Raw genomic sequence first — 135449 nt, 5'->3', positions numbered from 1 at the left:
CTCCATCAGGATGGATGGGGAGCGTCGGTGCACAGCCATTTTCAGATCTCTCCAGAGATGTTCAATCGGGTTCAAGTCTGAGCTCTGGCTGGGCCACTCAAGGACATTCACAGAGTTGTCCCGTAGCCACTCCTTTGTTATCTTGGCTGTGTGCTTAGGGTCGTTGTCCTGTTGGAAGATGAACCTTCGCCCCAATCTGAGGTCCAGAGCGCTCTGGAGCAGGTTTTCATCAAGGATGTCTCTCTACATTGCTGGATTCATCTTTCCCTCGATCCTGACTAGTCTCCCAGTTCCTGCCACTGAAAAACATCCCCACAGCATGATGCTGCCACCACCATGCTTCACTGTAGGGATGGTATTGGCCAGGTGATGAGCAGTGCCTGGTTTCCTCCAAGCATGACGCTTGCCATTCAGGCCAAAGAGACCAGAGATTTTTGTTTCTCATGGTCTGAGAGTCCTTCAGGTGCCTTTTGGCAAACTCCAGGCGGGCTGTCATGTGCCTTTACTGAGGAGTGGCTTCCGTCTGGCCACTCTACCATACAGGCCTGATTGGTGGAGTGCTGCAGAGATGGTTGTTCTTCTGGAAGGTTCTCCTCTCTCCACAGAGAAACGCTGGAGCTCTGTCAGAGTGACCATCGGGTTCTTGGTCACCTCCCTGACTAAGGCCCTTCTCCCCCGATTGCTCAGTTTGGCCAGGCGGCCAGCTCTAGGAAGAGCCCTGGTGGTTCCAAACTTCTTCCATTTAAGGATGATGGAGGCCACTGTGCTCATTGGGACCTTCAATGCTGCAGATCTGTGCCTCGATACAATCCTGTCTTGGAGGTCTACAGACAATTCCTTGGACTTCATGGCTTGGTTTGTGCTCTGACATGCACTGTTAACTGTGGGGCCTTATATAGACAGGTGTGTGCCTTTCCAAATCATGTCCAATCAACTGAATTTACCACAAGTGGACTCCAATCAAGTTGTAGAAACATCTCAAGGATGATCAGTGGAAACAGGATGCACCTGAGCTCAATTTTGAGTGCCATGGCAAAGGCTGTGAATACTTATGTACATGTGGTTTTTTTTTCCCCCCATTTTTTATTTTTAATAAATTTGCAAAGATTTCAAACAAACTTCTTTCACGTTGTCATTATGGGGTATTGTTTGTACAATTTTGAGGAAAATAATGAATTTAATCCATTTTGGAATAAGGCTGTAACATAACAAAATGTGGAAAAAGTGAAGCGCTGTGAATACTTTCCAAATGCACTGTATGTCATCTGATGTTTGCCTGCAGATTTTAAAAGGTATTAGGATATCTGAGAACTGATTCCTGCGTGACAGCAACATTATCAATAGTGCAGCTATTTTAATTAAACACGATCTGCTTTAGACACTTGGCAGAGATTTGACAGTACAGATCTGAAAATCTCCACTGCACCAAATTCCATTTAAAAGCTCTGAGATCTATTCTAGAGGTTTGTGTATTCCAGAACCATCTAACTGGACATCTATAATGCAGAAAACCCAGTGAGTCTGAAGTCCAGCAAAAACAAACCCATTAATGACTAAGCTTTTGAGTCCCTGTTTGTGTTTACTCGCTCCTGTATTTGACATGTTTTTACAAGCTAACTACCATGAAGTAAATGTTAGTCCATTCGTGTTGGTCCAGGAACAACATTAAAATCAGCCAATCAGATTTTAGGGTCATGGTCAGGATTTGGTTTGGAGTTGAGGCTTCAATCACATCCCTATCAACTTGTCATTTGCCTGTGATTTTAGGGGTACAAAAATGTCAGGACTATGTTTGTTTGACAGAAATGTGTTTTCAGAACCAACATAAGATGCTGCTCCAGGTAGACTCATTAGGTAGACTATCTACTGAAGGTGATTGAGGAGTATTTTGTTGTTATACAAAACATAATTTGACAGTTCATCTAACTAGTTTGCTATGAAATAGTAAGATGCTATAATAATTCAGGTCATTCTCTGTAAATGCATTTTTTTTTGTAAACGTCCATAATTCAAGCCAATGTATCATTTGTATTGACATTCATATGTAGATTCCCAAAGTTTCTTGAAGAACCATGAAAATTCTGAGTCTAGGAATATGGTGGATATTCTCATTTCATAACTTCTTTTTAATAATCAGTAACATACAAAACATAAATCAATGCTAGTGAAGAAAGAAGTGGCTTTGAACTTGATTTTTGACATTCAAGATGAAAAGATAAGTAAAAAGTAAACGGGCGTTAAAAAACATTCTAACCGAGAAGCTTCACACCAGCCCTTTCCTCCAGGGGTTTGGAGCTCCAAGTTAATAAGAACGCAGTTTGAAAGGAGAAGAAATTCACTGACAGAAATGTTGGGATGTTGAGAGGACTGTGCACATTCAGTAAAGAACATCTACAATGGTCCGGCTTTTAAACGAACTTCTGTGGATGTCACATGAAAACCGCCCTGTATGAATCCAAGGTTTGCTGTCGGTACCCTGCTCTCCATCGGACTGTTGTTTTCGGGGGAGATATGTATAGAATCTTTTATTTACTTCATGTCTCTTTGGGTGAGGTGGTCGAGGCATGTCTGTCTGTAGACCTGTCTGTCTCTCATCTCCAGCACACTATCTCTCACCAGCTCAGTGAAGAGCGATGGCCAGAGCTTCTGCAGCGTGTCTCCCTTCACACTGACACTGGATGCTCTCTGAATTAAACCCCTTAGATACTCATCCACCATCACAGAGCGATCCGACACATCACTGCTGTCCTCCTGAAGGAGAGAGAGAATTCACTTATAATGGAAGCGCAATCACTCACTTGTTTAATGCAATAGTTTAAAAGCAGAAATGTATTTTTGTTAAAGCACCTCTATGAATTCTTCCTTAAATATCTTTGGAATTTGAGTTGTGAAGTTTTCTAAATCTGCCTTTTTTTGTGGTGGAACTTTTCTAGAAATACACATTTCTGGATACGAGTTATGGTTATGACAGAAGTTGAAATATTGGATTTAACTTTGGACAGACGGGGTTCCTAAGTGAAAACAGCTCAATAATTAGGTCCTTTTTTTACTACAAATCTCCACTTTCACTTTCTGAATGTGAAAGGAATGTAAAAGTTAAAGTGGAGATTTATAGTAAAAAAAAGGGCTTAAATATTGATCTGTTTCTCTCCCACACCTATTAAAATGCTTCTGAAGACATGGATTCAATCACTGGAGTCATAAGGTTTACTTTTATGCTTCCTTTATGTGCTTTTTGGAGCTTTAAGGTTTTGGTCACCGTTCACTTGCATTGTATGGATCTACAGAGCTGAGATATTATTCTAAAAATCATCATTTGTGTTCTGCACAAGAAAGAAAGTCATACACATCTGGGATGGCATGAGAGTGAGTAAATGATGAAAGAATTTTCATTTTTGGTTGAACTATTCCTTTAACACATATAATATTTAAGTCTTGTTGCTATACCATGAAACAGTGTCTATTGTAATGAACGTTCATTGGGTTACTCTGTGTATGAATTTGTTTAATTTTTTAAAACTAAGATACAAGTTGAAATTAGTGTTAATTGATAGCATGTCACAGATGCTGTCCATATAGCTTAAGCTGTCCTGAACCAAGAACATTCCTTTAAGGGCTCAACTCAAGGGAAAACAAGCAGTGTCCACAGGAAGTGCCTCTAGAGGGCTTCTCCCTCCTTGTTGCGCTCTTCACCAGGTTCTTATGGTTAATCATGTGCTGTTTATGTGAAATCTGCGCATCAGTGTTTGTCACCTCAGTGCTGTCATTGATTCTGCTGGGGTAGTTGAAAAGCGCTCGGCTCAAACCATCTCCCAGCTGTTTGCCATTCTCCTTCAGTTCCTCTGGACTCTGACCACTCCTGCGACCGCGACCATCCAGCAGAAACTGCAGCTGGCGCTTCCTGCACGAGAACAGAAGCAATGATTGACAGCTCACCTGCAGCAGTATTGATGTTAGTGAAAAGCTCAAAGCTGCTAATTAAATGCAGTTTGAAAAATCTATGGTGTATCATTTTATGTGGGACTGAAAACCTGTGGAGATAAATTACAGTGAATAAGAACCTTTCAAAAAGGCAAAACCCATAATAATGACTGCAGTGCAGAATTAGGACTACAGCCACTAATGATAAGAACCAAATTAAATGTAAAAGGCCATTAAATTCAGTGTCCACCTAAACAAGTGACAAACAGACCCTTCATCACAAAGTCCAAACCCACCAAGAGCTTCACTTGAGAGAAGAACTGCATTCACACAAACAGTCAAATACCTAAACTACAGACTACGGCAGCATTTTAGTACCACAATAAAAAAATAGTAATCTAAAATTACAAGAATTAAGTTGTAATGATCTGAGAATAATATAATAATAGCCCTTTTAGAAGAAGAAATTCATAATATTTTTGAAATATCATTTCTATATCATTCTAACTAAATCATTTAATTGCTTGCATTGATGAAGCTGCTGCCTCATTGGGATAATCATGCCTTTTCTCAAAATATTTCTACTTTATTTTTATGCAATATTATGTATGACCTGTAACATTAATACTTATTGGTAACACTTTATAATAAGGTTGTATTTGTTAACATTAGTAAATGTATTAGGAATCATGAACTAACAATAAACAATATTGTGGCAGCAGGGGCATGGTCGAGCATCCCTCCGGGGAGAGAGAAGCCGTAAGGGTGCTGACACCTGAGCTAAATTATGTCTAACACCTGTCTCTAATTCCAGTGAGCATGGGGAGAGCGGCATATAAGCGGCCACGCCATCAGCAGACGGGGAGAGAGATGTGCAAGAAACCTTACTGTGGAGCTGATGAGTCACTGTGAAGCTGTAAAGCGCTGGAGTATATTAATTAAAGCCTTACTTGTGAGGAAACCACTCTCCTGTGTCCTGCTGTGAAGGTCCTTTACACTGGTCCCGGGAATTGGTTTAAAGACCGCACGCCCCATGGAGTCCTTCCCACTGTCCGACATCATCAAGTCCCTCGCCGACCTACATCAGACCCATCAACAGGCTCTGCTTGAGCTCTGCCAAGATCAGGAACGCAGCTTCCATGAGGTCCTTGGAGCTCAGCCAGAGGACCAGCAGGCCATTTGGAGCCTTCTCAACCAAGAGAAAGCCCCGGCAGCGACCCCGGACAACAGCAGCCCTCTGTCCCTGCCCACGCTGATGAAGATGGGGGTGGAAGATGACCCGGAAGCCTTCCTCGACTTGTTTGAGCGCACCGCTGAAATCTGGGGCTGGCCATACGCTCAGTGGGCAGCCCGGCTCATCCCTTTGCTGTCCGGGGAAGCCCAGCTTGCAGCACAACAACTGCCGGCAGCTAATCTCCTGGTCTACAGCGACCTGAAGAAGACCATCCTGCAGCGGGTCGGCCGGAGCCCAGAGCAATACTGACAACTGTTCCGCACGATGAAGCTGGAAGGAGCCGGCCGCCCATTTGCCTTCTCTCAGCGGCTCCATGATGCCTGCCGGAAATGGCTGCTGGCGGGGGACCGCGACGTCGAGGGAGTGGTCGACCAAGTGGTGCTGGAACAGCTGATCCGCCGGCTTCTAGAAGGGATGGCGGAATGGGTCCAGTGCCATTGCCCGGTGTCGCTGGAGGAAGCGGTCCAGCTGGCAGAGGCCATGTGGTGGCGTGCCCAAGGGTGGAAAAGCCCTCTCCCTCCCTCTCTCTCTCTTCCCCCTGTGTTTCCTCCCATCTCTTTCCACTCCCCCCTTCCCTCTCACTCTGTCCTCTCTCCAGGCCTTGTTCCTACACCCCGGAGGCGTGGAAACCCACCGCTGAAGCCGGCTCCTCCCTTGCGCCAGTTTATCCCTTTCCTGGCGACTTCAGTGCCTTCCCGCTCTCCCCCTCAGGTGGATGTACCCGCCCCTTCAAGTGCGGGTGTAGCGCCAGGGCAGGCCTGCTGGCATTGCGGGAATCCGGAACACTTCTGGGATCGGTGTCCTGTGATGGAGCTGGGAACTGTAGTCTGGATCCCCGACGCACCACAGGCTGCCCCCGATTGAGCTGGAGGGTAAGAGTCAAGAGGAGTACACACCAAGCCTTGGTGGACATGGGTTGTAACCAGACCACTATCCACCAAAGCTTGGTTCAACACGAGGCTTTGGGCACAACTAAAAGGGTGAAATTGTACATGGGGATATTCACAACTACCCTGTGGTGACCCTTGTTATTAAATTTCGGGGAACAAAGCATAGAGTGGAGGCCGCGGTTAGTTCCCGCTTCACCCATCCGTTGATTTTGGGAACTAATTGGCCTGAGTTCAGAAACGTATTAAAGGGAATATGTGAGGATGGGTCCTGCACAAAAGCAATGAGATGTGAAATGTGCGATGCTCTGGCAGGGGAGGCGGAGCCGGGGCCATCTTCGTTAGCTCCACGTTAGGATGACGTGAGGGGGGAGAGGCTGCAGCCCCTCCCATCCTCAGGGGATTTCCCTTTGGAGCAGTCGTGAGACAAAACCCTCAAGCATGCCTTCGACCAAGTGAGAGTGATCGATGGTCAACAACTCCAGCCGAATGTCACACTTTCATATCCCTATTTTGCAATTATAAACGAGCAGTTGTATAGAGTTACGAAGGACGCTCAAACTAAGGAAGATACAACCCAGCTCATTATAATCCCATCACGGGGCATCTAGGGGAAAGAAAAACACTGAACCGACTAATAGCCCGTTTTTATTGGCCAGGCATTGGCTGCGATGTTCGCAGGTGGTGTTTGGCTTGCCGTGAATGTCAGCTGGTGAACCCACCGGCCACCCCAAAAGCGACATTGCGCCCTCTTCCACTGATTAAGGTCCCCTCGAGAGAATTGGCGTGGACCTCGTCGGGCCATTAGAGCGGTCAACAGGTGGACATCGCTTTGTATTGGTCCTAGTGGACTATGCAACGCGATATCTGGAAGCAGTGCCCCTGTGCAACATCTCAGCACACAGTGTTGCGGAGGCACTCTTCAAAATAATCTCCTGGGTGGGGATTCCGAAAGAAATCCTCACCGATCGGGGCACAACCTTTATGTCACAGACACTACGCAAGCTTTACGAATTATTGGGCATTAAGTCAATTCGCACCAGTGTTTACCATCCACAAACAGAAGGCCTGGTGGAGCGATTTAATAAAACCCTTAAAAATATGATTCGTAAGTTTGTGCACAAGGATGCTAGAAATTGGGACAAATGGCTCAATCCCCTGTTATTCGCAGTACGATAGGTCCCGCAAGCCTCCACTGGGTTTTACCCATTCAAGCTGCTGTGTGGGTGGCACCCGCGTGGCGTGCTTGATGTCATATGTGAAGCTTGGGAGGAGGGACCTTCAAACAGTAAGAATGAAATTCAATATGTTCTTGATCTTAGAGCAAAACTCCACACGTTGGGGCAATTAACACAGGAGAATTTGCTCCAAGCTCAAGAACGACAGAGCCGACTGTATAACAGGGGAACTCGGCTATGGCAATTTGCACCGGGAGATAAGGTACTCGTATTACTCCCCACATCGAGCTCCAAATTACTTGCCAAGTGGCAAGGACCCTTTGAGGTCACACGACGAGTGGGGGAACTCAATTATGAAGTAAAGCGAACCGATAGAGGGGGCATGCGTCAAATTTATCTCCTCAAACTCCTGAAATTGTGGAGGGAGGCGCCCCCTGTGACACTGGCTAAGGTAGTTCCGGAGAGGACGGAGCTTGGGCCGGAGGTAAACACAAAACACAATCACATCACCCCGGTCAATTGCGGAGACCACCTCTCACCGTACCAACTCGCAGAGGTTGCCAAATTACAACAAGAATTCGCAGACGTGTTTTCCCCCTACCGGGTCGCATGAACCTCATTCAGCTCCACAGAGACCAAGCCGGGGGTGGTGGTACGTACCCATCCCTACTGATTGCCCGAACATAAAAAAAATAAATTGTCCGGGAATAATTGGATGCAATGCTCGATATGGGATTGATAGAGGAATTCCACAGCGACTGGTCCAGCCTGGTTATTCTGGTTCCTAAGAGTGACGGATCTGTACGGTTCTGTGTGGTTTATAGAAAATTAAACGCAGTGTCTAAATTTATGCCTACCCAATGCCTCATATTGATGAGTTGCTCAATCGGTTAGGCACTTCTTGTTTTTACTCTACACTGGATTTGACAAAGGGTTATTGGCAGATCCCCTTGACACCAATTTCCAGTGAAAAAAACGGCTTTCTCCACACCGTTCGGATTACACCAATTTGTGACACTTCCGTTTGGTTTGTTTGGGGCTCCAGCCACGTTTCAGCGCCTCATGGACCGAATCCTCAGACCGCATTCGGCTTACGCCGCTGCCTATTTGGGTGACATCATCATTTATAGCAATGATTGGCAGCGGCATATGCAGCATCTGAGGGCGGTTCTGAGGTCGCTGCGACGGGTGGGACTCACAGCAAACCCTAAGAAGTGTGCGATTGGGCAGGTGGAGGTACGGTATCTGGGGTTCCACTTGGACCACGGGCAGGTGCGTCCCTAAATTGACAAGACGGCGGAGATTGCGACCTGTCTGAGACCCAAGACCAAAAAGGGGGTGAGACAGTTCCTGAGGCTGGTTTGCTATTATAGGAGATTTGTGCCTAACTATATATAAAGGGAGCTCCAGACCCGGTCCAATGGACGGAGCCATGCCAACAGGTGTTTACACAGGTTAAAGCTGCACTTTGCAGGAGGCCGCTTTTACATGCACCTAATTTCTCTCTCCCTTCTGTATTGCAGATGGATGCTTCAGACAGGGGGCTGGGGGCCATGCTCTCGCAGGTGGTGAAGGTGGAGGAGTGCCCGATGCTGTACATCAGCCGCAAGCTCTCCTTGAGGGAAACAAAGTACATCACCGTGGAAAAGGAGTGTCTGGCCATCAAGTGGGCAGTCCTCACTCTCCGTTACTACATGCTGGGGCAGGCCTTCACCCTCTGCTCAGATCACGCCCCACTCCAATGGCTCCACCACATGAAGGATACCAACATGCGGATCACCCGGTGGTATCTGGCTCTCCAGCCCTTTAAATTCAAGGTGGTCCACAGACCGGGGGCGCAGATGGCTGTTGCCGACTTCCTTTCCAGAAATGGAGGGCAATGGTAGACAGGCCGGATGGCTCCCTGGCCTGAGTCGGGTGGTGGGGATATGTGGCAGCGGGGGCATGGTCGAGCATCCCTCTGGGGAGAGAGAAAGCCATAAGGGTGCTGACACCTGAGCTAAATTATGTCTAACACCTGTCTCTAATTCCAGTGAGCATGGGGAGAGTGGCATATAAGCGGCCACACCACCAGCAGATGGGGAGAGAGTCAGGGTCAAGAAACCTTATTGTGGAGCTGATGAGCTATTGTTGTGAAACTGATGAATTATTATTGTGAAGCTGAAGAGTTATTATTGTGAAGCTGCTGAGTCATTGTGAAGCTGTAAAGTGCTGGAGTATATTAATTAAAGCCTTACTTGTGAGGAAATGGCTCTCCCTGTGTCCTCCTGCTGTGAAGGTCTTTTACAAATATACTTTTACAGCATTTATAAATCTTAGATAATGTTCACTTGTAAAAATATTTTCATTGCTTGTTCACGTTGGTTCATACTGCATTAATTAATGTTAATATATATAACTAATGTTTTTTTTCTCCCCTTTTCTCCCCAATTTGGAATGCCCAATTCCCAATGCGCTATAAATCCTTGTTGTGGCGTAGTGACTCGCCTCAATCTGGGTGGTGGAGGATGAATCTGAGTTGCCTCCATGTCCAAGACCGTCAATCCGTGCATCTTATCACATGGCTTGTTGAGCGTGTTACCATGGAGACATAGCGTGTGTGGAGGCTTCACGCTATTCTCCACGTCATCCAAGCACAACTCACCATGCGCCCCATCGAGAGCGAGAACCACATTATAGCGACCACGAGGAGGTTACTCCATGTGACTCTACCCTCCCTAGCTACCGGGCCAATATGGTTGCTTAGGAGACCTGGCTGGAGTCACTCAGCACGACATATAACTTTTGATGTTAAAAATGCATAAGTAGAAAATAACAGTAACCAGTATTAATAAATGCTGTAAAAGTATTGTTCATTGGGAGTTCATGTTAACTAATGTTGTTAACAAATACAACTGTATTGTAAAGTTTCACCACTTTATAAAAAAAAATAAAATACTACTTTAATCTCATAATGCTACAATTTTATTGTCATAATATTACAAATTTGATCTTATAATGCTACGACTATTCTTGTAAAATTGACTTTATTCTCAAAATATTACTATCTTGTAATATTACAATTTTATTCTCGAAACTTTGACTTTATTCTCATAAAAGGCCTATTATAAGATTATTCTCATAACATTACAACTTTAGTCTCTTAATGTTACAACTTCATTCTTGATTTTTTTTATTTATTGTTTTTTACAAATAAAATGCTGCCCAAAACGCCATCATAGACAGACAGATTAAAATGGAATGCTGTAATCTATGGGTAATGGTTTATGTGCGCAGGATATGAGGCATCTGACATTGTTTTTGAAGAGAAGAGAATACAGCCAGACTGTATGTCCAAGAGACTGACCAAATAATTATCTGAAAATTTTCTCTGTAACAACACTAACAGATTTGTGTGTGTTGCAAATGATGGAAGACAATGATCGCATCTGTGATTTTTCAAATTTGGTTCTAGAGTGCAATGGTTCGATAGTAAGATACAGTTATAGAGTGAGACGTTCTAGACTGGGATGGCACTACAGTACATCCGTTCAAGAATGTGACAGATTTAATGTTGTAAGTCTCTCTGGTTGTTAAACACATGGGTGTGGTGCAGTATAGTAGAGGGCAGAGAAGAATTTGCTGAATAGCACAAGAAGAAACTGTGATTAATACTGAAGCCCTGGAGCGCTCAACACTCAGATAATTCGATTAAGGAAAAGGATGGCAGCTGCTTTAGACATGCACTGGCCAGCTATCACACACACAGAGGTAACCGGTATTTTACAGGTACAGTAAAAGAGGTGGTGGTAAAAAAAAAAACAGCAAGAGAGAGCTAGGGACAACATGCCCTGATCTGCGCACACACACACACACACACCTGGACTCTTCCAGCAGTAGCAGTAGACGACAGCGTGGTGTTTCTGTAGCAGCTACGTAACCCAAAGTGCCAAACATCCGCTCTGACGCCATGATGTCATTCATAGTTACCTGAAGCACACATAGAATTATCACACACACACACACACTCAAGAGTCAACACTGGATAAACAAATAAACTGACAAAAATGGATTGGCCTGTACCTCTGTGCCGTTAATCTTCTGCAGGTTGAGATGTTGAAGTCTGTAGATGAGGAAAGATCTCCAAAGCATCAGTCCCACCACAGGGTTCCACTCCGGAAGAACGCTGATCTGATCTAGACGTCTGATCTGAGCTAGAGCGGCCAGCTGAGGAAGATGAGTGATGTTCGTCTCCATGAAGATCAGATGCTGAGAGACAAGAGATCATCATAATAAACATATTTCAGTAGTTCGTATGTTAATGTAATCTTATATAGAAGAGGTAAACGTATTTGGCTTGCTGTCTGTATACTGGAGGGCTCGGAGCTCGAGTCTCAACTCGAGTCCTGATTACCCCCCGGACTTTACTTATTTAGATAAATGATGAATACAGAGAACAGGTGTAGATGGGGTGGAGGAGGGATGTCAGGAGAATTGTCACGGGAAGCAGGTAAGCAGCAGCTTATATACTCCTACTTGCGGGCCGTGATTTGTCAGGATCATAAATGAGCATCGCGCAACATTCGACCAAAAGGGGCTACTCTGCGTTCGAATTGGAGACCTTCATTTCAGTAGTTCGTGGATGGGTTAATGTAATCTTGTATACGAAGAAGGTGAGAACGTGATTTGGCTTGCTGTCTGCATTCAAACTGGAGGGCTCGGAGCTCGAGACTCGACTTGAGTGCGTGATTACCCTCAAGAGAGGCTGTTAGGCTCGTTGAAAGTACCAACGAGCAATGCGCAGGAAGTATTCAAGACAGTGAGTCCACGCAGCAATTCTGATATGGTGAAGTCCACTCAGCGCTTGAAGCGGAGCTCACTATACGTGTGAACATGTGTTCTGCTCCTAAGCAAAATTCTATATAGAGAGGACGCTGGCTTTAATCTGTGTGTGTGTGTGTGAATGTGTGCATGTCTATGTATATACATATATATGTATATACATACATATATATATTCACACACACACACACGCATATACACACATACACGCACGTACATATACATACGCACACCCGAGCACATACATATACGTACGTGTACACATACGTATGCGTGCAGCGAGTGATAGAGACAGGTGATACTGATAGGGGGATTAGCTGATTAGTGATTGATGAGCTTTCCTGATTACTGGATCTGAATGTAGCTGTGAAATGTGTCTGAGGACCAGTGACCGAGAGATTTAATTTATTGTTTTGCCAGGATGCTAGATTGGAGGAGGACTGATTTGAGGTGCTTTTGGAACCAGAACCTTGAAGCTGCTTGGTTATCATCATCGGCGAATAGCGGCTCAAGAGGGGACTTAATTTGGGAATATCTATAAGTGAGAAATGACACGAGAGATTGTAAGGTTGGATGGGGGTGGACAAGTTGAAAATGTAAATCAAATGCCCCTTTTAACTTGATCTGTTTGCTTTGTTTAATGAAGAGTCTGATTGTTTTGTTGTCTATAATTTGCAGGTCTGAGAAGGTGGGATGAATGTTGGGATCGAATTGTGTATTGACAGGATTTCTGAGCAACGCAGAAAGCCGAAAAAGGCTAGGATAAACATAACGTCAAGCGTGCAAGCTGTGTTTACTGAATGGTAACCAAGACGGAGGGTGGTTAGGCATTTTGTTAAGATATCGATGGTTAGAGGAATTCTAGTGCCTGAGAGTTTAATGAGCGGAGAAATTTGGGGGTTATTGAATGCTGGGGCGGACTTGCCGAATAATGATTTATGGAAAAAAGGACGCCGCTCATATAGCCTTTGGTGGCATCTGGTTAAATGCCTTTGAATTGGTTTAGGAATTAAATTAATGATGAAATGCTATGCTGTAGTAGAACCATTAAGCGCAATATATATAACCCCCCAAATTGGGTGAATAAAACACCAAATCAAAGGCTGACAGAAGTGCTAGATCACAGTAAACTGCACTGGAACAGATAGCTTTCGGAAGCAGCCTCGCGCGAGGGCCTGCTCTGGGTAGAAGGTGTAGACGAAGGACATTTATGCGGCTATAGGAGGCTGTACCATTTATATTGGTATATTATTGGCTCGTTTTAACCATGAACGAAGGAAATACCAATCCGAAGGTTAATGGTAAATGCTAAAAGGCTCTTAAGAATACTGCACCACCACTGCGCTCGAACGGGAGAGCTCATACTGCATTCAAACGGGAGAACCTGTGGCCCAAATTGTGTAGGTTCACACTGTGTCCGAACGGAAGAGCCCACACTGCATACGAATGGCAGGTGGTGCTGAGCAGAGAACCTTGCCAAATTGTGGTTTGCAATGTGTACATATATTTATGAGCTACGCCCCTAGACTTTTGATTAGAGGAAAACAGGCCCATGAATGCGGTGCTTGGACAGTGCATTTGCGCCGTTTGCAGGAATGGCGCCGCAGGTGTGGCACCTGTACAGCAGGTTTCCGCTATTTTGCGTTGTCGGAGGAGTTTGTTGTATGACCCAAAAGACGCCATAGTTGTGGCACCTGGACAGCCCATTTGTGATGCTTAGTAATGTTTTGAGCCAATGGTAGGAGCACCACAGTTGTGTTTTCTAACAACTCCTTGGAAGGTAACAGTAAAACCATCTGGCCCTGGAGCCTTGCCAGTAGGTAGGGACTTAATTACCTTGTTAAGCTCCTCCAAGGTTATCTCAGAATCAAGAGAGTTTTTTTGCTCAATCGTCAGTTTAGGAAGATCTAATGGTTCCACAAAGTTTCTAATATCTTCATCAGTAGACAAAGACGTGGAACTATAAAGATCAATATAGAATTCTTTAAAGGCATTATTTATATCAATGGCTGAGGTAAATATTTCACCTCCTGCAGATTTCACTGAGGGAATGATAGAAAAAGACTCTCTCTGCTTTATATATCTAGCCAAAAGCTTCCCTGCTTTGTCCCCAAACTCAAAGTATGACTGTCTTGCCCTGAATAACCAAAACTCCACTTTCCACGACAAAATAGTATTATATCTATATTTCAATCGGGTCAATTCTCTGAGGCCATCAGCTGACATACGGCACTTCAGCTCTGCCTCGGCACTTTTAATATTTCTTTCCAACTCCACGAGTTCTCGTGCTTTGGATTTTTTGATGAATGAGGCATACTTTATGATCCGACCCCTAAGAACCACCTTAAGTGCCTCCCAAGCCACGCCCACAGAGGGATACTGAGGACCAGTTGGTCTCCATATAAACATTGATTTCAGTCTTTAACATTTGTTGGAAATCAGCATTTTGCAAAAGGGATACATTAAGGCTGCAACTATATGATTTCTTTTTCTCTATGTGGCATCACCTCTAAACTCACCAGGGAGTGATCTGAGACTAAAATGTTTCAAATTGAGCAATCAACAACAGATGAAATGAGGGATTTGGATATAAAAAAAAAAAATCTATTCTAGAATAAATCTTATGGACTGATGAAAAAAAATGTATAGTCCCTACCAGATGGGTTCAAAAGTCTCCAAATATCCGTAAGACTAAGATTTTTACACATCCTGTGAAGCGTCAATGTTGCTCTAGGGGGTTTACACACTTTTGCTTCACTGTGATCAAGGACTGAATCCATCAAAAGATTGAAGTCTCGTCCCAATATTATATCATGGGGGTGCCAGCAGTTTGCAACATCCCTTCAAGATCTATAAAAAAGCCCTGATCATCAGCGTTAGGTGCGTAAATATTAGCCAAAATCAGACTTTGCCCTTGAATTTCTGCTAAAACAATAATGACTCTCCCTAATTTATCTTTAGTCTGTTTGAGACATTTGAATTGTAAATGTTTATTTACCAATATAATGCTCTTGCTCTTACTTGAGCCAGCACTAAAAAAACACATGTCCACCCCATATCTTCCTCAATTTTTCAGCTTCCTGCAGGGAGAGATGTGTTTCTTGAAGAAACACTATATCATATTTCTTACGTTTAAGAAAAGTAATAACCTTCCTTCTTTTTATGGGGTGCCCCAACCCATGCACATTCCATGTGGAGAGAGATAGTACACTCATCTGATATAGTAGAAAAAATAAATTGTGTGTCAAAAACAAGATTATAGAGACCGCATTCCCCGTTAGTGAAACAAACAAACCCTGAACTTCCCACCGAACAAAACAAACAGAAAAAAGAAAAACGTGCACATTAACCCCGCGCACGAAAGCGCCAACCAGCGACAATCCCTTTAAATTCAAAAGGTCCATGAACACCCACAAGAGCCCACGACAACTTTGCCATCGGATTGCTCAATTTTGCCTCACAAATTTGTGAGGCAAAATTACATAACAGAAAATACTTTGTAAAATAAACCCAGTCAATAGGAAGAATGAACACAAAGAATGTGTAGATTCATTCACAGAACTGTCTCAAAGGTGTGATCTTCCTCAAAACAAATTCCAGCTGATATAAAACCATTCAGATTCCTCTGACAGACAAACAAATTTTCAGTGAGCCGGATGTTATGAGTTCAACAGATGACGTAATCATTCCAGTGTCCCGTATAAAAACTCAACAAAACAAACTACAACCAGCAGGAGGAATAAGCACGAAGAATGAACCGATTAATCCACAGCTGTTCCAAAGGAATGTTATTCAAAAGAACAAGCTCCAGCCGCTAGGCGGAACCAATACAAAAAGAAACAAAACAGGCATCCCGGTTCCCCGGATGGTCGAGTCAATTCACTCGGAGGCCGCATAAAAGTATATACCATGACTTACACAATCTGTCAACTCTATAAAAGACATCCTTTGTGCGAGTATGTAGATATTTTGTGGTCATCCGTAGTGTCCACTCTCAAACTGGCCGGGAACTTCAATGAAATGTAATCTTTCGTCAATGCAAACATTTCTTTAAGGAAAAGTGTTATTCACAAAACAAGCTCCAGCCGGAGCCAATGCAAAAATCCTAAAATGTCGCCCAGCTTCCTCAAGAGTAAGTACAGTGAGTCGACCCACTCACATGAGAAACATCCAATGGTTTACTCAGCCATTGATTCTATAAAAGACATTGCCTGATTGGGACATGTAAATACTTTGTGACCGACCTTCGTTTCTATTCTCAGTTTGGCTGGAAACATCAGAGCAAACAAGATCTTTCGCCGATGTAAGAGTTTCTTACATTCCTTGAACCATCGTGTTTCTCTCATCGAACTCGCAAAGTCTGGGAACAAGAAAACATTATGGTTCTTCCAAGAAAGCTTCCCTTTGCTCCTCGCCTGGCGCAACACAAGATCTTTATCGGATGATCTCAGAAATCTGTCCAGAATCGGTCGGGGCCTGTCTCCCTCAGCAAATCTGTGAGCTGGGACTCTGTGAGCTCGCTCGATTTCCAGCTTGTGGCCTGTTATGTCGAGCAGACTCGGGAAAAACTCGTCTAGGAATTTCACCATATCCAAATCAACTTTAGTCGCGGGCAGAATAGCGGTTAATTCCCTCTCCGAAGATTCCAGAAAATCGATTCATCTCTCAACATCAGTCACTCTTGTAACTAGCTCAGAGAATTTTGTTTCCATCGCCGTAATCGATCGACGTATTACAGCGAGATCCTCAAGTCAGTAAGAATCTTTGTCAACATCACCGACATGTTGAATAACTGACGCTGGATTCCTTCTCCCGCCGCGCCATCCAAATCGAGTCCCCGGTCTGTAGGCCTGTCGAGGCTTTCATTCTGAACACGTAAGTGTCTTTTAATGTCTCCAGAGCCCAAGGATTTTGACTTCTTTGCCATGTTTTGCATCAAAGAGCAATTGTGTAACTGGGTGTATCAAATTCACCAGATTATAACATGAAATTGAAAATTTATCAAAGTGCGCAGAGCTCGTCGCTCACAGGTCTGCTTCTTGCATGGCGTCACATGACCCCCCACCCCCCCTCCCCCCCGTAGTCTTGGAACGATACCTAGATAGCGGAAGCGAGAGGAAAACCTGTGAACAATCCCGTGGAAGGAATTTTAGATGGGCTCTCGTAAAAAGTCCGGAAGTAATATTGGTGAAAACCCTTGCAGATGGCGCAATTTCAGGCATTTCTGTAGAAACTACAAAATAATCATATTTAGGTGAAACTTGTACACATTTCACAACCCTAAGAAATCTGTGAAAAGATAGATCCATGGCCACTGCAGTGTGGGACGCACTTGCACCGCTAATGCTTGTTTGAGGGGAAAACATGCGGACTGCTAATACTTAATAGAGGGGAAAGCATGCAGTCGACGTTTCGGGGACGTGAGTCTAGAGAGAAGAGAAAATGAATATTAGTAACATTTAGAAACAATAATGTGACCAACAGCATAAATTATCTAGGAATAAAGAGAGTTTTTATTCCTAGATAAACTGCATACGGAAATCCAGGAGAAAAGTGCTTGGAAATACATCTTAAACAATATGAAAAAACAGCATAAAATGATCTGAGAAATAAAAGAGCTTTGGCTCTGCACTGCATACTGAAATGCAGGAGAAATGGACTTGCAATCATTATTGAAGGATTCACTTGTGGAGTATGACTGCCACCTGCCGTACGATATGCGAGAAGAGTCTGCAAGCAAAAACAGAAAGTGACAGAGCCCATAATAAAACACGAAACAACATCAGGTGGCGACAACTCCGAGATCTTAAAGGATTTAAAACCAACCCAGAGATGGAGTTTTTCTCACTTGACAGGTAACATATTTTATTGGACCGATAGTTAGCCAATAAGCTCTCTTAGTGCAGTAGTTCATTAGATAGCATTAGCCACTCTAATGGGGCATTTTATTATGGATTGTGGTACTGCAGTGCTTGATTTCATTTTCGAGGAAGGACAATGGAAAAAAATTAACTTTACGCTGGTAACAATGCCAATCTCTAAACCAGTTGCTACCTGTCTATTTGCCTGCTAGCCAAGTTGTAATAGTTTCCACAGTTTGACTTTATCTGATATGACTAGCAATCATTGTCTAATGTCTAACTTTGGTAACGCTATTTATTTTGAAATAATTTGTTTTCAGTGAGTCAAAACAACAGCAGATGTGCTACTTACCTGTTCATAAGATATATTTTTCAGATATCCGTCTTTTTCTTCCTTTCGCTATTTATTTATTTTATTTTTTTGAGGGTAGGGGGCGAGTTTTGTTGTTTGTGACATTCGCTCTTATAAGTTGATCACCTGTAACCATGGTTTCACCGGCACTCCTCAAACCATCTATATGTGGCCATAACGTGCACCGTTTACACTCTGTTATTGTAATTTATGATGACACTGATACTACTGTAAAAATGGGTGTATAAAAAGAGTATTAATGGGTAGAATACAGACAAAAGAATGTCGATAGGCATATCTCACTTTAGGCAGATGGGTTAATGGCTTCAGCTGCAGACGGCACATGAGTGAAGCAACATATACAACAAAAGAGTAAATGGGCACTTAAGAGTTTGAGTAGATTTGATTCCTTTTGTAGACTAATTAAACAAAATAAATTACATAACATATTCTTGGAAAATGTCTCTATGCGAACAATCATACAGACATAGGTGAATTTGCACCAGGCAGCTCACTAATAACTCTGCACACCGATGTGTTCATGTTGACTGCCTGAATGGGAATTAGTTTTCTTCCTCAAAGTAGGTGGAGCTCCACATTTTGCAAGAAATAATGTCACACCCGCTCGTTCTTCGATTTCGTAAGAAGTATGCAGGGGCATAATTTATTTTTTCTTTGTTTTAATTTTGGGGTTAAATATGATCTGGACATACTCTTGAGATTTGCCCAATTGGACCATAGGGTGTCGACAAAACTATTAAAGGGGTCATGACATGAGGAATCAAATTTTCCTTGATCTTTAGACATATAAGAGATCAGTGTACTATAAAAATATACTGTAAGTTTCAGAACTGAAAACTTCCTCAATAGAAAAATAGCATTTATTTAAATCAGGCTCCAGACACAGGCTGTTTGGAATTTGTGATGTCACAAGGACCAAATACATCTGCATAATGAATGCCTCCAGCAAGACATCAACGCCTATTTTTCAGCATTGCACCTTTGGCCCCGCCCACTGGAGCTTAGTCACACAAGTGAAGAGGAGAGATGGCCTGTCATGGGAGATTCATCTACAGCAAAGTGGACATACACAGGACACCTTCATCTTCACCTATTTGGATTTAAATGTTTTTATACACTAGATCAATGGCTTTGACTGTTATCATTCATCTTGCGATGCTTTTAAAAGATGCAATATCAAGTTATTACTCTAAAAAAGGAGACCTCCATTGTGTTTTATTCAGCTGCGCTGTTTCCTGTTGTTTTGAAGGCATCCTGGACCGTTTTTCCACCCATCTGTGCTATATTTAATTGTTGGTCTTTTGTAAACATGGACTACATGGACGTCTTTTAATCATTTTTATGCATTTCCGGTGACATATGCCGCATTGTAAGAGCAGTACAAGCGTAACTTTTAAAAACGCTGCCGCCGCTGTCTGGGAGAAACGCATGGCGTTCTGTTTGTAAACAAACACAGAAGAACAAATATGGAAGAGTCTCTGCTTTGGCCTGTTGAAGCCGGTCGAAGCACCCAACATCACAATGGACTGTATTACATTTGCATATTCAGAACATTTCAGCGTGGAATGTATTTTTTTGGCTCATATCGGAGTGGATTGCTTGTGAACCATCCACAATATGATTCAAGCTTGGCAAAGAAACTGTTATTGAAAGATGCGGCAGTTAAACCCTACCGGACCTGTGAGTACACAGTTTAATTCACAAATGTTTCAAATGTCATGACTATTTGATAGTTGCTGTGCTTGCGTGAACATTTTGATACATTCAGATGAAATATGCTGGGTATATGTTGTTAACCCTGAAATGTAGTTTTATAAATTATAATGTAATGCTTCTTTTGATTGAGTTTCAAATATAGCTGTAAGGGGCTGCACAAAGTTAGCCAATTAGAACAGTGGCATTTACATTGAAATCTTAAAGGGCCAGATAGCTTAAAACTGAGCATTTCAGACAGAGGGCCAGAGACAGGGTGGAAAAAGTTCATATATTATTAAATAATGACTGTATTGGTGCAAAAAAAACTTTACTGACATTATAAATGGACCTCAGGGAAAATAATAAATGTATATAAAAGAAGAGTATGTCGTGACCCCTTTAAAGTACCTTATATTGCCATGTAATTACCATAGCACATGAAAATTATAATTATCCTGTAACATATAATAGTGACATGGTATACCATCTGATATCCTCACTATACCATGGTACTGCAAAAGTACATTTATGTTCTCAGTTCTCTTCATGAGAATCTCAGTTTCAGGGGTTTGAAGCTCACCGTCAGGTTTGGGAATCTAAGTCGGATACGCAGGAATGTTGGGATGATGGAGTCAAAGTGAATATAACGGAACGTGACGATGGTGACGCTAGCAGCCGTCTGAACACTCCAGCAGCGCTCTAGAGTCTCCAGGGCCCCGGGGCCAATCAGACGCAGTGTCTCACCGTCCAACTCAGCCAGATGACTGTCAGACATGGACAGACTCTGAACGCTCGGACCGCCGCTGTCCTGTAACCTGACACAGAGAAAGAATACGGAGACTTGAATCACAACGCCACACAAACAGACTTCTGGATGAATACTGTAGTTCAGACTTTAAAAAACAACATTACATCTGTTCAGAGAATTAAACATTTTAATGAAAGAAAGAGGATTCCAACAGAGTTTGGCATTAGCATTTTTGCGTTGCTAGCACCACGTTGAGCTACAGAAGCTTGCTATGCTACTATACAGTTGGGCAAAAATGTGTCTATTGTTTAAAGCAGTCTTCCAATTCATTTATGATGTCTTATAATGGTGTCTAGGTAGGAAGCTCATTAAGTTTTGGGACAGCAGGCTAGTATTTTCACACAGACTGTATTGTTCACTGTGACAGTATTGGGAATCTGCTCTCCTAAACCAGAGAATGCTTGAGTTCTGCATCTGTTTAACATGTGCTTGAATAGGAAGTGCATTAGAGGCATTCACAGCAGCCCATTCATTGTGTGCTGGTAGAAAAGACATTCAGGAAAGAAGAGGACAAGACGAATGACGGTGTGAGTTACTGAAAGAAAAACAATTTCAGAAGGGTATAATTTCTTTGTTTATGTATACATGTTCCTGTTTCACAGATGACTACAGATGTCAAATAACTACATAACTTTGAGACTTTTTGTGACCGTAAATATGTTTTAAAGCAGGGAATTCTAACATTCTAAAACAGAATCAGAGAATCAGAATGAGCTTTAATGCCAAGTGTGCTCACATACCCAAGATTTTTTTATTATGTTCAAGTGGTAATATATGTGCAAGGTAGGGGTATGTACAGTTAATAAATTAAATAATTTACATATGTACATGACATATTTATACACTATTGCACTATAGGAGCCCTGAAGGTAGTTTAATAGTTCATGTGGTAAATGGCCTGAGGATAAAAACTGTTCTTGTGCTCAGTGCTCTGTAGCGCTGGCCAGAGGGGAACAGTTCAAAAAGGGAGTGAGTAGGGTGTGTGGGGTCCAGAGTGATTCTACCTGCACGTTTCCTCACTCTGGAGACGTACAGGTCTTGGAAGGTGGGCAGGGAGGCACCAATAATCCTCTCAGCAGTCCTGACTGTCCGTTGTAGTTTCCTTCTGTCTGATTTGTTGGCTGAACCAACCCAGACAGTTATAGATGTACACAGGACAGGCTCAATGATGGCTGAGTAGAACTACGTCAGCAGCTACTGTGGCAGGTTGAACTTCCTCAGCTAGCGAAGGAAGTACAACCTCTGCTGAGCCTTCTTCACAATGGAGTCTATGTGGGTCTCCCACTTCAGGTCCTGAGAGATGGTAGAGCCCAGGAACCTGAATGACTCCACTGCTGCCACAGTGCTGTTCAGGATGGGGGATGAGGGGTGGGGGACTTCTCCTAAAGTCCACTATCATCTCCACTGTTTTGAGCGTGTTCAGCTCAAGGTTGTTGTGACAGCACCAGACAGCCAGCTGTTCAACTACCCATCTGTATGCAGACTCATCACCATCACGGATGAGGTTGATGACCGTGGTGTCGTCTGCAAACTTCAGGAGCTTGACAGAGGGATCATTTGCAGTGCAGTCATACATGTGCAGGGAGAAGAGCAGCGGAGAGAGAACGCAGCCCTGAGGAGCACCAGTGCTAATAGTGAGGGTCTCGGATGTGATTTTCCCCAGTCTCACTAGCTGCTGCCTATCTGTCAGAAAGCTGGTGATCCATCGACAGATTGGTGTGGGCACGGAGAGCTGGGTCAGATTGGTTGAGGGAAGATCAGGCATGATGGTATTGAAGGCTGAATTGACCACCAATAGGATCCTTGCATAAGTCCCATGTCTGTCGAGGTGTTGCAGGATATAATGCAGTCCCATACTGACAGCATCATCCACAGACCTGTTTGCTCGTAATGTATTAATGATTTAAAACTCATGGAAACAGAAAATCACATCATAACACACAGTCTGCTCCAGATCTGCTTGAGTGAGTGTGAATGATCTGAATACACAGAACCTCCAAAGCAAACAAACAAACAAACCAACAGGTCAAAACAAAAGGACTGTGTGGACAAAAGGTCAATATGTATTCAGTGAACTGTATCTTTTTTTAGGCCAATATCAGCAAAAATGTTCAATAGCTTTTATGTATAAAAGACTTTAAGGTACAGTATGTGGCTATGCAGAAACTGACTTTCAAAAATAAACCTATGCTAAGAAATGGAGTAAAAAGTGTACTAGCTAGCCCCGGTCTCCGCTACATTGAAGATAAACTTCAGTAGCAGTTAAGTAAAAAGCTTTGCATTCTATTTTAATTAAAAAGAAATGCAATTGCTACTGCATATAAAAATGGTTAGAAACAAAACAATCTTTATATTAATAGGGTGTAGACCAGAAACATCATAGGTTGACTTTGATGTATGGTCAGACGTTATCTAAATATATAAAGAACAAAAAAATCATGGCAATCACTTCATACATACTGTAATGATGTTTTTAGTTGCGGTGCAATGCAACAAATATAGGGAGAAATGGGAGCAATTTAGGTTTGAAATATTTAGTTTTGAGAGATGATTTTAGAGGGAATAATGTGCTTTTAAATGAACAGCTCTTAAGATTAAGAGACATGCGTGATTCATGCTTTTAATGCTCTGCCCACATACAGACCAAAAACCCTCTTGAGAGATCATCAAACCCTCTTTAATGGACAAATAAAAATATAATACACAAGTACTCTACTTTTCATCATTTCCATGTAGTTTTATTCAAATTAGAATGTTATTGATTTAATGGTGTCATTTTTCCTTTTGAACAGAGTTGTTAAGAATGAGATGGATTTAGCTTCAGTCTCAGATTAACTGTGAATAATTGCATGTTATTTTCAGATACTAAATACACTCAAAAGATGATGTTTCTCTCATAGAGTCATAAACTGATGTCATAGTCTGTTATAAAATCTCAATTTGTTAACTTCCTCAAACTGTATATAGCTCTTTCCCTTTAATCAGATCATTCAGATGTTAACGTTTGCATTCATCCAGGTATAATACTTAACGGTATGTCTGATATTTCTGTCTGATATGAGAGCTGATGCTGTCAGTGTGTGTACCTGGGGTCTCTGGGGCTGTTTGGTCGACTGTTTAATCGTAACCTGGTTTCACTCCCTCCAGCTGAAACTGTGAGTGGACTCAAGCGTCTGTGATGAAGAACAAGTAAAACATTTGAACACACAAATCACACTGGAACCAGGATGTACTTTGTAAGTTGACCATGACCCTTCACCTGGGCTCGTCCGGCGAGGTCTCCTGAGCATTCCCATTGGTCTGGGCGAGGCTGTGGGCGGGGCTATTGTCTGGACTGATGTCTTCCTTTGCACCATTCTGTGCTGGAAGCTCTAGACATGCTTTAAGCCCCTCCCACTGCTGCGCTGCATTTTGGATTGCGAGCCGCCGCCTTTCCTGCAATGAAAAAGCAAAAGGTAAATGTGCATACAATGGGCTCTTAAAAGAATCTGCTTACTAAAGTTTAATAAAAGGAGTGTAAATGGGCACTTAATACACAAAAAAATTGATTTTCATCATAACATGCAATAAATAATCCAAAAGTAATCCAGTAATCAGATTAGTTTACCTAAAAGTTTTGTATTAAAGATTACGTTACTGATACAAATTATAATTGTGTTATTTGTAATCATTACCAGATAACATTTCAGAAGTAATCTACCCAACACTGCATGTGTACCTTGTGTGCAGTCTGTTTGTGAGTCTCTTTTTTCTTCTCATCCTCCTTTCGTGCTGAAATACTTGCTGTGCGTCTCTCCTCCTCCTGCATAACAATACACAACACCATTCGGCAATACACACACACACACACAGCAGTGCATGAAGCAGAGAGGGAAGTAAACATTTGTAGAGTGTGTGTGTGTCACAGAGGATTATTTTCAGATGTTGTCGTCCTGCCAAGTATTCACCACCTCAGTTTTAGGGGCTGGTACAGATGGAGATCAATGATCTGTTTGTGTCCTGCCATGCATTCTGTGTTAATATAAGTAGATGATTCAGAAAATCACTAATAAATGATTCAGCTAAGCAAAATAAACTTTCCTATGACAAGTGTGTATGATCTCCTTAATAAATATACCTTTCAGTGGTTTCTATCACAATAGTGAAATTATAATATAAAATTGTGTTTCTTTCTGCTAGTTATTGAGCTTTTGAGGTTTCTTTCAAAACCTATGAATTATTTTCCGCAAAGTACTTCCATAACTTTTTGTATAAATATATTGAAAGCAACAGAGCAGCAGTCTGCAGTCGTGCCTTACTTTACCTCTTTTCATGCAACTTATAAACTGCAGCTGAACAGAGACCTGCTCCACAAATTTACACTGAACACAGGCCTGATATCTGCTGCTGGAATGCTGTGATCTGACGAGGAGTTTTAGGGGTAAACTGATCGTCAGCATGGAGTGGTTTCTCTGAGGTTTAAATCCGAAGTGTGTAATTTCTGCGACACTCTCTAAATGGAATTTAAACTAATGCAATTGCTCCCCATAGTCTTCCATTGGTCAGAGAGTCCCGCTACAAACTCAAGCTCATGGTTGAATCAATGTTGCTGTGTCGGGCTGGGTTTCAAAATCTACACAGAGTTACACGTTTTGGGGAAATCAACCTATGAATGCTTTACTTTGAGTATATATCTCTCGGATATGAGAAAGAATCAATATGCACAAAAATGACACATCAGTTAAGTGTCAGTGTTGGAGGATGCATTACTGGAGATTATGACTGAAGGGCTTTAGTTCACATCACAGCCATAAGCCTACTTGTTATTGCTAGTTAAATGGACCTAATATTTTTCCCTGTCTGCTGCCTTTGTTGTCACAGCTCAGGGTAGTTGCTAATGAAGGGTTTGGGACAGTGTGCTCTTGTGGTGCCATGAGCCAATCAGTGGTCACTGATGATAAAGACAATGACATTGAAACTGCCCTGAGGTTACATTATTGCATGACACTCTGTGTGTGAACACAAACTAGATAACCACACACACACACACACACACACACACACACACACACACACACAAGGCAGAACCTCAAGCACACAAAGTTCTGAAAAGTCTGTTATAATTCCCACACACCGTCAGACTCACGGTAACGCGCTTCATGTCGAGCAGCTGTAGGTGTGGCGAGCAGCAGCGCAGCACAGTCGGTCTGTAGCATGACTCCAGTGCTACAGGATTCCCATCAATGCTCAATTCACTGAGAGAGCGACAGTCCCACAGACAGGCCAGCTCATCCAAACTACACACACAAAAACACACTGCAGAGATAATTTCACACACAGAAAAATAACAATTATGACATCATTTACTCACCCTCATGTCATTCCAAACCTGCATGCCTTTCTTTCTTCGGTGGAACACAAAAGTAGATGTTTAGCAGAATGTTCACACTGCTCTTTTCCATACAATGAAAGCAGACAGTGACCAGGGGCTGTTAAGCTCCAAAAAGGACAAATACACCATGAATAAATCAGAAAATTATCATAAATTAGTCCTCGGGCTCTTTATTCGTGAGAGCGCTAAGTGACAACCTTGCGCTATGTCTTATCCAATTTTCGTGAGAGCGCTAATTCTAAGCACAATTTTCATGTCAGCGCAAAGCGCAAGTGGATGTGGGTGGGAGTGTTTGCGCAATCTTAAGTGGTACAAGTGCAATTTGCTACTTTCCTGAGAAATAGGTCATTGCTCAAAGACATTTGAGAACCACGTCTGTTTTCAGCACAAAGTCTAGAATCAGTTCTTGCATTTGTAGTTTGGAGATTCCACCAGCAGGTGGTAATAAAGTTCATGTCCAAACTCTGAAAATTTAGAGTAACATCAAATGATGTCCCTGATGATCACAGTTGAGGCCGTTTTATGAAACAAATCTTTATGAGGTGATGGTTTATTTTTAAAATTATTATTATTATTATTATATTTACAATTGTATTAGGATATAATTTTAATTAATATTTTTCCACCTGTGATTTTTATGTCATGGCAAAAGAGGCCAGGAGAAGAAGTTGAAAGGTAAAATGTTTGTATTTGGGGAAGTGATTATATTAAATTCTTTTGACCACTTAGTTATTTTAATTACATTTTTTATTTATTTATTTAAATGTAATTTGAATTTTTGAATTTTATTTATTTATTCAAATATAATTTGAATTAAAAAAAATACTGTATTTTTGGTTTAAGTTTTTCATGTTTCAATAATTTAATTTAATTTTTAAAGCAAAATTGACCGGTAGAAGTGACGTGTACAATAACTGGAGAAGAACCTCAGAATTGAGATGCACTTGACCCAGCCCATTAGCACGTTGCACACACACACAATTTCACAAAACCCACTTGCGCCTAGACTTAGCGCATGCTTGCACAAAATTACCAAAACTTAATGGCCATGCCCATTGACTTTGTGCTCATGATTTATCGCATAGCGCAGCGCTTAGCACTAGCGCTCTTAAAATAGGGCCCTTCATGTGCTATGTTCCAAGTCTTATTAAGTCATATGATAGATTTGCGTGAGGAACAGACTAAAACTTAGTAATTCACTGGAAATCATCCCCTTCGCAATAGTTCTCAAATCTCATTCACATTTCCACTTGTTCAAACTTGCTGCATGAAGAGACACGTCGCTCCAGGTATAACTTCATTTATGCACCAAGTTTGAAATTGTGCACTCGCAAATGAGATTTGAGAGCTTCAGTGGAGGGCTGAAGCTAATAATAACTTAAATTAAGGTCCCTAACAGAGCCATCTTATGGCTTCAAAAGACTTAGTGCATGATTTACGGCGCAGAAGCCATTTGGACTTCTTTTAAAAGTACTTTTTGTCATTTTTGGAGCTTGACAGCTCCTGGTCACTGTCTGCTTTCATTGTATGGGAAAGGTCTGCGTGAACATTCTGCTAAACATCTCCTTTTGTGTTCCACAGAAGAAACTCACATGACCTCTGACCTTGAGTTAACCCCATCCACAGACTCAGCTGCCCCCTCACACACACACATTTCACACACAGTGGACACAGCAGTATGACAGAGCAGTAATGAGGGGACACACACATGCACACCACCTCTAGCTCTAAACCCACAAACACGCCAGCCCTGTCACACCGCATTAAGGTACCATTGCAGCACGCACATACTAACTTCCTTAGCAACCCCAACACAGCAAAAAGCAATCACTGAATCACATTTCCATGGTTACAGAATAACCGGTCATACACACTGGACAACACTGCAAATGTTCCTGCCTGTGTATGTGTGTTGCTGCAGTATGAGGGCACGGCCGCATCCACAAAAGCAGCTGCTCTTACCTGCTGATGCTGGTAGACACACTCAGAAACACGCTACAGATGACGAAGATGCTTCACATCCGTCTACACAGAGAGACACAGACAGAGAGCGAGACAGAGAAAGAAACACAGAGTGATGCACCATTCCCTCAGTCACCGGCACATTGATGAATCCACCCAGATCACACACACTCACAACACACACACAAGCTGCTGCGGCCGCATATCGAAGGGAGGGGCAGCGGAAGAGCAGGAGAACTGAGGGGGAGGGGAGAGAGAGAGAAACGCTTTTATTTGTACAGTCAGTTTATTACAGATTTAATTTAATTTGAGCATTTATTTGGTTTATACTAATATATATATATATATATATATATATATATATATATATATAGATATATAGATAGATATATAGATATATATATTAATATTTTATAATCTAATTATTTTGTCCACCCAAAAATAGTCAAACATGAAATCAGCTACATTTAAGCCAAAAGTCCCAATGAGGAAAACTGCTCAATAATATAAATAAAACATAATTAATAATGTCTTAATCAAAATGTAAAAATGCAGTGTAAGGGTTAGGTTTTGGGTTAGGGAATAGAAAATACCATTACTGCAGTATAAAAAAAAAAAAAAAAAACAGTAAATTTCAAAAGTCCCCATCATTATTGAAAAACAAACATCACACAGATAATCTGATAGCTCAGGCTACAGAATAATCATAACTGACTAACAACTCAACTAGAAAACACATCAAGCAAACCACAGGAACAGCCTCGACTGTAACTCACAGCACATTAGTCACAAACAGAGTCAAATGTCTCTTTATCAGATTTTTTCTCTCTATCTGACAATGATGGGTACCGACAGCACTGCTGCCTGTGTGCCCGAGACAGACCTGACACCCCCTGGCACCAGAACCACAAACTCCAGACTCAAATCACAGCTGTAGAGTCTATAAATCAGCGATCTGCTTTAGTTTAAGGGGTAAGTTCACCCAAAACATAAAAGTCATAATTTTCTCGTTCCAAACCCCGTATGACCCTTTCTTGTATGGAACACAAAAGGATATGTCTAGTAAAATGTTTATGCTGCTCTTTTCCATACAATGAAAGCAAACAGTGACCAATGGCTGTCAAGCTTGAAAACTAACTAAAAAACACCATAAAAGCACCATTAAAATATCATAAAATATTCCAAAAGCATCATAAAAGTAGTCCATATGACTCATACATTATATTCTAATTCTTCTGAAGTCATTCTATAGCTTCGTGTGATAAACAAACCCAAATTGAATACGCTATTTAATCAAAATCTTCTCCTCCACTGTAGATCTCAAATCTCATTTGCTTACATTCAAATAAGGTGCTTCAAGATGCACTGCACCAGGTCACACTGACATCAGTGATGTCAAACACAATTAGCTCTTGATTGTGACGCATCATGTTAGGGCTGCACAATTAATCGAAAAATTAATCGCAATTACAATTACGGCAGCCACGATTATCTGATCGTGAAAACTGACAATTACACCTTTCAATTTAAGTCTGCTTCTGTTGTGTCAATGGTTTCTATTTACAATGTGTTTTTGCAGCAGTTGAGGATTCTAACCAATCACAGACATGTCCGTTGAGCAATGAAACAGCAATGGCCAATCAGAGATGCTTAAATAAAGTCCTCAGCTGTTAATAAGTTTGAACATTGAGCAGCATGTCATATTATTTACTGTACATGAACCAATAATTTAAGCAATAATTGAAAGATCATTTCCACCATTGCAATCTGCTACTCTGAAGAACCGCACGGTCTTTTAATCTTTTAATCGACATTAATAATCGCGATTACAATATCAAAGGCAGTATTCGACAATTGTGATTTTTGTAATAATCGTACTGCTCAACATCATGTTGAAATATACAGAAGCACAAATGAGATTTACTGTAACACTTGGAATATAGCACATGAATCATATGGACCACTTTTATGATAGTTTTATGGTGCTTTTATGGTGGGGTTTTTTTGGTTTGTTTTTTTTGTCCATTTTAGATCTTTACAGCCCTGATCTCTGTATGCGTTCATGTCATGGAAATGAGCAGAATGAACGTTCTGCTAAACTTCTCCTTTTGTGTTTCAATAAAGAATGATGACAGAATTTTCATTTTTTAGTGGAACAATCCCTTTAAATGGAGGGAAACTAAGAGAAAAAGAGAGCTAAACCAACAGCTGATGGAGACGTGGCAGGCATGAATTAATTTATTAAAAAGCTCATTCAAAATTAATTTCCTCAAATGCTCACATTATTACACATTAGCATAAGCATATTGGGAAAACCTCATGAATCAAGATTCAATGAAGCAAATAAATCAGCCCATGAGAAGTAAATGTAACTGGTGACAGGTAAAATATTATACGATTTTAAATTATTTGAAATAGAATGTCTGAACAATACAACATTAGAGCAATTAAAAGGCTGTTGTAGGAGACTTTAATTTCTTCATCAAAGTCTACATCTCTCTCTCTCTCTGTCTCTAGTCCTCCACATATTAAAATACATGGCTCTAAATTTAGCAACAGCAGCAATGTCTCAGACACAAAATTATGTCACTGTCCAGCAGAAAAAACTCCACCAATCACAGACAGCAAGAAAAACTCACCAATCACAGACAGAGGTAGAAACCACCAATAAATGCAGTTCTTTACCAGTAATATACATTATAGATGACAACATTGTCCTTTAATATTGCTTGGTCAAATACAACTTTTTTTTTTTTTTAAGAAGATGTAAAATTGTAATTTATTTATTGTTTATAAAAAAATCTTTGTCACTTGTTATGTTGTTTCTCACCACTGTTGTGATGCAGTTGTGTTGCAGATTGATTTCATTCAGTGAGTTCAGGCCCTATAGATTCTCCACTCTAGAGAGGCAATTTCCTGATAGATTCAACAAATGAAGCTCCGACAAGCCAGACAAATTCCCAATCTGACAGATCTTCAAACAGAGATACTCAGTATACACATAGCCCAGAACCAAACACAAACACACACATTTGCATGCAAAATGTGTGGTACAGATAATTTTTTAATTTTTGTTAATAAGGTAAATAAAAAACATTTTTAACATTAATGAACTGAATATAATTCAACAGATTATGTCTAAATTATGATACTTTTATATGATTTTAACTGTTGGATAGAGATGAGACGGTCAAGACCAGGGGCTAAAAATGGTTCAAGGAGCAAAAACAAAAACCGAAAATAATTAATTTTTTTCTCTTTTGCGGAACATAACCAAAAACAGGAACAAAGTCCCTTTCAATTGTTCCGGAGTGAAAACATTATATTTAAAGTCCAAAGGGTTTATCACAGTACATTTTCAGAATTACACCACTTCCTGTTGCCCAAAAACGAGGCTTCTCTCTTTTTAGTAGAACATAAGCATGCGCTTTCATTCTGACACCTACTTTAAAAACCAATGTTAAAAAATCTAAATCATTCAGCCACAAAAGTTGATTTATATCTGAAATATTTTTGGGGATTTATTTAATATAAAGAATACATTTATTAAAAAGACATTGCTTTATATAGGCTACTGTGTACTATGCTTATGATTTCTATCCTGAAAATTCCCCCACATGGGAAGTATTTTAATCGCTTATTTTGGTTGAGGCATGTCCCTTATTTTGAGCTTGTTTTTTTCAAAACAGGTGCCTTGTTTCTCTTGTGAGATCTGGAAACACATCAACAGATATATCACCCACCCTTAGCACAGGGTACTGTCATTTTAAAAAGCACTTTATTAACCGTTCTTTTATTTTGTTCTAACTAGTTCCCACTTGGAAAGAAGGCTGTGCGGAATACCGGAAACAAAACGCCAAAATACTGTTTCTGCACATCTGACCGAAATGAAAACATTTAGTTTTTAGTCCCTCGTCAAGACCACCATTTTAAAAATGTTGTTTATTGCTTAAGAAAGTAATAAGGCACATTATTGTACCCTCTTTGCTGCTATCAGTGCCTAATAAAAATATAATCTTACAAAAGAGAATGTGTATCTGATTACATCAAGTTTAGTGAGTCTGTCCACATCACATATTCTCTGTATTCTAGACAAACACATTTAAGTTATTTCTCATCTGATCACTGTTTAATGTGTTAATACAGCAGTATGAAAATAAACCACATGCTAGAATTGACAGAATGTAGACGTGTGAACGTCAGGAAACATAAAGACTGTTTGTGTGTCTCTATAGAGACACCAGTACAGAACCTTTGACAGGGATAGTGAATACAGAAACTATAATTCATCACAGCAACAGAGAACACTGACTACTTTACATACATGAGGGATTAAGACAGAATTGTGTAATTAAATCCATGTGACATTTAACCATGACCGAGATTGAAGATTTACAGAGAGAGAGAGAGAGAGAGAGAGAGAGAGAGAGAGCGCGCGCTAGGGTGAATCTCACAAAAAAATTTAGGGTCATATTTCACCTTAAAATCTACACAAAAAATAAAGAGCTATTTTTTTTAGGTCCATTGAGATTTTTTATATTGTATCCCAATTTTCTTGTCAATTAAGTTCATTTACAAATTCCCAATACTGTAATGCAGAAAAAATATGTAGAATTTAATCTGTACAGTACATTCCCAAGTAACAGTATCTGTTATAGTGAATTTGATTTATACTGATTTTTTTATACGGATTTATACAGGATGATTTTCCGAAGAAAACAAAATTTGCATTACAGTAATGAAAATTTGGTTTATTGTCATGATAATAATGTCACAATGCAGAAACTCTTAAAGCTGATGTAACTTTTTCTATGTTAAAATACTTTGTCCTATCCCAGCTTAATATGCAGAGACAACTATAAGTGAGCAATTCATAAATTAATCTTCTCGGAAACTGTAAACACTGTCTTTCTGTGACGCTTTGAAAATTACTCTTTTTTTTTTTCTTTTTTCTTTTTTTTTTCCTTTTCTTTTTTTTTTTTTTTTGCGACCTGCTTAGTCCCGCCCCAACAACGTTCCTCAACCAATGGCGTGAGTTGGGGCGGAACTATCTCTTTGCAGCGTTCTCAACTGTTTTGAAAACAGTTTATTTTTGCAATTCCGTCTGGAGGCTCTAGTGGCGCAGAAATTACATACTTCAGCTTTAATGGTCCTACAATTATGCTTAATTTTCTTTATACAAAATATAATTTCTTTTCTCTTTTGATTTGAAACGTGACCTGGAAATGTTCTTGAGCGATTCACCCGCCTTCTGTTTCTATGGTTTCCAAACACAGTGTGCGATATATTTAACACAAACATGCACGCTTTTTTAGTTTTTAATATCACGTTGACAGTTTAATTGGTGTGCTGTTGATTTTAAAAGAATTCCAGTTGGATTAGACATGACTGCATCCAAAATACATGACAAAAGTAAGTGTGTGTGTGTGTGTGTGTGTGTGTGTGTGTGTGTTTTCTTTCCACTTGTTCTTTCCGAGCAGCAGCACACACAGAGAGGTCAGGGAGGCGATGCCAGACATGTCAATCATGTGGTTGTCATAGAGATCAAGGAACACAAGGCGGTAGTGTCTCGTTTGGAAGGCTGCATACGTCATCGATGCTGTCTCGTTTCAGAAATCGAGTAGGACACTCTGAATGCAGCCTTCGAATGCGACCTACTTTCACGGGAATCCGGAGGATGCATGAGGTGTATCATTCGGGCGCACTCACAACCCACAATTCTTTGCTTCAACGGAAATGTCAAAAATAAATAAATAAATAAATAAATAAATAAATGACGCCAATTTGCCCGTAAATATGATGTTCAAACGCAAGGAATGTTAATTCCCAAGTTGAAGTACCTCAGTAGATGGGTGCGGAGTATATAATATGTATAATTATATTAATATATAATTAAAATAAAGTATTAGACTAAAAGTACACCTGTAAAATCTATTTTCTTTTCTCTTTACATCATTATAACTCTCCTAAAATGTACCTCATGCATTCCCTTCCAGAGGGACTTTGTTCCCTTCTCACTCAAAGCGCTCGCGCTTGTTAAAGAGTGGCGTGCTGTCATAGCAACCATGTTACTTTCCGTTTCCGTTTGTCCTACAAAGGCCGTCTTGTTTAAATGAGGACACTCGGTATACTGCAGCCTTCAAAGGACGCGTCCTACCAGCGTGTCAGGTGAGGCAGGTCGTGCAGGTGTGAGATGAGGTTGTGCTGCAGGTTGAGCAGATGCATTTTATCACCTCCATTGAGATCAGGGAACAACATCAAACCACGCCTGTAGGAGATATTACAGCTCAACTCATCGTAATCAACTGTCAATCAACTAATCCATGTTTTATTAACCAGAAAGCATGGACTAGCACACGTTACCCTGTGAGCAGCAAAATACCGTGGTAGAAGATTTCTGGAAAAACTACTTCCTGCCCTCACCAAAGACTTTGCTCCCACCTGCTGGTACAGCTGTGTACCACAGAGCAAAGTGTGACATTTAATATTGTTCTCTAAAGCTAAAATAGATTCTCTTTAATCTGTTTCAGTTTTAATCCAAATTTGAAAAATAATTCAACAACAACACCAACAAAAGTTCACTTCTGTGTCACCTTAAAATGGGACGTTATAATAAGTTATAATCAATCTGTGCCGCTCATACACACATAGCAGCAGGGTAGCTGACAAGTAACATGGACGTAAAAAAAAAAAAACTTTTTCAACATCAAGGTACAAGTTAAAATGCATTTGAATGGAAAAGGTAAAATGTACTGTATACCTTAAGTCACCATTTCTTTTAAGTTTTTTTTTTTTTTTACCATCATTTTTAGGTTTTTTGGCAGTTCACTTCTAGTCCTGTGCTGACAAATGAATCTTCAAAAATACAAATGCAAATCAGATGCAAATCTGTGTGAAACATCTCTTACCGTGCATGTGAACAAGTGTGGCATTACTCTGAGAGTATGATGCGAGCGGCCCTGTGGGACTACACCCTGTATGCCTGGGGCCCCAGATCCCCCACCATCCCGACAGGAAGTGTTACAGAAAGAGGAAACAGACTGCGCTCCTGCTCCACTAACTTACTCTCGCCAGGACAGTACAGGAGCACAGAGCTGCCTGACTCCCATATTCACGAGACTGTCTGAGGAGACTCAGAGATATCAGACACCTTCATTTGACTGTTTTATAATGCAAATAAAAGAAACAGAAAAATGTTATATCACTTGGCAGCATGTTTATGGCTGAATCACATGAAAATGGCCAGGACATATATCACCTATAAACTTAATAGAAAATAATAAGAAATTATTTTTGGGGGGGGGCAGCTCAGTGAGTATCGACACTGACTACCACCCCAGGATTCGCGAGTTTGAATCCAGGGTGTGCTGAGTGATTCCAGCCAGGTCTCCTAAGCAACCAAATTGGCCTGACCTCCTCGTGGTCATGATTAGTGGTTCTCGCTCTCAATGGGGCACGTGGTAAGTTCAGTTGTGCATGGATCACGGAGAACAGCATGAGCCTCCACATGCTGTGAGTCTCCGCGGTGTCATACACAACCAGCCACGTGATAAGATGCGCAGATTGACGGTCTCAGAAGTGGAGGCAACTGAGACTTGTCCTCCGCCACCCGGATTGAGGTAAGTAACCGCGCCACCACGAGGACCTACTAAGTAGTGGGAATTGAGCATTCCAAATTGGGAGAAAAGAGGACCATTTTGATTTTTTGCAATATGACATTATTTGTATGGCAATCAAGCACATTTCCCCCCCAAATTCTTATTACTGTAATGCATTCTGATGTTTTACTTTTCAACTGTTTTTCAATTCTCAGTATTCATTCTCAAAAGTGATTTTCATTTGATTCTCATTAGTGTAATACAGTAATTTTGTAATACAGTCAAATTTACAGTAACAATGATTTTTTTTAAATATTAAATTTAGCATAAAGGCAGTACAATAAATACTACAATAGTGTATATATTAAAAAAAATCTTTAACAAAATCTAATGTCTTAATTCTTTCTGTTGATTTTGGGGTGAAATTTTACCTGGACATGTTCTTGGGATTCACTCAGATGGCAAATAAATAAATAAATAAAATACTCTGCTCTCTCTACAGCTAATAAAATATCTGTATCAATACAAGAATTGAGATGCTAATCTGTCTATCTGTGCTCTGTCTATCTGTGTTTAAAGTGTAGGGTGTTTTGTACCAGTTCTGGATGGGTTTGGTTTCGTAGAGTCCACATAAAGAGCTTATTTGATTTTTATTGAAATTATGTAATCCACCTTCGGTTTGCTTCGGAATTCTGTTGGTGTTTACTTTGTAAAAATGACCATCTGACTCCTCAATATTCGGCCTATTACAAGACTACTTGCCAAATAAATAAATAAATGGACATGAAACATTGATTTGAGTTGAAATTATTTTATAAGCTTACTTGTAGAGATCGTACAGTGATCAAAGAAGTAGTAAAGATAGCTCGCAGAACATGATATGTCTAAATCCCCGGATGTGTGGTTGTTACAGAGCAATATCAGACCACTGGATGGTGCCATTGACCAATCAGAATGGAGTATTCCAGAGAGCTGTGTAATAAGTGGGATAATGTACAGTCAGCCGGTTGTTATCGCACAATAAACCCCGACAGGGTGATCAAGACCCAGACGCAAGGCAGATATTCATACATATTTACACATTTGAGAATGAAACACTGGTCTTTGGGGGCTACAGAGCTCACACTCACTGGTCTTTGGCTGAGACTGCCGCTAGATGCTGCTTGTAGCTGTTCACCTACAGAGAAAAAAACCCTCACTAGACAGTACCATGGTAAAAGATGGTATTACCATGGTACTGAAACATGGTAACATACTCCAAGGTACCTTAAAGTATACAATCACCCTAGTACATGTCCACACGGTAATATCATGGTACCTTTGTAAGTGTAAAACCCCCTCTATTTCTCCATAAGTGGAATTAGACAGCAGCAGGAAACCCAGTGCAGAAGAACAGTTTTATCAGTGATGATTCACACGTGAATAACTGTCTTTGTTGTGCAGTTAGTGTCCATCTGCTGAATGCATACGATCTGCAGCAGTTGCTGAGTTTGGCAGATCTGAACTGTGATTCATCAAATCTTCTTCACATCTTCATCAGAGGGTCACTCTACAGTGGTGGTGGCATTTCCAAACCTTTTTTTCTTTCCAAAAATTAAACTCATGAATCCTACATTAACCCATCATAATTGTCATAATTGCCATCTTCTTTATCATTTCACCACTGACAGATTCCATTTTTAAATTAATTTGTAAGATCAGTGGTAGCATTTCTGTTTTTGTAGTATCACTATTGATTAACCACTTATCATACATGGCTATAAATTACTATCAAAAATTTGATCTGTTTCTCACCCACACCTATCATATCACTTCTGAAGATCTATATTTAACCACTCGAGTCATATGGATTACTTTTATGCTACCTTTATGTGCTTTTCAGAGCTTCAGAGTTTTGGTCACCATTCACTTGCATTATATGGACCTACAGAGCAGAAATATTCTTCTAAAAATCTTCATTTCTGTTCTGCAGATGAAAGAAAGTCAGACACAACCAGGATGGCATGAGGGTGAGTAAATGATGAGTGCATTTTTATTTTGGGGAGAACTATACCTTTAATAAACAACCTTTTGATGTTTTAATATTACAGTAACATTCTCATAATTTTTTTTTTAAATCTTCAATATTTTTATTTGTAATACAATAAATGTATTTATATATTTTAATTTATTCATATTTGTATTATTTTCTCCCCAATTTGGAATGCCCAATTCCCAATGCGCTCTAAGTCCACGTGTTGGCGTAGTGACTCACCTCAATCCAGGTGGTGGAGGACAAATCTCAGTTGCCTCCACATCTGAGACCGTCAATCTGCGCATCTTATCACGTGGCTTGTTGAGTGCGTTACCGCGGAGACAGCACATGTGGAGCCTCGTGCCATCCACCACGGCATCCATGCATAACTCACCATGCAAACCACATTATAGCGACCACGAGGAGGTTACCCCATGTGACTCTACCCTCCCTAGCAACCAGGCCTGTTTGGTTGCTTAGGAGACCTGTCTGGAGTCACTCAGCACGCCCTGGGATTCAAACTCACGATCTCCAAGGGTGGTAGTCAGCGTCTTTACTCGCTGATCTACCCAGGCCCCCTTTTATTCATATTTTTATCTGACATGCTTTCAAGCTCTAATAGAGGTAATTTAAATTTACTGTCTAGAAAATTAGGTTTTATATGAATTGTTCATATTGCAGTTTGACTTTTTGTCATGTGAAAGCGAGTAAATGAGCGCCAGTATTGTAAAAATCTGTGAAATTCTTCCCGCTGCATTATCATTGTTCTGTTGTTTTAAAGAACGCATTTCAGCTCGAATAATCACTCACAGCGGAATAATGTCATATAGAAATGCTGATGTGTTTTATTTCTGAGAGTTCACTAACATTTTGTAATGCCCAATTTCCAATGCGCACTAAGTCCTCGTGGTGGCGTAGTGACTCGCTTCAATTTGGGGTGGCGGAGGATGAATCTTAGGATACGTTTACATGACAACGATGTATTAAAAACTTTTTCCTTTGTGTTTTTGAAATGTTTCACGTACAGACGACAACAATGTCAAAACGATCCCCGTTCACACGGATCTGCGAAAAGGACTAAAAACGCTGTATTATGCATGCCAGGCCAGTAGTTGGCGATGACACTTTGTAAAGAAATACTACGCGCCTGCGCATATAAGCATTCTTCCACAGAGCGGTGAATACGAACAATGAAGATGACGATCACGGAGACGATAACGGCATCGTTTTCCAAAACTTGCACTTTGAAACCCGTTTTCAGGTCCCAAGTGTCTCGAGATGCATAAATATTGAAGCTCATTTTAACTTGACACGGTGTCTGAAATCCGTCAGTCCTGCGCGAGACTCGAAAGAAACAGAAAGTCAAAGACGTCTGTCTAGCGCGTGATTACATCAGAAAACAATTAAAACAGTGCAGATGTGCGCAAAAACACGTTTGGTGTGAACAGCCCCTTAAAAGTGTATATCTATGTTGTCGTTTCAAGTGCTTCGGTAGGTAATTGTGCTTCTGATCTGCATTTATCTTCTTATCTGCATTTGTCATAAACTTGTAGTAATGGGAACATTTGGTAAAACAGCCACTGGTATCTTCCGACATCTTTTCACATAATTTCTCAACACAGTGGCGCGAGCTCGCGCACAGGCATATTGCCAATGCATTTAAAGGGGTCGCGATGAATTAGAAATTAGATTTGGTAAATGTATGGGTTCGGGAATACTTTTATTGGATGGATTAAGTTACTTTATAGACACCTGGTAGCGGTGGTACAAACAAATGGATTCATTTCAGATTATTTTACTCTGGATAGGGGCACCCGGCAGGGTTGCCCTCTTTCCCCATTATTGTTCTTTCTTGCCCTGGAACCATTAGCAGCCGCGATAAGAAAGGAGGATGATTTTCCTGGGGTGATGGTGGGAGGTATGGCGCGAAAGCTTTTGCTTTACGCTGATGATATTTTATTATTCGTCTCCGACCCCACTAGATCTATGCCTTGCCTCCACAGAATTATTTATTCCTTTTCTAAATTCTCAGTATAGAGAGTTAATTGGTCTAAATCCAAAGCTTTGGCTCTGACAGCGTACTGCCCGGTAATGGCTTTTCAGCTGGGCGCATTCCAGTGGCCCAAACAGGGCATTAAGTATTTGGGTATTTTATTCCCAGCAAATTTGTGTAATTCAGTTAGAGTTAATTTTGACCCTTCAGTAAAAAGGTTTTTGAGCGATGTGAGTAGGTGGGCTTTCTTACATTTATCTATGATTGAGAAGGTTAATGTTATTAAAATTAATTGTATTCCAAAATTCAACTACCTGCTACAATCTCTCCCTATAGATGTTCATTTATTCATTTACATTTTACATTTATTCATTTGGCAGACGCTTTTATCCAAAGCAACTTACAAAGAGGAAAACATAAGCGAATCATCTTAAGGAGACAGTGGTATGAAAAAGTGCGATATTACAAAGTTTCACTAGCATCAAAATAGTAATTTTTTTTTAAATTAGTGACTGGTTAAGTGGTCATGAAAAAGATGTGTATTTAGTCATTTTTTGAAGACAGAAAGTGAGTCAGCTTCACGGATGGAGTTGGGAAGGTCATTCCACCAATGTGGTATGATGAAGCTGAAAGTCTGGGAAAGTGTTTTGGTGCCTCTTTGTGTTGGTACGACAAGGCGACGTTCCTTAGCCGACTGCAGGCTTCTAATGGGTGCGTAGCTCTGCAGAAATGATTTTAGGTATGCTGCAGCAGACCCAGTGACTGTTCTGTATGCCAGCATCAGAGCCTTGAATTTTATATGTGCATTAACCGGCAGCCAGAGGAGAGTGACAAGGAGTGGTGTAACATGCGCTCTCTTTGGTTGATTAAAGACCAGGCATGCTGCTGCATTCTGGATCATAATCTAATTGCACATGCAGGGAGGCCTGCAATGGCCAGGCATTGGCGGCGATGTCTGCAGGTGGTGTGCAGCATGCCACAATGCCTGCTGATGAATCCACCAGCCACCCCAAAAGCGCCATTGCGCCCTCTTCCGCTGATCAAGGTCCCCTTCGAGAGAATTGGAATGGACCTCCTCGGGCCATTAGAAAGGTAAGCACACGGACATCACTTTGTATTGGTCCTAGTGGACTATGCAACGCGAAATCCGGAAGCAGTGTCTCTGCGCAACATCTCAGCATGCAGTGTTGCGGAGGCACTCTTCAAAATAATCTCCCGGGTGGGGATTCCGAAAGAAATCCTCACCGATCAGGGCACAACTTTTATGTCACGGACACTACGTGAGCTTTACGAATTATTGAATTACAGCATTTACCATCCACAAACAGATGGCCCTTATAAAACCTTTAAAAACATGATTCGTAAATTTGTGCACGAGGATGCTAGAAACTGGGACAAATGGCTCGATCCCCTGTTATTCGCAGTACGAGAGGTCCCGCAAGCCTCCACTGGGTATTCCCCATTCGAGCTGCTGTATGGGCGGTGCCCACGCGGTGTGCTTGATGTTATACACGAAGCTTGGGAGGAGGGACCTTCAAACAGTAAGAATGAAATTAAATATGTTCTTGATCTTAGAGCAAAACTCCACACTTTGGGCAACTAACACAGGAGAATTTGCTCCAAGCTCAAGAACGACAGAACAGACTGTATGACAGGGGAACTCGGCTGCAGGAATTTGCACCAGGAGATAAGGTACACGTGTTACATCCCACATCGAGCTCTAAATTACTCGCCAAGTGGCAAGGATCCTTTGAGGTCACACGACGAGTGGGGGATCTCGATTATGAGGTAAAGTGAACTGATAGAGGGGGCGCACATCAAATATATCACCTCAACCTCCTGAAATTGTGGAGGGAGGTGGTCCCTGTGACGTTGGCTACGGTAGTCCCAGAGAGGGTGGAGCTCGGGCCAGAGGTGAATACAAAACACAATCATTTCACCCCGGTCACTTGTGGAGACCACCTCTCACCGTATCAACTCGCAGAATTTGGCAAGTTGCAAAAGGAGTTTGCAGACGTGTTTTTCCCTCTACCGGGTCGTACAAACCTCATACAGCACCACATCGAGACCGAGCCGGGGGTGATGGTACGTAGCCGTCCCTACCGATTGCCTGAACACAAAAAGAAAATTGTCCTGGAAGAATTGGATGCAATGCTCGATATGGGGTTAATAGAGGAATCCCACAGTGATTGGTCCAGCCCGGTTGTTCTAGTTACTAAGAGCAACGGGTCTGTACGGTTCTGTGTGGATTCTAGAAAAGTCAGCGCGGTGTCTAAATTTGATGCATACCCAATGCCTCGCGTTGATGAATCGCTCGATTGGTTGGGCACTGCTTGATTTTATTCGACACTGGATTTGACATTGGATATTGGCAGATCCCCTTGACACCAATTTCCCGTGAAAAAACAGCCTTCTCCACACCATTTGGATTACACCAATTTGTGACACTTCCGTTCGGTTTGTTTGGAGCCCTGGCTACATTTCAGCGTCTCATGGACCAAATCCTCAGGTCGCATTCGGCTTACACCGCTGCCTACTTAGATGACATCATCATTTACAGCAATGATTGGCAGTGGCACATGCAGCATCTGAGGGTGGTTCTGAGATCGCTGAGACAAGCGGGACTCACAGCAAACCCCAAGAAGTGCGCGATTGGGTGGGTGGAGGTATGGTATATGGGGTTCCACTTGGGCCACGGGCAGGTGCATCCCCAAATTGACAAGACTGCGGCGATTGCGAACTGCCTGAGGCCCAAGACCAAAAAGGGGGTGAGACAGTTCCTGGGGCTGGCTGGCTATTATAGGATATTCGTGCCTAATTATTCGGATGTCACCAGCCCGCTGATATCACTAAAAAGGGAGCTCCAGACCCGGTCCAGTGGACGGAGCAATGTCAGCAGGCATTCATGCAGGTTAAAGCCGCACTTTGTGGGGGGCCACATTTACATTCACCTGATTTCTCTCTCCCTTTTGTCTTACAGACGGACACTTCAGATAGAGGGCTGGGGGCTGTACTCTCGCAGGTGGTGGAGGGGGAGGAGCGCCCGGTGCTGTACATTAGCCGCAAGCTCTTGCTGAGGGAGACTAAGTACAGCATCGTAGAAAAGGAGTATCTCGCCATCAAGTGGGCGGTCCTCACTCTCCGGTACTACCTGTTGGGGTGGGCCTTCACCCTCTGCTCAGATCACACCCCACTCCAATGGCTCCACTGCATGAAGGATACCAACGCGCGGATCACACGTTGGTATCTGGCTCTTCAGCCATTTAAGTTCAAGGTGGTCCACAGACCAGGAGCGCAAATGGCTGTCGCCGACTTCCTTTCCAGAAAAGGGGGGGAGTGGTAGACAGGCCGGATGTCTCCCCGGCCTGAGTCAGGCGGTGGGGATATGTGGCAGCGGGGGCATGGTCAAGCATCCGTCCGGAGAGAGAGGAAGCGGTAAGGGCACTTGCACCTGAGCTAGATTATGTTTAACACCTGTCTCTAATTCCAGTGAGCATGGGGAGAGCGGCATATAAGCAGCTCCGTCACCAGCAAAGAGAGAGACAGAGTCTGGCACAAGGAAGGCCACGGTGCTCCTGAAGCTGTTGCGTTCATTCTGTTGTATTTGATAAGCTGATGTGTTTAAGTAAGTACATGCCTGTAAAGCTAATGTGTCTAAGTGACTATGTGCCTGTAAAAGCTAACGTGTCTAAGTGACTACGTGCCTGTAAAAGCTAATGTGTCTAAGTGATTACGTGCCTGTGAAGCTGATGAGTTTATGAAGTTCAAAAGCACTGAAGTGGCCAATTAAAAGTCTTATCTGAGCCTGGAAAAAACCTGCTTCCCTGTGTTCTCCTTCCCTTCTGCTGTGAAGTTTGTTACGGTCTTATCTTCCTGATATTGTACAGTGTAAGTCTACATGATCTTGTGGTCTTTGAGATGTGGTTAGTGAAATTTAGTTTGTTATCGATGGTTACCCCTAGATTTCTGACCGTTTTGGAAGCCGTTACTGTAGTTGCACCCAGCTGCATGGTGATGTTGTGTTCAACAGCAGGGTTAGCTGGAAAGACAAAGAGTTCGGTCTTGGCTGGGTTAAGTTGCAGGTGGTGTTCCTTCATCCAGGCCGAGATGTCTGCCAAGCAGGCAGAGATTTGAGCAGTCACTCTGGTGTCATTGGGCTGGAAAGACAAGTAGAGCTGTGTGTCATCAGTGTAGCAGTGGTAAGAGAAACCATGTGCCTGAATGATGGGTCCGAGTGATGTTGTGTATATAGAGAAGAGAAGTAGCCCAAGCACTGATCCCTGAGGTACCCCAGTAAGTAGCTGATGTGGCTTGGATACCTCACCTCTCCAGGCTACCTTGAAGGACCTACCTGAGAGATAGGAATTAGACCAGTCAAGCACAGTTCCTGTGATGCCCAGCGAAGAGAGGGTGGAGAGTAAGATCTGATGGTTGACTGTGTCAAAGGTTGCAGAAAGGTCCAGCAGAATCAGGACGGATTATCTGGATTCAGCTTTCGCCTGTCTCAGCGACTCAGTGAAAGACAGCAGGGCAGTCTCGGTGGAGTGTCCACTTTTGAAGCCTGACTGATTGTCATTCAGCAGCTTGTTCTGTGAGAGATAGGCAGAGATTTGATTGAAAACTGCCCTTTCAAGTGTTTTTGCCACAATTGGGATGAGAGAGACTGGTCTGTAGTCTTCTATTTGTGTGGGGTTAAGTGCGGGTTTCTTCAGCAGCGAGATTACCTGAGCCTGCTTAAATATAATGGGAAAGGTGCCTGTAATTAGAGATGTGTTAATTATGTGTGTGAGTGCAGGTAGGATGGATGGAGAGATGGCCTGGAGAAGGTGAGAAGGAATGGGGTCAAGGGAGCTGATGGTTGTAGCCTTATTAGTAAAAAATATGGCGAAGACATCTGCTGTCAGTGATGTGTCAGGTGGTGGAGGGGGAGGGCAGAGAAGTGTGTTGAATGTTCTAAACAAGCTGCGAGTGTCAGTGGTGCTGTTGATCTTGTTCTGGTAATAGGAGGTTTTTGCAGATTTAACATTATCTGAAAAAGTTGCAAGCAGAGACTGATACTTACCTAGATTTGCTGGATCTTTAGATTTCCACCATCTCCTCTCAGCTGCCCTGAGATCAGTCCAATGTTCACAAAGGATGTCAGAGAGCTAAGGGCTGGGTGGTGTAGTATGTGCTGGCCTAGAAGAGAGAGGACAGATGTTGTCTAGACAGGTTGTTAAAGCAGAGATTAGTGTGTCTGTGGCAGTGTTTACATAAAGTGTGGAAAATACATTTGTTGTAGGAAGAGAGGTAGAGACAGCAGTGGAAAGGTGAGAGGGTGAAAGACAATGGAGGTTACGGCGAAAGGAAACCAAAGGTGAAGTCTGTTTTAATGTAGATGTGAGAGTCATGTGGAATTGAACAAAGTAGTGATCAGAGACATGTAAAGGAGTAACAAGAATATTTGAGTTGGTACAGTTACGTGTAAAAATGAGGTCCAGCTGGTTGCCCGATCTGTGAGTGGCTGTGGTGTATAGTTTTTCCAAGTCAAATGAGGCCAGAAGAGTATTCAGTTCAGTGGCCTGGGACTTGTCGTGGTGTATGTTGAAATCACCAAGAACCACAAGTAGGAGGACAGCAGGACATCCAACTCCTCGAAAAAGTTTGTCAGCGGACCTGAAGGGCGATAGATGACAACAACATGTATTTTTGTGGGTTGCATTGTAGTAATAGCATGGAATTCAAAAATAGTATTGTTACTTAGTGAAGAGTGTGGTGAAAAAGTCCAATTGTTATGAATGAGCAAACCTGTTCCCCCACCCCTACCGGTGTGTCGAGGGGTGTGAGAGAAGGAGAAGTTGTTGGAGAGAGCAGCAGGTGTTGCTGTATACCCTCTCTTGTTTCAAGAAATTTGATAGCATAGCGAAGTCCTTCATTTGGAATGGTAAACATCACAGATTACATTTCGGTAAGTTGCATAGGCCGACTGACAATGGTGGGCTAGGCCTACCCAAGAATTTGTTTTATTATTATACATTCGGTCTCAGATATTTGGCTCATTGGTCGCTTCCACCTGAGAGAGCCCCTCCTTGGTTTTGTATTGAACAGGAAGTTCTTGCCCTTATTTCGCCATTGCAAAGCCTTTCTATCAAACTAAAGGGAGAAGTTAAGTTACACCCAGTAATCTTGCATTTGCAGTCGGTATGGACAAAAGTGTCCAGAGTGTTTAATTCGGACATTTATTTAAATGTAGCCCCGAGCATATGGCTGAACCCAAAACTATGTATTAATAAGCCCCCTTTCTGCTGGACAGAGTGGACTGAGAGGGAGGTTCATACGCTCAGTGACCTATATGAGAGTGGAGTGTTGAGATCCTATGAAAATATTGTTTAACATTTTGGGATTCTCAGATCTCAGTTCTTTAGGTATTTGCAGCTGCGCCACCTGCTCTGTGCTATTTTTGGGAGAAGCATACACCCCCATAAAGCGGCAGAAACTGGGAGTGGTAATTACTGCTTTTGGAAAAGGACATGAGGCATCAGTGTCAATATCATGTAGAAGGCTGGGAAACTTATATTTATTTTATAGGAAATGGGGCAGCTATTTGGCCTTCGTGGAGGGCTCTCGGGGAGGGGTAATGGGGAGAGAAGTACAGTTTTAAATGTGTGTGATTATTATTTATATATATATATATATATATATATATATATATATATATATATATATATATATAGATAGATAGATAGATAGATAGATAGATATAGATATAGATATATATAGATATAGATAGATAGATATATATATTTAATTTTTTTTGTGTGTGTGTGTGTGTGTGTGTGTGTATACATATGTGTGACCACAGGGATGTTTGTTGAGGGTCAGGGTGGGGTTGGGGATTGGAAGGAGGAGGGGTAATAGTGGGCGTTAAATGTTGATTCTGTGAATATATGTTTTCTTTTCTTTGTCAATTTTGTGAATCAATAAAAAGTGTTGATCAGAAATCATTGTCCAGCACTTAACACAGTGTTGTTCAGAATATGTAAATTCAAACACCTGCTTGTCAACTATTTCCACACAATCTGGTTTTGCCCACCATTTCAACTCTAAAAGGTTGACAAAATCTCTCAAATTTACACGCAACATTTCACTTCCTTAATCTTGTGAAATATTTCTCAGAAACCCACTATTTCAAAACACCAAGCTCATTCTGTTTGTCCTAAATGTTACTAAAACTTGTATTAATTTTCATTATATAGCAGCATTATTATCCTTTCCTCTTACAATTATTTGAATAATTTCATCTTAATAACAATGAATAAATATTCATTAATATTTGCAACCAAAGCAAATGTTGATGTTAGTCATCATTTTCTGCCTTTCTTCTGGGACCAATTAGAGTCTTAATGTGGGTTCACTAATAAATGTCTGTCTGTGCAAACCTCAACATTTCATTCAACATAAATTAGTCTCCAATTAATTAAAACATTATATATAACTAGACAGTGTATTGTCATGGTCTTGTCACTCTGTCAGTCTGGATTTTGGTCTCACAGGACCGTGGCATTATCCGCCCATGCTCTGTCTTTGTGTGAGCGCGCGCTCTTCTGTCTGTTGTGTTTCATGTCTGGAGTATGGTGTCTGGGTTCTGACTTCCTGTCTAGCTTGGTTCCGGTCTGTATTGGGACCGGACATTGATACTCCTTGTCTGTCTGCATGTCTGTCTTTGTGTCTGTCTCTCGCGTCCATGAATGTGCATTGCACTCGCTTTGCACCGCACACCCGGGTCGCGAGCTGTCTTCATGTTTGTGCTGAGGTTCGGTCACTTTGGTAAGGTGTCGGGTGTGTGTGTGTGGCCGAACTCTCAAACAGGTGTCTTCTCTCATCTCGTTTGTCAATTGGCATGAGTGTATATCACCTCATTGTCTTGGTGATGTGCGCTCATGCCAGTCGGATGTTTTGCCTTCTTGTGTGAACACACAGCTTTTTTATTGTTTCTGTATCGCCGCATGCTTCTCTGTCTTACATCACACCTGCCTCCTTGTTTGCTCATTGTATCATTAGTAATACCTGCCCTTTTATCAACCCGCTTGATTTTTTTCTCCCTATTTTAGTCTCATCATGTGTGCTGTCAAGTGCCAGTTCTGTATGTGTTCTCTGTTTTCCAGTTGGTCCTGAATCCCTGTTCCTGTAGCCTGGTCCGGTCGGTCCTGGTTCCCTGTCTTCCTCTGCCCCAGTTCCTGGATTACTTTTTCCCCTACGGGGTGGTTTATGTTTTTCGCCCTAGTGGGAGTTTGTTTGTTAATGTATTTTTGGTTTTGAACTCTGCGCTTGGGTCCTCATCTCTGCAACAAATGTGAAAGTGTATAACCAGTCGGTCGGTGGGCAGATTTCATGAGAGTTCTATATGACAGAGATGTAGCATGTGGGGTCAGTGTGTGTGATTTGCTCTGCATCTGTTTATCATTGTGGGCATGAGACTTCTGAACCCTTTTCTGATGGTTTATTACATTCAAAAAGCATCTCATGCAGTCATTGTAATGCATTTAATCCAAACCATTATTAATTAAGGCTCATCATTGGCCGTTTCTGAATCATATACACAAATAACATTTGCGCCTTCCCTTGGTGCATTATGAAGAGTAATTATATCCACAGACATAAAACACCCTTATGAATTATGATAAAAGCATTGCACATTTTTCTATCACTTAGGATGAATTCATGCTGGCCTGAGCAGGCAGTTCCCCAGGGTTTAGTATCTATAAATACTCTGGCTCAATAAGAACTGGGGGAAGGAGAGAAAATGCTGTGTTTTCCACCATCTACACAAATGCAGGGAGAATTCAGACACAATCACCTCACAGCCACTGAACAGACCACAAAAAAAAAAAAAAAAAAAAAAAACTGATTATGGACCATGGGTCAATAATCCAGAACCACATTTACTGCCCAGACAAACACAGCTGCATCTGTGCTGTTTGCATGAATGCAGTAAATTCATTACACACACGCCATAAATCTATGAATGAATGATCTTATGTGCCTGAACAGCTCCATTTAGACTTGGTTACTGCACTTTCCATAATGCACAGCTCATTGTTTCCCAATGAAAGTACTATAGAGATGAACAGAAAGATGTGAACTGTATTCTGATGCTAGTGCAGGCCAGACTGCAGTGTCAGTATTTGTGAATGGTGCTCTTATCATCGTCTGTATGCGGGTCACGGCTGTGACATCTCGAAGCAGCATTACATCACTCACCACAGAGCGCACTCTGCAGACGGAAGATCAATCACAGTGGCACTGAATGAGTCAGAACACGAATGCGACATACATTCACCTTAACACAACAACACTAGATACCTTAACACAAGAACTATTTATCTTTATTCGAAGATAAATAAATAGATAGATCAAAAAGAGACAGACGGACAGACAGAACAAAAAAGAAAAGAAAAAGAGACAGACAGACAAACAGAACAAAAAGAGTGACTGACAGACAGACAGACAGACAGACAGTCAGTTAGCTTTATGAGCTTTATTGCCGAGTATGCTTACACACACAAGGAACTTGTCATGGTGACAGAAGCATCCAGTGTAAATGCAACTGTATATACATACATACAAACATATACTGTACATTTATACATATAGTGACATAAAAAAATAAATAACATATAACATGAAAAAAGAGAAATATACAATAGAGCAATAATGTTGTTGAATATTTTATATACATATATACAGTTATGTGCAGGTGATGTACTGAAGAAGAGGTAGGATATGTTGAAAAATATAAATGAAATAAGTAGGAACAGATGGACTGAATATTGCACATGGTTGTATTGACAAAAGGAAAGTATTTGGGGGCAGTTTTAACGGTTCATGAGGTAGATAGCCTGAGGGAAAAAACTGTTCCTGTGCCTGACTGTTCTGGTGCTCAGTGCTCTGTAGCGTCGGCCAGAGGGCAACAGTTCGAAAATGAAGTTGGGTGAGTGGGGTCAAGAGTGATTTTACCAGCCCTTTTCATCACTCTGGATGTGTACAGTTCTAGCAGGGTGGGTAGAGGAGCGCCAATAAACCTCTCAGCAGTCCGAACTCTCATTTGAAGTATTCTGATGTCTGACTTGGTAGCTGAACCAAACCAGACAGTTATAGAAGTGCAGAGGACAGACTCAATGACTGCTGAGTAGAACTGTATCAGCAGCGCCTGTGGCAGGTTGAACTTCCTCAGCTGGCGAAGGAGGTACAACCTCTGCTGGGCCTTTTCACAGTGGAGTCAATGTGTGTCTCCCACTTCAGGTCCTGTGAGATGGTAGTGCCCAGGAACCTGAATGACTCCACTGCTGCCACAGTGCTGTTCAGAACAGTGAGAGGGTCAGTGTTGGGGTGTTCCTCCTAAAGTCCACAATCATCACTGTCTTGACCGTGTTCAGCTCTAGGTTGGATAGAACAAAAAGAGAAACAGGCAGACAGACAGATAGATAGATAGATATTTAGATAGATAGATAGTGATAGACAGACAGATAAAAAGAGTGACAGACAGAGATATATAGATATATAGATAGATAGATCAAAAACAGTGACAGACATACAGACACTCTACATTTTATTAATAAATCAAATGAGAAAACTATATTTGTTCACAGGACGTTTCTTTCATCCTTCCCAAGCAGTAAATCCGCGCGTCTCTGCTGCTCTAAAGCCTATTATCCAATTTACGCATCTATACTGCGTCTCACGCGTTGATTGATCACCAATTTCTTCTTTCATTAACTGCACTCACGTGAAACGTTTACTGTTTGCCCATATAAATGTAATGACGAGACGCTCCCGCTTCTCTAGTGAATCATGATAAAGAGAAGCTTAGAAATGTCCGCCGTGCTGAACGCGTTCCTGCGGTGCGTCGCGTTCTGCCGCCCTCTTGGCTTCAGTTTTGCTGGTGGGTTGGGGAGGCGTCGTGGCCCAATCCCCGAGCGCGATTCAAACACACAAAGCCTCTTACATATGAGGAAGTAGCAGCTCAAGAACGCAAACCCGTTCCCTCTTTCTTCTCTAACAGTCCTGCTCCGCCGGAACACTTTCCGTGGCGCCGATTCTGGACGCTCTGGTCCGCCGTGGAGCGCATCCTGACTGCTCCGTTTGTTCTTCACAAGCGCTTGGGAGCTTTGTATCCGCCTTACAGCCTCGCACTCGGTTCCCCATCGAGAGCAGAGACTAGCGGAGCCGCGGAAGAGGACGCGTTCACGGCGGAGATCATGAGCGCCACCGTCGAGCAGCAGCAGCGGCTGTCAGACGCGCCGGACGCGGACAAACACCTGCGGGAGATGAATGCTCCGGTGACCATCATTGTCGCGATCCAGGTGGCGGAGGACGAGGAACCAGACGAGGAGGCTTCATCCAACACAATCGAGCTCCACACGGGCAGCGGCAGCGAAGACGAGATCGGAATACACGATAAATCCAGGTATAAAGACGACTTGTGATATTACCTCATTGAAATATCGATAAGATTTGTTTAGTCATTGACTGTCATTGATTCCCCTCCCCTACACACCCACACGTTCACACACACGCAACAGCACTTCCAAGGTTATAAATAGTTATGTTGACAATGCTTGACCCCTTCAAAGAACCTTTCTAATTGTGAATGTGATGTAATGTGTTGTCTGTATGGTGACACGTGTCGCAGGTGTACGCGCAGCTCCTCAGGTAGAAATGGAACCAGACCTGTTGCTCGACTAGTTCAACCAGGGTCATAGAGCAGTCCACTCTAGTGGTCGTCTGGTGGGTTCTGTGGGCTTTCTTAAATGGTTTTTCAATGGCCAATAACCATAATGATGCCAAAAATAATGCAATATAACCCCTTTTATTCAGTATGTTACTGATATGGAATATAAGGAGACATTTTTAGAGCTTATATTTAGTATTTTGCTTATGTTTTAATTTAAAAAAACGTATTACAAATTATCAACATAACAATTTGAGTGAAAAGTTGGTTTATGTTAAAGGATTGAAGTTCATAAATATTCCGTGTTCAACACAAGTTAAGCTCAATGAACAGCATTTGTGGCATAATGTTGATTACCACAAAAATAAATTTGTACTCTTTCCTCCTTTTTAAAAAAAAAAAAAGAGAGAAGAAAAAAAAATCTGGGTTGCAGTGAACACTTGCAATAGAAGTGAATGGGGACAATTTTTGGAGGGTTGTGAAAGGCAGCAATGTGATTTCTTATTTTATGAGATTGTTTACATTTATTTTAGCTGTAGAGATGTTTAAATTGTAATTTCACATTCATTTTAGGGTTTATGGCATTATGGTGAATTAGCATTGTAAAATTGGATTTAACTTCACACATGGTTAGCAAGTGATTTTATCACACATAAATCATGTGAAAATGCATATTACATATTGTGGCTATACGTTTGAAACAGTGTTTTAACCATTACAAGTGCCTCACTTTAACCCAGATATTTGCTTTTGTTTTTTTTAAGAAAAGGACGAGTCGAAAATTTGTGGTAATCAACATTATGCCACAACTGCTGCCGATTGAGCTGTACTTGTATTGAACCCAGAATATTCCTTTTTAATTTGGTCGCCGTCACAAATTTGCTTATTTAATTGGTGACCTAAATATTTAGCAAAATCATTCATTTATTCCTAGTTATATTTTGAATCCCAGATTTTCGATGTGGTCTCTGATCATATTAGTCTGTTGCTCTCTCACTGTCCACAGCAAACGGTGACCATGGCGGTTTCTGAGAGCCTTGGACTCTGCCCACTGGCTTATTTGCACTGTTGACAAACCATACAATTTCTCCCAGATGACCTGTTGAACAGCATTCCCACTCAGTGTCAGAATGAGCTACTGAGCATTATGGACTTCAGTTGCATCTCTTTGAGTAGTTGTGAAGCTGCAGCCCATGGGCGTTTTGCTTTTATTGTTATAAAGCTCTAATGTGTCTTGTTGATTCTGCTATTGTGCACCAGCACTGGTGGGCGGATCATAACGGGCTTCTTTATGTGTCTGAAGGGGTTCTCTGCCTTGTTCAAATGTTGCTCTTAATGTCTGTCTCTTTAGGAGTAGTCCACATGCCCGCTAGATTGGTCCGGCCCGAGTGGACGCACATCTTTATAGGGTGTAGGAGGTTGGAAGGTGATGAGTCAATCTAATTTGATTTCTAAAGGTTATTTCTGACAGACCAGTAGGTACTGTAAGCAGCAAAATCTCATTGAGGCTTTGGCTATTTAGCAGATAACAGAATTTGTTTTCTTACAGAAGCATGGTTGCTTTTCCCCATTTTTCCCTCTCTCTCTCTCTCTCTGGAGAGCAGCAGGCAGCTGTAGCTCACCATGCATTCAGCCATCATTTGTGTCAGCCAGATGGAGAGGTCTTTGCTTCTGCTCTGCTCGTGGAGAGGTGGCGTGTGTTGGTGTTGTGAACTGTAATGCTCATGTTTTGCACAAGCTGTTGGATTATGGGGGAATCTGAGGTTTTAGGTTGGATGAGGGGAAATCACTGCTGCTTCAACATGCTGCCAAACACTTATTTTCCAACATGCTGCCAAACACTTATTTTCCAACCTGATGCTGAATTGATTTGAGTTGCAAATGTAGAAAGTCATGCATGTGTTCTCTCTCAGTGGTGCTGGTACCAGCGGTGGAGAACTTGAGGAGGAGAGCTGGCAACCTCCTGATCCAGAGCTCATCCAGAAACTGGTAGCACAGATTGAATATTATCTGTCCGATGAGAACCTGGAGCACGATGCATTCCTGCTGAAACATGTTCGGCGCAATAAGCTCGGCTTCGTCAGTGTCAAGCTGCTCACGTCCTTTAAAAAGGTAACAATCTCAATCTACCAGTTCTTAGAGACCCCATGAAATCTTAATTAGGATTTTGTGGCTTTTAGTTCTTGTTAGCTTTGATATGCTAGTGTTCTCCATAAAAGTTGAGAAAATAAACTTTCAGCAGATGTAAACATTCTAATGGACTCTTAGTCTTTTACAGGAAAATGGACCAAAAATATTAATGACTCTAAAATGAGAATATCCCTCCCCCTAAATCAAAAATGCCTCCTGCCACTGACTAACAATAGCAAGTAGCAGACCACAGGCTGTCAGCTTTTTTTTTTTTTTTTTTTTTTTTGTACTCCTCAAATGGGGAAAAACGTTATACCGATACATATACATCACTCTGAATGCAGGATTATTTAAACAAAATGTATCTAATATTTAAAGCTCTAAACATTTTTCACACTGTCCTGTAAGCTTAACTGCTTAAAATTAGTGTTCTAATTTTTGTGGTGTTTGTTAAAGTCGAATACAAGTCGTCTTGTCCTTCACTGCCATTTCAGTACTTTTGTCTGTATCTTAATATCAAATTCATGCTTTAATGTCCAGTTTGGAATAACACTGAACATGAAACATCCGTGACAATGTGGCATTTAAGCCTATCTTGCCACAACCAAAATGCTGTTAAAGGGATAGTTCATCCAAAAATGAAAATCACTCGCATCTTTTCAATTCTATATGACTGTGGTACACAAGGAGATGTTTAGTACTATGCATTGTTCACTTTCATTGTATACTTTTGTTATTTGTAGCTATTCGGGTTGTAGTCCTAAACCCGGAAGATAATTAGCATCGTCACAGATACCAATTTTCATGGCAGTTTGAGTAAAATAAGGTCTGAGGTTAAAATCAATTGAAGAGACTTCATTTGTTGAACAAAACATTAATTTCAAGTAATTTTCTTTCTTGTGTGAAATATACCTTTTAAAAACAGTGACCAGCAGTGGTATGGCTTTGCGCTTGACATAAAGTGGCTAGTCTGGTTTGAATTTGGAGTTCTTTTTGACATGACTAAGCCCACAAAGACATTTTGTTTTACTGTACTAAGTTTTAAATACTGTACTTGCAAGTCTTTAAGGTGTAGTTCACCCAAAAATAATTAATTTACTCACCATCATGACATCTCAAAAACTCATAACTTTCTTTTTTCTACGGAACGCAAAGATTTTCTAAAGCGTCTGTTACTTTTGTCCATAAAATGTAAGTCAATGGGGTCCAAAACTTTCAAGCTCAGACGAGGGCATAAAGGCAGCATAAAGGGATCCATACGACTCAAGTGGTTTAATTCATATCTTGCAGTGCATCTGGAAAGTATTCATAGCGCTTCACTTTTTCCACATTTTGTTATGTTACAGCCTTATTCCAAAATGGATTAAATTATTTTCCTCAAAATTCTACAAACAATACCCCATAATGACAACGTGAATGAAGTTTGTTTGAAATCTTTGCAAATTTATTAAAAATAAAAAATGAAAAAAAAATCACATGTACATAAGTATTCACAGCCTTTGCCATGACGCTCAAAATTGAGCTCGGGTGCATCCCGTTTCCACTGATCATCCTTGATGTTTCTACAACTTGATTGATTTACCTGTGGTAAATTCAGTTGATTGGACATGATTTGGAAAGGCACACACCTGTCTATATAAGGTCCCGTAGTTAACAGTGCATGTCAGAGCACAAACCAAGCCATGAAGTCCAAGGAATTGTCTGTAGACCTCCAAGACAGGATTGTATCGAGGCACAGATCTGGGGAAGGGTACAGAAAAATTTCTGCAGCATTGAAGGTCCCAATGAGCACAGTGGCCTCCATCCATAAATGGAAGTTTGGAACCACCAGGACTCTTCCTAGAGTTGGCCGCCTGACCAAACTGAGCGATCGGGGGAGAAGGTCCTTAGTCAGGGAGGTTACCAAGAACCCGATGGTCACTCTGACAGAGCTCCAGCATTTCTCTGTGGAGAGAGGATAACCTTTCAGAAGAACAACAATCTCTGCAGCACTCCACCAATCATGCCTGTATGGTAGAGTGGCCAGACGGAAGCCACTCCTCAGTAAAAGGCACATGACAGCCCACCTGGAGTTTGCCAGAAGGCACCTGAAGGACTCTGAGATCATGAGAAACAAAGATTGAACTCTTTGGCCTGAATGGCAAGTGTCATGTCTGGAGGAAAGCAGGCATCACTTATCACCTGGCCAATACCATCCCTACAGTGAAGCATGGTGGTGGCAGCATCATGCTGTGGGGGATGTTTTTCAGTGGCAGGAACTGGGAGACTAGTCAGGATCAAGGGAAAGATGAATGCAGCAATGTACAGAGACATCCTTGATGAAAACCTGCTCCAGAGCACTCTGGACCTCAGACTGGGGCAAAGGTTCATCTTCCAACAGGACAACGACCCTAAGCACACAGCCAAGATAACAAAGGAGTGGCTACGGGACAACTCTGTGAATGTCCTTGAGTGGCCCAGCCAGAGCCCAGACTTGAACCCGATTGAACATCTCTGGAGAGATCTGAAAATGGCTGTGCACCGACGCTCCCCATCCATCCTGATGGAGCTTGAGAGGTCCTGCAAAGAAGAATGGGAGAAACTGCCCAAAAATAGGTGTGCCAAGCTTGTAGCATCATACTCTAGACTTGAGGCTGTAATCGTTGCCAAAGGTGCTTCAACAAAGTCTTGAGCAAAGGCTGTGAATACTTATGTACATTTTTTTTTTTTTTTTTTTTTATAAATGTGCAAATATTTCAAAAACTTCATTCACGTTGTCATTATGGGGTATTGTTTGTAGAATTTTGAGGAAAATAATGAATTTAATCCATTTTGGAATAAGGCTGTAACATAAAATGTGGAAAAAGTGAAGCGCTGTGAATACTTTCCGGATGCACTGTATGAAGCAATACAATTGCTTTAGGTGAGAAACAAAGCTACAGTTCAGTCCTTAATTCTCTTGAAAAGCTTCTCTTGAACATACAAAGGAGAGCTGGGTAGAAGTAAAGCTTCCTTGTTAATGAGGACAACATTTTTTGCAGAGAAAGTTGTACTAACGTTCAGTCTCGTATTAGAACATGTCTTAATAGAGTTGATTGTCAAACCTGAAGATGGCTAAATGGTTTCTGTCTCTCCCTCAGGTAAAGCATTTGACGCGGGACTGGAGAACCACAGCGTACGCCTTGCGGCACTCAAACCTGCTTGAACTGAATGATGAAGGCCGTAAAGTGCGTCGCAGGTCAACTGTACCCGTGTTTGCCAGCGAGTCTTTGCCAAGTCGCATGCTGCTGCTCAGTGAATTGAAATGCTGGCCAGAGCTGGGCATGGCGCTTGGCGGCGAGGGGAATGGAGGCAGTGGAGCTGGACCGACCCAGCAGGAGCATCTAATGGAGCTTCTGCTGAAGGCATTTGGAAGCTATGGCCCAATCGCCTCTGTGCGGGTTTTAAAACCTGGCAAAGATCTGCCAGCTGACCTGAAGAAACTTAGTGGTCGGTATTCGCAGCTGGGTACAGAGGAGTGTGCCATTGTTGAGTTTGAAGAGGTGGAGGCAGCCGTGAAGGCCCATGAGGCGGTTGGGGGAGAAGGAGACAGTAGAGGCCCATTGGGGCTGAAAGTTGTTCTAATCGGCACCAAACCGCCCAAGAAAAAGGTTTTGAAAGACAGACCACGAGAGGAGGGTGTCAGTGGCATGCGGAAGAGTCGCTCGCTGAACAGTCGTGTTCGGGAGTTGCAGTATCATGGCGACGACTCTGCCGCGAGCTCTTCAGAAACGGAGAGCAATCCCACATCCCCGCGGTTGGCCCGCAAGTCCCGTTCCTGCAACAAGCTCAGTCCCACCAGCGCAGGTCCCAACCACCTTAGTCCAGTGGTATCCCCGCGCTCAAGCCCCTGGAGCAGCCCGCGGGCCAGTCCCTGCACCCAACGCAAAACACACCACTCTGGCAAATCTCTTTTGGTCAGCGAGGGCAGGTTGAGCCCTGAACCAGGTCGGCGCTGGGCGGACTATTCCTCTGACAGCAGCCTGACACCCTCAGGCAGCCCCTGGGTCCAGCGCAGGAAACAGGTGGCTAGTCAGGAGAGCAGCCCTGTAGGAAGTCCCATGCTCGGCAGAAAGATCCAGAACGCAGACGGTCTTCCCCCAGGTGTGGTGCGGCTCCCTAGGGGACCTGATGGCACACGTGGGTTTCACTTGGCTCCCCCTGGTGGTGACCGGGGCAAGACTGCATCCACCCAAACCTGACTTTCAACTCTAAACCACCCACCCCATCACTTGCTCTTCTATTGCCCATTGGACCCTCAAACTCGGTTGCACTGTTGGAATTATCAGTTTTCACCATCTCTGTAGGACTGGCCTGTCTTTTGAAATACCTTTTCTATATGCAATATTTTTGTTATCCTTTTATATATCTTAATTTGACTAATTTCAGATTTGATAGTATTATGACAAGGGAAGCTGTTTTGAAAGTATTTAAGTTTTAAATCACCCTAATATATTTTTTGTTAATGTTGCTATAAGGAATTTAATATGAAGGGATTGTCCTGGTACCTTTTTGTGTCAATTATAATGTACGTGTCTGACTCCCATGTAAAGTGTGGTAAATGTATTACTGGTGTGGATGGGTCATAGTTTGGGCATTTGGTTTTCAGTAACCATCTACCTGTCTGATTAATTGAGCAAGTGTGGCCATAATCTCTGGAACCCCCTGCATTGGGCCAAATGATGATCTCTGATGCAATATTTTATTTGCCTTGGTGTTTTTTTTTTTTTTTTTTAAATATGCTTCTCATTTTAGTGATTACTTATTAGCTGGGATCTATATTTTGTCTATTCTTTGGGTCGAGTCCTCTTCTGCTTCCTTGGAGTGTAGCACACAGTGGACGAACGTTTGAGGTTTCTGTCCTACGCACATATTGCCCCGTGTTTGCCCTGTGTGGAGTTCAGGCACTGCACAGTCTGCTTCCTATTGTACAAATAAATCGCTACAATCGCATTACTGTGGGGTATTGCTTATTTGTTTAGATCCAGTATCCTCTCCCCTTTTGTATTTTAATATGCTGTAACATTTATACTTGGTGTAAATCAAAGGTTCTAAACTAGTTTTGCTTCAGGACACAATGGACATCAATTGGCGACCTAACATGGTACCAAAATCAGTTTGTTACAAAGTGGGTTTTTTTTTTTTTTTTGCATTCATTCATTATGAGGGCTAAACAGTTACTTTAATGGAGGAATCTGAATATCAGCACAGAACTGTTCAAACTTCATGAGACAGTTCACTACAGACCAAAAGAAACTTTTTGACCACAGGAAGCTGTTTGGAGTCTTTTTCAATCAGAATTCACTTCTTTTTCAATGAAACATGACATTTCACTAATGTCACTCATTGGCAGCTATTTATTGCAAAAGAAAGCATTGCCAGTCAAAATGCAGCATTACAACATGTTTGCATGCATTATAAGTTTTACCCAACATTTTAATAAAAGAATCTTAATGTCAGCAACGACCTGTGCAAACTTCATGAAACAGCTCTCAAAAGAAACTTAAGCTTAGTTACCTGCTTGGAGTCATTTTCAACCAAAATTCACTTCCTTTTCAATTAAACATGACTTTTCAGTAAGGTCTCTCATTGGCAGCTATGCATTGTTTTTGTTTTTTTGTCATTAACAATTTTTATTGATGCCACACTCAAATCAACATAAACGGCACGTGAAAACACGGAATCAATTTTCAACAAAATATACCCCGCTTCATTCCCCCCACCCAACACACAACCCAGTGGTCAGACACAGAATAATAACAGACACACCTACAAGCAAACAGTCCAAAAGAAATAAAAAGAAATACTCTGATATAAAATAAAAAAAATCCCAACAAAAAAGAAAGGGTTCCACGCATCAATTAATTACATACCATTTAAACTGTTCCTCCCTGGCACCCTCCAAGAAGGCCAAATAAGTGCCCCACTTCTTAAAGGCACCCAAGCTGCCCAGCCACCTATGTGACATCTTTTCAAAGGCCGCCACTGTGCCCAATTTGGTGCACCACTAATGAAATGAGGGTGTACCAGCCCAATTTGGTGCACCACTCATGAAATGAGGGTGCACCAGCCGACTTCCATCCCCCATGGATCACTTTCCTGCCAATCATCACACTGGTAAGGACCCAGTTTTCAATGTGTATGTTCCCTAAGTTAACCCCTGCCCCATCCCCCAAAATACAAAGTCTGGGGCAGAATGAAATCTGAGTGCTCGGGTTCTCACAGACATAACTCTGAACCCTCGACCAAAACTCTTGAATCTTAGTACAATACCAAAAAACATGGGCTATGTCCCCATCCTCTGATTGGCATTGCCAACAGGTGGGTGTATCTTTAAGACCAAGCCTATGCAATCTAGAGGGAGTCCAAGAAAAACGATGCAGAATCTTAAATTGAATGAGGCGCATCCTTGCATCCCTAGACATAGACTTGGCATTTTTTAAAATCCTACCCCATTCTTCATCCTCCAGTACTAAATTCAAGTCATTCTCCCATAACTTCTTGAGAGATTTCAAAACCCCATCCCCTAGACTCTGAATTAGCCAGGAATAGTACGCTGAAGCCTCGTGACCCTTTCCAAAAGCCGCTAGTACCATCTCAAGAGTGTCTGCAGCTTTAGGGGGCTGTGTACTACACCCAAAGATGGTACAAAATAGATGGCGCAGCTGTAAGTACCTGAAGAATTGAGATCTGGGAATCCCAAACCAGTGTGTAATATTTTCATAGGATCTCAATGCTCCATTTTCATACAGGTCACCCAGCGTAGCAACTCCCTTCTCAATCTATTCTATCCAGCAAAAAGGGGACTTATTAATACACAGTTTAGGGTTTAACCAAATACTTGCGGCAACGTTCAGGTAAATGTCCGAATTGAGCACGTGGGAAACCTTTGTCCACACTGACTGCATGTGTGAGATAACAGGATGTGTCTTTAGTTCTCTGGGCAGCTTGGTAGAAAGACATTGCAATAGCAAGATAGGGGCAAGAAGTTCTTGTTCAATGCAGAACCAGGGAGGGGCTCTTTCAGATGGAAGTGACCAATGAGCTAAATGTCTGAGACCGAATGCATAATAATAAAACGAAATCTTGGGTAAGCCTAGCCCACCTTTGTCAATCGGTCTATGTAACTTATTGAATTGTAATCTAGGATGTTTACCATTCCAAATGAAAGACTTCGCTATGCTTTCAAATTGCTTGAAATAAGAGAGGGGGACATCTACCGGGAGAGACTGTAGCAGGTAGTTAAATTTTGGAATACAGTTCATTTTAATAACATTAACCTTCCCAATCATCGATAAATGTAATGAAGCCCACCTACCCACATCGCTCGAAAACCGTTTTATTAAGGGGTCAAAATTAACTCTAACTAAATCAGACAAATTTTTGGGGAATAAAATGCCCAAATACTTAATGCCCTGTTTGGGCCACTGGAAGGCGCCTGGCTGAAAGGCCATTACTGGACAGTACGCTGTCAGATCCAATGCTTCGGATTTAGACCAGTTGACTTTGTATCCTGGGAATTTGGAAAAGGAATTAATAATTCTGTGGAGGCAAGGCATAGATTTATTAGGGTCAGAGACAAATAATAAAATATCATCTGCATAAAGCAGAAGCTTATGCGCCACGCCTCCCGCCGTCACCCCTGGAAAATCATCCTCCTTTCTTATCGCGGCTGCTAATGGTTCCAGGGCAAGACAGAACAATAATGGGGAAAGAGGGCAACCCTGCCGATTGCCCCTATCCTGAGTAAAATAATCTGAAATTAATCAATTTGTTTGTACCGCTGCTACAGGGTGTCTATAAAGTAACTTGATCCAACCAATAAACGTACTCCCGAACCCATACATTTCCAAAATCTTAAAAAGATAATCCCATTGTACCATATCAAACGCCTTTTCGGTGTCAAGTGAGATGGCAGCGACCAGAGACTGATCGTTCACTACTGACCACATGATGTTGATGAAATGCCTAATATTATCAGAAGAGCTATGACCCCGAATAAACCCCACCTGATCTATATGTATAAGAGATGTCATAACTTTACTTAATCGGTTAGCCAAAATTTTAGCCAAAATTTAACATCTAGCTGGATCAGGGAAGTTGGACGGTAACTTTTACACTCGCTTGGATCTTTGTCCTTTTTAAGAATCAGACTGATCCGGGCCTGTGTCATGGTTGGAGGAAGCTTTCCATTCTTTAATGATTCAGTATAAACTTTTAACAAAAGTGGAGCCAGTTCTGTAGCATAAGATCTAAAAAATTCAGCGGCAAAACCATCTGGCCCCGGAGCCTTGCCTGTAGGTAAGGCCTTAATTACCTCGTCAAGCTCCTCCAAGTTTATCTCAGAATCAAGAGAATTTTTTTGCTCAGTCATCAGTTTAGGAAGATCTAATGGTTCCACAAAATTTGTAATATCTTCATCAGTAGACGAAGACGTGGAACTATAGAGATCAAGATAGAATTCTTTAAAAGCATTAATAATATCAATGGCTGAGGTAAAAATTTCACCACCAGCAGATTTCACTGAGGGAATGGTAGAAAAAGACACTCTCTGCTTTATATATCTAGCCAAAAGCTTCCCTGCTTTGTCACCCGACTCAAAGTATGACTGTCTTGCCCTGAACAACCAAAACTCCACTTTCTGCGACAAAATAATATTATATCTGTATTTTTCGGGTCAATTCTCTGAGACCATCAGACGACATTCGGCACTTCAGCTCTGCCTCGGCACTTTTAATATTTCCTTCCAACTCCACGAGTTCTCGTACTTTGGATGTTTTAATGAATGAGGCATACTGTATGATCCGACCCCTAAGAACCGCCTTAAGTGCCTCCCAAGCCACGCGCACAGTGGATACCGAGGACCAGTTGGTCTCCATATAAACATTGATTTCAGTCTTTAACATTTGTTGGAAATCAGGATTTTGCAAAAGGGACACATTAAGGTGCCAACTATATGATTTCTTTTTCTCTATATGTGGCATCACCTCTAAACTCACCAGGGCATGATCTGAGACTAAAATGTTTCCAATTGAGCAATCAACAACAGATGAAATGAGGGATTTGGATATAAAAAAAAAATTCTAGCTGATATAAAACCATTCAGGCTGTTATGAGTTCAACGGATTACGTAATCATTCCAATGTCTCGTAAAAAAACTCAAAACAAACTCCAGCCAGCAGGAGGAATAAGCACGAAGAACAAACAGATTAATCCACAGCTGTTCCAAAGGAGTGTTATTCAACAGAACACACTCCAGCCGCTAGGCGGAACCAATACAAAAAGAAACAAAACCGGCATCCCGGTTCCCTGGATGGTCGAGTCAATTCACTCGGAGGCTGCATAAAAGTATATATCATGACTTACACAATCCACCAACTCTATAAAAGACATCCTTTGTGTGAGCATGTAGATATTTTGCGGTCATCTGTAGTGTCCACTCTCAATCTGTCCGGGAACCTCAATGCAAAAGTAATCTTTCATCAATGCAAAAGTTTCTTTAAGGAAAAGTGTTATTCACAAAACAAGCTCCAGCCGCTAGGCGGAGCCAACGCAAAAATCCCAAAATGTCGCCCAGCTTCCTCATGAGTTAGGTACAGCGAGTCAGGCCCACTTACATGAGAAACATCCAATGGTTTACTCAGACATTGATTCTATAAAAGACATTGCCAGATTTGGACATGTAAATACTTTGCGACCGTTTTTCGTTTCTATTCTCAGTTTTGCTGGAAACATCAAAGCGAGATCTTTCGCCGATGTAAGTCCGGGAACAAGAAAATATTATGGTTCTTCCAAGAAAGCTTCCCTTTGCTCCTCGCCTGGCGCAACACAAGATCTTTATCGGATGATCTCAGAAATCTGGCCAGAATCGATCTGGGCCTGTCTCCCTCAGCAGATCTGTGAGCTGGCACTCTGAGCTTGCTCGATTTCCAGCTTGTGGCCTGTTATGTACTGTGGCCAAATATTGTACTAGTATTAGCAATATTATAGTTCAGCTGCATTGCACTTTGACACTAACAGTCATGGTAATGTGATATTTTGCTTGAACGATCATGTCAAATCAGTCATTGCATTTAACATCCACTTCCTGGGGGGCAGCTAGATTTTATCTGAAGTGTTTTTAATCTGTGGTAAAGGTGATCATTTGGCTTCATTACCTCCAAGATGGTTTTATTTGACGCACCACATGACGTAATGTTTCTTAGCAACTGTCCAATCGCTGCAGGAAAAGTGCCAGTTGCAGAGACTACTGCGAGCAAATAAGCATTCAAGTTCAGAGGTGGGAAGTTTTTACCTGGCAGGTACAAGTGCACCACTGTGGCCAAATGAGTTCAGTCCTGAGCTTAATTATATCAAAGCAGAGTCTTATCAAAATGCTTTTTGGTCTTGGATGGAGCTCAATTTGCATCTAGGAAACTGACCTTCAGTCTAGCAGTAGTATTCAACAATAATTGGCTTTAATATCACTAAATGACTGTGCTTTTATCTGCAGTTTCATCTGAATCACACTGAGCTCAAGAAGCATTTTTTCAAACAATTTCTGTTCATTTTCTCATAGAAAGAGATACATCTGCATTTTCTTCAAATTATATTGCCAACGTCTTCCATTTGTCAGATTGCTCGTGCAGCAGAGAACCTAATGAATCTGTCTCTTAGTTTCTGTCTCACAAATAAATCCAAGTCTGACTAATGGTCTCAACGGGAGGTCTGTATAATTTGAGTCTTGTTTTATTATTGCTTTCCCAATTATATGCTCCGCATACGGTCGCCAGGTTTATACAGAGATTAAGTTGATATAAAATCATTCTCTGAATTCTGTGGGTCATAACCAATACCAAATCTCAGATAGCACACCTACATCTCAGATACAGTATGTGTTTTAGATATTTTCATCTGAAAAGCATCACATTCTAATTAACATCTGCTAAACATCTTAATATTATATCTTAAAATAGAAGGGCTATGTTCGGAATAACATACTAGGGTGCTTCATACTGTGCAGTATAAACTGTATAATGGCAACATTTAAAAATAAAAACATTTTAAGTGCACATATATGCATTAAATGCTGATAAATACCTAGATTTAAAATGCACGGGCCGCGGCTGGTTCAGCGGCCAGTGCATTTTAAGTATAGGCCTTCAGTTCGATTCATGCCATTAAGAAAACAGTTTCACAATGAATCAGACATAACGCGGCAGTCAACTAGTAATACCAATTGACATTTTAAAAACACGTTCACGCACGAAAGCCAGAACCAAGGAGGTATAATACCAAGAAAAAGCTCTCTAATAATATTTGCTATTTAAATTTTGCTTGCAATAAATTTTGATGTCAGGGTACACGGTTACTTTTCAAAACTTGATCCAACACTGAATGCTCAGGCAGCCTAATTTACACTTAGAAAACTCCTGATGTTGCTATAACAATGCAAAAAGCACTTACCAATTTGCTTGAAGTGAAAATCAGCCATCCATTCCTGTTTAATTAATCCATCGCACGATCATGCAGAACATCTTGTGTTTTTAAACCCATAAGGATCTCTTTCTCAATGACAATAACAGCATTGATGACAGCCAACTCATCAGCAAGATCTCGTGCACTTCGCTTTCAAATTACTTACATCACTTAAAGCGTGATTACGTCACTCAAGGCCAGCTAGAAGGCCTGGACTGGGACATATCCTAAAGATCACACCCACCAAGAACAAATAAATCAATCTGATTGGCTGCTGAATCTGACAATCTGACATTAGATGTGCATTCATTTGCACTGTTGAGGGATTCTGTGGAAATTCTGAAGGCCTGACGGGGTGGAGCTCAGACTCACCCGCTGCTTCGGCTAAGGAGCATGGCTTCAGCCATGCAATTTGTGAATCAGTTGTCACACTTTGCCAGGGGTGGACAGGGAAGAAAATTCGGCCCGGGATTTTACATAGAAACTGGCCCAAAAGTTGGGGGGGGGTTGCTGTCATATTCTGCATATCGCTGCCCCCTTCCGCATATCGCGGCGCCGTTTTGCGGCGCGTTCTGCATAACGCGGCGGCCCATGCGGCCCCATTTTGCGGCCGGCCCACCGGGAAATGTCCCGGTTCTCCCAATGGCCAGTCCGCCACTGCACTTTGCTTGTAAGCATCAAGAAATAAATTCTGATTGGATAAACTTTTTGTTTTTTTGCTATTCATTTGTAGATGAATATTAAAAATACATAGGCAAAAAGGTCAATGAGAATGAAAGGATGAAAAAATATTTATTTATTAGGTATGTTATGCCAGCAGAGAAGGATTTACTGGCCCTGAGAAATCGCCACTGTTCTGAACATAGCCAAAGGCTGTACTGTATTTCAAGATAATACATCAACTCTGTGGACAAACAGAAAACGCTTGAGTGTTGAAAATTTAACACACAGAACCGTTTTCAAGATCTAAAGAGATGTCATGCCAAACACATTTTGGGGAAGACATCCAATTTTTTTTCCTCTTAAAATAATGTGTGAAATGGACTCTTTTAATCTGTAGAGAATATTGAAGTATTGAAATGTCACATTCTCATACTGTACATTACCTCGTCTCCTTTATAGTATCAGTATAGCAAGAGCTGTGACAGGATCGCCTGCGCTCGGCCAGCTTGAACTCCAGGAAGTGCATCTCTGGGTGAGATATAATCGACGCATTCTGATATGCAGTGAATCCCAATGCATCACCATTAGCGTGTGGGTGCTGGAGGAGTAGGAGTGCGTTTGTGTGGTTGAAGATAGAACTGACATTACAATGATTCTGTGCTACAGCACTGCCAAAACTGGAGGCCATCAAACACAGATCATTCATTACCAGAGGCCTAAGCTCTTCTCTTGTTCCTGCTGCAACACACACAAACAGAGTAAATCACAGTGCAATCCCAAAAATCTGCTTAAGATGAACTAGGGAAAATGCCCTGCCTGCTTTTTTAAACTTTTAAAATAATTTCAGAATTGCATACTTCTGTACGGAAGCCCTGAAATGCACTGTGAAAAAAATTCAGAATTTTTTTTTTTTAGGTATTTTTGTGCCTTCCTGAAACTTCTTTGAAACTGATGCATAGCTCTAAAGAGTTAATTGATTTGGGCAACTCTAACATGAGCCATCCTTTTAAACACAGCACTGAAAACAGAGTGAGAGGTGTCGTAAGGTCAAAGACGTCTATCCAGTGCATGTTTACATGGGCCAACAAATAATAATAATTAAAGCATAATATCAATAGGAGCATCGATATTCCTGGTAGTTTATGTCATCAAACATTTTTTGGAAAAATTATTGAGTTTATTTATTTTTTGGAAAAAAACAAATTTTGGGAGAGAGAATTGTTTTTAATTTTTTTTAGAGAATTTGTTTTTTAGAGAAAAACCATTTTTTTTTTTTTTGTAGAGAAAGAACAAATAATTGCTCAGGAAGCCACAAAGACACCTATAAAAAAATATTCAACTAATAAATTGTTTTTTTCACAGTGCGGTTCAGGGCTTCCGTACTTATGGAAGCCTTTTTATGCAACATAAAAGGCAGAGGCTTTATGCACTAACTGCAAATAGTGTTAGATGCTATTTGCACTGGGGCAGATACTATTTGCACCCTTAATTAAATACTAACATACAGTATAGGGCATCCCTACAGCGTGTTTATTGTGTTTATTTAGAGTCCCACAAACACCCTTCACCAACCCCTAAACCTAACCCTAACCTAACCTACCCTTACAAAAATGAACCATGGTTTTACTACAGTAACCATAGTATCACCATGGTATTTTGTAGTAAATTCATAGTAGCCACAAATTTAAAACATGGCTGCATATTAACACCATGTTACTGTAGTAACAATATGGTTAATTGCATTAAAACTGTGGCATGGTTACTACAATATTACGTTAGTAAAACCATAGTAAATTTTACGCGGATCAAAACTGTCCCTAAACTCCCCGACCTTCACTGTGACCAAATCACTGCAAGGAAATCAACTTTTATATTTTTTTTTATTTATCATTATAAGTAGTATTAAAGGAAATATAAAGAGTGGAGACATGAAGGGGAAAAGTGGGACTTGAACCCAGGTTGTTTTTACAAGAAAAACACAGCCAAAGCATCTTTACTCACTACACCATTACATGTGGATGTAGTTTGTCTTTAATTTCAGTGTTGCCACCATACTATTTGAGTGCAAATAGTCACGTTGTGTGGCAGGTAATTTGCACTTAGTGCTTGTAGTCACTAGGTGCAAATCACAAAAAGGCATGGTTTGGTAAATCATATGAGATTAAAATATCAATGTTTAGATTCAAATACATTAGTACTTAAGTACTTTTTAACTCTAAATCATCCCTTCCCGTAAGCTTCAGGAGAGGTTGGAGTTCAAGCAGTCTCTCGTGTGACGTATTCCGTTGCCATGATACAGAAGTAATCTCAAGTTCTCCTCTCGGTTGAGACATCCAGGATGAGCACACAAACTTATCATTGTGAGTAAAGAAACAGATAAATACAGATCTAAACCAAAACCAATGAAGCTTCTGTACAGCATTCCTCCTTCTCACATGTTAACAGTGCTGCTCTTCCGGCTGTGACACACGTGTGTCAGTTCTCACGTATTTCAAATGCCAATGCGGTTACGTCACACGCACTTACCGCTGCAGAACAGAAGCATGATTTAGAGTTTAAAAAAGTACTTAAATGTATCTTTTTCACACTAAAAGTAATTGTGTCACTTTAGAAGACATACATTTAACAGCTGGAGTCAGATTAATGACGTTTATGCTGACTGTCTGTGATTTTTGGAGCTTCAAAAGTCAGATCACCATTCACTTGCATTTTAAGGACCTACTGAGCAAAGATATTTTTCTTCAAATGTGTCTATGGAAGAAAGAAAGTCATACACACCTGGGATAACATGAGGAAGAGTAAATAATTCATTCATTTTTGGGTGAACTATCCCTTTAAGACTATGATATGTCCTGTGACAGATGTGTTTGGCTCAACTATGCTTAGATTCAGAGAAAGCAGTGTAAAACTGCACCGACTACAAAATTTACACCAAAAAAGCCAAGCAAATTTAAAGCCATTTGTCTCAGTTTCAGTATAGTTACTATACGCATTTGCCTTTGTACTAGCATACTAGTACTCTTACTATATCTGTGGTGAGTAGTATTATAGTAATGTTCTGTATGCATGGAATACCTGGATTACCTACTACATTTGCCAATGTGCAGTAGTATGTACCTACTGCATGTACCTTGATGTGAAAAGACACGTGAGTGAAAATACATAAAGCACAGAATGGCAGAGACGCACGGACCTTTATTCTGACTGTTCCAGACACAGTGGCAGCGACTGAGAGCTTCAAATACACAAATTGTTCCTGGAACCATTGAGTGCAAGTAACATATTTGTTCAGGCTAGAACACAGTGAAATGTGCCTGATAGAGATTGTTCTGTGATAGAATGCTCTATGAACTTAAACATTTCAATAGTATCTCCTGAATTATGCTTCTCCTTAAAAAAAATATTTTTCTTCAATTGATTTTATAAAACAAATGTTTTCAACTTGTGCAATAGTGAAACGGTACGTGAGAATGATCCACTCAACGAAAACAGTTTTAATAAAAAAAAAAAGAAAAGAAAAAAAAATGTGAACAGAAAATCAAAAAATGGCATAAAACATCCTTGTCCACAACACATTTAGCACAGCTCATCACTATTATATATACACATACACAAACACTTATATACACACAATTCAATTCTTAAGATACATATTGTACAAATTTGCCTCTTTAGACTCCCACCTACTTCTGACGAAACCCTGATGGAAATAAAACCTGCTGTCTTCTATCATCATCTTCCTCAAACCAGAGTATGAGCATGTGTGCATGTTTGTGTGTGAGAGAGAGAAGCTTTAGGTGGAAGATGACGCTGTGTTTCTCAGGCGTGCTGTTGAAGGCATGAGCTCACATTCGAGACAGATGGGAATCTGCTGTAGTGGGAGTTTGGACAGCAACACATACTAATGGGGTTTGAAATCTAGAATGAGAGTAATCTGCCCCCTACAACCCTCAGATATACAGAGATCCATCGGCAGGCCCCACGTAGCCCACCGCGATCAGAAGAACATCGATGAGGGTCCAGATCCCCAGACCACCGAAGCTGAAGAGCTTCCCCAAACCTTCTCTCCACTGACCCAAATAGAATCGATCTGCTCCAAACCCACCCAGAGTGATGCTGTGAAAATACAGAGACGGAAACAACACATGACAATAAAACAACAGACATCTGTGCAAAGTACACAGTGATAGAGTATTCAATCAGCAGACATTTGCCCATATGGAGATTATCAGCCAGTAACTGTGCCCGTTTGTTGATCTGTTGATGAACAGATCTAATTGCCGACAGCCATGGCAATAGATAATGCACAATACTGTTTTTAAATATTAATATAAATACTCTCAATACAAACATTTTAATATTAGGTTAATATTGTCAGATTTAAATTATTGGCATTAGCCAATAACTGGGCATCCTTTGCTGATCGTTTCATTGTTACTTGTTTAAAAGAGAGTTCCAACAGATTATTAGTTTTCAAATATTTGAGGAAAAATTGTGTACATTTTTTCATTTAATTACTGGAATTTTATGTATGTTTCATTTGCATTCATTATATAAAATTTCAGGCTGTCGAGTTAACATGTTAATTTATTGTGATTTGTTTAAAAAAAGCATAAAAAACATTTAACCATGCCCCCCTGACCGTATATAAATTCTGTAATAAGTCAGCAGGGGGCAGTCAGTGCAACTCCAGCTGTACAGGCAATAAACCGACAGCTGTTCAAAGACAGCACAACAGAGCAGAGTACAGGGTTGTTTTGTTTTTGTTTTTTTAAGTTTCAAACTATATTTTACTTGACAGAGTGTCCTTTGGTTAGAGATGCTGAAAACCAGTAAAACGTGACAGAACCACAATGAAACGCTCCAAAAGCATCTGTCTGATGCATGTGTACATTTTTTGTATTGTCTTATCAATGCTTTACTCATCTGTCACAATAATTAAATATCTTTAAATTATATATACAATTGTTTTATTACATACTGAATTATCTTTATTTGGGGTCCTATTTTGGCAAATATTGATATATATGATTAATTTGAATTAATCTGTATATGATTAAATTAATTCAATAAAAAAAATTAATTATCGGTTTACAGCCTTTGTATTTTATAATTATATACTGTATGTTTGTGTTTTATATCAGCATTTTATCAGCCGCTCTTCTCTCCACACAACAGCACCGGTCAAACTCATATCGGTCAACCATACACTGACACTACTCTCATTTAAGATAACTTCTTTTTAGTTTACACAAACAAGTCTAAAATGAGTCACCTTAGAGCAAGAGCTGTGGACCATTTATATCCTCCTGTCCAGTTACAAAACAGACGCTTCTGAAACTTTCTTTTACCTGTGGAGACAACAGTACAGAGAACACACCTCTCATAATAATCATACAATTCAAACACACGATATCAGAAATGACACTGTTACAAAAAGGATTTTCTAGGCAGACACTTCAAGCAAATGTACCCAGACAGTGCACATGCTCCAGTACTTCACAGGTGGCATTATAGCGTCTGCGAGGACACGATACTGTCATACAGCTGTTAGAATTTGAGCAGCGATATTGCGACAGATCCAACTGCCAACAGAACTGGCAGTCCACCGTCAGGGTGAAATTCTGCTGTGGCTGATCCAACACATTCTAAACAGGAGAAACGGGATGGAGAGTTTTACAGAATGAGGTAAAGAAACCAAATCATTTAGATTTTTTTGACTACTGCAAACATTATATTTCAGGTCTTTATTTTTATTGTGAATATCTTCTAACATTAAGCAACATAAAATTAAAAAATAATTTTTCAATAATTTATTTCCAGTACTTGGAAATAAAACAATTAACTAAAATGAAAAGTAGGACATGTGATGACCAAAACGGGTTGGACTGAGTACTTTTGCAACACACAGTACTTTATAAACGCAGGGTGCACGCAGCATAAATAACATGTCAAAAGTCAAACTCGGCATGTTATAATTATCTCAACCCACATCAAAACATAATAAATATCTCAACTGAACTCTCACCACACAGTGAACGCCTGCTCTGGTTCTGCAGGTGAGATTTGCTGGTTGGCCGTAGCTACAGTTGTGGTAATATGTGCAGCTGATGCATTCTGCAGGAAGTTTGGTGCAGAGCCCACCACTCGGACACTTTGATGTGTAGTTATTGGTGACCACTGATGAAGCTAAACACAGACAAACAGCACACATTTTCATGCAAAAAAAATTATATTAAAATACCTAAACATAAATTGACTAATCTTCTAATGCTGATGATGATTTGATGTTGACTAGATTCAGATGCACTGAATTGCTAGAATATTCCATATAACACCTTGACTTTGTATTTGTCACGGACATTTATCAACACTTCTACATAGCTATAGCATGCTTTATTACTTTGCTTGCTGCTATGGCAACTTTTCATATATGCACTATTTATTTATATACTCATGTATACATTTATTTTATTTCATGGATCTCTGGAAAACTTGGTGGTGGTCAATGGTGAGGTCAAATATTCAGAATCAGAATGAGCTTTATTGCCAAGTGTTCTCACGTAAACAAGAAATTATTTTTGGTGATAGGAGAGACAAGTGCACACAGAACATTACAGTGAGACACAGAATATAAAACAAGGTAAGAGTATAATTAGACATACAAATAATAGGACATATAACATAGAATGGTGTATGTACATGTGCAAGTGGTAATACATGTGCAAGGTGGGGGTATGTACAGTTATTGAATTAAATATGAGTGAATTTACATATGTACATGACATATTTATACATTATTGCACTATGGGGGAGTCATGAAGGCAGTTTAATTGTTCATGTGGTAAATGGCCTGAGGGTAAAAACTGTTCTTGTGCCTGGATGTCCTGGCACTCAGTGCTCTGTAGTGCCAGCCAGAGGGCAACAGTTCAAAGAGGGAGTGGGCAGGGTGTGTGGGGTCCAGAGTGATTCTACCTACACGTTTCCTCAATCTGGAGACGTACAGGTCTTACAGGGTGGGCAGGGGGGCACCAATAATCCTCTCAGCAGTCCTGACTGTCCGTTGTAGTTTCCTTCTGTCTGATTTGGTGGCTGAACCAAAACAGACAGTTATAGGTGTACACATGACAGCCGAGTAGAATTGTGTAAGCAGCTCCTGTGGCAGGTTGAACTTCTTCAGCTGGTGAAGGAAGTACAACCTCTGCTGTGCCTTCTTCACAATGGAGTCTGTGTGTGTCACACTTCAGGTCCTGAATGACTCCACTGCTGCCACAGTAATGTTCAGGATGGTAAGGGGTGTGTGTGTGTTGGGGGGGGGGGGGGATTTCTCCTGAAGTCCACAATCATCTCCACTGTTTTGAGCATGTTGTTGTGACTGCACCAGACAGCCAGCTGTTCATCGTCCCATCTGTAGGCAGACTAGTCACTGTTGCAGATGAGGCTAATGACCATAGTGTCGTCTGCAAACTTCAGGAGTTTGACAGAGGGGTCCTTTGCTGTGCAGTCATTCGTGTACAGGGAGAAGAGCAGTGGAGAGAGAACACATCCCTGAAGAGCAGCAGTGCTAATAGTGAGGGTTCCGGATGTGAGTTTCCCCAGTCTCACTAGCTGCTGCCTGAAAGAAAAGCTGTCAGAAAGCTGTTGATCCACCGACGGATTGTGGTTGGCACGGAGAGCTGGGTCAGTTTGGTTGAGGAAGATCAGGCATGATGTTATTGAAGGCTGAACTGAAGTCCACAAATAGGATGCTTGCATAAGTCCCAGGTCTGTCGAGGTGTTGCAGGATATAATGCAGTCCCATACTGACAGCATCATCCACAGACCTGTTTGCTCTGTAAGCACACTGAAGGGGGTATAGCAGGTGTCCAGTGATGTACTTCAGGTAGGCCAAAACCAGTCTCTCAAAAGACTTCATGACCACAGACGTGAGAGCGACAGGTCTGTAGTCATTACGTGCTGTGATTTTTGAACGATGGTGGAATGTTTGAAGCAGCAGGGAACTTCACACTGCTCCAGTGATCTATTGAAGATCTGTGTGAAGATGGGGGCCAGTTGGTCAACACAGACTTTCAGACAGGCAGGTGAAACACCGTCTGGGCCTGAAGCTTTCCTAGTCTTCTGTTTCTTGAAGACCCGGCACACATCCTCCTCACAGACCATAAGTGTAGGTTGAGTAGCAGGATGGGGAGGAGGGGGGTAAGTGGGTGTGTGAAGTGAAGATCAGAGCAGAGGAGGGGTGTGAGACTGGACTTTTCAAACCTGCAGTAAAACACATTCAGGTCATCAGCCATTTGTTGATTCTCTACAGAGCGAGGGGGTGGTGTCTTGTACTTAGTGATGTCCTTCAGGCCTCTCCACACTGATGCAGGATTGTTGGCTGAAAACTGTTTTTTCAGCTATTCAGAGTAGCTTTTTTTTAGCCACTCTAATTTCCTTAGTCAGTGTGTTTCTGGCCTAGTTGTTAGGGCTGCTCAATTATGGCAAAAATCATAATCATGATTATTTTGGTCAATATTGAGATCATGATTATTTAACATGATTACTCATTGACTTTGGAAACAATGCATTTATTGAATTTTTTTTTTTTTTTTTTAAACAAATGTCTTTTTAACAGTGATTTTCCTTGAACTTGAAATGTAAACTGCACTGGGTAGGAGGAGGCTACTGTCATAGTTTCAAATAAAGCATTTACAGCAGGGGTGCTCACACTTCTATGGAATGAGATCTACTTTTTCATCATGTTATTGCAGCAAGATCTACCATGTACAACAAAGGCTATACATTATCACAATACCAAAATTTCAGTAGTCTGTAGTGAAATTTGTTGATTCTCAATACCAGCTTCAAAACCACAACAAATAATTACAATAACTAATTTGTTAATTACGGAAGAATGGTTTAAAGTTCTTAAGTAATTATTCAAGACTAGTAAACAGTCAGTAATAAAATAACAATAAAAAACAGCAATGAATAGAAAAAGATTAAAAATAATTGAACAAAAAAATACGAATTAAGAAAATGCATTTTTTTAACAGGTTTAAAAGTTTTTAACAGCAGTAGGCTATCAAGTAATCAAGTAAACATTCAGAATGAAATACAACATAAAACTACTACTGGTTTTCACTGTATAATAATACATTATTACTTTTTAAATCTACTAAAGTTACTCAGTCAAGAGCAGTGAGTGTTTTCTCGTTTTCTTATTATGATTGTATGATTATTATAATGACACACTAGACAGCAGCAGGTCTATTAGCTTACATTTACAAGTCCGACATTTTAACACAAATCCGCTTTTTTCTCTGTTGTTTATGTTCACTTTAGACATCACTCTCTGTGTTTACATGAATACTTCACCGAGACGGGCATTTTGGTGGAAGTTTGAAATGTATTTGATCGTTCAGGTGCGCATTAGCGCAAGCATTATCGGAACACATGCGCATATTCGATCCATCTTTCTTCATGATAAGATACACACAGTGAACATGACACATATATTATGATTCACTACATCGCGAGCCATCACGTTATAATCTAGCTGCAGCAAAAGCGCGAGTGATGAGCATCCCTGCGCCAGAGTGTTCATCAGCCGGGAGAAAATTCAGTCACTTCATGCAACTCATAGACGCGGCGCTGACCGCAAGGAGAAATGCCAGTTTCAGAGTTTATTTTCATAACACGCTTCCTTATTATTTGAACTTTAATAAAGGATACTTTAAAGATATGTGGCATAATAATAGTTTTATCTCAATTATCTTGTTTTAATAATTGTTAGAAGCCAAAATCGTAATTGAAAATAAAATTTTATTAATCGCCCAGCCCTACTGGTTATACAATATTTTATCTCCACTTCTGTAAGCATTCTCTTTGTCCTAGTTGGTGAGAGTGTGAATTTTTTTTTTTAATGAGACTTTATTTTAAATCCAAAGTGCTAAAAGTGGTCAAAGTTGAAGAAACACCCATATGAGGGTTTGAGCGTCACCTGATGCTGCTGTCAGGGCTATTGGACTGCTCATCACAGGGTTCTGCTGGGCTGTGTACATCGGTTCCTCACCCACATGAGGAGAACTCATATACCCTGAGATAAAGAGAAGCTTTAGATTGTTTGATTGATCTTTAAGTGAAGTCTTACTGTAAAATACATTCAAAAGCTGTTTGATGTACTGTGGTGATGGTACCAGTGTACAGTGATGACACTAGACGACAAATGTAGTTTTATGATACTATGGTACTAAGTGTTACAACACTTAAAAAAAGTACCACGTAAATACCATGGAATTAGTATCTGGTACCATTAATGTTCCATGATAGCACCACAGTAATGCTCTGAAGATATATTCATACATACTGGTACATTACAGGGTAATATATCATTTTTGATAGTGTCTGATGTCATAGAGAAGATTTTGGTTGCATGACTTATTTAAAGTCTCAGTTTAAAATTAAATAACATATACAGCGATACTGAATGACTACCATATTAATTTATCATTATACATATTAATATTCTACTTCAAATAAAACGACATAGGCACCAACAAACATGGACAAAAATAAAGCATGTTATCACCATGGTAATACAATAGTACATGTGCAAAAAACATGTTTTTACTATAGTACAAGTGTCACAACATGAGAAGTGAGTCTGCAAGTCTTACCGATCACACATTTAGAGTAAATATCCAACAGCAGCAGAGCTGTGAAGAGACACGTGCTCATGATGTTCCGACCGCGTTCAAAAACCCATTTCAATCCGCTCGCTACCATCCCGAACCACTGAACCTCCAAACAAACACTGATTCTGAATACGATGCTGCTAGGATGGCCTGAACCGCTTACGTAAAAGTCCCAACGGGTTAGATTTTTCAAAGTAAAAGTCAGACACTTCGATAGAGCTGCGAGGGTACAATTCACCAAAGGTTTTCTAGCAGGTCAGTCAACTGTCGGCAATCTTTGGAACACTCTCGGGAGGCTATTTCCAGTCATGCCAGTGCAGCTCCTATCTACTTAAATGGAGAAAGACTAAAATCTCAAAAACGGTTGCTCAAAATTACGATCAAAGAACATATTTCAAATCAGCAATACTGGAATCATGAATTGTTTTTCTTTGTATCATATTACGCTAAAAAACTCATTTTCTCTGGCTTGTATAGCTAATACGCATGCGCATCCTAGAGTTGATAGACAGGTGATTTTTGTATTTAAAAGGTGATTGGCTCTTTTAACTGTAAGGCGGGACTTTCTTTCTATATCCGTTGATCGTTGAACGCTAGCGTTGCTTGGTTGAGCGTTCCAATTGCTCACATTAATTTCAATAGAAGTGGCCCATCTCTGCTAAATACTCTCTGAATTCACTCTTCGCACTAGATAACTAATATTGTTATATTCATGCTGTTTAGCCAGGATAGATAACTAATATTGTTATATTCACTTGCTTCCCCAGTGAGCCTGGTTTCCCCCTTGGTAAAATTTTTTTCTCTCCATTAACTAACATCTTATAAAGTTTTGGGTTCATTGGCAGTCACCTTTGGCTTGCTCACTGGGGGCCTAAAGACACATTTTTAAGGAATACATTTTCAACGACGTTTTTCATTCAGACTGCTCAATGAGGAATTTAAGACTTTAAAGCATAATTTTCCGTAAAGCTGCTTTGAAACAATGTGTGTTGTGAAAAGTGCTATACAAATAAAATTACTTGACCAATGAGTGTTAAAAGTTTCTATGATAAAGGGAAAAATAAAAAAAGACAGAAGCTAAAAACATTCAGGCGATTCGGTGTCTTTATTGCAAACAGTCAGTACATACAGTCAACAAGATACTTTTGCTTTCTTAAACATCAACCCATCACATAATTTAACAGCCATTTCACAAAGGCTTTCTACTACGGAACATTCTCAAACATCACCACTTCTCAGTATTTCTCCTTCTTATTATACTTTATGCTTAATTTCTCATCTTCAACTTATTAAACTTCATCAAATTTTCTCTCAGAACAATAAAGACTCTCTGTTGGTGGTCCAGAACACCTCCTCTGCATTCTTGCACCTGGATTGTTTCAGGAGGTTCAGTCTGGCCATCACCTCCTGCACCATCAGCTCTCCGTGAACCTTGTTGTCTCGTGTGCGCACATTCACACTGTTTGTCAACCGCTCCTTCTCACCCACCACTGCAAACCAAAACAGAGACAAACACATTTGACTGGATGAGACAAACAGCAGCTGCTCCATCAGTGAATTACAGAGCAGTGTCAGTAAACTCAATAATTCATTGTGAACACTGATCATTTGAACAGTAACTCTCAACTGGTTTTGCTTCAGAACCCAGATTTTACACTGGACATTGTGTGATGAACCAACACAGTACAAAACATGTAACCCATTTTGTTGATGGTTTTAAGGGCATGTAACAACCTGTCCATCTGTCTGATTTTGGCTAGCTTCTACCATGTGACAGATGAATTTGTGCCAAGATGCCTTAGAGTTTGATTCTATTTATTTTGACATCCTAACTATGCATGATTGATGATACATTATTGTGGCTATATAGTTGCATTTTATTATTTGCATTTAGCATTGTTTTTGTCCCTGCTCTTCGCGACCCTATCAGAACAGTCTTGGGACCCATTTTCGGATTACGACGCTCCAGTTGAGAACCACTGACACCATCTTACCCAAGATAAAGTTGTACTGCGTCAGCTGCGCATTACGAATTTTCTTGTTCAGAAGGCAACCAGAATCCAGATCAGCATCGGCCATAAAACCAGCTTCAACAAACCGCTTACACACCTGCCGGAGGAAAACCAAAAACCATCTTACCCCTCTCTTTGATAACTGATGATACAGTGCATCACAGTACTATATGCTGTACCTGTTTGGCATATTCTTCTACAGATGGATTCACAGGCACCAACATCACCTGGCATGGAGACAACCACAGCGGCCTGAGAAGAGTTATAGAAACAGACTGAGTTGCCATTATTCCATATATTTAAAGTTTGATTTCAGTCAGGCTAAAACAATAATTAGTCTTTTTAAAATGTCAAATAAATGCTTTAGTCTGACAAAAATCGTACCAGTCCTTGAAGACCTAAAGCAAGACATTTTTCAAAATCTCTTAAGGGGTCATATCATGAAAAAAAGAAAGAGGGACATATTTTCTTCAATCTTTTGAGCTGAGAGTTTTATTGACTTTGAAAAGAGTAGAAATGTAAATTCAGTAATGTAACTGATACAGGTAGCTAATCACATTAAAGGGATAGTTCACCCAAAAACTATAATTTACTGACCCTCATGCCATCCCAGATGTGTATGACTTTCTTTCTTCTCAGAACACAAACAAAAGCTTTTAGAAGAATATCTCAGCTCTGTAGGTCCATGCAATGCAAGTGAATGGTGACCAAGACTTTGAAGCTCAAAAAGCACATAAAGGCAGCATTAAAGTAATCCATAAGAATCGGTGTTTAATCCATGTCTTCAGAAGCGATCCAATTGGTTTTGGGTGAGAACACACCAAAACTCTTTTTAACATAAATCATGACATCAGCAGTCTCCTTGGCTATTATGATTTCAAGCTTGTTTACACATTCTATTGCACCATCTAGCGTTCTGCGCATGCATGAAGTGTAATCGAGCTTGAAATCATGATCGTGCTTAGAGACTGCAATGGCAAGATGTACAGTGAAAAAGGAGTTAATTTTGGTCTGTCACTGATTAAACCACTGGATTCATATGGATTGCTTTTATGCTGCGTTAATGTGCTTTTTGGAGCTTAAGTTTTGGTCATTATTCACTTGCAGTGTATGAACCTACAGAGCTGAAATATTCTTCTAAAAATCTTTATTTGTGTTCTGCAGAAGAAAGTCAGTCATACACATCTGGGATGGCATGATGGTGAGAAATGAGAGAATTTTAATTTTTGGGTGAACTATCCCTTTAAACAGGTAACCAATCACATACTCTCTCTCAGTGTTGAGTGCATCAATAACATCGGAAAGACAGACTTAGGCATCTCATTCTCACCATTTCCCACCATAGTTCTCCGTGAGGATTGCGATCATTCTCTCCACCGATCCTAGAATAGCGCGATGAATGATCTGGCTGTGATGAATGATCTGGAATGAAATGGTCTGGCTTTATCATCGGCATCTTTCCTGCAATAGTTAAAACAGTTGAAACACCGAAAGCAAAACAGTTTCTTCGGTTGCACAGTTATCTAAGATGAACTCACCCCACGTATGTGAGATTGAAATGGATGGGCAGCTGGAAGTCCAGCTGAATAGTGGCACACTGGTGATATCGACCAATAGCATCTTTAATCCTAATGTCAATCTAAGATGGAAGAATTCAGAGAGAAGACATGGATTAGAAAGTCTTTTGTTCTTTTTACTGGAGGTGTAACAAACAGAACACAGTTCTCCATGTCAACAGTCTAATGGAGGTCTCACCTTTGGTCCATAAAAAGCCCCATCACCTGGATTGAGCTTCCATGGCTCTCCAAACTCATTCAGACTGTTTTCAAGTTGCTATGGAACCCAAAATGAAATACAAATACTGTTAAGGCTGTACACTGCATAAACCAGACACCATTGCAATCTCAAACACAACAGAAGCGTGATACAAACCTTCTCAGCCTGGTTCCACAATGTGATATCTCCAAGGAACTTCTCCGGGCGTGTGGACAGATGTAACTGGAAGGAGAATCCAAACACATCATAGACGCAGCGCAAGAAATCCAGACAGCCCTTCATCTCTGACTCGATCTGAGATAAAGTGAGAGAATAATTAGGTTTTGACTTTTAAATGACGCCACTAGCACTCTGTTGATGTTATCTTGTTAGCCATTAATCAATGTACACTTTAAATCCAAAGCAACACACTGTGAACTCTCTCAAAAAAGTTTCTACAAATTACAGGCAAAAAACTCTGTGCAGAAGACAATCACTGTGAGGTAAAGACAAGCAAAGGTTGCGAAGTCTTTCTTCAATAACAAACTTATGAAAATGGCAGGTCATACAGCCAAAGTCCACATAGCCCAAAGGTTTATGCACCAGTGGAAGCGTACTGTAACACTCCAGTGCCAAGATTTGAGCCCTCAAACTTTGGATTATGAGCCCTGATTCTTCACCACATCAAGCATGTTTTTATCACAAGAAGGATGTAATGTTTTCCAGATCACCAGATCCATAGTGCAGAATATATGAGCATCATCCTGCTGAAAGTGGTGTACTCTAGTGAGACCCGTCAGCGTTCCCGACAGCTCGTTACGATGAAGAACGCCAAAGTCAGCCAGTCTGAGAGGAAGTTCACGCCAGGAGCGCGGTCGATGACTGAACATCAGACTGATGGAGAAACAGAAGATAAGTAAATTATGACAGAATTCCAATGTTTGGATAAACTATTCCTTTAAACCCCCCTCATATGTGTCACATGTGTGCATTTACCAGTGTCCAGGGCAGTTCATGGGTTTCAAAGCAAACACGTCCTGCTCTACAGGGAATCAGAACATGTTTTCACTGTAGTGCTGCCAGTGACCTGATGTCTCCCACAGTTTACTGTTATAGATATTTGGAGAAGCAACTTCCTGAAAGCCACGTCTGCAGTATTCCTCCTGTACAGCAATACACACATACACATAATAAACATTGCTGTGTGAATCTCACATAAACATGCCCAGGTCACATTTCCCCTCAATAATCATAAGAAAAACCCATTTTGACAACCCATGACAATTATATTAAATGAGCAGTGTGAGCTCATGTTTTGACATTACCCTGATGAACTCTGTCAGGGTGTTGTAGATGTATGCTCCTCGTGGTAGAAAGAAGCAACTTCCTGGACTGAGATCGTGAAAGAAGAACAGTTCTTGATCCTAGAAATCACACACAGACAGAGAGAGAGAGAGAGAGAGAGAAAGTGATATGTGTCGCTCCACAGAGAGGTGATGTGACACATCATATGGTACAGCCATTATATTCAGTATAGAGGTTTTTAATGAGGTAAGAGCAACAAAGTAACAAGGGTTAAAATCGTTCGTTTCATGTCCAATTAGGTGGTTTCAGCTACATATCCTACTGAGACGGAACAGAATGGGACAGCCGCCACCAACTGCTCCTTACAGGAGCAAGAGAAAGATCCGTTCGCTGTCATTAAAGCTGTGTTACACTGCAGACACAGTCACAGAACAAATGTACATATTATGTTATATTATAACATATTATAAATGAAGCCCATTATCAAATCAGTTGAATTATTGAAAAAACCCATTGCCACCTATTTTAGTTGATAAACAGCGCAAACCAGCATAACGCAATATATTCCCCCATCTATTTCTGGTATGGCTCTTTGAAGTTTTGTTAATGTGAAAATAATAATAATAATTCACTATTTGGAAAGAAAGTGGTGAAGTGATATTGAACTGTAATGCGGTCATCAATCCTGGAACAACTTCATAGCCGTGCAGAAATTCCACAATGAGGTGTTTTTTTTACAGTAATGACTTTGATGCTCTCAATAGTTTTACTATTAAGTGAATTGCGCAGCAGTTGAGATCCTGTCCGTTCATCTGACATCAATAAGTCAGCTTGAATAACGTCACCCAGTGTTTACACTTTCAAATACCTTTCCAATTTTTCGGTGGTCTCTATTTTTGGCCTCCTCTTGAAAGTGCTCCCACTCCTTCATCATTTTACTGTCAGGAAAAGAGATTCCATAAATCCGCTGGAGAGTTTCCATGTCAGAACGACCTTCCCAGTATGTAGATGAATTCTGAAAAACAACCAGACAATTTTTCTTAAAATTAATGGAATCGTATTTTTTCCCCCTTGAGGTTCACTTATAATGTTAGTAATTCAGTTTTATATGACCATTTTCCAACATTTGTCTTCTTACCATTAAACAAATAAGAATGAAAGATTATCCATCCTAGTTTCTCTTTATTACCTCACCGTGACTAGGTGGGTCAAGTTTCTGAAAGTTTTGAATTTTTAGTATTACAGTATGTTTTCATAGTATAATGCAGGTGTTTGTTGCCTAGCACCCCCAAATATAGTGCTCCCCTTTGAGGGACCTCTGTTCCTAAAATATATCTTTTTATTTTTTATAAATATTTTGTTCCAAAAATATTTATTTTGTAATAAGTCTATAGTGTATTTCCCCTCTGTTTTTACTGCTCTGTCTTATTTTCACTATTAATATTGTACTGTATATGTATAGCACTTTTACAATAAATATTATTCCAAAGCAGCTTTACTCAGAATATGGCCTTACAAACCCCAGTGACAGCTAAAGTTTAAAACAATTTTTTATAACAAATATATATGCAGATTTTTTATTATTATTTCTTACTAGGGATGTAAATAGAATAAAATAATCGTGATTAATCTCGATTAAATAAAAAATATTCAATAAAAAATATTGAATTAACTGTTTTCCAATCAGTCTTTAGAAAGCAGAACAAAACAGTAATCGTCAAATTCGGTAATGTCACTCCCTAGTACCCTCTTGCAGCCATGGGTGGCGTTAGGGCTGGGCTACCTGGGCTTAAAGGGTTAGTTCGCCTAAAAATGAAAATCCTCTCATGATTTACTTATCTTTAAGCCATTCCAGATGTGTATGACTTTCCTTCTTCAGCAGAACCGAAGTGAAGATTTTTATAAGCCTATTTCAGCTCTGTTTGTTCATACAATGCAAGTAAACGGGTGATATCAGGCTGCTGGCGATTTGACGGTCCAAAAGGTATATTTAGGCAGCATAAAAGTAATCCACATGACTCCAGTCGATCAGTTAATGTCTTCTGAAGCAAACTGATAGGATGGTGTAAGAAACAAATTAATAATTAAAATATTTTTAACTTTACATCATTGCTTCCACCCAGCGCTGTATTGCTGTTTGAAATGAACTAACTCTCGCATGACATTCGTTCCTCTGATGTAAACAAAGCGCGTGCTTCCGACTTCTCGCGTGAACGCGCTTACGTCACTGATGCGTTGACTGCTGGCAGGAAGTGATTTTTTAAAGTTCAAGTTTTAATTATCGATTTATTTTTTACACCAACCTATCAATTTGCTTCAGAAACATTAATTGATCGACTGGAGTCATGTGGATTACTTTTATGCTGCCTAAATATGCCTTTTGGACCGTCAAATAGCCAGCAGACTAATGGCACCCATTTACTTGCATTGTATGGACATACAGAGCTGAAATGGGCTTATAAAAATCTTCACTTCGGTTCTGCTGAAGGAAAGTCATACACATCTGTAATGGCTTAAAGGTAAGTAAATCATGAGAGGATTTTCAGTTTTGGGTAAACTAAAACTATAAGCCATGAATATTTTCCATAAAGCTCCGAATGTTTTTAACATTTTGTAGTGATGTAAGAACCAGTGCTTCAGTTAAGTTGATACTAAAACGTATTATATTTTAACAGTATATTTTAATATTAAATAATATATGTAAATTAATGGTACCTGTCTTTCTACAGTATCAATAACCCCTGGTATAATGAACTATTCCATGTACTATTTTCTAATATTCTATTCTATGTTCTATGTTGACTATGTGGTCTTAAATATGATCTTATTTCTATAGTCCAATGACATCATATGACAGTAACAAACAAAAAGTGCTGAATACTGGGAGCATGAATGTGTTCTGGTTACCTTATAGATCTTCAGCGCTTTGATTTTGCCCGTGTGTCGTACATGCGGCCCTCGGCAGAGGTCAATCAAAGGGCCACACCTTCCAGAGGAAAAGTGGATTCATGAGAGGAAAGAAGTTTAACAGCAGCTGCTTCAGCTTTTCTCTGTCCCAGTGTGCTACCTGTACACAGTAGTGGCGGCCGTGGAAACCTTCTCATTCAGGATGTGACACTTGAACTTGTTGTACTACAATAAACGAAAGAAAATGAAAAGATGTTTAACTCTAACTGTCCTTACAAAAGGGTAAAGTCATTATATCAGATATAATGCAATGGTAAACTGATATATACCATGGTATTGTAAGACACACCGTAGTCCTGAAAGGTACAACCATGGTACATGTCCAACATAACCACCATGATACTTTATGATATATAAATTATGCATATTTTTTGTGTGTGTGTGTGTGTGTGTGTGTGTGCGTGTGTGTGTGTGCGCCAAAGGATGAACTAATTGTTTAAGGTAAATTCCATCATTTAAATCTCTGGATGACAGATTCATCACCATAAACATCTCCAGCAGAGTATCTTTACTGATCTCTAGTCTGTCAAATGGCTGTTTGTCCTTCATGATTCCTTTACAGATGTTTTCCAGATCAGTAAACTCAGTGCTTGACACTCTTCTGTGAAGAACAACACAGACACACCACTGAACAATAACACACAGATGTGAAGCTAGCTACTATATTATTTTATATATTTTATTTTATTTATAAGGGACCATGTACAATATTAAACAAAACATAAGTGTTTATATTTGATGAATTGTACCAGATTTAGCCTAAGGCTAAATTTCATCTGCAGTCCCCATCTTCTTATCTTCAACTTACTTCTGTCCATCCAGGAACATGTCGTAGTAAAAGCCATTTTTGATGGGCGGCCCGTAGCAGAGGCAACCGCCATAGAAATGCTCCATAGCCTCTCCCAGTACATGAGCGCTGGAATGCCAGTACACCTGAGAAGGATAACAAGATCTGTTCAGACTGATCCATCCATCTCCAAATGTATTTGTCCATCCATCTGACAGACAGCACTGTCAGTGTGGATGCAGCATCACACAAAAGCAAAAGTGTTCAGTTACTGATGTCATTCTAGAAATACTACATTCACAGGTGTTTTTGTCACCCATGATTCATTTATTCCACATCTAAAAGAGTACCTATATGTACAATATAAAAGCTTTGGAGTCTTCCTCTTATAAGAGTGGACATTATTATAAAGTGATTTGACATTTCTTTAGATGTAAGACTTTAAGGATTTACTGCCCCTTTAAAAACGAAAACTTACGGCCTGTGCATCCTCATGATCGAATCGCAGCAGCTCCAGACTGCAGTCTGTCACCAGTGGTCTGTCCAGATCCCACAGCTCTCCATTCACACGTGCAATCACGCAGTTATCTGCAAGACCCTGACTGCAGCAACACAAACACATATTCACAATGCGTCCTGAAATTAACTGCTTTACTCTCAGCATTTACTGATTTATCTCAAGACAAAACATTGGCCTTGCTTGTAAGATTGTGAATTTTAAAAGCTACACGTAACTATTAACCCTTAAATGCATGGGTATTTCACCAAATATTATTACATACTCGGGTCTTAAGTGACTCGACACATATATCTATCACAAATGAATCAACAAAATGCTCAGATAGTGTCAAATTTTCAAAATATTTTCAAGAAAATTAAAAAATAATAGAAAATAATTTATTCTGATATATTTTGATGTTTTATTTTTCATATATCAAGGAGATGATGCAGCAAAAAAACAGGATTCATTACTTCCACACTGAAATTTCATGTCAAAGACATCTTGAGCAACACATAACACATAAGATACAGATATCACATTAGCTACACATACAGTATTTTCACAGGCACTTAGTCTAAATAAATGCACAACTTACATAATTTCAGTAGTTCACACAAATGACAATATCCATATCAAACTGTTCATGTGTTACACTTGCTATAGTTTACTTCCACATTGCTGCTTCACCAAATGTAAGTCAAGTCAATTACTGAAACAACAGTGCCACCTTGAGTAAGAAATAGCATGTATAATATATATGTGTACATGCATATGAGTGATTTACTGATAAATTATCACTGTCACACAGAAAATCAACTTGATATAGTAGTCATTTGTTTGAATATAATACTCATTTATCTTGTAATAAACAAATAAATAGATATCCTGTGACAGTAAACTTATTTAGATATGAAATAATCATAAAAATATTATTTATGTTATCACAAAAAAAGTAACACTATTACATATCGTGCGTCTTTAATGACCCTCTACACTTCTGGTAATTAAGCAGTTATAATTTTATTGTGTGTGCAATTTTTTTTTTTTTTTACTCTATTCAGAAGAGAAAAGTTGAGGAATGCTGGGCGTAACTCCAAAAAAATGGATGAGGTACAGGGTAAACTTTTGATCTTTATCAACAAATGGTAAGTTAAAGGAGGTGCTTAACCTCCTCATGAGGTCAAACTAAATATTGTGTGAGCTGTATTATTTTACAATCATTTTTTATGAAGTTTGAAATTTTTGTAACCATGTACACAAAACATAAAGTTGAATATGCTTAGATTTGTGTAGGTAAAATAAAGGAAAATGTTTAATCAATAAAAACCACACAATCAGGAATGGGTTGTAGACATTGTAAAGGGACAAAGCAGGGTGACATCTCACCTGATGTTACAGGCCAGCTGGTATGGGCTGCTCACCCAGGCTTTGGCCTGCACCGTCTGTCCATCAGGGAGCTGGACAGTAATAGGGTGACTGCTCATCGCCCGCTTGGCCAGGAGAGCATCATTCTCTTTCTTCAGCTGTTCATAAAGCTCCAGACGCTCTGAGATAAAACCAGGCCAGGGGTTCAACTGATGGAGAGCATAAGAAAGAGTGAAAATTTACAAAACTTCCCATGCATGCAGATCTGAGTGATTTGATCTAATATAGACTGATTTAGTCTGGGTAGACACAATATTGAATTTTTCGTGATTGAAAATAAGGCTGCAAGGGATAGACGTACAGTTAAATCTATGGATACAGTTAAACGGAAATGGTACATCTGTCCATTACAGCCTCATTTTCAATAGTGAAAAAATGATAAATGGCATCAACTCCACCTGACAAAGGTCATACATGTGGCACAGTGTGCATTTACTGCATTGGGAATTCTTTTGATGCAACCACACAGCAATCTATAACACAGACATAGAGTGTGTCTTGAGTGAAATATGACACAGAATCAAACTTCATGTTACATTCATTTCACCTGTGTCTTTACTTTCTTCTCCTTTTTGCTCTTCTCTTGATTTTCAGTCGTGGTGGGTCTTGATGGCATTGCATTCTGCTGTATGGAATAAAATAAAACATCTGAATACTGTGTAATAATGCTTTCTATTAATAAGCACATTCATGCACAAATTCCCCACAGTAAATGAAAAGTAAATGGAAATTCAGAGGACTATCCATCATACAATATTACACAGACAGATAGATAGATAGTCTGTCCTGGGATCAGGTGTTTTTATAATAACTGAATGTCACTGTCATAAATATGGCACTATCACTTTATGAATCACGCACCTTTGGACGGATCTTCTCCTTCTCCTTCTCATTCTTGTTCTGGTCCTGGCCTGTGTTCTGTGTTCTTTTCTGGCTCTGGCTCTGGCTCTGGTTCTGGTTCTGGTTCTGGTTCTGGTTCTGGTTCTGGTTCTGCTTCTGCTTCTGCTCCTGCTCCTGCTCCTGCTCCTGCTCCTGCTCCTCCAGCTCCTGCTCGGTTTGAAGGCTCCGGCGGAGGTGTAGCAGCCGGTACTTCAGCTTGTCGTTCTCGGTACGCAGCGCGTCCAAGTTCGGGCCGCTGGCCAGGGTGCTGACGTCGAAGCCGCCCGTCAGTCGCTCCTGCAAGCGGCTGATCTCACGACTAAACACCGCGATCTGCTCCTCCTGAGCAGACAAACTTGCAGCCATGCGCTCCGCCATCTTTAAACCCCCACAGCTGAGCGGTTCTGATCCATTTAGTCCTAAATATCTATGTCCTATGAGGTATATATTTTTCTTCCAGCAGGGGCCGCTCGGTGGCCAAATCCCTCGAATAATCCATTTAGATACATTTATACTTCAAAATCTGACATACAAAAAAAAGTTCACCACTGTAATCTCTATAAAATATAAAAATAAAAAATAAAAAAAATGATTCTCCAGTCATCACAAACCACTGTGATTGGTCCGTCCTAACCAGTGCTGAGAAAAGTAACGGGTGTCATGTGACTATGGCGTCTACGTGCTGCTTCAGTAGCTGTCTGGAACGAAACTACATCGGATACATGAAAGTGCATGCTATACATGCAGAAAAACGCTGAAATTACTGGGAACACTGGGAACTTTAATTTGTATTAAAATACACATTGAAAAATTAAAATGGGATAATTATAATTTACACCCATCGCACCCGACCAATTATATACAACGTCCGGGCTGCTAAGTCTTTTAAATAACTTTTACTTATTAATTGCCATTCTACCCTCTTATTCTATTTCTATGATCTGAACGCCACCTGCCGACCAGCTGTGACAAAACGCTATTTATATTCCCAGCATAATTGAAGTCATTTCATTGTTCATTTCAAACAATTTGACAAATTAACATTAAATGCAAAGAATGTGCGCATATGTGCATTTATCGAAATATACAATGTTTTTTAATGCTTTGACAGAATTTTTTTTTTTTTTTTTTTTACATGTCAAAAAGAGACTATTTGAGAAATGCCTATAGGCGCAGTACCTGTTCTGGCCGTCAGATGTCAGTGCCGTAGCGCGCGTTTTATTCTGACGCGTAGTGTCATTTGCGCTGACGTCATTGTCCGGAAGTAAACAGACCGCAGCGCTTCATATATAAACACATTTTATGTGATATCTATTTAATTATCCGAGTAAATTTTAAATAATTTGTAACCTTTGTAAAGTCAACAGTCTGCGGTTGAATCGGACGCATTAATGACTCTGAACAGGCCCGAACAACCCTCGCTGTGCACTTGACAACGCTGTAAAGAATAATGATTACCATTAATTATTGATTGACTAATTGATTGTTGTTTCGCTCCGGTTTGGTTCGGGATGGCTGGTTCGGGTTTCGCTCCGCCGAAGCTCAAGGATTTTATTCTCACCGAGAAATTGGGAAGCGGCACATATGCGACAGTTTATAAAGCTTTCAGAAAAGTGTGTGAATTTACAGATTATATTTATGAAAATTAATAAAGCATGAGTGTTTGAGATGTTGCATTAAGAGTGGTTGTTTGATTACTTGTTTGGATTGATTTATTATTTGCTTGTTTGTTTGTTTGTTTGACTGACTGATTGATAGTTTGTTTACACTGTGTAGACTGACAACAGGGAGGCAGTGGCTGTGAAAGTGGTCAGTAAGAAAAGTCTCAATAAAACCTCCATGGAAAATCTGCTGACAGAAATTGAAATCCTGAGAACAGTTCGCCATCCTCACATTGTGCAGCTCAAGGATTTTCAGGTACAGGCACTTATAAAAGATTCCCGTGGTACATTATATTATTTTATATTATTTTGAAATCTTAATTCTGTTAAGTTACTAACCATTACTCTCTGTCTGTCAGTGGGACAGCGATAATATCTATCTGATTCTGGAATGGTGTTCAGGAGGAGATTTGTCCTGTTTTATCCGCAGTCGTCGGATTCTTCCAGAGAGAGTGGCCCGTCGCTGCCTTCAGCAGATCGGTACAGACTAACACTGACTGAACTAAATGGAAAACACACCACACAATGTATTTAGATGAAATCACAGCTAATTGTCTGATACTGGTTACAAAACAGATGTAGACCTTCTCTGTTCAATGTGACTTCTATATCATCAATGTGTGTTTGTTTAGCGTGTGCTCTTCAGTTTCTCCATGAGAAGAACATCTCTCATTTGGACCTCAAACCTCAGAACATTCTTCTGAGTGGAAACACGTTAAAACTCGCAGGTGCAACTTCATTCTCAACAATTGCAATTAAAAGTGTACAAATTTCTTTACCTAAGCAGAAATGATGTGTAGAGGTGTTTTGGTCACGTTAAAGGACGCACCTGTCTGTTTCTCTCTTTAGATTTTGGCTTTGCGCAGTACATGTCCCCTTGGGATGAGCAGCACGCTCTGCGAGGGTCTCCACTCTACATGGCTCCAGAGATGGTGTGCAGACGACATTATGATGCTAGAGTTGACCTCTGGTCTGTTGGGGTCATTCTTTATGGTGAGAGACACAGACTTGAACTGAATTAAGTTTAACTGAACTTTAACCCGTGAATGTTCAGTGTAGGTTTGATTTTTCAAAGGCCAATGTCGATGCTCATATTATGGAAGCCCATTTCCACCACTTAAAGAAAATTGTGCTTTGGTAAGTCATTATTATGTGAAACAAAGTCCTAATTATGAGACAAAAAGAGGTAAGAATTATTAGATTAAAAGCCAAAATGATGACACAAAGTCATAATTTTTAGATAAAAAGTCATAATTATGAGATTCAGTCATAATTTTGAGATAAAAAGTCATATTACTTTAAAAAGTCAATTATGAGACAAAAAGTAAAAATTATGAGATTAAAAACTCACAAGTATAAGATTCAGTCATATTAATTTTGAGATAAATAGTCAGTTATGAGACAAAAAGTAAAAATTATGAGATTCGTCATAATAGTGACATTAAAGTAAAAATTATGAGATAAAATGTCATAATATTGAGATTGAAAATCAAAATTATGATAAAAAATGTCAATTATGAGATAAAAAGTCATAAGTATAAGATTCAGTCATATTAATTTTCAGATAAAAACTCATAATTATGAGGTAAAGTCATTATTATGAGATATAAAGTCATAATTTTGAGGCTGATGTCAATAATATAAAAAAAGTAATCAGACTGGCTGATTAATCGACTTATTACTATAATTTTAAGCTCTACCTGTTGAGGAAGTGGCGTCTGAGTTTGTGTGTTTTTATTAACACAGAGGCTTTATTTGGCCGGGCTCCATTTGCCTCTCGCTCATTTGCTGAACTGGAGGAGAAAATATGCAGTGAGAAACCAGTCGAGGTGAGACTGTAATCCTGCAACAGCCACAAATAAAGATTCTGTCATCAATGTAATGCTACACTGTAAATCTCTCCACTGTCACTAGATGGGGCTGTTGTAGTTGTTGTACTACTGCTGTAAGCATAAGAAACTCTTCTGAGCTGAGATTGAGACATTGACTTACTGTAACACACTACTGTGTGTGTGTGTGTGTGTGTGTTTGTTTGTGTAGCTGCCATCTGGAGTGTGTGTTTCTTGTGACTGCAGAGATCTGCTGCTGCGGCTGCTGGAGAGAGATCCGGACGCTCGCATCACATTTGATGAGTTTTTCCTGCATCCCTTCGTAGACCTGGAACACATGCCCAGCACAGACAGCCTCGGAAAGGCAGTGAGTGTGTGTGTGTGTGTGTGTGTGTGTGTACCCAGATCACATGAAGGCACATTAACAGTTTCATGTGTTTATTTTAGTCTAAAGTGCCAAACTGCTGCTGATCTCAAGTGTCAGACGACACAAATGTGAGCAAATGTGTCACACAGCTGCGTGTCTACACACAAACACTCAAATACTCTTTCAGTGAAGAATTACAATTAGAACGGCCTGTTTGTGTATTTAGTTTGTGTGTGCTTTGCTTCATTTCTGAGCATAAATGAGCATGTTATGCAATTCTAACAGTCCGCAGGTGTGCGATATAGACATCAGATACTGAATTCCTGTCTGTTTTTCTTCTAGAAAGTGCTGGTATTGCAGGCAGTTCAGAAAGATCAGGCTGGAGAGCAATCTGCTGCGTTATCTCTGTACTGTAGCGCACTCGAACACTTTGTTCCTGCTATTCACTGTAAGACACAAACTCACTGTCTATCTCTCTTTGTTCTCTCACTCTTCAGTGCTCAGATTCACTCATTGATCTTTATTTATTTTTTTAGATGAAACTGACCGACAGAGGAAGGAAGCACTGAGACAAAAGGTAATTCTCATTCATTAAATGAGTAGTTCACATAATAGTGACAATTCTGTTAAAATTTACTCACCCTCATGTTGCTCCAGTTCACATTGCTCTTTTTCGGTGTACTTTGAATTGGAATGGTCACTGTCAAGCTCCAAAAATGACAAAACAAGCACCATAATATAGTCCATATGACTCTGTAGCAGTATTTCCCAACCTTTTTTTTGCCAAAAATACCTCCACAGAACCAAAGATTACCAAAGACTATATCATTTAACATTGTCATTAAATTGATGATTATTAATGAAATAATAATTGTACAAATTTTACATTATCATTAGTTTTTCATAATTCTGGTCACATTTTAGCTTTTTACAAATGTACAAATTCCATGTATTCCATCAATAAATATGATGTATTGGAATTAGAATTATTATATTGCATACATATGTTTATTTACATGTTTATTGTTTATAAGCATAATTTGTACTACTTACATTGATATGTAGAACAAGAGCTAAAATGGTATGTCTCTTTAAGACAACTGGCGGTAGTTCTGTACAATACAACAAATTGTAAAGAACAGAAAGGGTATTAAAAGAGACAGTATTCAATGACAAATGGATTGCATGGATCACATCTTTGGACAGAAAATATCAAACCAAACTTTTATCACAACATGCAGTGAAAAGATCTGGGTGGCAAACATACAGTAAACAGAGTAAAAGACCGATATCAGGATTGTTCAAATGAAGATCACGATTAATTCGAAAATTGATATTTTTACCCATCCCTAATTTTATTATTTTATTTTAAGACATACTGTACATGTGAGGTTAGATTCAACATAGAAAAATCCAATTCTTTTTGCGTACCGAATCACTGCTTTATTGGACAATATGTGCTAAGTCTTCTGAAGTCATATGATAGCGTTGTGTGACAAACAGACCGAAATTTAAGTGGTTATTCACTGAAAATCTTCCCCTCCATGTAGTTCTCAAATATGGTGGATGAAGATGTGTTACACCACGTTTGACATCAATAATGCCAAACGCTGTTGGTTTGCAAGTGCCTTGTAACCAAGTGTGACTGCAAAGTTTGATTATAAGAGCTACTGTGAAGAGCAAGATTTTAAATAAAAACACCATGCATTAAATCTGGGGACATTTTTAAATCACCATAAATCATGAAAAACAACAAATGTGATTTTTGTGATTTAAGAGGTTTCATTTTTTTTTATGTTTTTGATGTTTCCCTCTCAGGTGAATCAGTATGTTTCTCGAGCTGAGGAACTCAAAGCTCTGGTCAAATCAGACCACAAGATCAGTTTTGAGCAGGCAAAATCAACCAGGAATATATTAATAGGTAACGTGTACTGCATTGCTAATAACCAATACACAAAACCAGCAGATTAAACCGAAACTCTTGTTTTAATAGTCAAATTTTTTCTCTTTTACAGAAATGTCTAGAGATCAGCCACGTTTACTAGCTGCCCTAGAGTTAGCATCCACCGCTGTTGCCTGGGTAACTGTTATTGATTATTTGACTTATCTGAGCTGCAGTGTTGCATTATTGGTGCTGGAGTTCTGATGTGTTTGCAGGAGGAGAGCAGTGCGGAGGACTATGACACTTTAGATTTATATCAGCAGAGTTTGGGTGAGCTGCTGCTGGCGCTAGCAGGTAAGAGAAATATGTTAGTTTACTACTTCCTGTTCTTTACTTTTCTGATTTCTATCTTATTTTTATGTTATTGTAAGAAATCAACAATTCTTATAAAAACAAACAGAAAAAAGAAATAAGACAGTTATATATTTTGAGGTAACAAACCACGAGAGGCTTTGCATTACAGTGATTTTACTACGGGTTGGGGAATTTGTTAGACAGGTTGTCAAGTAATTGTTCAAGTACCGTATTTTTCGGAATTTAAGTTGCTTTTTTTTTCTCATCTGAAAGGTCCTGTGACTTATAGTCCAAAGTAACTTATATACATGATTTATACGTAATTGATGTCGGCTGTTCAAACCAAGTGTATCTGTCTGCGTACCGCAAGACTACAAGAAACACCCACTACACGTAACGCCCCCCTTGGATCATCAAGTGATTCTATTGGCTACAAGAACTTTTAAAATCCTATGCAATCGCTGTATGATTTATTTTCTCTTTAAATATGAAAAATGCTAACTTTTTAAAATATGCCACATATCATCAGAAGATAAATGGTAAACTGAACTTATTAAAAGGTGTTCGTACAATTTCTGAAAAAAGATATAAATTTATTTTTATTTTATTTTTTATTTTGTTTTTTAAATTTTATTTATTTAATTTATTTGTTCTGTTTTCTCCAGTTTGCTTACAAGCTTATCGGTTAGCCTATTAGCTTAGCATGCCGCTAGCTGCTTCTCCTCTTCATTTTCATCACATTTCTCCTCACTGTCACTACCTAGTGATATGGCGGTATGTCTGAATTAAAAAAAAAAAACTTTAAATTTGCGTTATACCAACTTTTCATTTTTAAAATCTTTGTGGTTATGGTTAGGTTTAGATTTACGGATAGGTGTAGGTTTAGGGTTGCTGTGGGACAGATAAACACAAACACAGTGTATGAAAGTGGTATTCAACTGTTCCAAGAGACCTCAGGATTTTGCTGGTTATTTGGAGGGGGCGTAACTTGTAGTGGGCGTGTCTTGTAGTAGTCTTGCAGGATGCAGACAGACCCCTCTTGTTCAAATGCACGCACACCAAAACACATATGCTTACACTCAAACAGATGAAAACATCAGCCTTTGAGATGGTAGAAGCGTCTTAAAGTGGCCAATTCAGAATATTTTGCCTTTACAAAGTACTTTATGCAACCAGTTTAAATATTCTGTCCCATCATAATATTACTGTTCTAACAAACTCTACGTTTCATCATACTTGTAGTAAAAACATTCAGTCAGGGAATCAGATAATTAATACATAGCAAATTGGGTAATGTCTGAATTATCCACAGAGAGACAGTCGCTAACGTTAATGAATAAATAGAATACAAAAGGCATACTTTTTTACTCACAGACTAAATGCTGTTTGTATATATAGCATAGAGATGCGTATTTCCTGAGGTAATCTTCAAGGAGCGCAGCTGGCATGTTGAGCAAAGACAAGTCGAGACTCAGGCGGCTGCTCCTGCGTCCTAGTGCCTGCCACATGTAATCTCCGTCAGTGCGACTTATCTGTGTTTTTTTTTCTCTAAACAACGTGATTTTGAACTGGTGCGTCTCATATTCAGGTGTGACTTTATTTCCAGAAATAACAGTAATGTAGTTTATAAGGTCAGTTGTAGGTGATATTGTAGATTACAAAAGTGTTTCTCAACCTTTTTTGCCGTAAGTAAAAATCAGTTTTGCCCCATCAGTAAGGCTCACTTACCCCTTCATCGTCACAAAACCAAAGATGTGTACCAAAGGCTAAATATGATTTATATATAAATATCATTTATGATGTTTATTTATCGACAAAAACAAAATCAGGCAAAATGAGGCATGAAATATGCGATTAGAAAAGGCTAATGTTGTTAATAATATAGGGCAGGGGATCTTCTAACTTGATATTTTGGGAAATAATTAATTTTACAAATTGTATTTTTTCATTAGTTTTTCATCATTTTGGTAGATCGTATATACTGTGTGTGTGTGTGTGTGTGTGTGTATATATATATATATATATATATTATATATTTATTGTTAGGTCTGCATGTTTATTATTTACATGCACAATATGTACTATTTACAAGTTTGTACACTGATATGTAGAACAAATGCTAAAATGGTACTGTGTCTTTAAGAAAACCTGCAGTTCCCACTGACCTATATCGTTGGAAGTTCGATGTTTTGTTTCGGTTGAGCAAATATTAATGAGAGTGGAGTGGCACAGGTTCTTTATATAAATAAATGTTTAATTTTGTTGTTTTTGATCAGCAACTGACTGTAAAGAACAGAAAAGATATTAAAAGAGACATTATCAAGGACAAATGGAATGCTTGGATCTCGTCTTTGGACACATTACACGGAAAGAGTCAAACAAACTCAGCATGCAGTGAAATTATCTCTCTTAACTTTTCATATTAAAAGATCTATATTGGGATTTTAAGAATGGATATCAAGATCAAATGGAAATAGAAATTAATTAGAAAATCAAAATTTTTACTCAGCCCTAATCCGTTATTTATATTTTTATTCATAATTTGTTTTATTAGTTCATTATAGCACAATCCAATTATTTTTGCGTACCCCCGGAACCTGCTTACAGTATGGACCCCAGGTTGGGAATCACTGGATTAGACTTGCCATATAAATATATAATTTATGTGTGAGTATATTAGCTATTTAACGGCTTTGAATGCAGCACATCCAATTTGATTTTAAAGCTGGAAATATCAGTTTTATCAAATGTATTTAAAATGTCTCCCTTCTTCTGTAAATAGTTGCTGTTTTCACAAGCAAAAAAGTACCATGGAACCACCACAACATTTTTCTGTAAGGTTCAGAAAGTAATGGAAAAGAGAAAAAAATCATAAAGTATGTGAAGGTTGGAGAGACAGAGTTATACGAAAATAAATAAGGAACGGAAAGACAGAGTTTGAAAGGAAAACTAAAGTAAGAGAGCATGAAAGACACGATACAGTGAATGAAAGAGAGCGAGTGGATGACAGTCAGGCATACAGATGTCCAAGAAACCTCACAGAATATTTGAGTCTACCAGCCATCTTGAATGCCCTAACAGCCACCCAGAATACTCTAGCAACCATCCTGAATGCCCTAGCAACCATTCCAAACACCCTAGCAACCACACAAAATACTCTAGAAACCATTCAAAACGCATAGCAACCACCCAGAATACTCTAGAAACCATTCAAAACGTCCTAGCAACCACCCAGAATACTCTAGCAACCATCCTGAATGCCCTAGCAACCATTCCAAACACCCTAGCAACCACCCAAAATACTCTAGCAATCATCGTGAACACCATAGCAACCACTCAGAGCAACCACATAGCAACACATACTCAGAACACCTTAGCAACAACATAGCAATGCCCTGGCAAACACCCACAACACCCTAGCAACCGCTTAGCTACATGCTAAAGAACACTCAAAACACCCTAGCAACCACATAGCAACCATGATACCAACATGCAGTCAGAACCCTTGAGCAGCTTAGCAACAAGCAGTGCAATGCCATGACACTAACATTTTCTTCAGAGAATGTAGAAATCTAGTTCTTAATAATCTCATCATAGTAAAAAAAAAAAAAAAAAAAAAAAAAAAAGAGAAAGGAGAGAGCAAAAGTAAAGAAGTAAAGTGAGGTGTCCAGATGTGGCATTGAGATGGCGCCAGCGCAGTGTGTGTGGTAGGATCTCGCTACCATCTGGATTTCATTGAGAGCAGCGCTCTTTATTTCTCAACATCACCACGGGAAGTGGGGGTGCTAGGGGTGCTGCAGCACTCCCTGTTGGCGATGCAGCACCCCCTGTGAAGTGCTGTTAAAACATAAAAATAAAGAAAAGTAATGTGAATTCATGATATTTAAAAAAGTGATTAAACCAATGCGCAAATAGTATTTTTAGGATTATATATTTCTTATCTAGTACTTCACTCCACGTGACTCATCCCAGCTAGTCCAACGTCATTGATTGGACAATCCAATCTTACTTTGATGATGTATGCGTGCATCTATCTGACGGTTTTCCGCTCAGAATGGTAAAACGCAAAATAGCTCAGAAACATATTTCTGTTTCTTTTCGAAGCCACAACAAAATAAAAAGTGTTGCAGCAGCGAAGTGGCACACTCTTGCCTTAGTCTGACTCCGAGCACCTCCGAGATGAGTACTGCACTGTCGTCAGAGTTTAATGAGGAGAGCTTGAACAGCAGGTTAGAATGTCAGGAAGAGGATGACACCACAGGTGCAAATTCTGACTTCACAATGGCTAGCCCAGCCTTAACTTTAACAGAGAGAGCACATCAATCAACCAGCTACAATTTTCCCGGAAGGCATTTTGGCAAAGAAACTTTTTGTCATTTATTCAATGAAAGCTGGTTCAAAAAATGGAGGTGGCTGCATTACATCGAGAGCAATGATCGCGTTATTTGTTTCAGCTGTGCCAAAGCAGTGCAGAACCACCTAATTCATGAGGATAGTGTACGACTAGACAACTGTTTTGTTAAGGGAGGCTTTAACAATTGGTAGAAGGCCACAGAAAAATTCAGTGAGCATGAAAGTTCGAAGTTTCATAGTGATGCTATTCATAAGATTTCAACTCTCGGGAACACCCCTATTAATACTCTTCTGTCTGACGCTACCAGCCGAACTCAGATGACAGCACGGCATGTACTTGAATTGATGTTGAGGTCAGTGCTCTTTCTCGGGAAGAAGGGAGTAGCTTATTGGAGTGATTGCAGCCATTACGGCATTTTGTATGAACTTATGCTACAGCATTGTTACAACCTCCCAAAAGAAAGAGAATGGATTTTTTGGAGAGATAACTGGCTCTCTGACACAATTCAGAATTAAATCATTCAACAATATGCCTGTGCCACCCCTGGAGTTCGCTAGTTCGCTAGTTCGAATCCCAGGGCGTGCTGAGTGACTTCAGCCAGGTCTCCTAAGCAACCAAATTGGCGCAGTTGCTAGGGAGGGTAGAGTCACATGGGGTAACCTCCTCGTGGTCACTATAATGTGGTTCGTTCTCAGTGGGGCACGTGGTGAGTTGAGCGTGGTTGCCGCGGTGGATGGCGTGAAGCCTCCACACGCGCTATGTCTCCGTGGCAACACACTCAACAAGCCACGTGATAAGATGCGCGGGTTGACGGTCTCAGACGCGGAGGCAATTGGGATTCGTCCTCCACCACCCGGACTGGGGCGAATCACTACGCGACCATGAGGACTTAAAAAAAAAAAAAAAGCACATTGGGAATTGGGCATTCCAAATTGGGAGAAAAAGGGAAAAAAACAACAACAAAAAAAAAAACAATATGCTTGTGCCATTCAGAGCGAGATTGTATCTCGTGCTTTAAATAGTCCATATTATGGACTAACAGTGGATGGAACGACAGATGCAAGCACAATGGAACAATTTTCATTAATGCTGCAGTACATGAATGAGAATATGAAGACTCATTCTGATTTCCTCTGATTTTATAATGCTCCTGACAGTAGTGGTGGAACACTGTTCAAATGCATCAAAGATGTTTTTTTCAGACTGAACCTTCCTATTGAACAGCTTCAAGGCTACTATTCTGATGGAGCCAGTAATATGTCCGGCCGGTTTCCTGGAGTTCTGGCGCGACTCAAAGAAATACTGCATGCCCTGAATCTCCATTTGTGCACTGTGCCAACCACTTGCTGGACTTAGTTCTTCAAGAGGTTGCCTGTGAGGAGGGGTTTGTTGTTGAGTCAATGAACTTTGTTCAGGGCATAGCTTTAGTTATACATGAGTCATCCAAATGCAAGGAGCTCTGCAAGTCAGTGTTTGGCTGTGATGAAGTTGTTGCTATACTAGACACGAGATGGTGCATAAGGGCAAACTCTATCAAACGAGTTTGTATCGCCTACAGAGAAATCCTTGGAACTTTGGAACAGCTAAAAGATGGCAAAAGTGTGAGGGGAGATGCCAGAGCAAAGATCAGAGGCCTGTATAAACAAGCTCTGAAGGCAAGAACCTACTTCGGCCTTCTGTGTTGTGAAGCACTTTTCGAGCCCTGTGAGTCGGTAGCCAGGAATTTACAGAATACTAAAGCCAGCGCACTGGGTGCCTTCGAATCTACTGAATTGCTTAGGAGGCGCATTGAAGCACTTCGAAATTATGCAGTGGTCGAGAACATACTACACAGGGTTTCTAGAGCAGGACTGAAAATGCCATATAACGGTGAGTCGCACCGGATGAGTAAAACCACAGTCCATTACAGACACTCAGCAGAACCAGTGGCACCAGCACAACACTCATGAAGACACGAGTTTTATGAAGTCATGGATTTGGTTACCGAGGAACTAAAGAGGAGATTCAACCAAGATGGTATTTAGGTAGCTGCTCTAAGAGAGAAGGCGGTTATTTAGGCAGCCAACAAGGACCAAAAAGTACAAGTGGAGTCCCTTCACCTTCCTTCGCAACTACACTGTGATAGAGGCCGACTTGAACTCCAGCTGAAAATGCTTGGAGATGTCATGGGTGAGTCTCCCCCAAACACTATACAAGATGTAGCCGCACACTTGTCCAAACTCCATCCGCAAACAAGGGGTATTTTCAAAGAAGCTGAAAGTCTCTTAAAATGTTGTCTGAGTCTTCCCAACTCAGCAGCTTCATCTGAGAGAACCTTCTCCACCCTGCACTGTTTGAAGACGTGGTTGTGCTCTACAATGACTCAAAAAAGACTGACATACCTTTCTTATGCATGTTCATGGTGATATTTTGGACAGTCTGGATATTGATGCCTTAATGAGAACCTTTATTATTGCCAACCCTGAAAGAAAAGCCACTTTTGGGGTTCTTTAGTACATGTACGATAAGGTAAGACATTGTTTAAGATATTTTTTTGAGGGCTATCGCTGCACAGTTTTGATCATTGCCGTTAAATGCAGGGTTTAATTGTTAAAGTCTATGTCTGTATATACCTATAAACTTATTTAAAGTTCTTGCAGTTATTTCCTCCTTGATTACACCCCCACACGCCCACAGCTCCCCCTGCTCAAAATCCGAAAATATGTTTCTCAATGTTATTAAATCCTGAAACAAAAACAACAATACGAAAATTGTTATCTCATAAACTATCCAAAGCTTGAGTCAATCACCCTGGGATGAATGGGGATCTGAGACCATCCCTCTCACCGGAGACCACCTAGGGTTTCCGCGGGTCTTAAAAAGGTCTTAAAAAGTCTTAATTCACCCTTCCGCAAATTAAGGCCTTAAAAAGGTCTTAAATTTGAGCAAGAAGTCTTAAATTCATAAGGTCATGGCATTAAATGTTATGAGGGATTGTTTTTTCATTCCGTTTAAGTAGGGTGACCAGACATCCCATTTTTAAGAGGTGTGTCCTGGTGTCCTGACAGTTCTCTTAACAATGTAATTAAGTCCCAGTTTCAGCTGGTAGGCTAATTGATTTTTTTGAATTACATTTAATATACTCATTTTCCTTCTCGCTATTGTCTTTGGTAACGTTTGCAGAGAAGAAATTTCTATGCGTCGCACGTTGATTTGACAATATTTTAGCTGTGTCTCGTTTCAAAGGCTGGGAAGAGTCCTTTGAAGGCTGCAGTATACCGAGCGTCCTCCTTTAAACAAGCCTCGTTTAAACGAGACGGCCTCATAGGACAAATTGAAACAGAACTTATCATGGTTGCTATGACAGCATGCCAATCTTTAACAAGTGCGAGATTGAGAAGGGAGTGTATGAGGTAAATTTTAGGAGAGTTATAATGACATAGAGAGAAAAGAAAATAGATTTTACAGGTGTACTTTTAGTCTATAATTCTTTATTTTAATGATATATTATTCAGTTAAATTCAAGTTTATTTATAAAGCACTTTAAAAACTGTTGAGGTACCAAAGTGCTGTACAGTTAAAAGGATAAAATGATTTAATGTACACCATATACAAAACAGGCACAAACAGATACAAATCCATACAATACAAATCCATTGTCACACATGTTTGCTTCAGAAAATATAAAACCATTAAAATGTATCATAAGCTACAGAGAACAAGTGTGTCTTCAGACGGGTTTTAAACATATAGACAGAGGTCGAGGACCTAACGAACAGTGGTAACCCATTCCACAGCCTCGGAGCAGCAACAGCAAAGGCACGATCCCCTTTATACTTTAGGCGTGACTGTGGGATATCAAGAAGCAGCTGATTATTTGATATGAGTGGCCTTATAAATGAGAGTTTATAAGTTCCAAAATATAAACTGGTGCCAGACCATGTAGAGCTTTAAAAACATACATCGATACCTTATATTCTATTCTTTGCTTTATAGGTAACCAATGAAGGGAAGCTAAAATGAGGGTTATATGGTCCTCTTCCTGGTATTAGTCAACAATCTAGCCACTGCATTTTTAATCAGCAGCAGTTGTGACAGAGTAGCCTGACTTACCCCTAAATACAAGGCATTACAATAATCAAGGCGTGATGATACAAACGCATGAATCACTTTCTCTAGATCATTAAATGAAAGTACAGATTTAAGTTTGGCAATAGTTCTCAGTTGAAAGAAACTATTCTCAACAACTGAGTTGATCTGTCTGTCAAATTTAAGATCTGCGTGACAAAAATTTTCACATTAGAAGACAGGAGCCCTAAACTGTCCTTCAATGTCTTCATAGCCACTTGGGCCAAAAATGATGATCTCCATCTTTTTATCATTTAACTGGACAAATGTTTTATTCATCCAGCATTTTACATCCTCCAGGCATTCAAAAAGACATTTAAAGACAGGTCATTTCCAGGCGTCAAAGGAAGATACATCTGTGTATCATCCGCATAGAAATGATAAGAAATGCCATGCTTTCTAAAAATCGAGCCAAGGGGAAGCATATATAAAGAAAATAACACCGGTCCCAAAATAGATCCCTGAGGGACCACCCATGTGATGATGAAAATTTCCCAATTTTAATTGAAAGTGTTCTGTCCTGCAGATTGGATGTAAACCACTTCAGAGCTATACCCTGAATGCCAGCACAGTGTCTTAGACGCTCAATAAGAATATCATGATCAATTGTATCGAAAGCGGCACTGAGGTCCAACAGGACTAAGCCAACACAATTACCAGAGTCCACTCCTAATAACAGATCATTTACTACCTTAAGAAGAGCCGATTCTGTATATGACAAGCTCTGAAACCTGACTGAAATCTATCCAAGACCGTATTCTTCTTTAAAAATGAAATAAGCTGACTAAAAATGATCTTTTCCAGTATCTTGGATAGAAATGGCAGTTTAGAAATAGGCCGAAAATTGTTTAGGTCCACAGGGTCTAGATTCGGCTTTTTAATCAGGGGCTGAACCACTGCATGCTTAAAAATTGACGGAACACAGCCATTTTACTATATTACCATATTACTAAAATTATACACTGGCGGCCAAAAGTTTGGAATAATGTACAGATTTTGCTGTTTCGGAAGGAAATTGGTACTTTAATTCACCAAAGTGGCATTCAACTGATCACAAAGTATAGTCAGGACATTACTGATGTGAAAAACAGCACCATCACTATTTGAAAAAAGTCATTTTTGATGAAATCTAGACAGGCCCCATTTCCAGCAGCCATCACTCCAACACCTTATCCTGAGTAATCATGCTAAATTGCTAATTCGGTACTAGAAAATCACTTTCCATTATATCAAACACAGCTGAAAGCTATTTGGTTCATTAAATGAAGCTTAACATTGTCTTTGTGTTTGTTTTTGAGTTGCCAAAGTATGCCATAGACTGGCATGTCTTAAGGTCAATATTAGGTCAAAAATGGCAAAAAAGAAACAGCTTTCTCTAGAAACATGTCAGTCAATCATTGTTTTGAGGAATGAATTTGTGAAATTGCCAAAAAACTGAAGATTTCATACAAAGGTGTACACTACAGTCTTCAAAGACAAAGGACAACTGGCTCTAACAAGGACAGAAAGAGATGTGGAAAGCCAGATGTACAACTAAACAAGAGGATAAGTACATCAGAGTCTCTAGTTTGAGAAATAGACCCCTCACATGTCCTCAGCTGACAGCTTCATTGAATTCTACCCGCTCAACACAAGTTTCATGTACAACAGTAAAGTGAAGACTCAGGGGTGCAGGCCTTATGGGAAGAATTGCAAAGAAAAAGACACTTTTGAAACAGAAAAACAAAAAGAAAAGGTTAGAGTGGGCAAAGAAACACAGACAATGGACAACAGATAATTGGAAAAGAGTGTTATGGATCTTAACCCCATTGAGCTTTTGTGGGATCAGCTAGACTTTAAGGTGTGTGAGAAGTGCTCGACAAGACAGCCACATCTATGGCATGTGCTACAGGAAGTGTGGGGTGAAATGTCACCTGAGTATCTGGACAAACTGACAGCTAGAATCCAAAGATCTGCAAAGCTGTCATTGCTGCACATGGAGGATTTTTTTTATGAGAACTCTTTGAAGTAGTTTAAGAAGTTCTGAACATTTTTTCAAATTGTAATAGTCATTTTTCACGTTATTAATGTCCTGACTATACATTGTGATCAGTTTAATGCCACTTTGGTGAATAAAAGTGCCAATTACTTTCCATAAGCGCAAAATCTGCACATTATTCCAAACTTTTGGCTGCCAGTGTATATATTATATACTCTGCATCCATCTACTGAGGTACGTCAACTTGGGAATTAACATTACTTGCGTTTGAACATCATATTTTCAGGCATTTTTTTTAGACATTTCCATTGAAGCAAAGAATCGTGGGTTGTGAGTGACCACGAAGGATCCACCTCATGCAGCCTTCGAAATGAGACATAACCTGTCAGTCTTTCAGCAAATCCGCTGAAATGTATCTGGTTACCATGGCAATGATGTAATGCGCTTGGCGTGCGCTCTTTGTCATCCTGTCAGTCAGCCCAAGTTGAAATGCACCAATAAAATGCGTTTTCAACGAGCTGAAAGAAGCCGATCCATTTCTTCATGTATCATGTGAATACCGTATGTAAGCAAGTATTTTTCTGTCACTGTTAATGTTCATTTCCCCACGAGCACAGAGGTAAATCAGACAGTGTCACATTCAGACAGATACACTGCACTTTTTACATAGTACAAGCACTTATATGTTGAGATGTGGGGGTTGTATTTTGAATTTTAGGTTACAATGTTGTGAATTTTGTGTTAAAGTGTGTACCTGACTTGACAAGTAATTTAATAATTACACATGCAATATGACATCATATGGATAGAATAGGCTACATGGAATTTGTACATTAAAAAAGCTAAAATGTGGGTAAATCATGAAAAAACTAAATCTAAAATAAAATATACATTTTCACAAACAATATAGCCTATACAGTTAAGTGCAGAAGTTAGCATGCCCCTTTTGTTTTTATAAGTTTCCACACCCCTTTCAGAATGTATACAAATAGCCTATAAGAGATAAAAGATGTGTGTGTACTGCCATTCAGAAGCTACGTAATAAATAATTGTTTGCATATTTTGTAATAGTTGTGTACGAGTCCCTCAATTGTCACTAGTGTCAAAAGCTGGATCTCATCATATAGACACTGAATAATTTAAATGTGCAAAAGATGCTGAGAAATCAAATAATTGTACAGTAGTCTGGGGGGGTTTTCTTAAGAAAAGTGGACATTGTGGACTCATGAAAAATTATTACACAAACAGTCCATCTTTGATCATTGAGAAAGCAACACACCATATTAAAAACCAAGGGAATGTAAACTTCTGAACAGGATCATGTGTGTAAATACAGTTACTATTTTGTCTTGTGGAATATATGTGAGGATCTGTTATATCAAATAGCTTCTAAAGGGCAGTACTAAATAAAAGCAAAATGCAATTTTTATGATCCCTCGTGTAAACACACACACACACACACACACGTCCCGTTTTGAGACTTTAAAAATCTGGTCACCCTTTTTAAGTTATATTAGAGTGAAGACTATGCCTAATTTCTGCACCACACAGCTAACATTAGATCGCTATATATTCATTGAACAGTATAGGAGGTGGTATGTGCTGCTTCATCTGTCAGTAAGTGACACAGCAGAGTTGTAGAGGAATATAGCTGATACAATGGGTCCGATCAGAAGGTAAAAGTTATTTCCACATTCTGGTGGTTGGGAGCAGAGGTATTCAAGATACTTTTTGTAAAATAAGTTACAAAGTAAAGGAGATCTATTGAAAGTTGCATTTGTCAACTTTGAAGTGTTGCTATAAATATGACTGTTCATGTGCTCCCTAGACATTTACATTTAGAGAACATATTGATGTATTATGTTCCCTTCAATTGATTCCTTAACTTTTCTTTAGTTGGTCTTAAAAAGGTCTTAAAAAAGTCTTAAATTTAGCTACATAAAACCTGCAGAAACCCTGGACCACCCCTCTCATAACGCACGGCCAAAACTCTGCTGGATTCCAGTTTCACTGCAGGTTTTTTTTGGCCAATCCACTCCCGCTGTCTAGCTGTCACGCCACTAATGCCAGCGCAGGCATAATTAAAACAGCCATTACACTGCTGAAGGACTCAATGTGGAATACTGTTTAAACAGTTAGCAGAGGCATTGTCGAGAAATCACAAGGTTTGTTGTGAAATGTTTCTCAAATACTCCCTTTTTAGTGGTGCTTTCTAGGACAGAACATCTCTATTACTGTTGTTCATTTTTAAGGTTAGTGATTTGAACAAACCCCTAATCCTAAATATTACGGTGTTTGTGGTGTGGACCAGAATTCGTTTTGACGACAGAGTTCCGTTTATTTGGTTGGTGCCCTGGCAACCATCCTAATCACCCTAGCAACCACATAGCAACACTAGCAACCAGGGGCGTTGGAATGATCTGATTTAAATATAATCAGCCACTCTTCACAATACCACAGTTTTAAAGAATTTAGAGATTTAAACTTAACTTAAAGATGTTTTATTTTTTAGAATTTGTGATATTGTTTGAAAGCATATCAACTGAACTTTTAAGAAACACCAGTCAGTCTAGCATTTTTTATGATTTAATTTAACTTTAATTATTAGAACTAAAACTTAGCAACCATGTATGAAGGAAAGTTTTCATATTAAACTTAATTTAATATGAAATTATCATATAATGCAATGACTGCTGTCAAACTTTTCATACATTGGTCCAGTCAGCCAGAACCAAAGAATCAAAGCATAAAATATTCATTAAGTTAAATATGATTTTAACTGAACAATTTCAGAAGCTTTTTTTGCTGAATCAAAATGTGGATAGTGACATGTGAGTGCTAGCCGATGGGATTACAGCTTTTGCGTTAGTCCCGCCCCACTGCTGAAGGAACCAGTATAAAGGCTTCGCTGTATGTGAATGGCTAAATTTTTTTGCCTTGCACTGTGATTAAGCAAAGTAAATGACTTAAAATTGAATGATTATTTCTGAAAATGTGTGTGTGTGTGGGTGGTGGGGATTTAGTTATTTCTAAAAGTGAGGGGGACATGTCCCCCCAGTTGTAAAGGTTGCTACGCGCCTGCTAGCAACACCGTAAAACCGCTCGGAACACCTTAAAGGAATAGTTCACCCAAAAATGAAAATTTGCTGATAATTTACTCACCCTCAGGCCATCCAAGATGTATATGACATTCTTTCTTCATCAAAACAGGATTTAAGATTTTTAGGAAAGTATCCCAGGTTTTTAGCTTCATCCAATGCAAGTGAATGGACAAACATTTTTGATGGTCCATAAAGCACACTTAGTCAGCATCAAAGTAATCCAGACGACTCCCGCTGATCAAGTAATGTCTTCTGAAGTGAATCGATACGTTTGTGTGAAAAACGAATTGCTAATTAAAACTTTATTAACTTAAATCCTGCTCTAATGAAGAACGAAGGTCATATACATCTTGGATGGCCTGAGGGTGATTAAATTATCAGCAAATTTTCATTTTTGGGTGAACTATTCCTTTAAGAACTGCATAGAAACACCCTGGAAACCACTCACAGCATCACTCACAAATCTAGCTCCTAATGATCTCATCAAAGTTTTAAAACAAGATAACAACAATCTTCAAAGTTATTATGTGTGTTTGAATAAAAAATGAAGTAGCTGAAAGTTATTAGTGTTTGGGATATGCCATAAGCTGTCACAGATACAGAAATTAGCATAATGTTTTTCTCTCTCTCCTCTCAGCTGAATCTCAAGGCCGTCGGCGCGAGCTGCTCCACAGTGAGGTGAGAAAATCCGCATTTATGTGCGTATATTATGTGTGTTTATTTTGGACACTTTAAGCCCTGAGCTCAGCACGCAGTTTCTACAGCGTCGTCGCATACATCTCTCTGACATGCAGAATTATGAAGTCATTAATCACTGCCTCCATCACATACTGTGCCTTTAGGACACACATACATCAGACATGTTCCATATAGAAATCGCATACCCCTCTGACACGTCACTTTAACACTCCTCCAACATCTTAAAGAGACAATGACTCCTGTTTTCGTCTTGGTTAAGTGTATATCTGGTAGAGAACTAGTAACGTGTAAACAATTGAGTACAGAAAGAGGGATAAACATTTCCTCTGAATCAGAAATCAAACATTTATTTCCTTTTAGAATATGCTCTGGCAATGGCAACCTCACAGAAATTGGTTTCAGGTTTTTCTTTCTTCTATAAAAGAGGTGAAGACAAACTCTTGTAGCATCTGCATAAAGTCTGGTCCACTTTGCAGCTTATTCTGGCCAAGAACTGCCCACTGACACTGGAAGAAACTATCAAACTATCTAGTTTATTTGCTGCTTAAAGGGAAAGTTCACCCAAAAATGAAAATGAACTCATCATTTACTCACCTGCATGCCATCCCAGATGTGTATGACTTTCTTTCATCTGCTGAACACAAAGATCTTTAGAAGAATATCTAAGCTCTGTAGGTCCATACAATGCAAGTGAATGGGTGCCAAAATTTGGAAGCTCCAAAATCCACATAAGGGCAACATTAAAGTACTCTAGATGACTTTGGTGGTTACATCCACATCTTCTGAAGCGATATGATAGGTGTGGTTGAGAAACAGATCAATATTTAAGTCCTTTTTCCTTCACCTTCACTTTCTCCTTTTTTTAGTGATTCACAGTCTTCATGCATATCACCCCCTACTGGGCAGGGAAGAGAATTTATGATCAAAATGACTTGAATATTGATCTGTTTCTCACCCAAACCTATCATATCTCTTCAGAAGACATGGATTTAACCACTGGAGTCATATGGATTACTTTTATGCTAACTTTATGTGGATTTTGGAGCACCCATTCACTTGCAATGTATGGGCCTACAGAGCTTAGATATTCTTCTAAAAATATTAATTTGTGTTCTGCAGAAGAAAGTCATACACATCTGGGATGTCAGGAGGGTGAGTAAATCATGAGAGATTTTTCATTTTTGGCTTCATTTTAAATTTGCCATCCCTTTAAGGCTTGGGCATACTTAATTTTTTAGTGTGCCGGATCATCTTGCACACGGTTGAGCGCTCAGCCTTTTAAAGAGCGAATATGAATGTTTTCGATGTATGCACACTATGACTGCTTTGTGATACTCTTTAGTACAGTCAACAACAGGTGCATGCGCTGAAGATGTGCACAGATGAAGATTGTCGCGTCAAGAAAATGTATGCCACACTTGGACAGTCCACGCAGACTGTGCTGATGTTGAAATTTGCTTCATGTATACTGTGCGTGATCCGGGAAAAACGAAAGTATACTTTTGCCTTAAGTGTCTTAAACAACTCTGAATATCTTTCAAAGTTTTGATGCCACTCAAATCTAGTGATTAGTTTTTCCTCAGTTTTCACTGCAGCTTGGGATCTGTAAAGGGCAGGTGTCAGGGTATTTTTTTTATTACATTCTGATGGTTACATAATTAAAAAAAAAAATATATATATATATATATATATTTTATCCCCTTTTCTCCCAATTTGGAATGCCCAATTCCCACTACTTAGTAGGTCCTCGTGGTGGCGCGGTTACTCACCTCAATCTGGGTGGTGGAGGACAAGTCTCAGTTGCCTCTGCTTCTGAGACAGTCAGTCCGAGCATCTTATCACGTGGCTCATTGTGCATGACAACGCAGAGACTCACAGCACGTGGAGGCTCATGCTACTCTCCGCGATCCATGCACAACTTACCACGCGCCCCCATTGAGAGCGAGAACCCCTAATTGCAACCATGAGGAGGTTACCCCATGTGACTCTACCCTCCCTAGCAACCGGGCCAATTTGGTTGCTTAGGAGACCTGGCTGGAGTCACTCAGCACACCCTGGATTCGAACTCGTGGCTCCAGGGGTGGTAGTCAGCATCAATACTCGCTGAGCTACCCAGGCCCCACTTTCTGATGGTTACACTTATTTTCTCTTATAGATCAAAAGTCTAATGAGTCGAGCTGAATACCTCAAAAAGCTGATAAAGGTAAATGTTGTATAACTTCCTGTCTGCTCATGTTATTCGAGGGTTTAAAGGCATCATCTAAAGCTCAGATCTGTGTGCAGATGCGGGAAACTCAGACCGATGAATCGCTGAAGAAAGACGCTGCAGCTGAATCTGTGAGATCCTGTAAGTACAGACAGATCAAAGAATCACTTTGCATTGTATCCATAACAAACATATACGACATTCAAACTGAACGTAACAACATTGACTTGCAGCGTCTGGCTTCTCAGATCACAGATTTACATTTAGACTGTAAACATGATGTTGAAATAGTCAATTATTACTTTTACTGTAAAATTGAACATCACTCTGTAATTTACTTAGATGTGTTGAAAGTTACAGTTATACAGTATAATGTTTCTAACATCTCTCTCTATTTCAGCCTGTTGTTTACAGTGAGCTGCGGGTTCTCACCAAGGCAACAGGGATGTAGCATGTCACATGACTAGAGAATTCACAGGATGTGATTGGATCTCTTCATGTGTGAATAATGTGATGTGACGCTCACCTGGCAGACTTTCAAACTGCTGACACTATATAGTTGCAGTGTTAAAACTCCTTTAACACTTTGTTTTCATATGGAATCTTTGCATTAAGAAAAAATCTTTTACACCTGAAAGAAATGGATGTGCTGGACATGTAATGACTGCGAAATCATTGTTTCTTTCACACAAACACACACACACACACACACACACACACACACACACACACACACAAACACAAAGCTTCAAACCTGACCACAGGCCTACCACAGAGTCAGCCACTGCTCCACCATGAGAGAGGTGTGGCTTTCTGTGTGTTTATTCGGGGCTGGCTCACATCACACTCCCTTACAGCACTTTACACGCTCAATTTATGGCCATGTAATGACAGACACATATCACACCGCTGGTTAGCAGCTTACATTTGTGATTTCACATTGAATTGCTGCACAAAACTCAAAAAAAGGGAGATTTTAGTGCCGATAGCTATTGATACTACTGACAAATACATCTTACAACAGAATACTGAACGGTCTTTTTTTATTTGATTTTATAAACAATTTTTTGATGTGTGATTATTTATTGACTGCATAATCTAAGTTAAATTGTGCATTTTTCTCTCTTTTGGTAGCTAGAGTGTATATTTGCCTGCCTTATGAATTTTTTGTTGTCCATAAATTGTCGCTTCCTCTCTGCATTCCTATGGTAATATAATTCCTCCCTCTGCATTCCGCTTTCCTCTCTGGAATAAATCAGTCTGCAGAAACCATCATGCACACTTGAAGCTTTGTAGTACATTATAGAACATTTCCAACAAAACACATTACAGCAAATATAAATGTAAGACACTAAACCTGTGATTGGGCCAGTTTTAGTGAAGCGACATACTTTGAAACTGTTTGCCTAGCTACTCAATTTAAAACAATTAAACTAGGTACTCTTAAATTTACACTAAATACAGCTAATAAAATGAGAAAACACCAAGGGATAGTTCACCCAAAAATGAAAATTCTATCATCATTTACTCACCCTCATGCCATCCCAGATGTGTGACTTACTTTCTTCTGCTGAACACAAATGAAGATTTTTTAGAAGAATATCTCAACTCTGTAGGCCCATACAATGCAAGTGAATGGGTGCCAAAATTTTGAACGTAAAGGCATCATAAAAGCAATCCATACATATTACTCCAGTGTTTTAATCCATATCTACAGAAGTGATATGATAGGTGTGGGTGAGAAAGAAGTCAATATTTGTTGTTTTTTGCTAGAAATTCTTCTCCCTGTGCAGTAGGGGAGTGCATGAAGAATGTGAATTGCCAAAAACAAAAGAAGAATGTGTAAGTAATCTGTTTCTCACCCACACCTATCATATCGCTTCTGAAGATATTGATTAAACTACTGGAGTCTTATGGATTACTTTTATGCTGATTTATGTGATTTTTGGAGCTTCACAATTTTGGCACCCCTTCACTTGCATTATATGGACCTACAGAGCTGAAATATTCTTCTAAAAATCTTAATTTGAGTTTAGCAGATAAAGAAAGTAATACACATCTGAGGTGGCACGAGGGTGAGTAAATGATGAAAGAATTAGAATTTTTGGGTGAATTATTCCTTTATATAAAGGTACTGAAACGGATTGTTAAAAGAATAGTTCACTCAAAAATTACAATTATTTTACCCTCATGTTTTTGCAAACACATATAACTTTATTTCTTCTGTGGAACACAAAATATGTTTGGTTGAATGACAGCCTCAGTCACCAATCACTTTCTTTGTATGAAAAAATATGCAACAAAAGTGAATGGTGACTGAGACTAACATACTTCCTGTACCTACATTGTAAAGTCATACCATGGGAAACAAAATGAGCGTGAGTGAATAATGACAGAATTGTTGTTAGTTATTCCCCAAACACGGCAGTTCTGCAGTAGAAAGGTCAGTTTGGTAAATGTGCCTACTTAGAGCAGTTCTATTGTCTGGTAAGATCTCATGAGATGTCTTGAGTTTCACTCCAAATTTGCCTGAGGGTTTCATTAAAGGCCAGAGTAATAGAGGATAGGTACTGCTCGCCCTTCTGAAACACACACACACATAAATCAACACAACGGTGCTGTTGTTGTTACTTGCCTACATTTGGTGCCAGCTTTGCTGTGCCCCATCCTGGCACTCACTCTGCCAGCGGCTCATGATTCTAGTTCTGAGAAGTCATGCCAACTCAACATCAGATGAACTGAGGAAGGGTTTGTGTGTGTGGGGGGAGGAACCACAATCCTTCAGAGGCTGAGAACCAACATCAACCCCCAACACACACACAGAGGTTTCCTTTACATTGACGTGCTCGTCATGAATAGAACATTGTACCCACAGGACACAATACTGCCTCTAAAATGTGAATGTATCCTAGAGCACAGCAGTGTGTGCGTGTGTGTGTTAAGGTGGGGGTTGAAATCTGGGTCACTTCCAGAGTCCTGAGAGCAGATAAATGAGAAAATGGGCTTCAGCTCAGTGTCACTATTGGCCTGAGTGGCCCCTCCTCCCCCCTCGAACCGTCTCCCCTGCTTTTGTTTATTTTGATTTTGTTCCCGGTCGTTTAGGTGGGGGGTGTTCATGAGGGAGGAAAGAAGGGCTTTAGTGTTGACTGAACTGTGTACCTTGAGTTAGTCTGGTTCCTGCTCGTTGTTTTCACAGAAAACCCCAAAAAATGAATGTCTGTAGACCCTCTGGCTTCTGCTGTGATCTGTTGTTTTCCAGAGACTTTATACTTTAAGGAAAGCATTCAGGAGGTTTAAATTAAAAAACACAGTGCAGCGTACAGTGCATTTAAACATTCCAGTTTAGTACTAATATGAGCAACAGCTAAATTTGTTAGATTGTTTGGTGAATTTGAAGCAACAGAACAGAAATATTCAGATTTCACTGATGCAACAAGTTTCCAACAATAAGTAATTTATCTGTTTATCCAGAGAGCATTATTTATTTATTTATTTTAATAATCCCAAAAGGTATAAATAAATTAATTTTATGTACAAAGGTTTTGAAAATTGTAGCAATGATTACCCTTTCAGAAAAGTAAAAAGAAATATTAGGCCAGAAACATACTCTTAAGTATGCACATGCAGATGCGAATGCTTGGCCAACACACTGCAAGCGTGCAGTCCTTTTAGACATACTGAATGTGAATTATTGTGTTACTAGGGGGGAAACAAACCTCAGTGCTCCAGGGGGTGATAGTGTTCCCTTCAAATGTTTGTGCCATTAAACCAGATATTACTTATCGGATAGGAAGCTTAGCTAATTTTAACTAAATTGTACAACAAAATTAAAACTGATTTTCAAACTATTTCTCCACTATGACAGTAGTTGAATGGAAGGAGAAAACTAAGAGTAGAAAGAGACCTTTTACAAGTAGGTGTAGCTGCAGGCCGGAGATCTCCAAATGGGGTGGAATCTCCAAATGAGGGCAGGTTTACTCCAGAAGGGGGTGGGGTTAATCCAAAAGGGAGCTGGGCAAACTCCAAAAGGTGGCAACACTTCCACACACAGTTAGGGTTGGGGAACAGGTTAGGTTAGAGGCCTTCTACACTTTTGCTGGTGGTTTGGAGCTCCTGCCCATTTTTGGAGCTCTGTCTGCTGCTACTGTATATCCTTCTCACCTTTTACACTAATGCCAGCTAAAGCGCCCCTTGCAGGAATGCTGAGAATACGACACATACTTGCATTGCATTATGACTTGCATTCTGACAGATTTTGAAACATAATAACATGAAATCGAACTTACATATTTGCATAGAGTATGTTTCGGGCCATAGAGTTTGAATAAACTGTAAATTCTACACTTTAGTCCATGTAACATTACTAATTATTCATTATATGCAAAAGGAAAAACTGGAGTTTGAGATCTAAAACCTTTGAAAACAAATATTAGCTTCTTTTATGAAGAAAAGTGTTTTCAAGTTTAGCATTGAACTTCATCAGAGCTGCTTAAATTGGTGAAAATACAATCATTCATAGTGTTTTTAAACCAGCATACCCATACAGCAGATATTTCAAGTTTAAAGATAATTGATCAATCCTCTGCTGTTAAATGTTAGCATCACTTCTTTAGACCACTATTGAAGACCATCGCAGGCTTCTGGAGAATAACCAAATGAGGTTCTGCCATTGAATCAGAGCAAGAAATTACACCAGGAAAGACTCCAATAAAACCAAGCAGAACTGAAGAGTGAGCGATTGGGGTCGAGACCATTTAAAATCTTCTAAAGGGCCTCTTCATTTAAATGAAGTACTTGATCCCAGAACCGGTTCCTTTATCCGACCACAGTCTACAAATATTTGAAGTGAGATGCAAGTACAATGAGAGTCTGCTGGCAAACACTCTCGACCCAAGTCCACTGTTTGCCTTTAGTCTTATTAAAAAAGGCACACTTCAAGTGCCACTAAAGGGAAACAAAACAATAGTCATGTCATAGTGAAAACATACAGAAAGACTGCAGAGAATTTATTCCTCAAGACTTATCTGAGTTAATCAGCGTCGATAAAAAATTATTTAGTTTGGACAAATGTCATTGGGTCCTGGCTTCAAGAAGAACTAAATGGTTACACTTAATGACTCTGAGATGATAAGCAGTCATCTGCAAGTGTCTTCTTTGTTGAGGGTCAGTCAGCGGCATTTCACCATACCGTAGAGTGCAGTGACTGTAGACAAACTCAGATGTGGGTAAAAGCCATAACAAAAGCACTACACAGCAAAACTACCTGTTGAGAAAGTGTGAAGGCATTTGACATCACAGCATCTGTGTCTGTCACATCTTTCTCTGGTTTCACCTCATAATCTTCATCCTCATATATATCATCCATTCCATCGTTGTCAATGGAAACACTGTGGTCCCCAATAGAACACAGTTTGACCATATTTTGTTTGACTACCTCACAAAATGGCCTTTCTAAACCATCACACACACACTGATTCAGCAGCATGCCATTTGGCATGAATAGCAGTTCCTCTATGGTTGATTTGCATCGGGACGAACATTTCCTTCCGTTGAACAGTTGTCCGCAGTGAGACAGGTAGGCAGTCAGGGACTTTTGACAGTTGGGCTCATCCTCGCAACGCTGGCGTGCTTCGGTACAGCCAATCCCGGCTGCGCCACCAGGATGCTTTCGCGGCAGACACGGTTCAATGGCGTGTTTGGCCCGCAGGCACTCCAAGTCTGTCCCACAGTCGCAGCTCTCTAGTTCCGGCCCGCTGGTGGTCAGGTTGAGGCGGATGAGAGCACTGATGCAGTGGCTCGGGCACTGCCGTCGATTCCCTCGGATATTCCCATCACACGCGGTCAGATATTGATTATAGGCGAGCTCGCAGTCCCGCTCTTCATGACACCTGATAAGTGCCTGCCAACAAACCAACTGTGCATCAAGCGACATCAGAAACGAGAGGAGAAATGTGACAGGACCGAAGTAGCTCTCCATCTCTGGGAATGTGCTTTAAAAACCTAGATTAACTGCATGCTCATGTTAGTCCCCTTTAATCCCAAATCTTGTCCTCATGCTGTGAGTAAAACTCTGAAGCTTCAACAAGCAAAATCTATTCCAAAATTTACTTTTCCAGACAGAAACAAAGTTCAACAGTTATCCATGCCATCAATAGTTTTCCATGCGATCTGGCCACTTCCCAAGCCATCAGATTCATCCTAGAGTGCATTTCAAGTTTGCCAAAGTTGTTTGCATCCTCTGCCTGGCGAAAAATCCCTCTTCATTTGAGAATATTATGTTATTTTGATTGTCTGTTTCTCAGAGTTCTGCTCATGCTGCATGTCTTTGTCCCTCCAGTGCTTTCATGCTCTGCTGCATTTACGCACAGAGACCCCTCCTCCAAACTCCACTCCTCCAAAACTCTCCTCTAAAACTCCTTCTCCTCTCTTCATTACAGAATCTGTTGTTCTATTGGTTGTTAATGGGGAGTGCGCCGCCATGGGATTCCTTTACATAGAAACGTCGCGTTTGGCAAACCTCGCCTCCTGTACAGGATAAATAAAATGTTTATAAATTTCATGAAACCGCGAGCTGTGTGGTCTGCCTGCCTTCTTCTCTGCATTAAGTTACAAAACCCTGTCAGGCGAGAGAGAGAGAGAGAGAGACAGACAGACAGACAGACAGGCACACATTCCTCTGTTGGAAGCTCAACATCTGCAAACCACTTCTTCAATTTAAAGCGCAGAAAAACAAATCTGTTTCTCTTTAGCACAAACCCAAGAACAAGCCCCTGTGTAAACCGTCACAAACCCCATGGGTTTTCAGCCCCCGTCCCTCTCTGCCTCTTTTTAGGTTGTTTTAATCGCGCCCTGATGGAAAAGAAAAGGGCCACAAAAGTGTTTTCTGGACCGTTTCACCCTCTTTGTGTCTGACTGGCCATGCAGTAGCCCAGAGGCCCATCAATAGAGAGACTTTCCACAACAATATATTTTACTGCTCTGTTCTTTCATAGAGCACTTGAGATCAGCAATTCTCTTCTATTCAAATGGAAATACTCTGATTTGAATTAAAAAACTATGCAAAAACACAGCTATTCCTGGAGTCTGTTACAGAACAAAACTGCACAGAGCAAAAAGTGTGTGATCCCTCAATTAAAATTAGGGCTGTCGATTTAACGCATTAATTTCATGTGATTAATTAAATGAAAAATAATACCTTAAAAATGTATGCAATTAATCATGCACACGACATATACGTAAGTTCCATGAATATGTAAGTTCCATAATAAGGAATGTTCATACTGTCTGAGCAATTCAAGCATGATGTGCCACCTTGATGCAGAAGGGGGCAGTCTGCGCGCCAGCTGTACAGGCAACTTGCCTCGTCAAACCAAATAGTAGACAGCACAGCATTCCACAGATGATGGGATTTAGCGCTCAATGACAGCTGGACGGAGCACAACAGAATGCAGAAGTCGAGTTTTTCAAAGTTTCAAACTACGTTTAAAGCTGCATTACGAAATACTTTTTTGGTTACAGTTAACAAAAGTTCATTATTGAGTGAATACATAAAAAATCCATGTTCAAAAAACTGTCCTTGTCTTACCCCGATTCACTGCGGTAAGCCTAAAATAATAATTTTTATTAAAGCTGTTGGGTCGAATTTGCCGTAAAATCGCAGGCTTGCGTCATTCGTCCTTCCATGTTTCCATCGTGTCTGTAAGATCAGAAAGAAGGTCGGGCTGTGTCACGTGAGTGTCGGCAGTGGAAGCTATGGTGGTTCAGTCAGTCGCAATTAAGGAAAGCAGCGGCAGGACATCAGTCTCCTAATGGATGTTTAACTGTTAACTGAACTGTTTGGTGAAGTTGTTTACTTGCTATAATGCTTGGACATGTTTTCTGGTAGGTTTGTTGAAGCTTATATTGGTTGTCATGCTTTAATGAATAAAACTTTATTTTGAACATTAGTCTACCGATCACGATGTGTTTAAAAATGTAATTTTTTCCCCCAGTGAAGTTACTGTAACACGTTTACTAATATTCATGACTCCTAAGTATTTTATAACATCTCTGCATATCTGAGGTTCCCTAAGTGTGTGTGTGCTGCTGTTTTCTTATTTATTTTACCTCCATCACAGAAATGCACAAGTCGTTGCCACTTTCCATTGCCCTTTTAGCAGATAGTCTGTCTTTAGTGACATCATTCCACCCCCTGTACAGTACCTCATTCGTTTTTTTATTTTTTTTTATTGTTCCCACACCTCTTTAATATTCCTCAGTCTTTCTCTTATATATATTGTAACACAAATAAAAAAAAATAAAAAAATACTTTTTATAGTGGCTTTATACCAGTTTATAGGGTCATTGGAGACCCTATGCAATAGTGTTTTATTTTGTTTATTTTTTTTTGCACTTCCATTAATTATATTTTTATTATCATTTCATATCTATATAAGTTTACTTTCACAGGATATCAGATATTCTATGTAACAATGGTGAATTATCAGTATCCCATTTGCATGTACACATATATATTATACATGCTATTTGTTACTCAGGGTGGTGCTGTTGTTTCAGTGATTGACTTGATTTACATTTGACATTGCTATTTGTCGAAGAAGCAACTTCGAAGTAAACTACAGCAAGTGTAACACGTGAACATTATGATTTGGCTGTTGTCAATTCTGTGTACTACTGAAATGATGTAAGTTGTACATATATTTAGACTAATAAGTGCCAAAGAAAATTCATATGTGTAGCCTATGTGAATCTTATGTGTAACTTAATATGTTTGACAACCAGTTACATCTCATGAAATTTCAGTGTGAAAGTAATGAATCCTGTTTTATATTTGTTCTAATTTGCTGCACTATCTCTTTGATATATGAAAAAAAAAAAAATAAATTAGAAAATTTTACACTATCTGGGCATTTTGTAGATCCATTTGTGATAAATATATGTGTCAGGTCTCTAAATACCTGAATATGTAAGAGTGTTTGGTGACATTTCCATGCATTTAAGAGTTAAACACTGTATACAGTTAAATTGCATTTAAAAGCCACCATAGGTACAAGGTAGATCCCCATGAATGTATGCTTATCTCAAGTTGTTAATAGTGTACCAATTTCATAGCATATTGCATTGTTCACTTATGCTGTAGACTGTAATATAAATAATAAATTTGGCATATATGCAGTACAATACAAACAATAATGTGTAGTGGATAAAACAGTTGAATAACCATATTAAAATATGTAATTAAGAGTGTTCATCTTCCTCAAAGCAAGTAATATATCCATTATAAATGTTCAAACAAATAACATAATATCAACATAAAAATAGCTCGTTATGACTCCAGCACTGATGGTGAATGTCTCAGGCAATGTCCAGGTAACCTCAAACCATGAGATTCATCTACCAGAGGAACAGTGCCTAACAGGGTCTGAATGGGCCACGATAAGCTGAAACGGGCCACCGCGTTATGCTGAATGGTCCACGACAGGCTGAAGAATGTGCAGAAAAGGACATATTGCCCCCATGCTCAACAACTATTGCCCCCATGCTCAACAACTTTTGGGCCAGTTTCCATGTAAAATCCAGGGCTCTTCCCAGTCCGCCCCGGTGCCTAATCACAACTCACGTGAAATATTCCTCCGCAAATTGCTTGCAGTTTTAGGCTTAAACCACAGATGTCGCAAGACAGCCTAAAGTTCCGTAGTGCAGCTTTACTTATGGCACTTTTCCACTGCACGTTACGGTTCGACTCGACTCTGCTCGCTTTACTTTTCTGAGCTTGCTTTTCCACTGTAGTTTAGTGCCGCCTCAACATGGGTGGGATTATAGGCTGATTGTCATAGCTGCGCCGCCTCTACTGATGTGACATCATCTTAAACGCAACACAAACATTACTGACCATAAACAATAACACGACAGCTAGCTGTTAGCTACTAGCACATTGTGCTGCATAAAGTTGTTGCATCGTGATTTTGCCTGGTTGTTTTAGAAGCAAGCTTTCCAGTAGCTGGTCAACTAAATAAAGTGAAGCTTTCAAGCAGAATATAGAGTTAACATAACAAAACGTACCATCCTCCATCGTGGACTCCAATAACGCCGAGTCCAGGGCACTCTCCCTCCCATTACTCGCCGGTCTATTGCCATAGATAGCGTCCATTTGGTCGAACCACTTCCACTTTCTTCTGTTTGAACCACTCCAGCTGTTGTGGTCCTTGATGGTTCTGTAGTCACTTTTACGTTTTTTTAACTTTTCCCTACACTGTTGGTAGGTCCGTTGGTAGCCGTGTGCGGCCAACAGCTGAGACACTTCCTGAAAGACTTTTTCATTTCGCGTCGTTTCATTCGTCGCTAACAAGAGGAAGGTCTGCACCTCATTTATTGACCACGGCGTGGTTTTGCGCACAGCAATTTATTTTTAAAATTCGTAAGTCGCGTGAACAAATGATATTGCTGTCAATGTTGCTAACTTTAAAACTAGCAGGTTGATGTCCCATGTCACAAATCCAGTGATGCTGGTAGTGAAGATTCTCTCTGACCAATCAGTGATCTGCAGGGTTTGACGTCACATTTAGTATCGGCTCGACTCGCTTGGAACCTCGACCGAGGTGGTACTAAAAAAAGTACCAGGTACCAGGTACTATCCACAGTGGAAAACCCCCAAAAGCGAGCAGAGTCGAGTCGGGTCGAGCTGTACCGTGCAGTGGAAAAGCCCCATTAGAGACATGGTCCTAAAAGTACAGTGATTACAAGACTAGAGGTGCTGAAAACTAGTGATACGCCACACTAATTGGGTAATGTTCAATGATATGGAAATAAAATAACCAATATTTTGACTTTAAAGCCACTTTTTAATGCTTTACTTGTCTGTTGCCACAATAAATATATACAGTACGTACATGATGTAATGTATTTTAATATTATATTTGTAATTATTTTAATTACTACATTCTTAATAACCTTTATTTGTGGACCTTTCTCAGTAAATATGAATGAATTTAATTATGATTAATTAATTGGCACATCATGTAATTAATTCAATAAACATTTTAATCGATTGACAGCTCTAATTTGAATATAATACAATATCCACATATTCGTAATCTTCCATGTATATTTAAAAAGAAAATCTAGAATAATTGAGGTAAAATACACCTGCATTGTTCCGCTACAGCATACTCCATCCAAAACTAAAAAAAAAATAATAATTCTTGAATAGATATTAAGAAACTACTTTAAATATTTGTGCTTTTGAAAAGTAAGTTGTCACACTGCAAGACTACTAAAGTGAACAGCACAAAAGCTCAAACGTAATTAAAAAAGGTGAATAACTAGAAATGGCAACCAGTTACAGCACCAAACATATACACAAATTATGTTCATTTCCAAAAAAGATCACATCCATATTTGCCAAGTTCACACCAACCGAAAGTTTATACATGAAATGTGAAAAGTGTGTTAGTGAAGTGTGTTAGGGAACTCAGGCTAGGTCCACATTTATCCTGATACATTTGAAAACAGGGTTTTCATTTTTGCTTGTCTACACTGAAACTTATGAAAACGCTTAAATTCCCTGACTGTGCATGTGATGTTCCATGTTCCAAAAACATGAAAGAATTTTCCATGTACGGTCTGAAATGCAATTGTCCTGGTATTCTGTCACCGGACAGCAATTCTGAGTAAACTTCTTGACCACTCTGAAGGAATGCAGTTTTCCCTGTCCACACTACAATGCGAAGATGGCATTTTCAAATGTATCCAAAAATGCCATCTCAGTGTGGACGAAAGGCCACAACGTAGAGAAAAAGATGCGTTTTCAAGCAAAAATGTATTAGTGTGGACAGGGCCTCAGTGGGTGTGGGTGTGAAACCTGAAAAAGGCTCATTTTATGCTGTGTTCCATTCAAGTTGGATGTTGGATATTCCCACTTGATATCTCCGACAATACACCGATCAGCCACAACATTAAAACCACCTGCCTAATATTGTGTAGGTCCCCCTCGTGCCGCCAAAACAGCGCCAACCCACATCTTGGAATAGCATTCTGAGATTATATTCTTCTCACCACAATTGTACAGAGCAGTTATCTGAGTTACCGTAGACTTTGTCAGTTCGAACCAGTCTGGCCTTTCTCTGCTGATCTCTCTCATCAACAAGGCATTTCCATCCACAGAACTGCCGCTCACTGGATGTTTTTTTTTTTTTTTTTTTGGCACCGTTCTGATCAAATTCTAGAGACTGTTGTGCATGAAAATCCCAGGAGATCAGCAGTTACAGAAATACTCAAACCAGCCCATCTGGCACAAACAATCATGCCACGGTCCAAATCACTGAGATCAACATTTTTTCCCCATTCTGATGGTTGAACATTAACTGAAGCTCCTTACCCGTATTTGCATGATTTTATGCACTGCTGCCACATGACTGGCTGATTAGATAATCACATTGATGATTATTGGTGCCAGACGGGCTGGTTTGAGTATTTCTGTAACTGCTGATCTCCTGGGATTTTCACACACAACAGTCTCTAGAATTTACGCAGAATGGTGCCAAAAACAAAAAACATCCAGTGAGCGGCAGTTCTGTGGATGGAAATGCCTTGTTGATGAGAGAGGTCAACAGAGAATGGCCAGAATGGTTCGAACTGACAAAGTCTACGGTAACTCTGGTTAGCTTAGCAGGTGTATGACTGTCACCAGAGACGTCTCCTAGTAACCCAACTGATAAACAATGCTGCACCGCTAGCATTTGTGCTACAGATGTATGCTAATCAAAAGAGTATAATATACCATGTTTTATACACCTGCAGGCATTTGTAAACAAGCTTTAATTTTGTGTAATGTGGGTAATTTATTGAAATTACTTAATAAAAGTGAATGTTTATCACTTAGTTTGTATATTTCCTCGGGTGCTGACATGTTTGTGTGATGTCACGCACCTGCATCTCAGTGAAATCGGAGTTGAAATTTCCACACAAGTTTCCCAGTTGGAATTCTGACTTCAAGTGGCGTTCCATTGCACTTTTCCAAGTAGGAAAATTTAAGTCCTTTCTTACAATAAATTATCTTCCCTGCCCAGTAGGCGGTGATATGCACAAAGAATGCAAATGTGAAAGTTAAAGTAAAGATTGATAGGTAAAAAGGACTTAAATATTGATCTGTTTCTCAATAGTTCCACACTTATATCACTTCAGAAGACAAGGATTTAACATCTGCAATATCAAGGTGGCAGATATATTACCCTGTAGCTCAAGACTGGTTGCCCACTGAAGCTAAGCAGGGTTGATCCTGGTCAGTATCTGGATGGGAGACCTCCTGGGGAAAATTAAGGTTGCTGCTGGTAAAGGTATTAGGGAGGTCACCCTGTGGTCTGTGTGGGTCCTAATGCCCCAGTTTACTAAGAGAGATTCTATACTGTTAAAAGGCACTGGGTGAGACTTTGAGCCCTGGTCCTGACTCTCTGTGGTCATTAAATATCCCAGGACACTTCTTGAAAAGAGGAGGGGTGTAATGTGTCCTGGCCAAATTCCACCCATTGGTCCTTATCAATCATGGCATCCTAATAATCCCCATCCATTTATTGGCTCTAAAACTCTACTCTCCACAAATATCTGGTGTGTGGTGAGCATACTGGTGCACTATGGCTGCCACTGCTTCATCCAGGTGGATGCTGCACACTGGTGGTGGTTGAGGAGAGTCCCCTGTTCACTATGTAAAGCCAGAGCTGAGATGTTCTTCTAAAAATATTTGTTTGTGTTCTACAGAAGAAAGAAAGTCATACACATCTAGGATGGCATTAGGGTGAGTAAATGATGAGAGACTTTTTATTTTGGGGTTAACTATTCCTTTAACTATCCCTATACTGAATGAGCAGCGAGGTAGCGTTGGACAGCCAATGTAGTCTGTTTTTGTTGGTAATGTCTCCACCTGCTGGTAAGATACCGCACTGCACCAGTTGCGAGCTGTGGAGACGTCAGACAAATACTGAAAACAAATTAAATCACATTAATCCCAGACTTAGTACAAATATATTTATTACAGTTTCAACAGTCAATCAAAAATCTGGAAATGATAGCAGAATAAGTACAGTATTACATTAAATTGGTAATTATGTTACTTATGCAGTCCAGAATGGAAACAACTATGGTATTGAGGACAAGTAAAATCAAAGTCAAAAAATACTTTCTAGCCATTAATGAAGAATTTAATAAATCTATGACTTACTAGGTAAAATAATTTAAAGGGCAAATAAATTTCAACCCTTTTTATTTCTATTCAGACTTACTCCCCATATGTTATTGGCTATAACCTCTGTCCTGTATTAAGATCAGAGACTGTAATATTGCTTTTTTCTTTTTTTTTTGCAAAAATCCCAAGATGGAAGCAGCTTATTACTCAGGTCAATCTTTCCAGCAAAATCAAAATCCCTGCATGGCTTCATCCAATACACATTGACAACAGACAGAAGTCACAGAACACACAAACTTCACAAAATGCTTCAGGTTTTTTTCTTTATAACTAAATAATAAATTTTTTTCATTCGCACTGCCCCACCTCATACTGACACCTGCAGTCAGAATGATTAAGCAGAATATTTCAGATAATTATTTTGCTTGTAGCAATAGCGAAAACATCTCTGTAAGAGGAACAACCAGAAAGCAAAAGTTCAGCATCTGCATCAAGACAACACCAAACCACCTGCACAAAACAGCACCACTGAAGGAAAGGTCAAAAGGTGTTAACCACAGCTAAATCAAGGATAAGGTGTTATAGTTAGTTACCCACTTTCCACCAGCATGGTTCCTGTGCACAATCTGGCCCCATTCTGCATATTTCCATCAAAGTGGCAATAGGCTGGAGAAAAAGGCCCTTAAAACCTGCTGGTCTCAAATCTATTCAAATCTACACTTTACCTACTTTATTTTCCTAGTCTGCTTAAAATAAAATCAGTTTATTGACAAATATCATGTTTGTGAACTGACTGCTGTGAATTTATGTTATACATTTAAATACACCTTCTTTTGACTGTTGCATCAAAGCTCGTGATGGCATAAATACGCTGAATGGAATTACGTTGGATGTTAAAATAAGTTCTCAAAACTAGCAGTAAAAAACAAAGACCGTGACATGATGTAGCATGTTCAATTGCAGGCAGGTTATTAGTCAGTTATGTCATCGTACACCTCTCATTGTACACCTCTCCACCAATCTCCTGGCTGTTCACCAGTTCTGGGACTATGTTAGTGGAAAAGGAATAAGTATGGACGCCTAAAAGATCTGGTCTAATCCTCTGACCCTGCACCTATAAGCCCTTCAAACAGACCCCAGACTCAGGGGCAGTCACATTTCTATGGACTCTTCAGGATTATGAATCCACACTATTGCTTTAATGAACCTGATCATTTAACACATTCACACTGGAGCAGGTGTTTTGATTGGATTCTCAGAGCAGGATGTCTTTGACCCCGTTTACACCTGGTATTAAGATGCATCTCGGTTGATCCGATCACATGTGGTCAGGCGAGACACATCGCTGTTAACACCTGGTCGCTTAAATGCATCTCCTGTGACCATTTGTGTTTGGATATCGAGGAAAGGGTCACTGATTTAATGATGACAAATATCAATCACTCTGTCAGTGTTTTATTGCATGATAAGAAACTGCAAAAAAAAGTAATTAAAGACAAAGAATGTGCAAAAGATCTGGCGTGCCGTTTCTCCCAGATACAGTTGAAAATTAATCTACGCACAAATGGAACATTTCGAGCAGAATTATTTATGAAGTGCCTGTGTTGGCACAATAAAGAAGATTTGTGAAGTTCTCATGCTTGTGTATGTATCCACTTTTTAAAATTTTCAGATTGGATGGTTATTCTCTTTTTTTTTTTCTCCCCCTTTTCACCTCAATTTGGAATGCCCAATTCCCAATGCACTCTAAGTCCTCGTGGTGGTGTAGTGACTTGCCTCAATCCAGATGGTGAAGGACGAATCTCAGTTGCCTCTGCATCTGTGACTGTCATCCTGTGCATCTTATCATGTGGCTTGTTGAGCACGCTACTGCAGAGACATAGCGTGTGTGGAGGCTTCATGCCATCCATTGTGGCATCTGTGCACAACTCATCACCCGCCTCACTGAGAGCGAACCACATTACAGTGACCATGAGGAGGTTACCCCATGTGACCCTACCCTCCCTAGCAACCGGGCCAATTTGGTTGCTTAGGACACCTGGCTGGAGTCACTCAGTATGCCCTGGGATTTGAACTTGTGAACTCCAGGGTGGTAGTCAGTGTCTTTACTTGCTGAGCTACCCAGGCCCCCTGGTTATTCTCTTTTAAAGCCACATGTAACCAGCCAAATTTAAACTTGTTTGGTGAGGGGAGGTGCTTCACTGCTGTCCAGGACGCATACAGGATGAATGACTGTTTACACCTCAAATGCAACGTGGTCACATGCGTTTCTGTCTACCTTCATATGTGGTTTTTGTGGTCCGATCACAAAACATTTCGGATCCCATTTACGCCTGTATTTAGCGCTGGCCACATGCTTAATACCAGGTGTAAATGGGGTCTATATTTGATGAGAGTAGAGAAGGCCTGTCAGGGTTGTGTGAATTTCACTAAAACTTCTTTGATTCTGGGGTGAAATAAGGTTCACCCGGTTAGAATACATTTAAACTTCTAGAACAATATTAGAATTATGAAACAACACTGCCGTACACATTACGCTAGATTTGTGAGCATGGATGTTTGGCAGTGTGTGTGTGTTCAGTATGTTTTATGAGAGCGAGATGATGGAGAAGATATCCAGTACAGTAGATAAGGTGAAAAGAAGGTTTTTTGGAAGAAAGAGAGACAGGGAGAGATCACATGAGGGAACACTTCTCAGCAGAGTTCTTCAGATCTTCCAGCGTGGCCTGAGCTTTGCCCTTTAGATGATTCACGTCCACGTTCTGGATGTTGGTCAGCTGACCCAGGACGGACTGCTTGTGTTCCTCCTCTTGGTTGTCCTCAGCGATCATCTTGGCCAGTTCAGTGGGGAGCTCAACATCATCTCGAGCAGCCTGAATCTGAGTCTCATCTACCTCATTCTGAAATACAGAAAACCATCAGTATGAGCTACTGAGGGGTTTGTTGATGAGAAAACCTTACAGGTTGACATCAGTGACGATCGGTAATAAGACACTTGACACTGACGTCAAACCTTATGCAATGCATCTTGAGGAGCCAAGTTCAAATGTACGTCCACTTCATTACCACAACATTCACCTCACGAAAAACCTCATGAAAATCAACGTATTTAAGTTAAATATGCTTAAAGCAGGTAGGAAGAAAGGGTTGTCTTTTCTTCCTCTAGTTGTTGTTGGTACTGTTCAAACTCTTCTTGTGTCATTCCTTTAGTTTGTTGATGAGAAAACCTTACAGGTTGACATCAGTGACGATCGGTAATAAGACACTTGACACTGACGTCAGACCTTACGCAATGCATCTTGAGGAGCCAAGTTCAAATGTACACACACGCGAGTAAGATTTGAGAGCTCCAGCAGCAGGGACGATTAACAGGGATCAATGACTTCAATTTTGGTCTGTTCTACACACAAAGCTATTGTATTACTATAATACTTAAAAAAATAAAAATAAAAATAAAAAAAATATATTTTTGGAGCTTGACAGTATTGATCACTATCCACTTTTGTTGTTCAAGAAAGACAATTTGCTAAATATAAAAAAATCAGCAAATACTGTACAAAAGAATGTAAGGATTATGAATAATATGAAAGTGAGTAAATGATCAAAGAATTTTAATTTTTGGGTCAACTACTTTAAAATTGTGCGTAATCTAACAAAAGAGAGTTTCATTTAGCGTTACCTTTGGTAACCTGTATTTGTCTCTGAAGTGAGTTCTGATTGTCGCCCTCTCCGCCTTTCGCTGGGCAAAATTGGCATCTCGTTCTTGCCTGGGGAGAAATGAGAACAGAGAGACATCAAACACACACATGGTAATCTGTGGATTTCACACAAGATGAATTCTTCACACAAGCTTCTTTTGATCATTTATGCACCTACATACTGTTAGACTTCCATGTCACTCTCACGCTAATAATCATCTGTATATTTTCTTTTAGGAGCTAAAAATGACCTTTATATTCAGTCCGAATTTACCGCCGTTGACGTGTTTTATGACTTATTTTCAGGATGCTAATTTCAATTTTCAGTAATACTTATATAAGACTCCCATGACTTGACTTTAGAAAAAAAAAAAATTTGTCAGAACTGCCTAAACTGAACTGAAATGGTTTACATTTTTCACATTACAACAATATTTTCCTTTCTAAATAATTTTAGTCATGACAAACCCAAACTCTCTGCTTTGGCATGAAATAAAAAACCTTCAAAAACAGAATACATGACAAAATAAGCATGTAAACATTCACCAAACAGAATTAAATTTTTTAAAGCAGGGGTTTAATACAAGTTCAGCTCAGTCGACAGCATTTGTGGCATAATGTTGATTACCACAAAAATTCATTTTGACTCGTCCCTCCTTTTCCTTAAAAAAAAAAAAGCAAAAATGGAGGTTACAGTGAGGCATTTACAATGGAAGTCAATGGGGTTAATTTTTGGAGGGTTTAAACAGAAATGTGAAGCTTATAATTTTATAAAAGCACTTAAATTAATTATTCTGATAAAACTCATGTATTATTTGAGCTGTAAAGTTGTTTAAATCGTCATTTTTACAGTCATTTTAGGGTTTGTTGACATTATATCGTCATGGTAACAAAGTTGTAAAACTGGCAATAACTTTACACAGAAAAGGTTAGTAAGTGATTTTATCACACTAAAACCATGTTTACATGCATATCCTTTATGTCTTCTGGCTATACTTTTTAAACAGTATTTTAATATTTACAGATTGGCCCCATTCACTTGCATTTTAAGTGTCCCACTGTAACCCAGATTTTTGCTTTTTTAAAGAAAAGGAGGGACTAGTCGAAATTAATTTTTGTGGTAATCAACATTATGCCACAAATGCTGCTGATTTAGCTTAACTTGTATTGAACCCCGAATATTCCTTTAACAAACACTTCCCCCATCTGTGATTGGTTGGAATGTGCAACTGTTTGCACTGGATATAATAAAAATCTTACTTGATTTTCAGTTTGATGGTAATTGCTTTCTAAGGTGAAATATAAATCACAGGATAGTGGAAAACAAGATGAGGCCATGGGGAACAACCCACTTGTAAGCAAATATTACTTAAAAATGTTTTTAATAATAAAGGAATTTATAAAAATTATTTGTATATACCTATAAAAAAACACTGATGTTTGCTTAACCGTAAATGAAGTTGGATTGTGATTGATTGTTTCTTTGCTCTTAAAGTTCATGTGAGGTGAAAGGTCATAACAGACTGGACACATTTAGGGGCCAAAGGCAAATTGCAAGTGAGCAACAACAAGGCCAAGGAAACACTGTAAGAGAGATATATATTTTTGAATATTTAAAAGGTTGCTGGTTTTAATACCAGTTAGAGGCGAGTTATGAGTTAACCTCACTGTGCCCTTAAACAACTGGTTATGCGTTACAATGTAATTCCTGTATGTAGAATTTGATCCATGTAAACAATTCTTTTCAGCTCACATCTCTTTCTGGTATCCTAGCGCATGTCAAGTGAAAGTTATCGGGTGTGGCAGCTTTACATGGTCATGACAGAAGTTAGTAACAGGTTAGTACCTGATTCTACATCACACAAGTCTCTTGTTCACATGTATGATGTTTTGTATAATTTACATACAGTAGAGTTACATTATAAGTGCATTACTGATAATGCATGTTTTTCATATTTTTTAAAAACTGAGGGAGAAGTCAAAATAATTTTCTGTGGTAATCAACAGCATGTCTCAGATGCTGTCCATAAAGCTTAACTTGTATTTAACTTGGTTTCCTTACTTCAAGTTCACTGTAAGTCACTTTGGATAAAAGTGTCTGCTAAATGACTACTTACTAGAGCAGAAGAGTAAAAGAGAAGGAGAAGAGATCTCGAGGATTTAGACTTGCACTGACATTCGGGCTGATACAAATGGGTAGTTAAAATAATCCCCCATATCAATAAGCAATAACCTTTGAGAAGATCATGGTGGTTTGGCTGATTCAAAGATTAAACACACATGTCCCTGTCAAAGTCCACAGTCTTAAATGAGCTGTTTCACAAGGGAGTCTCAGCATGTAAAATCTGCTCTCTGAAGAAATTAGTTGGATTACCATCATTCGGATGAGATCAGCACAGCCATTTGAAGTCTGTAAAATCTAAATTTTCCAAATATGGCAGTTATGCAAACCGTGTCAACAGGGCCACCTGCACATGCCTGCGCTGGCTGTCAGCCCTCTATGAACTGATAACTAAAGACAAAGAGTGGGAAATAAAGAGATCTTTTTGGCTGAGATACTGGTTTATGATATACTGTATAATAATGATTCTAATGTCCCTACTTTTTGTTTGCTCATTTTATGTGCCATAACAAAATCCCAGAAAGTGTTTAAAAAAAAAATTAATAAATAAATAAAAACATTTTAATCAGTCTATCAGATTTACAGTATTTATCTGTTCTGCTCAGAATGAGAGAAGTGATATAGCTTTCAGAAGAATTGTATTTTTGTTTTGTTGGTTTCCTGAATGTTCTCAGGTGAGGTAATTCACGGTCAGTATTTTTCCTGAGGCATATTTATAGAATTTTATGGTGTACCTGTAGAGATTTGAATCAACCGTGACACGATTCATCCCCTTACAGCACACTGCTCTTCACTCTTCACTAATAAAAAAGTACCAGAAATAGTACCATGGTAATACCATGACTTGTCGATATGTACCATGAAAAGACCTTTTTTTGGGGACATGTATCATTGTAGTAATATCATGTTTTTTGCACATGTATCATGTAATGCCATGGTAATCACTTAGCACAATGGTGTGTATATATATATATATATATATATATATATATATATTTTATATATATATATATATATATATATATATATATATATATATATATCAATGGTACATCCAGTTTTTTGTTTTGTTTTTTGTTTTTTTGTTTTTTTTTTGGGGGGGGGGGGGTTAATTAGTGATGCATAATATATAATTCAATTTTATACTATTTTATATTTATTAATATTTATTCTTATATTTACACTTAAACCGATGAACTGATACTATTTTAGAATACACAATATAAATAAACATACACTGTTAATATATTGGACTAATTTATACAACAGAATGAAACAGAATTTACTTTGTTGTCAACATTCCAGTGTCTGGAACCCGTGGAGCTACTTGACCGAATCACTCTTCATTATGAAAAGCAAAAATTTGCGAGGGCAAAATTCTCATTTACACACGCAGTTCTGCTGGACAGTACTGTGGATGTGAATAATGCTGTGGAATATTATTCATATATGAATGAGCAGGAATCTCCCTGAGCGAAATGAGCAGCTGCGCGCGCGAGAGAGATCCAGCGAAGGGCGAAAAATGCGCGCGCCTCTCCAAACGCGCTCGATACGTCCACTTCATTACCACAACAATCACCTCACGAAAAACCTCATGAAAATCAACGTATTTAAGTTAAATACGCTTAAAGCAGGCAGGAAGAAAGGGTTGTCTTACTTTTCCTCCTCTAGTTGTTGTTGGTATTGTTCAAACTCTTCTTGTGTCATTCCTTTAGTAGCCGCGTCGGATTTATCTCCGTCAGATTTCTCTTCTGTCAGACCTCCTGTCAGATTCTTTAGCTGACCACCGACTACGTGTTTCACCATGAAAGCCATCGTTCAATTGTAAATGTTATATATATATATATTCTTCTGTTTGGCAAACTATTTGTCCAGTACGATTATTATTTTCAATGATGTCAATATATGGACAGGAAAATGTCTCCTTCTCATTCAGCACCGAACAGAAACGGCATGCGTGCGTTTCCTCAGCTGAGGTAAAGTGAAGTGAAGTGGATTCATCTCATCAGCAGCAGTTTGACTCTTCCATCCGCCCAATCCTGTGTTTCCTCAACCGACTCTTCCCGCCCAATCCCACGTACCGATGGATTAAGCGCGCGCGCCGTTAACAACTTGTGCGTTTGAGTCACGGGCTGTTTTTTTTTTTTTTTTTTTTTTTGTCGGGCGCGCGTGACATGTCAGAACGCATCGCATTTGTTTTCGTTGCGCGCGAGTCTGAGTCCGTTAACGTGATGACGGTCAGCAGAACGGATTCAGAGTGACTATAAAACAACGCCAGGAGGGTAAGTGAGTGAGCAAGTGAAAGTGTGTAAAAGAAAATGAACAGTTCTCAAATGTCACACTATTATAATAGACTTTTCAGGAATCCTCATTCAGAATAAATCAAATAAATGTGAAGGTCTCGTTGCCAACACATTGGTTTATTTGTGGAAAAGGGCAAACCTCTAATCTCAGAGATTACCGTTCATGCATAAAAAACTGGCGCCATCACCCAGGGGCGCAATAACGCACGGGTTTATCCAACTTATTTTGCAACGCGGAAGCAGCGGCTGCATTTCCGGGGAATGTGTGTAAGTTCCGCTGGCATTGACCGCAGTGTAAATAAATAGAAGGATAATGATACCAGAGTTAGTGATCTGGGTTCATAAACTATCACACAACCACAGGATATACAGCAGAATTATGTGCCAATGTCTGATAATTTCTTACATCAGCATTTATAGTAAAAGAGTAAGTAAATAATTCACTTGTTGCTGTGTTGTATTGAAGAGATGGTAATAAAATCTGCTTCTTTCTTTTCCGAGATTGTGACGATGCAGTCTTTCATGTCTCCATGTAAACCACCATTTATATGTACCTGCATAACCTTCAATGATGCCTTTATATATTTATTTATTTCCAAAGGCGATGTTTCATAAGCCATGCTGAATGAGATCTGCGTGTCCATTTGTTTGCTTCCCTGCACCGCTAAAAGACAGAGAATGCTCTCTGACAAGAACGGAGAGTATAATGCATTTATTAGGCTATTTATTATTAAGATGAAACAAGATGCAGTTTTGGTACAAAGAAAGTTGAAGCAGCATTTCCCCGGCATCTTTCTCCTCTCTGCTGGTTGTGTAAAGTTTGTGGAGGCATGTCAGGACTGTCCTGTCAGCACCTGATTTCATTCATTCTGCCTGTGCAACAGTGTGTGACGAAACGATGGCAAAATGCGATTAATGGTAAAACTATATGCGATCAAAACCAATGTGTTTATGAAAATCGCAATTAATGATAATAACATGTTGACATTTATTGCCAGCCTGTAATCAATAATGTAGTAATTTTGAATAGCTAAAATAGCTGGAAGTGGGATATACCAGAAGTGGTACACATTCATGGTTGATAATGGTGGCGCTCTAATTAACTGAAAAATAAGGTGGATACGGGCTGAAACTCAGGGACCTACAGCTCCCATGGGGCCCAGTGGGAGGAGCACGTTTAAACGCTTTCAGTGGGAGACGCAGTTGTTGACGTGGTGACACTGTGCATGCGTTTACCTTTATGCACTGTTCATCATTAAATGAGAAACATGTCAAGAAACAATAAATGTGTTATTCTTTTAATTGTTAGGAAAGAACAGATGAAATTACAAGTATAAACACTAGATGGCTGCAGAGAGCTACTTATTCATCCCTGGTTGAAGAGAAGATGATTTCTAGATTTTGTCACAAGTTCTGCATTTAGATATATATCTATTTACATATATATATATTCAATCCCCCCCCCCCCCCAAATAAATTGAAGGGGGCCTCAGCAGACAAGCGAGCCCATGGGCCCAGAGGTACCTTAAAGCGCCCCTGCCATCACCTCCACCTGGATTAGCACAGGACGAAATATATTACACATTACACTTGTCTTTAATAGTGTAGAACACAAATTTGACAGTAAAATAAGACTTCTATTTTTGAGATACGAAACCTTTTTAGCTTGCCTAAATCTTGGCATGTTTAAAAACAAGATATGTTTTATGGTGGAATAGAAATTATAACGCCAGAATTATATACGTTCCTAAAACATGGAACACACATACTAGGAAAACACATAATGATTAAAAAAAGCATATCCTGAATGCACTGTAAGTCACTTTAAAGCATTTGCCTAATGAATACATGTAAATGTAAATGTATTGTATTGTATGAGCCAACTCATTACATGCACACATGACAGACATACAGTTTGCATTTTCCCACAATAAATCATCAACACCAAATGATAAAAAGCCAATCATAAATCTCTGTGCATCGTGATAATATCTCTATTTTTGCCTCTTTCTCACTTTCTCGCTCTCTCGTTGACACCCCCCACCCCCACCCCAACCCCCCAACTCCTGGGACTGAATCATTCCCAATCTGCTCAACTAACTGTACTTCACTCTCGCTGAGGGCAAAGACTGCAACACACACACATTTATCTGTGCTTTGTAACATGGGATGAACCTAAAAAACGTTTTAGGCTTTTACTGGTGGCATGCGTTCAGATATTATCTGAGAAAACAATGTGTGCCATGTATTGTTATCATACATTACGCAAATGCTCTGATGAATTTGTATGCATACTTAAAGACAAAAATATATTTTTTATAGCAATACACTGGCATATCAGAATCAGAATCAGAATTAGCTTTATTGCCAAGTATGCTTACACATACAAGGAATTTGTCTTGGTGACAGAAGCTTCCAGTGCACAAACAATACAACAACAAGACAGAGATAATAATAAAAAAAAAAAAATAGAATAAAAATAAAAAGTGAATAGAAAATATAAGTATATATAGAAATACACAATAAGACAATATATATATATATATATATATATATATATATATATATATATATACAAATCTGTTATATACAGTGCAAGGGAATGTATGG

At 39.9% G+C, this 135449-nt stretch overlaps 7 protein-coding genes across 9 annotated transcripts; 2 read left to right on the top strand and 5 right to left on the bottom strand.

Annotated features, from left to right (window-relative positions):
• Positions 1-1250: 1250 nt before the first annotated feature.
• On the bottom strand, positions 1251-28281 carry LOC127417208 (leucine-rich repeat-containing protein 49-like). 3 transcript variants are annotated; one of them, XM_051657051.1, is made up of 10 exons: positions 28112-28281; positions 25892-26073; positions 24497-24580; positions 24038-24213; positions 23865-23951; positions 20551-20785; positions 11283-11468; positions 11080-11189; positions 3754-3901; positions 1251-2751 (listed from the first exon to the last, which is right to left on the bottom strand). In XM_051657051.1, the coding sequence occupies exons 2-10, from the start codon at positions 25916-25918 to the stop codon at positions 2530-2532; spliced, it is 1275 nt and encodes a 424-aa protein (XP_051513011.1). In that variant the 5' UTR covers positions 25919-26073; positions 28112-28281; the 3' UTR covers positions 1251-2529. The 3 variants fall into 3 exon arrangements, with proteins under 3 accessions (XP_051513011.1, XP_051513010.1, XP_051513012.1); XM_051657050.1 differs by having other exon boundaries at positions 25892-26054; XM_051657052.1 differs by having other exon boundaries at positions 25904-26054.
• Positions 28282-50526: 22245 nt separating this feature from the next.
• larp6a (La ribonucleoprotein 6, translational regulator a) lies at positions 50527-58985 on the top strand. Its single transcript, XM_051657048.1, has 3 exons — positions 50527-51162; positions 53340-53538; positions 56676-58985. The coding sequence occupies exons 1-3, from the start codon at positions 50954-50956 to the stop codon at positions 57774-57776; spliced, it is 1509 nt and encodes a 502-aa protein (XP_051513008.1). The 5' UTR covers positions 50527-50953; the 3' UTR covers positions 57777-58985.
• A 9883-nt stretch (positions 58986-68868) lies between these two features.
• Positions 68869-76575, bottom strand: LOC127417211 (TM2 domain-containing protein 3-like). The gene is made up of 6 exons (XM_051657063.1): positions 76353-76575; positions 75677-75772; positions 71723-71883; positions 71168-71342; positions 70970-71045; positions 68869-69810 (listed from the first exon to the last, which is right to left on the bottom strand). Exons 1-6 carry the CDS (start codon positions 76459-76461, stop codon positions 69645-69647), a joined length of 783 nt encoding a protein of 260 aa, XP_051513023.1. The 5' UTR covers positions 76462-76575; the 3' UTR covers positions 68869-69644.
• A 902-nt stretch (positions 76576-77477) lies between these two features.
• LOC127417200 (threonine--tRNA ligase 1, cytoplasmic-like) lies at positions 77478-88102 on the bottom strand. Its single transcript, XM_051657041.1, is given in 20 exon segments — positions 77478-77860; positions 78365-78479; positions 78562-78634; positions 79713-79810; positions 79813-79843; positions 79921-80021; positions 80138-80215; positions 80315-80452; positions 80869-81031; positions 81134-81300; positions 81463-81561; positions 82311-82457; positions 84350-84428; positions 84510-84574; positions 84893-85007; positions 85218-85342; positions 85675-85798; positions 87085-87272; positions 87671-87748; positions 87985-88102. Coding segments are annotated over 19 exon segments (2154 nt in total). The 5' UTR covers positions 87740-87748; positions 87985-88102; the 3' UTR covers positions 77478-77681.
• Positions 88103-89257: 1155 nt separating this feature from the next.
• LOC127417204 (serine/threonine-protein kinase ULK3-like) lies at positions 89258-111939 on the top strand. The gene is made up of 16 exons (XM_051657045.1): positions 89258-89615; positions 89779-89919; positions 90023-90143; positions 90296-90391; positions 90513-90656; positions 91410-91492; positions 91704-91859; positions 92202-92307; positions 92396-92436; positions 93678-93780; positions 93875-93939; positions 94017-94095; positions 108273-108313; positions 110490-110537; positions 110618-110681; positions 110941-111939. Exons 1-16 carry the CDS (start codon positions 89514-89516, stop codon positions 110955-110957), a joined length of 1407 nt encoding a protein of 468 aa, XP_051513005.1. The 5' UTR covers positions 89258-89513; the 3' UTR covers positions 110958-111939.
• A 939-nt stretch (positions 111940-112878) lies between these two features.
• Positions 112879-116961, bottom strand: LOC127417212 (growth arrest-specific protein 1-like). Its single transcript, XM_051657065.1, has one exon. It carries the CDS (start codon positions 116515-116517, stop codon positions 115756-115758), a length of 762 nt encoding a protein of 253 aa, XP_051513025.1. The 5' UTR covers positions 116518-116961; the 3' UTR covers positions 112879-115755.
• A 7583-nt stretch (positions 116962-124544) lies between these two features.
• LOC127417214 (complexin-3-like) lies at positions 124545-132668 on the bottom strand. Its single transcript, XM_051657067.1, has 3 exons — positions 132194-132668; positions 128396-128483; positions 124545-127616 (listed from the first exon to the last, which is right to left on the bottom strand). The coding sequence occupies exons 1-3, from the start codon at positions 132349-132351 to the stop codon at positions 127392-127394; spliced, it is 471 nt and encodes a 156-aa protein (XP_051513027.1). The 5' UTR covers positions 132352-132668; the 3' UTR covers positions 124545-127391.
• Between the last annotated feature and the right edge of the window lie 2781 nt (positions 132669-135449).

The sequence above is a fragment of the Myxocyprinus asiaticus genome, chromosome 26 (genome assembly GCF_019703515.2).
Source record: "Myxocyprinus asiaticus isolate MX2 ecotype Aquarium Trade chromosome 26, UBuf_Myxa_2, whole genome shotgun sequence".
Lineage (NCBI taxonomy): Eukaryota > Metazoa > Chordata > Actinopteri > Cypriniformes > Catostomidae > Myxocyprinus > Myxocyprinus asiaticus.
Note: the sequence above shows the minus strand (reverse complement) of the source record. Positions and strands in the feature narration are given on the sequence as shown.

Excerpts from the sequence above, each read along its gene's own strand:
- LOC127417208 (XM_051657051.1), bottom strand. The coding sequence starts at position 25,918 with ATGAAGCGCGTTACCGTGAGTCTGACG. Across the intron at positions 23,952-24,037 it reads ACCTCGCCGGACGAGCCCAG|ACGCTTGAGTCCACTCACAG; the intron begins GTGAAGGGTCAT and ends TCTTCATCACAG. Across the intron at positions 2,752-3,753 it reads GAATCAATGACAGCACTGAG|GAGGACAGCAGTGATGTGTC; the intron begins GTGACAAACACT and ends TCTCTCCTTCAG.
- larp6a (XM_051657048.1), top strand. The coding sequence starts at position 50,954 with ATGAGCGCCACCGTCGAGCAGCAGCAGCGGCTGTCAGACGCGCCGGAC. Across the intron at positions 51,163-53,339 it reads GGAATACACGATAAATCCAG|TGGTGCTGGTACCAGCGGTG; the intron begins GTATAAAGACGA and ends GTTCTCTCTCAG. Across the intron at positions 53,539-56,675 it reads TGCTCACGTCCTTTAAAAAG|GTAAAGCATTTGACGCGGGA; the intron begins GTAACAATCTCA and ends TCTCTCCCTCAG.
- LOC127417211 (XM_051657063.1), bottom strand. The coding sequence starts at position 76,461 with ATGGTAGCGAGCGGATTGAAATGGGTTTTTGAACGCGGTCGGAACATC. Across the intron at positions 75,773-76,352 it reads TTACTCTAAATGTGTGATCG|GGTATATGAGTTCTCCTCAT; the intron begins GTAAGACTTGCA and ends TCTTTATCTCAG. Across the intron at positions 71,343-71,722 it reads GAGCAGGCGTTCACTGTGTG|AATGTGTTGGATCAGCCACA; the intron begins GTGAGAGTTCAG and ends TCTCCTGTTTAG.
- LOC127417204 (XM_051657045.1), top strand. The coding sequence starts at position 89,514 with ATGGCTGGTTCGGGTTTCGCTCCGCCGAAGCTCAAGGATTTTATTCTC. Across the intron at positions 90,392-90,512 it reads AAACACGTTAAAACTCGCAG|ATTTTGGCTTTGCGCAGTAC; the intron begins GTGCAACTTCAT and ends TTCTCTCTTTAG. Across the intron at positions 92,437-93,677 it reads AGGAAGCACTGAGACAAAAG|GTGAATCAGTATGTTTCTCG; the intron begins GTAATTCTCATT and ends TTTCCCTCTCAG.
- LOC127417212 (XM_051657065.1), bottom strand. The coding sequence starts at position 116,517 with ATGGAGAGCTACTTCGGTCCTGTCACATTTCTCCTCTCGTTTCTGATG.
- LOC127417214 (XM_051657067.1), bottom strand. The coding sequence starts at position 132,351 with ATGGCTTTCATGGTGAAACACGTAGTCGGTGGTCAGCTAAAGAATCTG. Across the intron at positions 128,484-132,193 it reads CAACAACTAGAGGAGGAAAA|GCAAGAACGAGATGCCAATT; the intron begins GTAAGACAACCC and ends ATTTCTCCCCAG. Across the intron at positions 127,617-128,395 it reads ACAAATACAGGTTACCAAAG|AATGAGGTAGATGAGACTCA; the intron begins GTAACGCTAAAT and ends TCTGTATTTCAG.